This window comes from Zalophus californianus, chromosome 8 (genome assembly GCF_009762305.2).
Source record: "Zalophus californianus isolate mZalCal1 chromosome 8, mZalCal1.pri.v2, whole genome shotgun sequence".
Lineage (NCBI taxonomy): Eukaryota > Metazoa > Chordata > Mammalia > Carnivora > Otariidae > Zalophus > Zalophus californianus.
In genome coordinates, this window is record NC_045602.1 from 139,888,723 (window position 1) to 140,017,627 (window position 128,905).

At 61.8% G+C, this 128,905-nt stretch overlaps 6 protein-coding genes across 33 annotated transcripts; 2 read left to right on the forward strand and 4 right to left on the reverse strand.

Annotated features, from left to right (window-relative positions):
* Nucleotides 1–4,693: 4,693 nt before the first annotated feature.
* KCNQ2 (potassium voltage-gated channel subfamily Q member 2) lies at nucleotides 4,694–58,838 on the reverse strand. Of its 19 annotated transcripts, none has more exons than XR_003524679.1 (19): nucleotides 58,443–58,838; nucleotides 43,000–43,090; nucleotides 41,137–41,263; nucleotides 40,605–40,780; nucleotides 39,757–39,882; nucleotides 36,431–36,541; nucleotides 35,616–35,711; nucleotides 32,047–32,141; nucleotides 30,822–30,851; nucleotides 27,522–27,590; nucleotides 25,265–25,294; nucleotides 21,327–21,524; nucleotides 17,685–17,908; nucleotides 16,975–17,080; nucleotides 16,473–16,604; nucleotides 14,258–14,365; nucleotides 10,922–11,045; nucleotides 9,750–10,539; nucleotides 4,694–6,582 (listed from the first exon to the last, which is right to left on the reverse strand). XR_003524679.1 is itself a non-coding variant. In XM_027622370.1 (19 exons), exons 1-18 carry the CDS (start codon nucleotides 58,736–58,738, stop codon nucleotides 9,835–9,837), a joined length of 2,844 nt encoding a protein of 947 aa, XP_027478171.1. In that variant the 5' UTR covers nucleotides 58,739–58,838; the 3' UTR covers nucleotides 4,694–6,582; nucleotides 9,796–9,834. The 19 variants fall into 19 exon arrangements, 18 of the variants coding, with proteins under 18 accessions (XP_027478171.1, XP_027478174.1, XP_027478173.1 ...); XM_027622370.1 differs by having other exon boundaries at nucleotides 9,796–10,539; XM_027622373.2 differs by having other exon boundaries at nucleotides 4,694–10,539; nucleotides 21,327–21,380.
* Nucleotides 58,839–70,680: 11,842 nt separating this feature from the next.
* EEF1A2 (eukaryotic translation elongation factor 1 alpha 2) lies at nucleotides 70,681–79,713 on the reverse strand. The gene is made up of 8 exons (XM_027623482.1): nucleotides 79,620–79,713; nucleotides 78,057–78,277; nucleotides 76,167–76,346; nucleotides 75,542–75,838; nucleotides 74,029–74,179; nucleotides 72,569–72,825; nucleotides 71,686–71,920; nucleotides 70,681–71,074 (listed from the first exon to the last, which is right to left on the reverse strand). Exons 2-8 carry the CDS (start codon nucleotides 78,198–78,200, stop codon nucleotides 70,947–70,949), a joined length of 1,392 nt encoding a protein of 463 aa, XP_027479283.1. The 5' UTR covers nucleotides 78,201–78,277; nucleotides 79,620–79,713; the 3' UTR covers nucleotides 70,681–70,946.
* A 19,497-nt stretch (nucleotides 79,714–99,210) lies between these two features.
* Nucleotides 99,211–101,994, forward strand: PPDPF (pancreatic progenitor cell differentiation and proliferation factor). Of its 2 annotated transcripts, none has more exons than XM_027622883.1 (5): nucleotides 99,211–99,391; nucleotides 99,799–99,879; nucleotides 100,048–100,125; nucleotides 100,222–100,318; nucleotides 100,640–101,994. In XM_027622883.1, exons 2-5 carry the CDS (start codon nucleotides 99,825–99,827, stop codon nucleotides 100,857–100,859), a joined length of 450 nt encoding a protein of 149 aa, XP_027478684.1. In that variant the 5' UTR covers nucleotides 99,211–99,391; nucleotides 99,799–99,824; the 3' UTR covers nucleotides 100,860–101,994. The 2 variants fall into 2 exon arrangements, with proteins under 2 accessions (XP_027478684.1, XP_027478685.1); XM_027622884.1 differs by having other exon boundaries at nucleotides 100,397–100,764.
* Nucleotides 101,995–102,356: 362 nt separating this feature from the next.
* Nucleotides 102,357–109,106, reverse strand: PTK6 (protein tyrosine kinase 6). Its single transcript, XM_027623908.1, is given in 12 exon segments — nucleotides 102,357–102,538; nucleotides 102,800–102,872; nucleotides 102,874–102,954; nucleotides 104,197–104,213; nucleotides 104,216–104,407; nucleotides 105,397–105,513; nucleotides 106,063–106,210; nucleotides 106,779–106,925; nucleotides 107,228–107,345; nucleotides 108,613–108,680; nucleotides 108,895–108,916; nucleotides 108,973–109,106. Coding segments are annotated over 12 exon segments (1,263 nt in total). The 3' UTR covers nucleotides 102,357–102,392.
* A 2,474-nt stretch (nucleotides 109,107–111,580) lies between these two features.
* On the reverse strand, nucleotides 111,581–119,501 carry SRMS (src-related kinase lacking C-terminal regulatory tyrosine and N-terminal myristylation sites). 4 transcript variants are annotated; one of them, XM_027622452.2, is made up of 9 exons: nucleotides 119,356–119,458; nucleotides 118,857–119,164; nucleotides 115,094–115,215; nucleotides 114,499–114,662; nucleotides 113,700–113,883; nucleotides 113,433–113,591; nucleotides 112,762–112,943; nucleotides 112,515–112,671; nucleotides 111,581–112,287 (listed from the first exon to the last, which is right to left on the reverse strand). In XM_027622452.2, exons 2-9 carry the CDS (start codon nucleotides 119,054–119,056, stop codon nucleotides 112,094–112,096), a joined length of 1,362 nt encoding a protein of 453 aa, XP_027478253.1. In that variant the 5' UTR covers nucleotides 119,057–119,164; nucleotides 119,356–119,458; the 3' UTR covers nucleotides 111,581–112,093. The 4 variants fall into 4 exon arrangements, with proteins under 4 accessions (XP_027478253.1, XP_027478252.1, XP_027478255.1 ...); XM_027622451.2 differs by having other exon boundaries at nucleotides 118,857–119,501; XM_027622453.2 differs by having other exon boundaries at nucleotides 112,157–112,287; nucleotides 112,546–112,671; nucleotides 118,857–119,484.
* Nucleotides 119,502–124,409: 4,908 nt separating this feature from the next.
* Nucleotides 124,410–127,030, forward strand: FNDC11 (fibronectin type III domain containing 11). 6 transcript variants are annotated; one of them, XM_027622675.2, is made up of 3 exons: nucleotides 124,417–124,477; nucleotides 125,442–125,600; nucleotides 125,945–127,030. In XM_027622675.2, exons 2-3 carry the CDS (start codon nucleotides 125,471–125,473, stop codon nucleotides 126,946–126,948), a joined length of 1,134 nt encoding a protein of 377 aa, XP_027478476.1. In that variant the 5' UTR covers nucleotides 124,417–124,477; nucleotides 125,442–125,470; the 3' UTR covers nucleotides 126,949–127,030. The 6 variants fall into 6 exon arrangements, with proteins under 6 accessions (XP_027478477.1, XP_027478476.1, XP_027478478.1 ...); XM_027622673.2 differs by lacking the exon at nucleotides 124,417–124,477 and adding an exon at nucleotides 124,547–124,922; XM_027622676.2 differs by lacking the exon at nucleotides 125,442–125,600 and having other exon boundaries at nucleotides 124,410–124,477.
* The last annotated feature ends 1,875 nt before the right edge of the window (nucleotides 127,031–128,905 follow it).

Consider the following 128,905-nt stretch of genomic DNA (forward strand, 5'->3'; position numbering starts at 1 on the left):
CACTGAGGAGGGGCCACCAGACCATTCTGAGACTGTGCGGCCCTGTGCACTGGGGGAGCCCCCAAACCCAAGGCCTTCTGCTCCCAATACTCATGCCCACACAGGGCAGGTGGGGGGGCTCGTTTCTATAACACAGGACACATCTAGGGACATCCTGTCCAGGACACAGGGGCTGGATGGCGTGAGCAGGCACAGGGCCAGTCCAGGCAGAGCGGGAGGGAAGGTAGAGGGCGCAGCCCCCCTCCCGCAGCCCCCTTGGTCCTCCCTGAGGACCCCCACCAGACTCCAGCTGTACTCCCCATAACTGGGCTTTCACAGGAGAGGGGGTGGGAGCTTGGGGCGCTGCCCTCCTTCCTCCCCCGGGGACCTGACAGAGCGGAGATGAGCCTGAAGGGCAGGCGGGCCTGGCGAGTGTAATAAAGGTCGGCAAACAAGCTCGGCGCTCCTGCCTGCCTCGTCGACCTGGCTCCGGATGGAGCTGCGGCGCGCTAGAAGGTCAAGGAGATTTGTTCTGTGAGCTTCCAGAAACACTGTAACCACAGGTTTGCTCTGGGCAGGTCGGCCTCAGAGGTCGGGAGACAGGCCTTGGTGGGTGACCCCTCTTGTGCCTCAGGCTCTGCGTCCGGGTGAAGACGGACACAGTGGCCCCGAACCGGGCCAGCCTCCTGCCCATCGCTCCCTCCCTGGGTCTCAGGTCCCCGAGGGGCTCCCGGCACTGGGCAGGGAGGGTCCAGGCTCACCACAAGCCCCCCAAAACCACTGACTCAGGGTTGGGCTGGCCCCACAGGCCGGTCGGGCCAGCCTGTGACCACCCCGCCTGCTGCCCGGGCTCCCCAAGGCCCCTCCTCCTGTTGGCTGCTTCATGGATGTTCCCGGGCCCTGCTTCCTGTCACGCACACACGAGCCCACGCACATACGCAAGCACTCGCACACGCATGCACATACATGAGCACACACGTGCAACACGTGCACATGCAGGCGCACAGGGGCAGGAGAAGTGGCAATAACCCCTCGGCCAGGAGGACGGGGCCTGCAGACTCTCTGGACGGGGAGCTCTCCTGGCAGGAGCTCAGAGCAGACCTTATTTGGGGATTGTGTCTGACCTCTAACCTCACCCACCCAGGGTGAAGAATCCCAGGCAGGAAGCTGGAGGGGCCGCGTGAGCCACCTCAGCCTGGGTCTGGCTCCGCGGTAGGCCTTCTGTCCAGTGAGCGCTGCCACCTAGTGGCGTTCTGGACGCAGCGGCTCCGGGCCCCGGAAGGGCAAGAGGTGGCGTCCAGGGGGCCGTGTCCAGGGGACTGCATCCTGGGGGCTGTGGTGTGGGCAGGGGGTCGAGGCAGGGGGCCGAGGCAGGGGGCCGTGTCCAGAGGGTTGCGTCCAGGGGGCCGTGTCCAGGAGGCTCTGTCCAGGGGGCTGCGGGCAGGGGGCTGTGTCCAGGGGGCCACATCCTGGAAGTTGTGAGCAGGGGCCTGAGTCTGGGGGCCGTGTCCAGGGGGCTGTATCCAGGGGGCTGGGGGCCATGTCCAGAGGGCTGTGTCCAGGGGGCCACATCCTGGAAGTTGTGAGCAGGGGCCTGAGTCTGGGGGCCGTGTCCAGGGGGCTGTATCCAGGGGGCTCTGTCCAGGGGGCTGCGGGCAGGGGGCCATGTCCAGAGGGCTGTGTCCAGGGGGCTGGGGGCCATGTCCAGAGGGCTGTGTCCAGGGGGCCACATCCTGGAAGTTGTGAGCAGGGGGCTGAGTCTGGGGGCCGTGTCCAGGGGGCTGTATCCAGGGGGCTCTGTCCAGGGGGCTGTGGGCAGGGGGCCACGGGCAGGGGGCAGTGGCCTGGCACACAGGGGAGTCGAGCTTCCCTCGCGCCCACGCCTACCCACTGTGTCCATCTGCACAGTGCCCTGTCCCTCTGCAGACCACAGCCCTGCTGACCGTGTTCCAGGCATCGTACACACCCTCAGGTGCCCCCACGACACCTTCGGACACTCAGAGATGCCTGCAATGTGCCCCCACGTGGTGAGGACCCCAGTGGAGAGTGAGGTCAACAGAAGCAGGGACAGCACGTTTGTGGGGCAAAAACATCCTCGAAACCTCACCAGCCACTTGGGAATGCTGGTGTCACCCCAAAAGCGTGTTCCATCCCCATGATCTTGTCCAGGGCAGGAGTCAGGGAGAGCACGGGGGCAGAACGGGGCCAGCTGCGTGTGAGCAGCTGACCACTGGCACCCCTCAGTCGGCACCCCAGGAGGGACTGCTCTGCCCCCCAGGAGTCTGCAGCGGCCCTCCACCCCTGCCCCCGCCCTCTGTCCCACAAGCATCCCCCTCTCTGTGTGCACCCCACAGCCCCGGAGGCCAGTCGGGAAGCCCACAGCCCTCATCCCTTCCCCTCGCCTCCCAGGCTGCCCAGATCCGGCCCATCCACCTGCAGCCTTCCCCCCCCCTCCCCCACGGGGTGGGGGTAGTCCCCAGGCCAGGCCATGGTGGCCCACGGGCCCAGGAGACAGCAGGATGCAGCTCTGCACCTTGCCTGCCTGGACAGTGGCAAGGAGCACGCAGACCTCCTCAGAAACCAGGGCACCCACTGCAGGGACCCCAGAGGGCAGCTCAGCCAGAGGCGGGTTCCACTGCACTCTGGCCACTTTCCCAGGTGGGCTCTGGGGCCACATACTGTCCCCTACTTACCTCTAGCCAGGGCGCCCCAAGCTCTCCCACTGTGGTTTCCTCCCCTGAGCCACATGGTGATGGTAATGCCACCTCATGGGGGTGTGTGTGTGGCCTAATACACAGGGTGTGTGGCCGTGTGGGAAGGAAGCGGTGGGGAGCATGGGGTCACACTCTGCCCCGCGCTTCCCCATGCTGCTCATCCTGTAGTTCGGCAGCCGTGTCCAGCTGGGCCTGGGGAAGTTGCTGGGCACAGGCTGCTGGACGGCGCCTCACAGAACCCTGGTGTAGCTGGGCACGTGTCGTGAAGACTACATTTTCTCATCTTCCATACAGATCATGACTGGGTTTTAGCCGATGGAAGGAGAAAGAAGCCTCGCGTGTGCGCGCACGCGCGCGTATGTGTGTGTGTATGTGTGTGTGTGACTTCAGAGACTGGTCTCTAAAGGGACAGGGTGCCCTTCCCACACCCCCCACCCCATTTTGCTAGCTGGAATGAAGATGTAATGGCTGGACTCTAGCAGCCACTTTCGTCCATGAGATGACCCTGAGGAGAAAGTCATGTAGAGCAGAGAAACAAATCAGGAGGGTCCTGGGTCCCTAACCCCATAGGTCCATCTGCCACACTAGTCCAGATAGCTTCCCTCTGGACGTGTAGGCCATCAGAGACAAATATGAGTCTATTCTGTTGAACCCATGGTTATTTAGGGCTTCTCTGTTAATCACAGCCAAGACTAAACCTAATCCTAGGTGACAATTCTAGAGAACCGGAGACAAATTTCTCGGCACGGAGAAATAAGGCAACCACTCCAGGACCACGGAATGCAAGCAGATGATGACCTTCTCTTGTGGCCATGGAGGGGGATAGAGGTGGGTTACTGCCTCCCTGTACAGCCTCGTCCACATAGTGCAGAGGGGCAGTGCCAGGCCCCCCTTGAGCACCCCTGGGCCGGGGTCACTCACCAGCACCCCCAGAGCTGCAGAGAAATCTGGGCAGGGTGGATTGTGCTGGTCCAGGCGCCCCAGGGCCATGCAGTGCAGGCTTCGGGCTTCCTGGGACGGCTCCAGGGCCCATGGCCTCTTGGCACCAGCACAGCCGGGCAAGGGACACGGCAGGAGCTGGGTCAGTGCTGAGGGGCACAGAGATGACCTCAGCAGCCAACCCCAGGCCTGCAGATAGGAGCCCGGCTGTACCTCGAGCCTGGGGCAGTTCTCCCCAAAACCCAGGCAGCCCAGCCCAGAACTTTCTGGAAGTGTTGCAGCACGAAAGCCTCTAGTTGGTGGCCAGGCCTGCCAGAGGGCCAAGGGGACCGCGAGCCTTGAGCCCCACCGAGGTCAGCAAGTCTGGGCACCCACCCAGGACAGGGTGCTGCGTCTCAGGCCCCTGCTTACTGCTCTTGCTGCTCAGCTGACCCCCAGGGATGGTCCAGCAGGGTAGAAAATTCCAGAAGGCAGGGGGCAGCATGGCTGGAAACATTCACAGCATCTCTGACCTGACAGCAGCTGGGCCCTCACCCAGGCCACTACAGGGCGGGAGATAGGACGGCCGTGTCCACCCCAACCTCCAGCACCTCAGCCGGCTGGGCCTGTGCAGCGGCTGGGGTGGGGGGATGAGGCGTGGTGGACGGACAGCGCCAAGGACAGCAGGGCCCCAAGCCGAGCGCCAGCAGCACGGTCTGCGTCTGCACAGGACCCACGTGCACGGAGCTGACGCCCAGGAACTGGGCCCGAGCACCGGACCAGAGGGCTCGCCAGCCTGGCCAGTGGCTCTCTTCCCCGGATGCCGGGTACTCCTGAGGGCAGAGGGAAGCCCCCCGGCAGGAGCCCCAGCAGACTCAGGCCAGAGCCCGGGGTGAGCGAGCATGAGTTTCTACTGTTGGAGCCACCGGTGTGTGGTCCTTCATTCTGGCAGCAAAGGACACTGACAGAGCCCCAGGCCTTGACCCTGGACAGTACACGTCGCTGCCCCGGGCGCGCACTCCCCGAGACAGGGCCCCAGGCCCCAGGGACGGCGTGCAAGACGAAAGAGGCCACACATCGTGCAGGTTGAATCACTGTGTTTTACTAAGTGCACAGGTCCACTGGGCTTCCAAACAGGTCCCCGTGGCAGTAGAAATTTCCGGAACTTTTCACATGCGTCCCTGCTGCCAGATTCCACCCCTGAAGTCGCTGGGCAAACCCGGGCTGGGCCCTGTTCTTGGGGACAAGTGTGAACCGGACAGTGAGTTGAACAAGTTATCATCTCGGCTGGTCCGTACAAAACTAGAGTTCATTCCCTGGGCGTCTATCCCTAGAAAACGGACAATGCGCGAGTCGAGGGTCAAGTGTGCGGTGGTAACACATTCACGAAAACAGAAAGGCCCGGCGGCTATGGTGCAGGACGCATACACGTGGTTGGAAGTGTACGTCAGTACGGAAGGCATCATGAAGAATTCTTTGGAGCATGAACAAAGTGCAGACGACCAAGGCAACAGCGCAGACGGGGTCCGCGGGGCGGCGAACGGCAAGGGTGGGCGCAGGACGGGGTGAGAAGGGTCCCGGCGGACGCACCGCCTGGAGCCGCGCCTAGAGCCCCGGCGGGCGCAAGGCCAGTTCCAGGTCCGCTGCCTGCTCTGCATCCGTCCATGGCGCTGGTCCCGCGGACCAGGAGGAGGCAGGGTCCGGTGCAGGGCCGGGAGACGCCGGGGGCCTGGGGCGACCTCGGTGAATTTCCGTCAACGTGCATTAAGGCAAGACATTATGAAACCCGGCCAGAGTTGGGCGTGTGGTGTGGGGGGCCCGGGGTTGAGGCCACCCCCCTCAGGGCCCCCTCCCCCTGCACCCGACCTGGGTGATCCCCAGGGTCTCCCTGGCGTCCTCTGCCAGCCAGGGACACGCACACATCTGTCCAAAAGCCCACCCAGCTCCTCCAACACCCCGGATACCTCTGAGCAGTTGACGGAGGGTCTCACCTGCCAGGGAGCGTGTCTTCCTCGCTCTCTCTACCCTGTTTGCTAAAGCCGCTCTCCCTCCAACATCTCCTCCTGGGATCTGCTGTCAGCCCCGACCCCCCACAAGATGGCATATCCAGAGAACCGTGGCCCCCACTCGCGCACGCTCCAGGGGCTACCCAGTGTCCTGGCCTGGGCAGCTGGCTTTCCCGGGTCTCTTGGATAGAAGAGAGGAGCAAGCCCCCAGTCCCAACCACACCGCCTCCTTCAGGAAGCTCTCCCTGGTTGTCCCTCCTACTTAGTGCTTGGCAGGGGCCCAGCGGAGCCTGGGACGGCACACAGCCTCCCCTGGGTGCTAGAAGTAGGCAGCCCATTACTTCTGGGCCCCACCCGGCCCTCCTGCCCCTCACCCAGGATCGGTCCATCCAAGCAGGTGGCCTGAAGATCCACTCCGGGGTCACGGAAGGCAGCTGAGGACCACTCAGGACGGCATCGGTCAGGGAAGGGCACGTCTGATTCTGAGCCAGTGAGCACTGGGGGGCACCAGGGGCACGGAGCCCCACTGGCTGCTCGGGACTCAGCCACCCTGCTGGGTTGCCCCCAAACCCTCCATGGGCTGTCAGACCGTCCCTCTGCACACCATGTTTATTTCAAGGGCTCGTGACATCAGAGGGTGGGACGCTGTGTTGTCACTCTGGTCTTGCAGCGTGACATCAGGGACGAGCACCCTCCGCTCTGTACATTATTTACAATTCAGGGAATATGAAATAGATACAAACATCAGCATTTCTACAGAGGCCTCCCAGGGGCCGTCCACACCTCTGGGCTTCAAGAAGCATCTAGAAACGTCTCAGGGCCGATTCCATCCACAAACAGCATAGGCGGGGGGGCACCTGCTGTACGGAGTACCCCCCAAATGTGGGGGCCGGCGGAAGAGAGGATGCCGCCCCCTTCTCTCCTGTGTTAATGTGTTGAATCCGTGACCACCAGGGGACTCCAGCCTAGTACGAGGGGAAAAGGTCGGTTAAACTAAACCACCATGTTAAAGACACCGACCCTGCCTGGCTGACACATGCGCTCTGGGCTGGGGAACTAGGGCTGGCCGCGAGGCGCGTCCCGACGCCTCCTGCTAGGCTTCTACAGAGCAGCCCCTGCAGCGTGGGGTCCCAGAGCCTCCAAACAGGGGCTTGAGGCCAGTGCTCACAGAGGAGGGGAACACCTGGCCTCCCATAGGGAGGGGCAGGGTGGGCAGGCCAGGGGGAGCTTCTGCCACGTGGCCAGGGCCCCTCCGTCCTCCAGGGAACCTAGTGCGGCCACGGCTCATGAGTTTACGTGGACAAGGGGGAGATGTGGGGCCACAACATGCCAGGGAGGGAGGGGGCAACACCCACATGGCCAAGAAGGGCAGAGGGAGCTGGCCAGGGCCCCAGGGTCACAACTAGACACCCGGACCTCCCCGGTCCAAGCCATGTCATGGCATCCAGCTGACCAGAGGCTCTGGACAGCTGCTGGGCCAGCAGAACCCCAGCCAAGGGCCACCTGTCACTCAAAGTTGCTCATTCCTTGGGACTTAAAGTGGGCAGACCCAGACAGAGATCAGACGAAGGGCCACCGACATCAGGAACGCAGTGTGTGTGCACACATGACGGCAAGTGTGTGTGCGCGCGCACGTGTGTGCACATGTGTGAGCTGAATGTGAGCACAGGAGTGTGGGCTTGTGGGGGGGCAGACCCCAGCCCAACCCTGGTCTTAGGAAATCTTTGCTGCACCTGCCAAGGGGTGACAACTGCCCTGACCCACACTCGCATCACACACACGCCCCACACACGTTCCGTGGAAGCGTCCTCCTGCTGTTCTTCTCCGAAAGCGGGGCCCCAGGGCAGGGACGCACACTGCTCAGGCCTGGGTCCGCGCATCCCAAGAAGGTGTCTCTACAACTCCATCCCCCCAAACTGTGGCCCTAGACCAGCCTCCCTTCCAAGGGGTCAGAGACTCCACGCAGGAGACCTCACACCCTCTCATGGATGCAGGACCTGCCGGCGGGCTAGCCTGTCCCCCCAGCTGCAGCCTGGGAGACCCCTCCTGCCCATCCGAGGCCAGCTCCTCAGCCTCCAGGGGCGCACGGCACAGGGAGTGTGTGGGACAGCAGTCTTTCTGTGGGGACAAAGGGCCCCTCTTCCCAGGGCCTGAAGCCCCCGACAGGGGAGGGGTCCCTGTTGCTGGCACCACGGCTCTAACTCTTCCAGGGCCTCGAGCAAGGCTGGCCAGAGCTGGGGACAGATGTGGCCATGCTACCCCGTGACTCATGCCCTGCCCGGGGGCCTGCAGCCAGAGTCCCCCATGGTGGGAGGGTGAAGGGGGCTGAGCCCAGAGGGAGGCAGGGATAGGAGGACCACAACACACAGGCCACACCAGGGACCCACGTTATCTGCACGGGCAGGGACTTTTCTCATCACTGTGAGGCCCAAGGCCAGAGAAACACTGCCCTTAGGAACGAGGTTCATCAGTGTGAGGAAAAGCCAGTGTGCCCTCCCTTCCAGGCCACGGGGCCACTTACTTCCACACCTGCCCTTCCTGGAGGCTAGGAAGGGGGACATCCTCGTGCTGGGGCCCTGACATGAGCAGCGGTTCCCAACTCTGAGCCTGCGGCCTCCCACTCTGGGCAAGCACAGGCCGGCCCAGCCTCTGGCTGCCCATCATGCAAGGAGCTGCCCACGGCAGGACCCGGGGTGTCCTGGCAAGGGGAGGGGGCAGGCATCACTCCCCAAGGCCCTCTAAGCACCAGGACCCCAAGCCCGGAGCCCAGGACCCTCAGATACAGCCCTCCACGCCCTTCCCAGAGGACAGGCCCGACTCTCCCACTGACCACTTCTGGTCCAAGTCACAACAGGGCTGTCCCAGGAGCTAGTTTTCTGGGGAAGTCATTCCGTAGCGGGCCTCACTGCACCCAGCTCTAGTGCACCAGAGGTCACTGCCTCAGAGAGGGCATCAGGCACCCAGACTTACGGTTCCCAATGCCAGATGCCCCCACACACCGACTGCTGAGGGCCCAGAAGACAGATCCCAAAGCTGCTGTCCCTGGGGTTGAGGTGCCTATACCACAGGAGAGATGGGGGCCCTGCTCCCTGAGGCCCAGGGTGGAGATGGGCATCCTTGACTCCTAAGAAGTCACAGCCAAGGGACTGGTCAGTGGAGAGCAGGGCGGCGGACGGTCAGCCCTAGTGGGGACACAGAGGTTTCCTTCCTACAGGATAGAGCTGTGTCAGCTCCGCAGAGGGAGGGAACCTCACCAACCCTTGAGGGGCTTTGAAGGCTTTTCCCAGGAGTTAGAGCATCATCATCTAGCCCTGGGTCCTGCCGAGGCACCAATGAGGGACCAGTAGGCAGGGCCCCCAGTGAAAGACAACATGCGAACCTGGTCACCACAACCCACCTGGCTCTGGGACCCGGAAACGGGATCCCAGCCCAGGGGATGCCCCCAGCCACCCAGCACGCTCCCTGCACACGGGTCTCCATTTCAGTGCTGGCCGTGGCCTGGTGGCTGGTGCCAAGCCTGAGCAGAACAGCTCGAACACGGGGGTGCCCATCCCCAGATCTCCTGTGGCTGGGGGAGCCTCCAAGGACCCTCCTCCAGAAGACTGTGAAGCAGCCCCTCCCCCCAGGAGCCAATGCTGGTAGGTCCTGAGGCCCCACCGTCTTCTCTCCAGGCCAGCGTCCTGGACTTGGGACTGGCTCGGAACCCGGGGTTGGGGGAAGATGGCGCTGACCAGCAGCTCTCTGGAAGGTCGCCCGTCATGCCTGCCTGCCCTGCGTGGACTAGCAGGGGCAGGGACGGAGGGACACGCCCTGGGCAAGCCACGCCCCAGGGGCCAGCGCACCTCCTGCCGCCGTAGCCACAGGCCCAGACTCCCTCCCCACCAGGCCTCAAGGCCACCCATCCTGTGCTCCTAGGTGCCACCCTCACCGGGCCCTGCTCCTTGACCCCACGCCTCCCCCCTACCGGCAGGGGTCTGTCCTCAGCCGTCACCCCCGCTCACACCCGGGCCAACGGTCTCAGTGGGCACAGCCGGCCTGGCTGCCCCTTGTTAAAAGAGATCTCTTGTCAGCCTGCAGCGCGTGAGACCAAGGAGCCCCCCGCCCGCCCGTCGCCTCGCACAAGCCCCCCCACCTGTGTCGCTCTAAGGACAGGGTCCCGGAGAGTCCCATCTGCAAACCTGGAAGGCCAAGAGTCAGGGAGAGGCCGGCGGGCAGCCTCATTTCCGGGGCCCGGCCCAGCCCACGTCGCCAAAAGGGCCCTCCCCAGTGGCAGAGCGCGGCGGGGGCCCGCACGGGGTGCAGAGGTCAGAGTCCGTGTCTGACTCGCCCTCCGCGATGTAGGGTCTGACTGTGGCGCAGGGTGCCACGGCCGCGTAGCAGCTGTTGAGCGCGTCCAGGTTCTCCTTGGACTGGGAGATGCTGAAGCCGCTGAAGGAACGCTCCAGCTCCTCATGGTCCACAGACGGGATGGAGATGGACGTGTCACTGTCCCGCAGGGCGCCCTCGTGCCTCGGGAACTCCGTGCTGGCCCTATTGCCCCCGCTGTAGGCCGACAGCGACCGCTCGTGGGCGGGCGGGGGCGGGATCCTCACCAGCGAGCCGTGGTCCCCCACGGGGGAGGTGCCGTGGCCCTGGCGTGCGTGGCATTGCTGTTGCCATGAGGTGGAGGGTGGGCACTGGGCTGGGGGCCCGGCCGGAGGCGCCGAGAAGTTCTTCTGGCCCCCAGAACTGGCAGAGCGGATGAGCTTGATGATGCAGCCGTTCCTGTCTCCGTGCTCCCGGCTGTCCTCGGGGCTGTGGTATGGCGGCGCTGGTTCTGGCTCCTTGGCCCCAAAGTAGGCCTCCGTCTCCGTCGGGGGGATGCCCATGCGCTGCATATAGATGCTCACCAGGAAATCCAGCTTCTTCTCCATGGACAAGACCTGCAAGGGGAGCTGCTGGACCAGGCCTGGCGCTCTCCAGAGGCGGGGACCCCGGGCTGCTCGTCGGGGGGGGCCCGGGCTGCTCCCGGTAGGTGGGGGGACCCTGGGCTGTTCCCCAGAGGAGCAAGGACTCCAGGTTGCTCCCCACAGAGGTATGGAAGCAGTGGGAAGCAAACGCAGCAGGAGCTCAGCCTCTGACCCCACCCATCAGAGTGTGTGGCCCCTTCGGGTAAACCCCACGGCTCCTTTCCTTGCCTCCCAGAAGCAGACCCCGAGTGCAGGGACTTGTGCATGGCCCCTGAGGACCGGCTCCCAGGAGAGGGCTGTGGCCCACCCTGGAGCTCCAGGACCCGCCTGCAGGGTCCGTCTCGGCCCCTCCTACCTGCTTCTCCACCTTCCCCAGCCGGCCCATCATGCTGGGGTCCTCGGGCAGCTCTGCCTCAGCCGGGCCCTTGGTGCGGTCCTTGTCGGTGATCGCTGGGCCCCGCCCCACGATCTGGTCCACTCTGCCGGGAAGAGACCCCACCCCCCAGAATGAGCTCGGGTGGGCGCGGCGGGGCCCGTGGCCCTCTCCTCCTGGGCCAGGCCACGGCCCCCCAGATCCAGGCTCCAGGCTGAGCCCAGAGCCGACTGGGGGGGCAGCAGGGTGCCAGGACAGGTGGACGTGGGGCACCTGGTCTCGCCCTGCTCTCTGAACCTGAGGGGCTCCCGTTCCGTTCCAGCAGGCTGGCACATTAGCAAGGAGTAAAGTGGAGGGATGGGGACCACGCGCCCCTCAGCTCCCCTCCCCCGTGCCCTGCCCCCACCTCTGAGCTTTACTCCTACACAATGTGCCACGTGGTCCTCAGCCCAACGGGGGTCTGGGGAGGGCAGAGTGCCACGTGTGTGGCAGGAACAGAAGCAGATGACCAGAGCCACACCTCCATGCACACCGGACGGGGGAGGGGCACGGACCAACACAGGAAACCGCCAACGCACCACGGAGGGGGCAGACAGAGCCACTGCCAACCAGGGGGAGTCTGTGTGTGCTTGCTGCACGTGTGCACGTGAGCTGTGTGTGCCTGCTGTGCGTGGGCACGTGTGAGCTGTGTGTGCCTGCTGCGCGTGTGCACGTGAGCTGTGTGCCTGCTGCACGTGAGCACGTGAGCTGTGTGTGCCTGCTGCGCGTGTGCACGTGTGAGCCGTGTGTGCCTGCTGCGCGTGTGCATGTGTGAGCCGTGTGTGCCTGCTGCGCGTGGGCACGTGAGCTGTGTGTGCCTGCTGCGCGTGTGCACGTGAGCTGTGTGCCTGCTGCATGTGAGCACGTGAGCTGTGTGTGCCTGCTGCGCGTGTGCACGTGAGCTGTGTGCCTGCTGCACGTGAGCACGTGAGCTGTGTGTGCCTGCTGCGCGTGTGCACGTGTGAGCCGTGTGTGCCTGCTGCGCGTGTGCACGTGTGAGCCGTGTGTGCCTGCTGTGCGTGGGCACGTGAGCTGTGTGTGCCTGCTGCGCGTGTGCACGTGAGCTGTGTGCCTGCTGCATGTGAGCACGTGAGCTGTGTGTGCCTGCTGCGCGTGTGCGTGTGAGCTGTGTGCCTGCTGCATGTGAGCACGTGAGCTGTGTGTGCCTGCTGCGCGTGTGCGTGTGAGCTGTGTGCCTGCTGTGCGTGTGCGCGTGAGCTGTGTGTGCCTGCTGTGTGTGTGAGCTATGTGTTTGCTGTGCGTGTGCGTGTAAGCACGTGTGCACACGTGTGCTGTGTGAACGCAGGTGCGGGGTGCGGAACGCTGCTGAGCTCGTCTCAAAGAGGCCGTGGATAAGAGGCAAAGGAGGTTTCTATGTGGGAGGGGGACCGCAGCTCGGTCCTGCACAGCAGGAAGGGCCACCGCGGCGGTGTGGCCTCCTAACGCGCCGCTCCAGAGACCCGCACGTTTCGTGGGAGCTCAGAAACAAAGACCCTGGCTGTCCACAAGCCGCTGGGTCAGCCACTCTCCCCCCCCCAGCTGAGGCCAGGTAGCCCCCGCCTGTCTCTGGCCAGGAGCCTCAAGCACAAGGCCCTCCTCAAGTTTCAGAGTGCAGGAGGGCACGGCTCCCACATCCTGGCAGGCGCCCTGTGAGCCGGCCGGGGCCAGGTCTCGGCGTCCTTCCTCACCCACAGGCCGCCCTGTTTGCCTCTGGTGGGGAGTGGGGCTCCGGGGTGGCTTTTTCTTTCTGTTGCATGAAGCAGAAGAGGGGTTGGGACTTGCGTCAGCCATGGTGCAGCCTCATGCTCTATGGAGCTGCATGCTTGCCTCATGCACCAAGGACAAGGAGCGATAGGGGACAGCGGGGGACCCTCGGGCTCCAAGCAGACGCCAGTGGAGAATGGAGAGGGGGAAGGGTTCTCTGGTGTTTCCAAGTGTCCACACAGTCCAGGCACAGGTGCTCAGCGCCTTCACCCCTGCCACATGACGGGCCACCTGCCTGGCTGGTCCCCCTGGGAGCCTGGAGCTGCTGCGGGCGGGGGCTTGGGAAAGGGCCCTCCAAGGGGCCTGGGCCATCCCTCCCCTAGGCCTCAGGCGGAGGAGTCAGGTTTAACCCCCCATGTGCCCACACTGTCCTTCCGGCCCCTTCTGTGTGACTGTGTGTCCTCTGGCTACGGTGGTCCAGATGCCTGGGGGCCCTGAGGGCTGCAGGACCGTCCCGGCTCATGACTCTGAGGACCCAACTGCCGCCCCTGCAGCAGCGCCCAGAAGGGTGGGCTTGAATCTCAAGGCTGGAGAACACGAACCAGCAAACGCTGAGGCTGCCCTGGGTCAGGCCTTCTCCCCCAGGGACTCCTTTCTCATGGAAGAGCCACTGGGTTGAGATGTCCAGTGTGTTGACCCTCAGCCTCATGTGCAGAAATCCCGGCACACGGGGAGGATGGGTCAAACACACCAGTCCCTCCACCAGCCAGCTTGGACCCAGTTGCCAGCATCCCTGCTGGCTTCTGGGATGCTCTTGGGCCCCTCTGCCCTCGCCCTCCTCCCTGCCCCAGGGGCTCTGCTCTCCCCCAGCTGACCAGACCTGGCCAAGGGGCACAGGTCACAAAAGTCATCTGAATCTCCCCAGGAAGGCAGAAAGGCCCTGAAGCTTGAATTCATCACTACAGAAGCTACTTCTGCTAACTCACCACCTAACTGTCGGTCAACCGGGACCGGCTTCGGTGGTGCTAATTCTGATGGCCGGAAATAAAGCTCCAAAATTCTCGGGCATTCCCTGGGAGCCTCGCCCGTTGCCGGGCGCCTGGCAGGGACATTCCTATTTATTCTTCACGACAGTTCAAAGGCAAGAGAAGCAACAGGACCTGCTCAGATCCATGGAGCCGCCCAGGTCAGCCCCACTGAGGTGAGGGCGTCAGGGGAGAGCCCTGGAGGGGCTGGGGCGGGAAGGACCCTGCCAGCCATGGAGCCCTGCGGCTCTGAACACATCTGATCCTCAAGGTGGCACCCCTCTGCTTCTGCCCAAGAAGCACCCCCCGGGCAGACGTCACTCGGGATGTCTACGGAAAGGAGCCCCCCATGGCAAGCTTCCCCAGACCCTGCCAAGAGGAGCAGCTCAAGGCCACCCTGACACCGCCCACCCGGGGCCCACGGGGCGCAGCCTTCCCCCCATTGCTGCTCTGTGGGGAGATGCAGGGCAGGTGTTGCCGTCATGTGGCCTGGGGCGAAGGGGGCTGGCCATTCCACAGAGACAAGGCGGGAGAGGGTTGGCATCCTGACCTAGGTGAATACTGGGGTGACTCTCTCGGAGGGGCCGTGGGTCCTTTGGTGGGGTACTTCTTGTGCCGGGGAGTTGAAGGGGGTGGGGGGCCCACAATCATATCTATCCTGGCGAGTGAACAAGAAAAGAGACACCAGCAAATGCATCGTGAAGAGCACGGAAGGGGAGTTGGCTGAGGGATGCTGCACATGGAGTGCAGTGGCCGCCATGCCCGCCTGGCTGGGGCGGCGCCCGATCTGTCCCGTGTGCAGGCGAGCGCGGGACCGGGGAGCTGCCGCCTCACGGCTGGGCCCAGGCCTGCCCGGGCGAGCAGGTGTGTGCACGGGAGCCGCCACAAAGGACAACCGTGCGGCTCTGCTGGCGAGGGGCAGAGCACCCCGGCTCCTTGGGGTGGCCCATTTGGGTTGCTTTTCCAGACAGAAAGGGAGGGAGAAGGAAAGTTTAGGACAGAAGAGCCTGGTGAACAAAATCAGCCTCCGTGAGAGAGATGTGGGAGCAGGCCCAGCAGCCAAGACACTGCACCTGCTCTCTCACACGCACATCTGTGAGTGAGCACACACACACACGTGCACACACACGGGCTTGCACCCTTGCACACAATTGCTTGTGTGTGCACATATTCGTTCACATACTCACACAGATCTGTTCAGACGCACAGCGTAGGTCTAGCCGATGCTCTGGGGAGGACAGTGAGCAATTGGCTTCCTAGCCTTAGCCTGTGTGGAGGAAGGGGTCACCGCCCCCGGCTCCCCCCCCCACAGGAGCAGCTTTGGGCCCAGAGGGACCCTTCCTGGGTGTTCCACTGCAGGACTGGGGAAGCACCCCAAGGCAGGCGCACACTGACTTCCCCAGAATGAGGACTACACTACTCAGGCACTGGGCTGACCCCTATAGGATTGTCCCCTGACCGTCCAGACCTTCTCCCAGCCAGGGCCCAGGCTTCTGGGGCAGACAGCCTGCAGCAGCCCAGTTTGAGGGACCCTGGGCAGGGGAGGGAGCGTTGGCGGGCAGAACCATGGGACCCACTTCAGGAGAGACCCATAACAACAGCCCCGTGGCCCCCTCACAGGCCCCACAAACACACATGCATGCACATACTGTTTTGGATGTGGCAGAGTGTACGCACCTCTGAGCACGTGTGTATTTGCGGTACGTGTGTGTTACGGAGGTAGAGAATGCTTGTATGTGGCATGAAGCTGAGTGTAGCTGTGTGTGTACGTGTGTCCGTGTGTCCACGCATGTGCATGTGTGTGTCCACGCATGTGCATCCGTGTGCGTTCCATGCGTCTGTGTGTCCGTGCATGTACTGTGCGCGTGTGTGCCCATGCATGTGCCAGCATGTGCATGCACACGGGAGTGGACACGTCCTGTGTGCACACGTGTACACGCCTGTACATGGTGTGCAGCTAAGTCCTGGAGTGAACAAGCCTGTCCTCACACACACACGGCTGCACACAAGCAAAGCAGTGTGCGCCCAGCCATCATCGGGCCTCAGACGTGTGTCCCAGTCCCACTTCCTGCTGGGGGAGTGGGGAGCCCCCCGTGAGGCAGGGACGCGGACAAGCCTCTGTGTCCCCATGTAGTGTCACTGCTTCCTGATGGGGGTCACGAACCTGCAACCTCATCTCCTGAGAACTATCCCATCCCCAACACACACGCACACAAGTGTGCCGGCTCACACATACATGCACACATGGCACAGCACACACAGAGGCACATGCACACACCACACACATGCATAACGTGTATGCACATGCGTGTAACCAGATACCCGAACACGTGTGTGCACTCGCACAATACACGTGTGCACACGTGTGCATCCACAGGACACATGTGTGCACGTGCATGCCTGTGAATGCGCACACACACACACACTTGCCCACTGTAGCAGGGGCAGGGGGCAAGAAGGGAGAGACAACAGAAATATTCCAACAAACAGGCCACATGAGGACACAGCAGGACGCCCACGTAGGGCCGGTGTGGGGCCAGAGAGGAACAGCCCGGAGGCGGCAGCAGGTAGGGCCGACCACCGTGTCCCCACAGCCCTGTCCACCGTCCCCCTTCTCGGGGGGGCAGCGTGTGGCTCCCCACGCTGAACCCCACCCCTGTGCTGCCCCTGAGGGACACCACCACACTGGGGCCACACTGGCTTTGGCCCAGAAGGACCCCGCCTCCATGCCCTGGGGCTGGGCAGGCTGCGGGGGAGGCTCTTGCCTGGACTGCAGGTTTTTGATGCGGGACAGCATGTCCAAGTGACCAGCCGAGTACTGCTCAATCACATCCATCACGTCGTATGGCCGCAGGCTCTCTTTGAACTTGCGCTTGGACACCAGGAACCGCATCACACTGGGGGAGCACAACTGTGAGCCCTGGGCTAGCCCCTGCCCTGGGCACCCCCAGCATCTCCCAGAACATCCACCAGAGGACACGTTACAGTGATCTGGCCAAGCCACCCACCTGCCACATACACAGGCCACTCCTGGGCCTGGGGTGCAGACAGACCCTCGGCCACCCGGGACCCCTGTGGGGGCAGCTCCTGGCCACCCCCTCAGAGCCTCGGTGCTCCACACCCGGGATGGGCAGGGGATATAGCCATGACAGGAGGGGCCACGGGAGCCATCACCAGCCCCCAAAGGACCCATACCCCAGGGACAGCAGACAGCACCCCTCCTGGACTTTGTGGGAGGCCCCTTGCCCTGGACACTGAGTGCCTCACCACACAGCCCGGATGCTGACTTTGAGGCCCGGGGTCAGATCTTCGGTCACAAACTCGCAGTTGCAACTTTTGTTGTCTTCTGCGATGTCCTCACCAGGGAGACTTGCTTCTAGGTGGAAGGAGACACGGCTCGTGAGGGGCTGAGCCATGTCCGGGGACCGAGTGGGCCACAGCACATGCTTGTTGGGGACAGCGTCAGGGAAGCCTTCCAGTGCTCTGGAAACCTGCCCTCTGTCCCGCTGAGGCCGCAGGGAGAGGCCCCCGTGATGGCTGAAAAGTGGATGAAGGGCAGACCCAGTGTGCTACGGCCACAGGAAAAACAGAACATCAGCCCGCCATAAACAGGCGTGAAGCCTGATTGGTGGCCCAGTGTGAAAGCATCTGGAAACAGGCGCACACGGTGTGTGATTCCACGTGTGTGAAATATCCAGCACAGACTGGTAGTGGCCGGGGGCTGGGAGGGATTGCTAACAGGCACGGGTCTCCTTTGGGGCATGGAATGCTCTGGAACGAGAGAGGTGGTCTCTGCTCAACACTGAATGTGCTCAGTGCACTGAGTTGTTCGCTAGAAAGTGGCTGGTTTTATGTTACATGACTTCACCTCAAAAAGAAGAAAGGGGAAAGGGGGAGCTGCTGCTCAAGGGGGCTACAGGGCTCCCGGTGGTGCCCGAGGGGCAGCTGGACCGCGGGAGGGCAGTGGCCTGACCCACCTTCTGAGTTCTGTCGGGACGCGGCACCCTTAATCCGGAAGGCCTGCCGTGCCCGGCTGCGGTCCCCGAAGCTCCAGCTCTTGGGCACCTTGCTCGGACTGTCCTCCAGACTCTGGTCGGCACTGGGTGACCGCCGGACGGTCTGGGCCTGCGGGGACCCCTTCCCCTTGGCAGCCACGCCTCGGGGGCTGGAGAAGACACGGTCTTTCAAACTGACCTTCTGACTGCTCCCACGAGGACCGACAGGAGGGCGGACACACACAGAAAGACAGCAAGAGAAATCACTCTGGAAAGAACGCTCACGCCCCACCGTCCACTCACAGCTGACGCCTACACATGGGGGTGGGGGCAGGGAGACAAGGAGCGCGGGTGGGTGGGCGCTCCGAGGGCCACTCAGGGGCTCGGCCCGGCTGGGGAGGTGGTCAGTGGACACTTCAATCACTTTCGGTGCTACGGAAAGGGGTCAGAGTCCCCCAACACGGTCGTGTCAGGTCTCCCTCTCCAAGGTGACGTGAGGGCCCCAAACGCCCTGCAGGTCCCCCTGCCCACCCCACCACACCCCACACCTGCCCCCGCGGCAGCCCCCTCCCCCTGCCACCTGCTCCAGGGGCTGGAGGGGTGAGGTCTGCAGCTGACCACTGGCCTCTGCCAAGCCCCAGAAGCCCCCTGGAGGAAGGGTTTGGGTCGGGAGCAGGAGCGTGGGCGTCACGGAGGGGGTGAGGGCCTCCTGTGGGCTCCACAGCGTTGTCCGGCCCCCTGCACCCAGGGCCAGCACAGCCTCCACACCCACACACAGGATGTGACCGGGTGTGGGACTGAAGGCCCACGCTGCCAGAGGGATGGAGTGGACACGCCTCCCCTGCCGACCGCCTCGCTGGAATAGGCCTTGCTGGCCCGAGACCACCGGGAGGGGGCAGCTCTGCTGGCCACAGCCCTGCAGGGGTCCTTGGGCCCCCGCCCCCGGCCCCACGTCTCTTGGAAACTATGAAGATGGGTCTGGTACCCTCTGGGCAGCAACCAGGAGGCACAAGTGGGTTGTGATGGTCCAGGCGCAGGTCTGGCCCAGGGACCCGGCAGCCACTCGCTTCCTCCCCCTGGACAGTGTCCACTGTCTAAGAGCAAGGCTCTTGCGACCTGCACACCTGCTTACACCCAGCCACAGGCAGGAGCCACAGAACTTCCTGGAACAGCCTCTGAGCCAGGACTTGTGCTGCCCCGGGGCATGCAGCAAGCCTGCCTGGAGGCCCAGCGGGGTCTCTGCTGTCACTGGGAGGCCGCCCTCACCTGCTGACCCCTCAAACGTCGCCAGACCCCAGTGTGGCTCCCCTGGGTCCCCGCCTCCATTGACCCCAACCAAGACCCACAGCCGAGACAGACCCCTCAGACGGCGCAGACATGACTGGCCACGGAGAAGTGGCCAGTGGCCTGGTCTATCCTGCCCGGACACTGTAGTCCCAGCCAGTGCCCCGTCCCTTCCCCCAGGCAGCAGAGATCGTCCCTCTGCTAGATCGAAGGTCTCGTGGGACAGGGAAAAAGGGAAGAAAGGAGCCCCCAAGAGCCAGAAGTCGGCCTCAAGTGCAGATCCCACTCGGGAGTGGGGCAGGCATCTGCTTGCTCAGGACACTGGCCCCAAGCCCGTAACAGCACAAGGCCAAGAATGGGCAGATGGGAGCTGAGGGAGGCCCAAATCCAGGTGTGCCGCGGGGCCCTCAGCACAGATGACCTTCTCCTTCCCAATGGAGACCAACACCTGGTCCAGGGAGACCACAGAAGCCATGGCCCCCCCAAGCCCCCAGGCGCTGGACCCCACGCAGCTGCCTCGAGGACGGAGCCACAGGAAGGCCTTGCTGTCCCAGCCCCTGGAAGGCCCAGACTGGGGAGGGGCGCTGTGCCGGAGGAGGCCACCGTGTGGATGCCTGAACTAGCACAGCTCAGCCTGCAGACGCCCGGCCCCCGGCCACCCAGACTGGCCCCACGGCCAGGTGCCCAAGCAGCTCCTGCTCCCGCAGGTGTCCAGGAAAGGCTGCCCTAACCTCACAGGCCAAGGACAGAAGCAAACAAACACGAAGGATGGGGCTCTAGCCACCTGCAGCAGGGGAAAGAGCCCTCGACGAGACCACCATGTGTGTGAAAGGGGCACTTTCCTGCCATCTGCACTTTGGCGTTCACACAGGACGGGGGAGCAAGTTCGAGAGGGTCTGGGGAGAAAGCCAAGCCCCGGCCTTTCCTCCCCCGCCTGCCACCCTGCAGCGAAACTCTAAACACCCGGGGCCGGCTGTACAGCTACGGGGCAAGTGGGAGGCCCCGCCTGCCATCGGCCACACCTGGGTCTGCACAGCCGGGACCCGGCTCAGCGGCAAGGGACCCAGCATCCACAGGGAGAACGGCCCTGCCCACACTGGACCACGGATGCCCAGGGCAAGTGCAAAGGATGGAGTGACATTCGTGGGACTTGCACACAGCAAGGCTGAGCTTGGCCCGGGCTCCTGGACTGGCCGTGGACACCTCGGGCCCTTCTGGTCCCCAAGCAGCCTGACCACAGCCCCTGAACCAAGGAACCAGCCTGTGGCCCCACAAGCTCTGTACAAGCAGGACAGCTTTTGCCGGGGCCCCAAGTCTCCGCTCCTGTGGCTGCAAGTCTCCCCCAAGCGCCGACCCCCGGGAACACACAGGCAACGTGGAGAGGTTGGGGGAGGCAGGCCTCCAAGCCCCGCTCCAGGAGAGGACGCAGAGCATGCACAGATGCAGACGGACAAGCATGCTGCCGCCCGGGGGCCCTGGTCCTGCCGCACAGCCCCTCCCCGCGCCCGCCGCTCAACACCATTGCTTCCGGGGCCGGCGCCAACCACATGCACAGGACAGGCGGACACAGCTGCCCACACGCGGCAGGGCTGCACACTGCACTGGTCAGGGAGGGAGGCAGGCAGGAGGGAGATGGGGGCGGGGGGGGGCCCAGAGCAAGCAAGAGGGCAGACGCTTCCACACACCCGACAGCAGACGTGGACAGAGAGAGTGGAGGTGCGGACAAGGAGCCCACGGTGCAGAGGGCTGGGGTGGGGGTGGCTTTTCTACCGTCCCGTTTCCAGTCCGCCCTAAACCAGGCCTGTAGTGGGAAGGGGGAGCCGAGGGCCTCTGGCTTTGTGGCGTGTCCGGTGTGTCAGGACCGTGGGGAGCCCAGCACACACAGGACGGAGCTGCCTCCCGCGGGTGAGGCGGCCGGGCCAGAGTGGCCGTCCTCGGGTGCGTAGTAGAGGTGCTAGACTGGCGAGCCCCAGAGAAAGGTCTCACCAGAGAGCGACGAGGACCCCAGAAGCCACCAGCGCCCATTCTGGGCTTCCGAGCCCCTGGCCGGCCCCCCTCCTGCTTGGAGCAGGGCATTGTTTGGCTTGGGGAGAAAAGCATGTTGGTGCTGCCGCCACGGTCAGCCGGAGGCCGTTTGGAATCACGGGGGGCCTGGCGCTCTGCGGCAAGGGGCCGCGGAGGTCGAGCTGCCAATCAGAATTGGGGCCTGGGGGGCCGGGGGAGGGGGGCACCAGCCTCGCCCTCGCTCATCTAGAACCTCTAGTAAGCAGAGTGTTTGGCGCAGGGGGGAGGTGGGGAGCCGTGCAGCAATGGTCGGCGCGTGCGACACGCCCGCGGTACCTAGAGTGTCCAGGGCAGCATCCACACAGGGACTCTCTGCACGGTCTGCCTTTACTGGAAATGAGGAGAGCACAGTTAGTCCTGGCGGACAGGACGCACGGGCCCACCCGCAGGGCGGCTCTGGGCTCAGGGTCCACCAGCAGCACTTGGATCTGAGCAACGACACTGAGGGGGCTGCACATAAAGTCTCCCGCCGGCCTGGAAAAGAAAACAGTGCCCTATTTTTGGAGAAAAAAAAAAAATCCCGTTTTTTTTTTCCTCCAAAAATACCTTTTCCTTCCAGAGTCAGAGTTTTGGGCCATGTCTTTTTAAAGATGTATTATTTTTTGCTATATTCATGCCAACAAAAAAATAATACATGGGCAAGACTTTGCAAGAGGCTGGTTGTAGATGGGCAGGATTCCGGAAAGCACACATTTTAGGGAGGAAAAACGTGCAGTCTGGTGTCACAAACCAGTCACCAAGGCTCCGCCAGGCCCCACCAGCTGCCCATCGGAAGTGGCCTCAGTTTACCCTGGAGGGAAGCTCAGGAAAGCGGCCTTGGGGTGCGTGGATCTAAGCGGACTGAGGACATCGGTTCCCTTGGGGCTCGGTGCCAAAGCCCTGGGCCGGCCAGGCCGCACCTGCCAGCAGCTCCTCGGGAAGAGCCCCACCAGGGGCCCACACTCCCCGAGAACCTGCCCTGGAGGCCCGCGATCTGTCTCTGCACCAGCGCGAGCACTTTTCTAAGCAAAACTAAACACACAAGAGCCTTTCGTTTTCGTGGAGCCTCCCTCCCGCCCTCCACCTCCACAGCTGTTGCCAAGATAGCTGCCCTCACACCGTGGGTCCGAGGAACCAGACGCGCCAACACCCTCCCCCCCCGCCCCCGGCCGCGGAAACCAGCTCTGGGCCTCCGTGCCCAGCATCCGCACAGGTAAATGCTGGTGGCACCTGCCGGCACCCCAGCAGGACCTCACCAGCCACTAGAAAGGACACGCTCTGGTAGTTTCACAGGGTGAGCAGGTAGGCTCCTCTAAGAGAGCTCTGTGTGGCCCCGGGGGCTGTGAGGGCCACGCTCCCCCCCACAAGCCACCATCCCCTCCAAGGAGGACCTCCTTCCTGCAGGGTCCTCCCGGTGAGGGACCTGGGGTCCAGCTGTATCAGCAAGCACTCTCACGTGGGGGTGAGCGTCCCTGTCACTCAGTAACCCCAGCATCCAACCCCCCACCACCCAGCAGCTCTGGCTGCTCACAGAAGCCCCTCAAATTTGGGGCAAATGCTCTCCCCCAAGGCACATCCTCACGTCAGCCACAGTCCCACCACAGCTGAAGACGGGGACCCTCGTGCTCTCCCCCCTAGGGCTCCGCAGGCCTGCACATGGCCCCCCACCCCCACCACGTGGAGGCTCTGTCCAGGGAAAGAGGACGATGGGGGGATGGTCTCTGCTTCCAACACCTTAGAAGGGCTCCAGCTTTGACCAACCCCCCAACCAGCTTTGCTGTCTCTCCCAGCGCAGACACGGGCCTAGAAGCACAACCCAGGGCCCCCCAAGGCCCAGTCACCCGGGGAAATGTTCCCGCCCCCCGAGTCTCAGAGCCTGAGGCATGGCTAACTGTGCTTAGTGAAAACTGACACCGTCCCACGTGGCCAGTGGCCCCTGGACGGGACAGCGTACCGAGAGAGCCTGACCAGAGCTGGAGGGAGCTGGGCTGCCGGTGCCCGCGGCCTCCCTGAGCACGGCCCCACGGGCTCGAGGGGGCAAGGACCCCCACCTCAGGGGGTTTTCCTGCCCACAGAAGCCGACAGCAGAGCCCTGAGAGGGGCAGGCAGGCCAGCCCAGGGGGCCTGGGGACCACGTGGGTGGAAGGGTGCCCACAGACACTCCCCAAGACCAGACTGAACAGACAGGCACTCGGACACAGCACATTGCTGCCTTCGACGGAGGGACCCACACGGACACAGGGGCAAAGCAGCTGGAGGACAGGGGTCTCCTCCAGGCACAGGGGGAGGGGCAGTGAGAAACGGGGTGGGGCAGAGGGCAGGCCGGAGACACACCCAGAGCAGCACAGCCCGAGACCCCGAGGCCTGCCCCCCCACACCCTGACCCTGACCCAGACGGCCTTGGCCTGACGCCAGCAGAGCCGCAGTGGGTCCTGCCCAGCCAAAGGACCCCCACACAGCCGGGGCGCGTGCCCATCATGAGCCCAGACCGGGAGGCGGGTCTCTCGGCAGCTGAGTGAGGGTCCCTGTGCCCACCCCATCCACCTGCCCAGACCGGTCAGCGCAAGCAGGACCCTGGGGTACAGGTGGCAGGCAGCGGCCTGGCCACTACCGCCCGCCCACCACGGGGCGGGGGGCAGGGGGGCCGGGGGGAGCACACCCCCATGAGCACTTCCCAGAGCAGGGTCCCCTTGCCCAGCAGCCCTGGGACAGACCCACCCCCTCATGGGCCCCAGTGGCAGAACAAGTCCCTGCATCCCTACTATGCACCGGCTGCCGGAGAGAGGGTCTGCGGCTGCCCCGGGGAATGGGAAAGAAATGCCACCCTCCCGCACCCGGCTGACAAGTGTGCATCCCAGGGCCTCAGCCCAGGGTCCGCCAGGAGGAGGGCCAGGCCAGTCTGGTCGTCGGGGAAGCCACTGGGTCACGGGCAGGCAGGGACACACGGACACACGGGGAGGAGACAGAGGAGTGGTGTGCGGAAAGCAGGGAGAGGGGAGCCACGGAACGTACCGGAGAGCCCGGGGGAGGGCTCCCGTGTGTCCTCACCTTGAGTCCTGCTTTCAGGGTCAGCCACCTCCTCCCCAAAGACAGACGGACGTGAAAGGGGCCCAAGAAGGGCAGTGACAAGATTAAAGGCACTTGGGGGGGCAGGCAAGAGTGTCCAAATTGGGGGGAGGGCAGGAGAGAGAGAGAGAGAGAGAGGCTGAAACAAGGGCCGTGGGGGGGCAACGAGAAGCCGCATCAGGCCGGGGGGCCTCGGTGGACGGGGCAGAGCCGCCGGCCCGCCTCCCCGGGCTCAGGGTGCGGGCACACAGAAGCGCCCGGGGGCCTGAGGAAGTGGGGGCAGCCCCCTGGCCCCCCACACTCCAGGCGGAGCCTGGCACATGTTTCCCACTCCTCCCTGATGATGAGCACAGAGCTCTCTAAGCCAGGAAAGCAGCTTGGCCCCCTGGCAGGTTTTTGAACCACTGCGAAGGGTTCGTCCCCATTGCTCCTCTGGCCGGTTCGGGGCAAAAGCGGGGCCACTCTTTTTGATTCCAGACATAGGCTGTCAGTCCTCTTTGGGGCACTCGGGGGACGGAGGAGGGTAGGGCTCAGCCTAACTCCAGCTCCACAAACTGAGTGGACAGCTGAGTCGCCTACGGTCCAGAAGGGCATTCACGGAGGGCAGGCAGACTCTGGCCCAGGGTCGGGGGACTGGGTGCTAAGGGGACCCCGGGCTCGGAGGACTCAGCACAGTGACACACACACAGGCTGGGGTCCATCAGACTTGACAGTCATGAAATAGCCGGGATTTTCCCTTGAATACCGGGAAGCAGCAGATGGCTGTCCGCCCTTCTCTGCCTGCAGACACGGCCCCTGTCTCTAATTAGCCTGACAGCTAATGCACATGCAAAGGCTGGGCCAGCAGACACAGAACTGGGGTGGTCCATCTCCACCAAAGAGGTGGGACACAGGGCTTGAGAGTCTGGCCCTGACCCGGAGTGGGGGTGTTCACAGATCTGCTGCCTTAGGGCCCCAGGCCAGGCGGGCGGGGGGGAGCTGCCCCTCGGCTGCCCCACCCCGGAGCAGTGGGACAAAGGTGCTGAGCACAGGCAAAGTGATTTAAGGGCCCACAGCGCGGCCGGCAGGGTCCAGACACACAGTTCCACACGTGGGCACGCACAGACATGGAGGGACCAGCACGGCTCATGGCAACGTGCCTGGGCAGCAGGGGGCAAGCAGGCACTGACCTTGGAGAGGGCTCCGGCTGAGGCTCCTTCCTTTAAACAGAAGCGACAAAGCAGTTAGCAGCAGGCCCGCCGGGCGGACCCCATGCCCCAAAGGGTCCAGTGGACCTCCCATGGCACCCACCACGGTCCACGGCCCCACCCGGAGCCCACCTGAGGCCCACGCACCCCGAGAGCCCCTGGAGGGCCCGAGGAGGCAGGCCTGCAGGAGAGCGGGAATTCTGGAAGTGGTTACGGCCCCAGGCTTTAATGAGAATCACCAGCATTAACTAAGTTTCACGGAGGAAATGAGTGCAGACGGAAACGCTAGCAGAGTTCAGCTTCCACAATCCGCGTTCGGGACGGACAGCTGCTCTGGTTCTTCCCACTGGGGGCTGCACGGGATCACTCTCTTCCGCGTGGTTCTCCCGCTGAGAGCGAATGGCCACAGCCCTGGGCCCGCGCTCAGCGCCCCCTGCCCGTGGCTTGATGACACCTACTGGCAACGTTCATCACGAACAGGAACAGGGTGGAGGCTGCGACTGCCCTCGGTGGGTCCCCGGGACGACTGCAGGGTACCCCAAGCGGGCTCTTCGGGGCGCGCCTGAAACCTTTGCAGAGCACCTGGTGTATTGATGCCACTGGCAGAACCCCGTGTAACCGAGGCAGCAGGAGGGCGTGCCCAGACGTCCTGCTTGGGGCTGGGGTCCCTGAGGACGGGCCCTAACCTCCTGGGCTCCCCTTTCCATGCGGTCCAGGGACACGGTGTACAAAGGCCTCCGTGGGAACCCCAGGCCTGTGCTGCCCCATCCCACAGCCGCCCTGAGCTCAGCCGCCGACGGCTGCTTGCCACACATCCCTGTGTCTCCTGGGACCACAGATCCGGTGGCTCCAAACAACCGGAATTTCTCTCTCAGTCCAGAGGCCAGAAGTCAGAAATCCAGGTGTCGATCGGCAGCAACCCCCTCCCGGCCCCCAGGGCTGGAGGGTTGGGTCCCCCTGCCTCTCCCAGCCCCTGGGGTCTCAGGCACCCCTGAGCTTGTGGCCAAGTCCCTCTGGTCTCTGCTTCCTTGTCACACGGCCTCTCCTTTTTCAGGACGGTGTCACTGGGTATAGGGCCGCCCTAATCCAGGATGACCACAATTCAAGATCCTTAACTACATCTGCAAACCTTCCCTTTCCCCAGATTAGGTCCCATTCACGGTTCCAGTGCATGGACATATCTTTTGGGGGCCACCATTCAATTCACTACATTCCATGCCCCCTTACACCCAACACCCCAAAGTCTCAACCCATGACAGCATCAGCCCTGTGTCCAAACCTCAACAAAAGCTCAGCGGCTCAGAGTCCAGAATCCCAGCATCCCGGTCATCTGAACCGGGTGTGAGCGAGACTCTGGGGGTGATCCTTCCTGGGGTAAAAGTCCTCCCCAGCTGGGGACCTGTTGCCTCTAGAAAACCAGTGATCTGCCCCCAAAACATAACAGGACAGACACACCATCTGAACAGGGAGAAGGTGGTAGGAATAAAGGTCCCCAGTACCCAAAGTCAGGCCCAGGGGAAACCCCACTTGGTAACAAACGCCCCAGTCACCCCCAGGGGCCCTGGGACCCAGGCCCCGGCCTCAGCATGCTTGGGGCCACATGGCCCCATCTCTGCCTCCCTTCGTGTGGCCCTCTTTGCTGTCTCTTAGAGGGACACTTATCACTGGATTCAGGGCCCATGCTAATCCAGAATGATCTTGTGTGGAGATCCTTTACTTAGTAACATCTGCACAGACTTTCCAAATAAGGTTTCGTTCGCAGGTTCCAGGGCATGGACAAATCTCAGGGGGAGAGGCGAGAGCCACCACTCACCCCCCACGGCGGCTCCACCCCACAGACAGCTCTTCAGAGGCGGCAAACCGCTGGGGGCTGCCCTGGACATGGGGACCCAGGCGGCCGTCCCTCTGTCCCCCCTCCTGCCGGGCGAGCGCTCCTCCCCCGCACACCTGGCTCTGTGCCCCCCCACGCTCCAGAGTCACAGATTTTGGGATTACAGGAGAACCAGCAAGCGCCATAGTGGGTACGTCCACCCAATGCTCTGGGGAGATGGGGGGCTGGCACTCCACCCCCGTCTCCACCCCCCAAACCAGCCACCCTCTGGGGATGCGAGCCTCCACCGAGTCAGCAGAAGTGGAAAACCACCAAGACCACCAGACCCCAGGGCATCCTGCAGCTGCCTGCCCCTCCCCGAGGACCCCCCAGGAGGACCGAGCACAGCCCAGGAGCCCCTCTGCTGACCTGAAGGTGAGCCCAGATTTACTCTTGAGGTTCCGCAGCAGCTCCAGCTGGTTCAGGGGTGGGATCAGTCTGTGGCGAGAAGAGACACAGTGAGCTTCTGCCCGCCGGAGCCTGGGGGACCTGCACCCCGGCTCTCACCAGCGTCCACTTCACACATGGGTGCCTGCAGTGGTAATGCTGGGGGCATGGGTGTGGCCTGTCCCAGGCAGAGGGAGGGGAGAGCTCCCTGGCAACCGTGGCCCTGGGGGCCATCTGCACCATCTGGGCTGCGCCTTTCATAGGAGCCGTGGCCCTGGCAGTGGGCATGACCAGCATGCAGGCAGAGGGGTAGGAATGCCCCCAGGCTGTCCATGGAGGGCGTGGAGTGGGTCCAGAAGGTACCGAAAGACAGGTGGGTGGGGCCTTCTACCCTCCCCTCTCCCTCTCCAATCCCTGAACACCCCAAACACCCCCAAGGGGCAGTACAGTTGCAAATAGCACCCCTCTCTGCAAAGCCATGCCCTCTGCCAAAGTCAGGGCAGGGGCCAGGGTCCTAGAAAAGGGCTTTGCTGGGCAGAGAGAAGCCCACTCTGGGTATGTAGATGAGCTGCCTGGGCAGCTGGAGGAAAAGCCCCTGGATCTTTGGCAAGCTGGCCCAGCTCTGCTCCATGCCCCCTCCTCCCAGACCGGGTCACACCCACCCAGGACAAGCTCACGTCCAGCCCCCTGCCTGCAGGCCAGGCATCCTCCCACGGTGGCCCCTGGGCAGCTCCAGCCAGAACTCCCATGGAAACCGAGAGGGTAATTAAGTCCTCACCTTGACACCAAGGCAGGGGACCTATAAACCCTGGGAGGTTCCTGGGAGACCCCCAGCAGCCCCCACCTCCAGCCACAGGACCAGGGCCTCACAGGGGGACTCCAGTCCGTCCCAACGTCTGGGGCAAGCTCCAGCCCTCACCCAGCCTCTGCCTGACTCAGGATCTCACTACTTTCTGCCCTCAGACACTTCTCACCTCATGTTGAGCAAACCCCCCTTTTCCTACTTGACCCCAGGCCCTGGTCGCTCCTCCCCGACACAGCCCCCACCCGGACGACACCCCCATCACGCTCTGACACCCTCACCCTGTCATCCCGACCCCACTGTGATCCCCCACCCCACTCGGTGACGCTCTCACCCTGCTGTGACACCTTCACCTCGCTGTGACACTCTCATCTATTCTGTAACCACAACTCCTCTCTGTGACCCCCCACTCAAACCCTCAGCTTTGGGATTCCACGCACTCCTTTAAAACCACACTCAAAGACCCCCACCCAGCCTAAGCCCCCAACCCTGTCCTCTAGCCTTCTTGACCCTGGGGACCCCTGACACGCCCAGGCCCGCGGGCCCCGGTCAAGCATCAGTGTCTGAGCCTCTACTTGGTGCGTGAGGGGGCAGCACTACTTCCCTGCACGGGCCCAGCCTCCCCTGCTAGCCGGTCTCCGCCTCCTGCTCTCCCTCTGCCGGCAGACCAGGCTGGAGCCCACCCTGCCTTCGCGGGTCACTCAGCGGCTCCCCGGAAGCCCAGGGTTGAAGGATCGCTGCCCCACGGGAAGCCACGGCACTGACAGACAGCCTCCTAGTCTCTGGCTTTGCTCCGCCGCCCCCAGCTTCCTGACGCCAGTGCCGCCCCCCCCCCCCCACCATGGGTCCTGCGGTCTGGTCCAGCTCAGCTCCCTCTGGAGCAGAACCAGGCTCTGGAGCGGCGTCCCGTGAGCTCTCTCTCCTCTCCCTCCTGCTCGCTCTTCCCTCCCCCTGCCCCTCCTCCTCCTCCAGGGCCCACCCAGTCCTAGGGGCCAAGACTAAGCAGGAGGTGTGGGCAGTCAGGTTGGCTCACACCACGGGCACAGCAGAGGCCCCAGGGCTAGACACGGGGACAATACTGGCCTCCCCACTCCCCCTCAACCACCCACCCATGGGCCTGCAGCAGAGACCCCGGACAGCCCCCCCACACACACACAGGTCCAAGATTAGGGACACGCAGATAGGATGTCATGCCTTGGACACACAGCAGCAGGGCACGGAACATGGACGGGCAGGGCCACGGCAGGGGCGTGCACGCACCACATGTGAGGGCCACACACACCGTCCCCATCCCTTCGGGGGCGGTTGTGGAGGACGAGAGTGCAGCGTGCCGACGGGAGTAAGGGACATGTCGGGGGGCATCCCACAGGACAGAGCAGTGGCTGGTCAGGAGTCAGCCGGTCCGTCCAGTCACCCAGGCCGAGGTGGGGAGGGTCTGGGACTGGCTGAAGAAGATGGACCAAGGGAGGGTAGGAGGAGCCTCAAGCAGGGTACCCCCGACCGCCCAGGCAGCCTGGAGCCCCAGGAGCCCAGGGCCAGCACACAGGGGAGGACGCTGCCCCCCACCCGCCTACTCCTCTGAGCAAGGCCTCTGGGGTATGCCGCCAGTAAAAGGCAGGTGCTGGGGTGGAGATGCCCGTGGGGCTCAGCACCCTCCTCCTTTCTGAGAACAGAGGGTTAGCGGTCTAACACTTCCCACGCAGGACGCCACAGGCCAAGAGCTTCTGCCCAGGGACCCCCGGCTCTGTGTACAAGGGAGAGGGTGGACCCTCGCTCTGCAGGCCTGTGTGTGGATGCACTCACCCAGCACGGTCCGCACCCATCCCTCAGGGAAGGGCCTACACAGGAGCTGCTCTGTGCATGGAGTAGGATTTCCTGTTGCAGCTCAGCACCCCCACTCTGGGCAAGTGACCCCCTTTCCTCCCTGCAGCAGGAGAGAGAGCTCCACGCCCCCCTCCCCCGCCCTATGCAGACACCGTGATCCCAGACAGCACACAAGGACCACAGGCCCTCGGTCCACCCAGGTCCAGAGAGGGAAAACCCAAGCAGCACCAGAGGCGAGTTGCCTGCTGGGAACAGGTGCCCTCCCCCGGCTGGGACGGAGGAAGCCCCATCTCCACCAGCTCTGTGCCCTGCGGGCAGGGGCAGAGGTGCAGGGGAGGGACGCGGCGACTGAGACAAGGCAGGAAGCAGGACAAGGAACGAAGACAAGGTAGGACAGACGGATCCAGCCCGAGGAAGCAGCTGACGGGGGCGGGGGCGGTCAGAGAGGGAGCCGGGCTCCAGGCAGGGGCCATGGGGAGAGCAGGGCAGTGCCTGTGCCGGCGTGGGGAACGCAGGCGGGGCACGGGTGCAGGGGTGCTGGCCGGCAGTCCTGCTCTGCAGACTAGGGGGGCCGGGGGGCTCCGGGGCGGCCCTGTCCCAGCCCCAGACGGAGAACAATCACACCACACACGCGGTCGGTCCCATGCATCTCCTACCTGGAGGCCCCGTAGGTTTGAGTTTGCGAGCTTTCAAGTGTTTTCACACACACACAAAGGGAAAAGAACGGAAATTTTAAAAGAACGGGATAAGAAAAAGAAAATGAACCAAATGGTCAAGGAAAGTGGGGGAAACAGTAGAACAAAGAAAATTAGCGCGAGGGTCGGCCCTGCTCAGGCGCGGGGCACAGGCTGGGAAGGCGGGGGCCTTCAGCACCCCGGGAAGGTGTGCGCCCCTCAGCGGGGGGCTCCAGAAAGTGCCCGGTGGGATGGTGCTGGGGGGGGCCGCATCCCCTGCCTGGCCACCGCTGACTTGGGGATCCTCAGGGGGACGCTGGCCCAGCCTGGAGCCTCGCCCCGCGCGGCAGCCCAGCCTAGGGTGGAACCCTCTAGGGCAGGTGAGGGACTCCCTTGGGCTGGGAAGCCCCAGGGCTCAGCTTCCCCCCCAGGCGAGGGCAGGTCAGCAGGGCGGCGTTCACCCTGAGGGTCCCCAGCCCCTCTCACCTCACACCTTGTTCTAGACCAGAGCCTGGCACAGACATACCCTGGGGGTGGCCACACGTTCGCTCTGGGCTGCCACCCGCCCTCGAGCAAAGGTGGGAAGCCGCCTGCTGGCGATCCCGTGGCCTCCGGGGCCACTGGCTCTGCCTCCACCAGTGGCCCCCATCGAGGGCTTCCTGGCCCTGTCCTCCCGCCGCAGGGGACCTGCGGGTTGTCTGCGCGCTCTGTGCTGGGAGGCGGGGGCTACAGCCCCGGACAGGGGCCTCCTGGCCCTGGAGCCTCGATGTGGCCCTTCCCCCATACTAGTCCTCGCTGAAGGACAGGGTCAAGGTTACCCTTCCACTTCCAAGACTCTGGGGCCAGCCCTGCGGGGGCTCAGCTCCACACTGCAGGCTACCGCAGGAAGCAGCCGGCATTTACCTCCAGGAGCTCTGGGAAGGGCCTGTCTTCGCAATGCTCACAACACAATGCGACCGACAGCAAGGAAGCTAAGCAAAGGGGTGGATGGAGGTGAGAAATAAGAGCCACGAGCTATAAAACAAAGAACAAAATTAATACTGCGAAATAAATCACACACAAAACTCCTTGAAAAGTACATACATTGTTTAAAAAAAAAAAAAGAAAAATCAATGAAAACCATGAACAACAAAAAATGGGGTTTCAGAACAAACAGAAAATGAAACCCAGGCGATGCAGCACACGCGGGCCCGGCCGCTGCAGGTACCTGTACATGGGCACGGTCACGGTGCGCTCATAATACTGCCACGTGGAGTGCAGGTCCGTGCGGGACAGATTGGTGGCATAGAACCTCCAGGCCGACTGCAGAGGCGAAGCAGTGAGGGTCAGACGCCTCCTTGAGCACCCCGCCCTTGCACATGCCCCCCAGGCCCAGCCCCCACCAGCCTCAGTTTACCCTCTGTAGGCCGGACACACGCCACTGCAGCCAGCCTGCATGGAGCCTTTCGTGACCTGCCTTACCTGCCACTGGTGGTTGTGATCTGTCCTGGCAGTCACTCCCGCTCCCCCAACCCTCAGGAGGACGCCACACTGGATATATACACGGGCGACCCCAGGAACCGAGGCCGGGGGGCAGAGCCAGGGACACGCGCCTCGCCCCCCCCCCGCCCCCCCACCCCCCCCCGCCCCCCACCCCCCCCCACCCCCCCCCCGCCCCCCACCCCCCCCCACCCCCGCCCCGGGCAGTGGCGGGTGCTCAGTGAGGGAGGGAGCCTGTGCTGGGCTCCCAGACTGCCCTCAGCCTGGCCTGAGCTTCCGCTCTGGCTGGTTCTTCTCTTCGTGGTGAAACACGCGCGCGCGCGCGCGCCATTTCAAAGTGTGCGACTCGGGGCACAGGTGCGCTTCCGCCCTGCTGCGCAGCTGCCCTCACAGCTGGTCTCCGGGAGCCCCGCCCCCGCCAGCCCTCCCCCACCAGCCGGGGCGTCCACAGCGCCCACCTGCGTCCGGCCCTCTGCGCTGGACGTGCCCCCTCCACACGACCACACAACACCCGGCCTGTGGTGACCGGTATCAAGATTTTTGCAAGACCCGTTGGCTCTTTTTCATGATCGAAGAATGTTCAACTGTAGGGAACACCGTATTTTGTTCATGCACAGGACGCGCGGCTACTTTCCGCCTTCCCCCACTGGAAATAGCGCCGCTGCAAACATCGTGGAAAAAGTTTTGGTTGAACATCGGTTTTCAGTTCTTTGGGGTCTGTACGTGGAGGGGGGGTGTTGCCAGGTCCTCAGGTAATGCAGACCCCCGAGGGACCACCCCACCGTTCTCTGTGCCACTTGCACCCCGCGACCAGGCACCGGGGTTCCAATTTCTCCGCATCCCCTCCAGTTCTTTCCTACATTTCTCATTTCAGTCGCCCCAGGGGGTGTGAGGACAGCTCGTTATGGTTCTGATTTGCATTTCCCTGATGACAAATGATGGGGAGCATTTCTCCCGTGCTTATTAGCTATCCGTAGGTTTCCTTTGGAGAAATGTCTGCTCAAATTCATTTCTAAATTGGTTTGTCTTTTTTGCTCCTGAGTTGTGGGAGGTCCTTATGTGTTCTGGATACTAGACTCTTATCAGAAATATGATGTGCAAATATTTTCTCCCATTCTGTGGGTTAGCTTTTCACTTTCTTCACAGTGTCCCTTGAAGCACAAAGGTTTTGAATTTTATTTTTTAAAGATTTTTTATTTTTTATTAGAGAGAGCATACAAGCAGGGGGAGCGGCAGGCAGAGGGAGAGGGAGAAATGTGGGGCTGGATCCCAGGACCCTGGGATCATGACCTTGAGCTGAAGGCAGACGCTTAACCGTCTGAGCCACCCAGGTGCCCAAAAAACTTATTTTTGATAAAGTCCCATGTATTTATTTTTTCTCTTTTGCTTGTGCTTTAGGTTTCCTGTCTGAGAAACCAACGCCGTGGAAATGTACACCTGTTTTCTTCTAAGAACTTTACAGTCTGGCTCTTATATTTAGGTTTTTGACCCATTTTGAGTTAATTCTGTGAAAGAGTGTAACGTTATTTTTTTAAAATTGGATATTTGGTCGTCCCAACACCATTTGTGGAAGAGACTATTCTTTCCCGTTGGAAGTTTGCAACACCGTGGTTTGAGACTTGTTTTGTGGCCCCAAATACGGTCCCTCCTGGGGAATGTTCCCTGTGCTCTGGGCAAGGCGCGCTGGGCTGTCCTGGGGATGTCTGCAGGAGTGGCTGGCTCCTGGACCGGGTCCTCCGCTTCCTGGGCTCTTCCATCCAGGATGCAAGTGGGGCGTCCAACGTCTCCAGCTCTTATCGTACCAATGTCTGTTTCACCCCATAATTCTGTCAGGTTTTGCTGCATATACTTTGGGGTTCTGTGTTAGTGTGCACGTGGTTGTCACTGTTACTTGTGGTCCACTCTTCTGTCAATGTGTCCTGACCTTCTTTGTCTCCCGCCACAGGGTCGGACTCAGTCTAGACCGTGGCCCTCCGGAGGCCACGGTTCCTGGGCAACATCTCCCTCCTTTCTTGTACTTTCAGCCTGTCACTGTCCTGGGGCCTGGGGTGAGTCTCCCACAGACAGCATACGGCCGGGGAGATTTTCAATGTTCTTCCCCCTCTGTTTTTCAATTGGGAGAGTTCAAAACACGTCCATGTAGCGTGGTTACTGACAGGCCTCCTGCTGTGTGTGCTTCTGAGCCCTCCCCCCACTGCCTCCCGGGGGGGGGGGGTCAGGTTTTCTCTTGCCCTTTCCTGATGTTTTAAAAGCTGTTTTCTGAATGTCACCTGTAGATGACGACTGGCATCTCACGCCCACAGGAGTCTAGTCTGAATGTGCACCCGCCTCTCTGCAACAGCTCACAAGCTCTGCTCCCCACCCCCGCCCGCCCCCCACCCCGCGCTGTGACCGCTAGCAATCATGGCCGATTCGCCGGGAGCCAGAAGTGGGGCTCTGTGGATACTGCCTCGTGCATTCGTCTTTTAAATCACATAAAGAAACAAGAGATGAGTTTTTCAAAAACATGCTGCTACTCCTTTGATATTTGTCCACCGGTGACCTTTTACCAACATCTGCGTGCCCGGGGGGCTGCTCCAGCCCTGAGACAGTTTCCAGGTAAAGCCCTGAGCTGACCCTCTGGGGGCTGTCAGAGGTCAAAGCAAACCACCACACTTCCAGAACCAGGCACACTTCTGCCTCCCTGGACACCAGCAGCCCCACCAGGAGTGCCCCAGGGCGGGGGGCAGGGCTGGGGGGGCGGGGGGGGGAGCGTTTAGACCCACATGCTCCCGGCTGGGCGGCTGCTTTCAGGTGCATGCCCCTGGCTGATGTAAGATTTTGATTCAGGTCCTGAGAACTGAGAAGTAGGGTGCCCCCGGGGACGACCCCATCTTTAAAAAGGAAAGATGTGGGTGGGCGGGGCCGTATCCATCGGCTCCCCAGCTCTGGAGAGGGGCCCTCGGGCAGCCTGCTGCTCGGGCGCCCCGGTTCAGGAAGTACAGCTGGACCCCGAGGGGCCTCCGAGCCCCGGGCAGTGGGATGGGCTGCGTGGCTCCCTGAGTGGGGTCTGTGCGCAGCGTGGCTGAGCCAGCACACCGGCCCACACGGGACGACAACCACCGCCCGCGCTGTCACAACTGCAGGCCTCAGGCGTCTGCGCTTGTTCCCAACACACTGCCCTGACGTCCCTGTCCACCGTGCTCCCGCAAAGGGCTGTGGCCCGTCCACACAGGGGAGACACCAGGGCTCTGCTCCCAAATTGGGCAGGAGCCTGCCAGGAACTCCCCTGGTCCCGGGGGGCCCGCCTGGACTCACCTGGATCAGGCCCGCCGCGGGGTTCCGTCTCTTCTCAAAGTGCTTCTGCCGATGTTGCTCTTGAACTTTCAGAGCAAAGCCAGACCCCAAAATGCCCTGTGAGTCATCGGAGTCAGACCATGTGCCAAGGGCCACAGCCCCCCACCCCCACCCTGACTTGTACACCCTGGGGGCCTCATGGGCTCTGCCTCCCCACCCCCACAGTCCCGAACCACGTGGGGATCTAGCTGGGGAGAACACTTGGATTTAGGGTAAAGGAAACCTCTGGCTTGCAGGAGCATGGCGGTGCCCACCCAGAACACGCCCAGACCCAGAGAGCATCCTCCTTCCTGACCGTTCGCACTGAAGCAGGCGCAGGCCCAGGCTCTTGGTGAGCAGCCATGTGGGAGAGCAGTGTCCCCCCACCAGCCACCCCTCTGCCCTGCCCAGCTATGGGTGACGGTTAACAGAGCCCTCGCCCCTCTGTGAGGGTCCCCTAGAGACCTGACAAGGGATCCATGTCACCGCAAAACACTGCTCTTGGCCACAAGGACCCTACTGGCCAGTCCCATAGGGCTGGGAGGCCCGAGAGTGACCGACAGATGCCACAGCTTGAGGACGGTCAGAGTGCTCCCATGGCACGTCATGGAAGCCCCCAGTCCCCAGCCAGGCAGCCCTGAAAGGGCGCCTCTTTGCACCAGACCTGCCACCTCGAGCTCCTGGGGTGCTGGGGACCCTGCTGGGAGCAGTGCTCCAGTCCCATGGACCCCAAGTGGACAGGTGCCTGGGGCTGCACGCGGCCCCCACCAAAGGCAGGAAGGGGCAGCAGGACTTACCGCGGGAAGAGCAAAGAAGGAGACGCCAATGAGGGTGAACGTTGCGGCCAGGAGCCTCCCGTTCCAGGTCTGGGGATACTTGTCCCCGTAACCAATGGTCGTCAGGGTGATCTGTGGGACAGCAAGGCCAGTCACTGAGCCAGGCCTGGCAGCGACCACCACGGAGGCCATGACCCCGACCCGGATGCTCGTCCTAGCCCCCAGGAGTCTTCCACAAAGAGCTGCCCTCAGGACAGGCTGGACAGGCACAGAGGCCACCCTTCCCACGCCACCCACACGAGGCCCAGGGTCCGCACCCCCATCCTTCATCCCTGCAACAACCATCCCCAAACTCTCCGGATCCCTCCTCTTGCCCCACATTCCAGGGCAGGGTGTGGGGTCACCAGGAGCCTCTCTTCCCACTCCACACCCGTCAGAGCCAGAAGAGCCACGGTGCAAGGAGGCTGAGCGGCTTTCCACGGAGAGAGCAGGCGGCCGCTCTGGGCTCAAGGCCGGGGAGCAGCCAGGAAGCCCAGAAAGAACCAGCAGCTGGGCAGGGATGGGGCTGAGCAGGAACCCCGGGCCGGGGGACAGACGACAGAGACAGGATGGGGGCCTTCGGAGGGCAACTTAGAAGCTGAGGCCAGAAGTGCGGGAAGGGCCCCCCCTCCCCGGGTGCGGCTGGAGTGTCAGCTGCCCCAGCGCAATCCGGGGGGCAGGACGGGCCTCCCTGGCGCACAGCGGGGAGGCCGGTGCTCACGCACAGGGGCCTCGGGCACACAGGAGGGCCCGCTGCCCACGGGGCGAGCCCCAGGTGGCTCCCACCAGACCTGCCGAGGGGGGCAGGAATCTGTCAGCACCCCTGGGGGCCGCCCCTCGCACTCCAGTGCACGGAGCCCACCTAACCCCCACCATGGAGTCTGGGAAACAACACTGGATAAATCACAGCAAGGACTTCTGGGCCTGTGTGCACACAGTGAGAAACGGGGCACTGTCCCCATTCGGGCCTGCGCAGAAAGCTCTGGAAAAGCACCAGTAATGAGGAAGGGCCGCCGGGAGTGGGCGTGGGCCAGAAGGGGATCCACTCCTCACCACAAAACCCCCCTGCTCAGAACTTCACCAAGTGCGATTACCAAGGTTTTCAGTATAAACTAAGTGTATTTTAAAGACAAAAGACACTTCAAATCACCACTCCCTGCAAAAACTCTGCTGGGTCACAGCTGAGGTTATGGAAAGGAGCCCCAAGGGCAGGGGCAGGACCTGGAGGACGGGGCTCAGGGCCGGGAGGCGGGAAGAAACCCAGAGTTCACAGGACGGCAGTCTGGGCGAGAGACCCCAGCCGAAGGGAGGCACTACCAGACCCCAGCCCTGGAGAGCCCCTCCTCCACTGCAGGGCAGGGGTGAGGGACAGACCGGAGGGGGACGGACCGGCAGGGCGACAGGCAGATGGGGGACATCCCGGTAGGGGTGGGACCCGCCAGGGGGCAGACCGCATGAGAAGGGCAACAGTGCGGGCGGACCCAAGCTCTGCAGAAAGCCCTCCAGGGAGTGGATCTTCTCAAAGACACCGAGACCCTCCCACACAGAGAAGAAATCTTATCCATAAAACAAAGGAATTTTGAAAATGAAATGAAAATCAAACTGGCTGAGACGTAAGGTTGGGGAGGTCTCCTAGGAGCTAGACAAACACACGAGGAAATTGAGAGGAACCAGAGCACACGTCCCAAGGTCCTGAGGTCCGTGCTGGTGTCGTCAGGCCCGGAGGGAGGGGGACGGACTGGCTCGGGGGTCCAGGTGGCAAAAGCACGTGCACAGGAGGACCCCTCCCTGAGGGCCCCGTTCCAGAAGCGCATGGCAGTGGGTCCCTGAAGTGCCCGCAGGGAACGGCCACGCACCCTCAGTGGCCCCCAGCAGCCAGGGTGCAGGGAAGTGGGACTTCCACAGACACACAGGTCTCAGAGCCATCGGCCTGCTCCTCCAAAGTGAGAGCAGACTGGGGCGGGCTTGGGAGGCACGCAGGTGCGGGGACCCCCCCAACACCGGCCAGGGCCCCCCATGGCTGTGCAGGGGGCTCAGGCAGGATGTCTTCCTAGAATGACAAGGACAGCAGAGGGGCCGAACCTCACTCTATCACAGCACCAAGTGGGTAATTAAGGTCTAACGCTTCAATCGGGAAACAGCAGCATAAGCATGTTATTTGGGAATACGAAGTAAACCCCCAAGAAAAGCCTCCCCACAGGCAGGAAGGGGCTGCACGTTCACTGATACCACTGTTTATTCATCATGTTTACATCTGTGCAAGCACTACTTCGGTCAAACACTCAAAGAAGAGTTTCGATCCAATTCCCAAAGATAGGAGGACTGGTCCCTGCAGGAGGCCGGGGGCGGGGCAGGCCGCGTCACCAGCCACGGGCCCAGGGCCCGCCTCGGCTGCTTCCCGCACGGCTGGATCAGGGGACAGATTCCAGGCCTCCCGGCAATCAATACAATAATTACAAATAAACTGCATTCTCACTTAAATGCAGGGAAAAGCTACACACTCCTTCTCCCCGTTAGATGTGAAGTATCTGCCGAAGGCCACACAGCCAGCATCTGTGGGAGGGGGTCTAGAGTCCCAGGAGACAGTGGACCCATACGACCCTGCATGCACCCGCGGGCCAAGTGCTCAGCTCCCTCAGGAAGAGCCCCACAAAGGAGGGGCCCCCAGCGCCCTGCCTGGGGGCACCTGAGGACACGGGCCAGGAGAAGCTGGGCCAAGCTCCGTCCAGCTAATAGGGGTGAAGCCCGCAGGGCTCAGCCTGGTCCCCACAAGGCACACTCCAAAGACACGGGGCTGTCCCCACTCAGGGTGGCCCAGGAAGAGGCAGGTGACAGGAGAGGGGCTGTCCAGGAGCCTGGGAGTTGGGCGGCCGTGAGCAGGCGCTGTGGGTCCAAAGGCTCCGGACCTCCCTGGGTGGGGCAGCCTGGAAGGTGGAGCCCAGGAGAGCCAGGGGCTCCGGTGCCCGTTTTTCAAACTGTCCTTCCTGCCTCCTCCTCCCCTCCAGCAGAGGGGTCTCACACACAGGCGGCCGACAAGGAAGGAAGGTGATGGCCAGCCAGGGCCAGGCACAGGCTCCCTGCGGGCTGGGCCTCTGTCCACCTGTGCGCCAGCCATGCTCTCCCACCGCCGCCCAGCCTGGGCGTCCTGCTTACAACCGGCCAGGAGGTGGCCCCAGAGAGACACCTCCAGCCGGAGAGAGCCCTCCTGCCTGCGGTCCATGCCCAGGGGCAGAGGGCACATCCTGGGGCGCGGTGCAGACAGTGGGCAGGAGGAGGGCCGGACGGTGACCCCATCGGCCAGGACTCACCAGGCCCCACCAGAGGGCATCAGCATAGGTGTCGAAGTGGTCATTCTCCCCCTTCTCAGCCAAGTACACCAGGAAGGAGGCCAGAATGAGGCACAGGAAACCGATGTACCAGGCAGTCACCAGCTCCTAAAAGAAAGGCTCACGTCACAGCCGCCCGGCCCCAGCAGGCAGCGTCCTGCTCGACCCATCCCTGGCAGCACGGAGGGCCCACCACCCTGGGCAGGCGTGCCGTAGGCTCGGCGTCTGAAGGGCTAAGTCCCCACAGGGCCCCCCAGCCGCCCAGGCCAGCACCTGCTGGGCTGCGTGGCCCTGGGCACGGGGTGGGGAGGGGGCGGGCGCCTGGTTTTCTAGGCCCAGCACTGGGTGGTCCCTGGACCTGGGCACCCCCCACGCAGAAGCCCAGCACACCCTGTCCCCCAGGCTTGGAGCACTCCCCCAGCAATCAACAAGCATCCAGGCTGCAGACTTGGGACAACCTCCCTGAGCGTGGAGGAGGCTCCTGGAGGGGGTTGGGGGGCCAGCATCTCAGCACTTTGGGGACCGACACCCGCCCTGTCCACCAACCAAGCCCCCAGCTCAGGGCTCAGACACGGAGGATCGCCAGGCTCCTGTTGGGGCGCAGGGCTGCAGGCCCCTCACACGGCCACCTGGAGCCCAGCCTCCAGGGGCAGGTGTCTGGAGGTACCAACCCCACGCACCCACCGACCGCAGAGCAGCTGCTCTGGACAGAGCTGAGCGGGACGCGCAGCTTACCGGAAGACGCCAGGAAAGCAGAGGTGGGCTGGTTCCTGTGTGCCCTGACCTGGACCCCATCCAGCAGGGCCTGGGACCCACGCGGCATTGCTCACCTTGCTGTGGGCATAGACCACGGAGCCCAGCAGCTTCCAGGTGCCACCACGCCGGTCCATGCGGATCATGCGCAGGATCTGTAGGAACCGCAGGCTCCGGAGCGCCGACGTGGCGAAGACGTTGCCCTGGGAGCCAGCGGCCAGCACGGCGATGGAGGCAATGAGCACCATGATGTCTGTGGGAGACGGCGGGGCTCAAGGCAGGGCTGGCCCCCTGCACCTCCATTTCTGGCTGCAGGCGAAGGGGCCCCCAGGATGATGGACAGACGGACGGGAGGCACATGCAAAGGGCCAGCAAGGGAACAGCACTACTGTCCACCCTGCCAGTGCTGCCCTGGGCAGCAGCTGTCCCGCCCCCTCTCCCCTCCTGCCGCCACTCAGGCCGTGTTCACCACAGGCGCGGACGCCAAGAGGGCAGGTGGAAGAAACTTCCGGAAGCAGCCAGTCCGCAGTCTCCGCCTGCCTCCGGGCCAGCATGCACACTCGGCTCTCTCACGAGCTGGCAGCCGGCCTGCACCCACTCCGGCCTCACCTATCACACAGAAGGGCTTCCGGGCAAACTTGAGCCGCCCCCGCCAGCCACGGTACCGACAGCAGCAGCCTGCCGCCCAGATCCGCACAAAGTACTCCACACCGAACACCACAATGGTCACGATTTCCTGCAGGAGAGGCCACACTGAGCCACGTCCCGGCTGGGGCAGGGCATGGACCGAGCCGCTGCAGGTGGAGGCAGGGGGCCCTCGGGGGGGGGGTAGTGTTAGTGGGGGGGGTCCGTCCAGTGTGAACAGGTGTTAGTGTGGGGGGGTCTGTCCACGGTGAGCAGGTGTTAGTGGGGGGAGTCCATCCAGTGTGAGCAGGTGTTAGTGGGGGGGTCCATCCAGTGTGAGCGGGTGTTAGTGTGGAGGGGTCTGTCCACGGTGAGCAGGTGTTAGTGGGGGGGTCCGTCCAGTGTGAGCAGGTGTTAGTGGGGGGGTCCGTCCAGTGTGAGCAGGTGTTAGTGGGGGGGTCCATCCAGTGTGAGCAGGTGTTAGTGTGGGGGGGCCCATCCACGGTGAGCAGGTGTTAGTGGGGGGGGGTCCGTCCAGTGTGAGCAGGTGTTAGTGGGGGGGTCCGTCCAGTGTGAGCAGGTGTTAGTGGGGGGGTCCATCCAGTGTGAGCGGGTGTTAGTGTGGAGGGGTCTGTCCACGGTGAGCAGGTGTTAGTGGGGGGGTCCGTCCAGTGTGAGCAGGTGTTAGTGGGGGGGTCCGTCCAGTGTGAGCAGGTGTTAGTGGGGGGGTCCATCCAGTGTGAGCAGGTGTTAGTGGGGGGGTCCGTCCAGTGTGAGCAGGTGTTAGTGTGGGGGGGTCCATCCACGGTGAGCAGGTGTTAGTGGGGGGGGTCCGTCCAGTGTGAGCAGGTGTTAGTGGGGGGGTCCGTCCAGTGTGAGCAGGGGTTAGTGGGGGGGTCCATCCAGTGTGAGCGGGTGTTAGTGTGGAGGGGTCTGTCCACGGTGAGCAGGTGTTAGTGGGGGGGTCCGTCCAGTGTGAGCAGGTGTTAGTGGGGGGGTCCGTCCAGTGTGAGCAGGTGTTAGTGGGGGGGTCCATCCAGTGTGAGCAGGTGTTAGTGTGGGGGGGTCCATCCACGGTGAGCAGGTGTTAGTGGGGGGGGGTCCGTCCAGTGTGAGCAGGTGTTAGTGGGGGGGGTCCGTCCACTGTGAGCCGGGGACAGGGCACAGAGGTCAAAGCTGAGGAAGGGTTCCCGGTAACTGCAAGGGGGTGTGGCCTCCCTGAGGCCTGTACACCCCGAGCCAGAGCACAGGGCAGGCAGGGGAGGGCGGGCTGCTCTGAGGCTCACTCTAGACAAGATCAGCCTCCTCCTACAGCCCCTCCGTCACCAACAGCAACAAAGACATTACACTGTGGTTGCCATGGCGCCCGCCCCTGCCTGTCACTTGCTGTCAGCTTCTCAGCCCCCCGCCCCACGCCCACATCCTCAGGGAATACCCCACACCTCCCCACACCTCCTGGGGAGGGGGCCACCTGGGCCTTCAGGCTCTAGTGAGCAGGTGGGAATGGGGTGGGGCTGGGGTGGGCTGTCAGACGCTGCAGGGACACAGGGAGGGGCAGCAGGGCGGACTGGGTGTTAGGGGAGAAGAAGGTGGAGGCACTGTGACCGTCGGGCCAGCGGACACTTCAAGCTCGTTCGCTAACGTCAGCAGGGGAGGCTGGACAGGCCTGGCTCCACCAGGCTGGAGCCCGGAGAGCAGGCGCCACCGGTGGGAGGGGACGGGGGCCTCTGCAGGGGAGGCCAGGCTCATGCAGGAGTAGGTCTGGGGGTCAGAGGCTCCACAGCAAGGGGCTGGGGGACAGACCGCCGGCCACTGTCTTCGTGGCTGCGCATCCCGCCAGGGGCTCACCAAGATGTAGAGCGCTCCCTCCGAGCTCTTCTCGTACTCCTTGATGGTGGAGAAGACCGACAGCACGAGGCAGGAGAAGACCAGCAGGAACCTGGGGCCGAGGCAGAGGGCGGTCAGCGGTGGCACAAAGGGACACAGGGGGGCCGAGCCCCGCACCCACGCCTGCAGCGCTCCCCAAGCCTGCACGCCATCACGCCCACCACACCCCACCTCAACAGCCTCGGGAAGGTCCCCAGAACTCAAAGAGGGGACGCCGGCTGCCCCGAGGACGTCCCTCGTTAAGTCTGTGTCTTCTTCCCTTTGCATACAGTCGTCCCTTTGTGGGCTCAGGAACAGAACACGCCTGTCTTCCAATTAGCATGGTACTGCACGAACACCCACCCAGGGCCCTGGCCGCCAGATCTGGGTCCTGCCAGGGTGGGTGCACAGAAGGCCCGTCAGTCCCCGAAAAGGGAAGCTGGAAGGCACCGTGCAGCCAACACAGACGCCAAGGCCCAGTCCGACACAGCAGCCAGGGCGTCCGGCCGAGGGGGGCAGTGTGAGGCTGGGGTCTCGTGGAGAAGAGTGCCTGAGGCCGAGGGCCGGGTCCAGGGCTCCTGAGGGGCACAAAGCACGTGGTGTGGGGAGCTAGACAGGGGCCCACACACCACTCTCCTCCTGGGTGTTACCGCCACCCAGGAGTCGAGACCACCAGGCTCCCAGGTGGCAGGCGGCAGCGGCTGCATGGTCCGGCCAAAGCCCGGCTGCTCAGGTGCTAACGTGGGCCTGGCCCCACCCGGTCCGCTGGGGTCCTGCTGGGGCACTAGCCAGGCTGCACCAGCAGCTCTGAGCCTCAGCCGGGTCCTGGCGCACCTCGGGCAGCCCTGCCCCGTGCGCCCCGAAGACCCTCCCTGCAGGCACGGCTGGGAAGGGGGTCCCGGCGCACACTCAGCTCCGGCAGAGAGGCGCTGACAGATAACGAAGAAGCCAGAGCCCGCCGCACAGACGGACGCGAGCAAGGAAGCAGTCACATTTCAAAACCACAATTAATTTCCTTTCATCAATTTATTCAATTAAGTGAGCCCTGGAAAGAAACGCCCAGATATCCCATGTGCTTTATGTATATATTTGTAATTCTCTGCCTGGTGGTATTTTCTCCCAACTCAGTCGGTGGGGAAGTTGCACCCATGCAGGGTGGATCTGCCCAGCACAGAGGACACAGAGCTTCCAGGTTCTGGGTCAGGACCCTGGAGTCCTGGGTAATGGCAGGGGCTGAACGTACCACCCACAGCAGGAAGGGCACCCAACCCAGCCTGGCTCAGTGCAGAGATGCAGGGACCCCAGGGCAGACGTACAATCTGGCAGGCTTCCCTGAGGAGGTGTCCATGAAGGTGAAGAGGAGTGGGTGGGGCCGAGAGGGGAGAAGGGAAGAGCACATGGGGTGGCCGAGAGACAGGAAAGACGCGTGTTCCGGGACTCGGCAGAGGGCAAGTCTGACCAGAAGAGAGAATGGGGCAGGGGAAGGCTGATGCCACTGTCACCCGTGCGGGGGAGGTCGGACTCCACGCTCAGACTCACGCTGTAAGAAAACGTTCCCCTGAAGTGAAAAAGAGAAAGCCCAAGTCCCAAGGCCCTGTCAGCCCTGCTTCCCATGGGCAGCTCTGACTGGCATCTTGGAACATTCCGGAATGGCCTGGCTGTGCTCTGTGGATGGGCTGCCCGGCCCAGCAGGCCATGGCTGGGAGGTCCAGAGCCACGGAACAACTCCGGAGAAGAAAAGCCCAAAGCCGGATACTGGGAACACTCCCGCTTGGCCAGGTGAGCGGAGCCGACCCCAAGCTGCCCTGCTTCTGAGGTTTTAGAACAGACGGCCACAGACGGCAGGCAGGCTGGGGGTGCACGCTACGGAAGAGGCGGGGGGAGGAGGCAGGCAGAGCGTGAGGCCACAGCGAAGATGAGCAGATCCCCAGGGAGAGAGGGTTCCGGCCCACTGAGCCGCGCCTCCAGGCCCAGAACTAGGTCCCCCCAGATCCAGAGAGGAAGGCCTCCAAACGGCGATGACGTCTCCCACCCCCAGCTGCACAGAGCTGAACAACGGAGAATGTTTATTTCCAGGCACCTTCCTGTCTGCAGGTGCCTTGGGGACCGGGGCCCCCCGCCAGCCCCCCGGTGACATCCACACTCATGCCCATCTTAGACATGGGGAAACTGAGGCTCGGGAAGCCAGTAGGGGGCCCGAGCACAGTGTCCTCGGTGATGCAGACACCTGAGTGGGTCCAGCTTTGGGGACCCTGGGGGAGGGACTAGCTTGGACACAGGTGCCACCCTCCTGCAGGGCAACAGGGGAGAATCACTGAAGCCCGTGGGGGTCACCTGGCTGCAGGTGTGGGGCCCTGGGCAGACCTGCAGCTTCCTGCCACCGATGCTCAGGGATCTGAAAGTGGCCATGTTTTCTGCCTTCTCTCCCGCAGACCTTTCCCTCAGTCTCTGCTCCTGACGACTATGGCAGGAAGGGACGCTTCTTCCCACTCCTGGCCCCCGGGGGAGCTGTGGGGAGAGGTGTGCGCAGGGACCACCACCAGCACCCCCGTGGGTCCTCTCGAAGCACGCCATGTGCTCAGAGTGCTGACCCCTCCAGGCCACGGAGGACCCATGCGCTGGTGAGGAGAAACTCAGATAGAAATCTTTGCTCTGCGGGCCCAGGATGCTGGTCAGCTTCCACCCGACAGGGACAGGTGAGCAGCTCTATCTGCCCCAAGGCTGGGAGCCCCCTCCCTTAGCTGCAAGGCTCCCCCGAGCCTGCTCTCTGCAGGGCCTTCTCAGCCTGGGGACTGTGCGGGATGTGGGGAAAGAACAGAGGCATCCCCAGGGCCAGGATGGGGTGGTTCACCTGCAGCCCAAGAAGGCTTATCACCGTGAATACCCCCAGCAGCGGTTGCCAAGGAGACAAGTGTCTCCAGCAGCCAGCCGCCAGCCTCAGGTTCTGGGGGCCAGGATGGGAGGCACAGGTGGGGGGGGGAGGTGAGAAGGACCTCAGACGGTGCTCACCTCAACAGTGAGGAAAGGGGCCACCTGGAGAGGGAGCGCCGCCTGGCACAAGGCCCTCGTCTGACGCACACCCAGCCTGGGTGCCTGCCAGCGCTGCCCGGGGCCCACGGCAAGCAGACTGTGTTCACCCAGCAGCAGGAGAGACCTCAGCCAGATGTCAGGAGGGACCTGAGCCACAGCCTGAGCTCCGAGCAGAGAGGCCGGGCAGGAGTCTGAGTGCTGGGATTCTGAGGCATGGGGCGCCAGCACAGGGCGGGGCCCAGAGCAGACAGGAGCTGACGGGAGGGACGAGGGACAGAGGGCGGTGGAGACGCGCAGGTCAGCCGGCCGTGGGGAGCACCGAGCAGGTGTGTGCACATGTGTGTTCTGCCTGCCCCTGCACTTGAGCGGGGGGCGGCCCCCACCTCCAGGGAGACACTCCTCTGCTTCCGTCTGCCCCTCCCACACCCTCGCCCCATCTGACAGCACAGAATATTTACTTTCTGGAAAAATAGGGCAGAGCCTCTGCCACCTCATTCCTGAGGTCACAGGGAGGGTGCCTCAGCAGAGGCAGGACAAAAGCCCCTGCGGCCGGGCCCACACCTTGGACACCTTTGCTGCCCCCAAAGACTAAGGCAGGGGATGTGGCCGGGGCTATTAATCTCATTTCCATATGTAATGAAATAAACATTTAAGAGTTCACAGAAGGGATGGGAGAAGGCCGTCAGCACACCACTGCCCCCAGCCCTGACCGGCTGCTCTCTGGAAGATGGGGAAGGATCTCTGACATCAAGCGCCCCACCCCCCCCCCCCGGCTAGCATTCACAGCAAGGCTACTATGTGCCAGGCACATGACTAAAGACAGAACATGCTCTCTCCCATCTGTAAGATGGGAGAGTAGAGGCCCAGGAGCAGCTCACTGCACAGAGCCTGAGCACCCTCTCCCCTGCAGAAACCACAGTACGTCTGTGCCTCCCTGGGGGCTGTGTGGCCCAGAAGCCCAGCGGGGCTCAGGCTGAGTGAGCATCAGCCAGCGTGAGGCCACAGCAGGCCCTCCAGTCCAGACTCGCCGCCCGGCCCCCGGGAGCCTCCTGCCCGCCTCACCCATTAGGACCTGGAATCTAATTTCGCCCCTAATAAACTGCTCTGCCTCCCGGACCCACTGCCACTTCCAATCCCCAGGAGTGACGGAGAGCTGGACTGCTGACGGCCGCTCCAGGCCTAAACCAGACGTGAAGGATCTCACTGTGAGATCCCGCCAGGGTTGGACAGAGGAGGAGGCCACCCTCCCGAGATCCTCTTCTGGAGCCAAGGCTCACCCGCGGGGGCACTCCCCCCAGACCCCCTAGGCTAGCCCGGCCTCCCACCTGAGCCTGTGAATCCGAGGATGGAAGCTTCTCGGGAGCACCCACCTCAGCCGAAGGCCGTGGGGAGGTGCCAAGTGAACACTTGGGACCGTGCCTCACATACAGCAAGTGCTCAATACATGCCTCGTGCCTGGCAAGCCACAACCCAGAAAGCCCCAGCCCCTCAGAAGATCCAGCCTCTGGCTCGGCACCAAGGCCCCCACCTTGGCCTGCCTGTACCCCACCCCCACCCCACTCCAGCCCCTCCCACAACTGGCCCCCAGGGCCACTCCTCAGCCAGGCCTTTCACACTAATGCCCCTCCCTCTCCTAACACCCACGGCAGGAAGGTGCTCTCAGGGACTCCTTGATGCCCCCCACTGGCCAGTGACCCCAGGATGGCCAGTGTCCCTCTGAGACCTTGGCCATGGGCTCTCTCAGGACAGGGAGCTATGCAGGTCAGGAGTTCTGCATGTCTCCCTAGCCATTCACCCATCAGAAGCCCAAGTTCTCAAGGCCCCCACGCCCCCACCAAGACCATAGGAAGTGCACTTTGCTCCCCTCTTGTCTATTTCTCAGCTTCCCCAAGCCAGCTCCCTGCCCCAGGGCCTTTGCACACACTGTTCTTACTGCCTGAAGCTCTTTTCTGCTTGCACATCCCTCATAGGGCTGCCTCTTCCTTGTCCCCAGGTTTCTGACCGGCTGCCCAGCCCTGCTATGCTGGTACCCTCCAAGCAGGCGTCCATTCAGCTCCTCCCCTGCTCAGCTGGCCCCCAACTACACAGAACCCACACACAGGGGTGGGGCAGGCATCCTGACACATGACGACCAAGACAGCCCCCCTGAGGTCGATCCGGCTGGAGAGCGGCCCACAGCCCCACTCAGACAAGGCTCAATGGTGCATGCCGCGCTATCTCCAGACACCGCTGAAAAGGACAGGAGCAAGGGGTCAAGAAGGGGCCCGTGGACAGGAGGCCCGTGTCTCAGAGGGACCCAGAGGGCTTCTAAAGGCAGAGCATGGGGGTCCTGAGACCAGGAGGGGCGTGGCCCTCTCTGGGGAACCTGACCACACGTGAACCCACACTGGGGCTGACGCAGCTCACGAAACACAAGGCCATGCCCCACAAAGAACGGCAGAGGACTGGGGAAGGACAGTGCATCTGCACAATCACAGGGGAGCCTGGTGCAGGAGCAGGGTGAGGAGGGGCCCCCTGAGGCGGCACAGTGTGCTGTGAGCTCCAGGGTCCGGACACAATTAGCAGAACCTGCCATCTGCAGAGGAGACATTAGCTCTTGGGGGCAAAGTGCTCAACAGGGCGGTCAGGAGGACCACACCCCACAGAACAGCATCCCACGTTCCCTTCACATGCCCAGGAACCCATTCAGGTGCTCAGGCCACCCCAACGTGATGCCCCTGATCAAGGGCCCCTCGCACCCTGGCCTCCCCACCCTGCTGCCCTCTGAGGTTGATGGGACAGCCAGGCCCGATGCCCCCAGTGTCAGTCTCCCCCAGACTCTTCCTGAAGACCCTCCAGCTGGCTCCTGGGCTGGACCCGTCCGCATGCTCCCAGGGCCCACAGCTCCGGCACATGGTCCCCTAAAAACATCCCAGTGAGCGTGTTCCTGGACTCCACTCACACGCCCCCGGCCAGCGACAGAGAGCTCACCCCCAGGTGGACCTCTTTTTAACACAGCTCCTCCTGGGCCAGTCCTCCCCCTGGATGGCCACCAGGCATGGGCTTGGGGTCCACTCTCCAGGCCAGAGCCCACAGCACTGTCTCCTCCCAAGCTACAAGCCACCAAGGGCACAAGGTGAGGGGAGTCAGGACGGGACCCTTGTCACCTCCCCTCTGAGGAGCTCTTCTCAGAGACAAAGCCCAACAACTCGCCAAACACACATCTAATTCCATGGGGAAATTCCACAATACGTCTCTAACATGGAAAAGGATGATAGAAGTCTGCATCCTATCTTGTTTAAAAAATGCCTAGATGGGCACAGATGCTTGAAAATAAATCAGGGAGACAAATGTTCTTCCTGTGTTTGTCAGCATCTCCCCAACTTCCTACAATGGGTGTGTATTATTTTTGTCATCAGAGAAGATAAAGCACCATCCCCAAGTGTTTCTTTCAGAAGCTGCTGATGCCCCTCGCTCAGATCGGGCAGCGCTGTCTGGGCTCACATAGGGCTGCCCGCGATGAAGCACCTGATTTCGGGACATGCCATATTAATTCGGCTTTCAGCTAATTAAACCACGCACATCAGAGAGGACCCTCTTGGATACGCCGGCAAGAATGCCAACTGGGAGGAAAGAACCCCGGAAGCACCAGCGGCTAAATCTGGAGACGGAAGCGAGCAGTCCAGGGCAGGGGCTGCGGTACCTATGCTGGCCACCCAGCCCCTTCCCAGCGCCAGCCAGCTCCGGGGGCCTCGTCCAGTGTCCCTGAGGAGCCAGGCCCGCGGACTCACATTCAGAACCATGGCCAGCACCCTCTCCTGCCTCACCTGCCTGGGCCCTCCCAGGCCCACCTGGGACCTAAGCTCCAAAATGCTCCCACTTCCCTGCTCTGCCCCATGAAAAACAGCTGGGTCAGGCTCTGCCCTCCTGTGGGAGGCTCAATGAGGCTCTGTCTCTGTGGCTCAACACACTTCTAAACTCCCATGGACCCAGCCAGGCCTACCAGCCAGAGACAGCTCCTCCCACTTCCATACCTACTTCTGCTGAACCGGCTTCTCTCTGGGCTTCCCAAAGCTTTTCCCCACCTCCCCCCCACCCCACCAGCCTGGGGTCCCAGGAGAAACTGGCCTTTTCCTCCTATGAACCCTTCAAATATATTTTTCAAGCCTGAATAAAAAAGCAAACTCAGGCGTTCTAAACTGTCGAGTTCCGAGTTCCGTGGAATGAAAAAGCAAACCAGATGAGACCTAGGGGAGGGAGCGGGCTGGGCGGGGGATGGCGGCACTCCGCACATGGCCAGGAGCCATCTAGGAGGATGCTCTGCGGCCAGGTTCACTGCGAGCTGCCAACCTGCCGCCATCACAGATGATGGAGGGATATCTGGGGACGCTGTTCCTAATGACTCCCATTAGGACTTTCTGTACAGTTACAAAATTATTCCAAGTAATCCAAAAGAATTAGAAACCTAATTTTATTCAAGTCGGGTAACGGGTAGAGCCTAGTAACGCTCAGCTCTGGAGCACATCCTGCAGACGAGGTCAGACTCTGGGCTGGCCTGTAACACACCCATCCCCAGTTCCCCCGAGAGAAGCAGCGGTGGCCCCAACCCTCACGGCTTCTGCACAGAGCCGCCGGAGGGCAGGGCCTGCCCTCCCCAGGATCTCCTCTCCTCAGCCAACCTCAGATGCTAAGCAGTGGGACCAAGGTTGTGGGCAGCTGGTGGCTGGGGAGGAGCCAGACCCCTCCACGGGCAGGTCACCCCCCCAAAAGCAGAAGTCTCCATGCCATATATGGGGGCTGCTGGAGAAGTACCTGCTAGGCCTGAATCCCAGCTGCCCCACGTGTCTTCAAGTGGCCTTGGGTCCATGATGGACCCTGACCTCAGCATCTGGGGGCTGACTGACAGCAGGTGTGTGGAGCACCTGCGAACAATCCTGTTCCTATCGTCCGAGACTCAAAGAAAGGCTAGAAGACCCCCTTTCCAAGACCTGACCACCCCCATGACCGAGACCCTCACTAACCAGGGCCCAGGAAGGAGGAGGAAACATTAGCTTCAGCCCCACACAGAGACCTGCATCCCTGCCCTACGGGGACCAACTTCCCCGCCCTCCACCAGGAATGGGTGAGGCTGGGTGCACAGCAGGGCTGACAAGTGGTTCCCTAATCAGCACTCAGACCTGCAGAGGGTGCCTGTCGGTGACCATGCCGGGCCCTCCGTCCCTACAATGAGTCCCCAGCCTCATCCCCATGGGCTCCCAACAAGGACCCATCCTGGCACGCTCAGCCAGACTCCTGCAGAGAAAGCCATGCAAACATACTTAGAGCAAATCATTTTAGAAGCACCTTATTCTTCTGGAAATGTTGACCTTCCAGGTGCCCCTGGGAGGCCCTGGATCTGGCAGAGCCTTTGGAATGCAGGTCCCAGCTCAGCCAGAGTGCTCCCAATCCAGGGGCACTGTCGTCCCAAGCTCTTCAGCCCTGTCCTTCTGGATGAATTAAAGGCATGATCTAGACTGGCTTCAAACAACAGAAACTCTAGCCCTCCCTCTGCCCAACTCCAGACCAGTCCACTTGCTGAACAACCCCAGGACCACCTCCCCTCCGACTCTGGCCATGAGCTTTGCTAAGTAGACTTCACACCCAGCGTGGAGCCCAACGTGCAACTTGAACTCATGACCGAGATCGAGACCTGAGCTGAGACCAAGAGCCAGACGTTGACCAACTGAGCCACCCAGGCACCCCTCGCCACAGCTTTTTAAATTCACATAAGGAAGAGACAGGCTTTAGGCAAAGTCACGTCCGCCACTGACCCTCTCCTACACGCACCCACCTCCGCAGGAACTAATCAGGGACAGCAAGCTCATTTCGGGGTCCACTGCTGTACCACCGCAGCGGGGGTCAGTGGGATGCATGACCCCTGCAGAGTGTGGGGCCCAGGGGCAAGGCACAAAACTGAGTCATTTCCAGAACAAGTGCTTTGTTCAAAACCCTCCCCCAACACGGAAGACGCTGTTCTCTGGGGACGACCTCAGGTCTGCACGACCCTTTTCTTTCCACCTCGGGGTCAACTGAGCGGCTCCGGCTTTGCTGGGCAGGTGGACCGGTGCCACGCAGCCCCAGCAGGAAGACACGCTTCCTCCGCCCACGGTGGCCGGGGCATCGCCACAAACCCGGAGCCGTGGTAAGAGGTGCTGGAGCTGCCAGCACATCGCTGTCAGAAAGCACAGCTGAGCTCCAGCCCTTTTGCAGGAGAAAGCAGCCTGGAGGCAGCTCCCACGCTCTGCGGACAGGGCAGCCGGGGGTGGGCTCCGCCTTGAGGCCTGCGTGGATTGAGGTCCCCACACGACTCAGCCAAGGACAGTGGGGGCTGGTCAGGACACCCAGGCAGAGGCCAGCGGTCCTCGGGGACCCCATCAGTACAACCTGCCTGCAGAGCTGCTTGTCAAGCCAAAAACGCTCCTGCCTCGGTGTTTGGAGGCTCAGGATGCTGGCAATGTGCGCCTTTCAGCCGTGAACAGAAGGCGTGTCCCGATACCCAGGCAGCTGCAGAGCAAGCAAATTCCTTCAGGAAAATGGCCAGTCCCCCGGGACAAACACACAAGCAAACGTCTGAAGCCTCAGATGGGGCCCCACATCTAAGTGTGCGGCCTCATTACCAGCAGCCACAAACCTCTTGATCCAGGCCCAGCCACTGGCCACTGGGACTGTGGGCTTGCCACGGCTGGGCTGAGGGGCGGGAGCTGTCCAGACGGGCCAACCTCCATCCGCCTGGCTGTCCAGTGTCTATGCTAGGTAAGGCTTTTCGTTCTGCTAAACCAAGCCATGGAGACCTAAGAGCAACGGCCACGAGCTTTGGGGGCGTCACACACCGAGCATCCAGTCAATGACTCGCAGAAAGTAAACACAGCATTATTAGCCCACGTTACAGACAAGGAAACTTGGGGTCCAAGGTCTGGGGGCATCGGTGGAGGCAGGAGCCCAGTCAGGCTAACCCAGAGCCAGGGGTCCCCCCCACTATCCGTCCTTCACCCAAACACGCCCTCCAAACCATCTCCAGATAACATCAAGCCACAAATAGTGAGCCACTTAAGTGACACGCCTAACAAGCAGTGGAAATTGAGACAGGGTGACCCCTGTGGGGTTAACATGGGGATGTCTGTTCTTAACACGTGTACCCAGCAATGTCCATCCAGGAACGATCCTACATTTGTACCCAAGAATATTTAACAGGAGGCACATTCGGGGTATCCGGGCACAGTCTCCAATAACCAGAAGTCAGGAACCAACGTCCTTCCTAAGCTTCGCCTCTCCAAGGCGTCCAGCCCAGGGCCCACCCACGGTCCTGAGCCTTTGAACAGGACAGGGCCTGAACCCCAGGCCTGGCCCCTGGCCCCACCTGCCTGTCCAACCTCCTGTGGATTCTCAGAGGCCACAGGACACGTGCTGCATGCCCTCCCACCGTCCTGTACAGAGGTTCTACCCTGAGGGGCCTGCCCTCCCCAAACCCAAGACCCTGCTGCTGGTTTCTTCCATGAAATGCCCCCAAGGAGCTCAGTCCTCTGGACCCTGTTCCTTCCTCGGGACAGCTAGAGAGCCCACTCCTCAAGGCTAGTCCCATGGCTCTCCCCGGCAGGGACCCAGGGTATCTGCTGAGTGATGGCCACGCACAGAGGCACGGGGCCTGCGTCCTGGACAGGCAGGAACAGAGAGATTAACCAAGGCCTGTGGGTTAACATATAAACTAAACAAGCTGTGAAATACCCTCAAGACGCACTCCATCCACGACTGGACGTAAGCCGCTCCCTCGAAGACATGCTGGGCCTTAAGTCTTGTCAGACACGGGGCTGGGCCTCCCACCACATCATGGTGGCATCTGGGGTCCAAGGGTCCCCGACGCACAGCCGTGCCCACATCGCTGGCCAACTCCTTCCAAGTCTTTGGAATTGGAATATTTGACTTGTACAGACGTCTGATAAAACCGAGATTCCTTCCGCTCCGACCTGGGAAGCTGTTGAGTACTGAGCTTCCCGCCGACCCTACCGGCCTGCAGAGACAGGTGCGTGGGGGACTCCACAGCGCGACAGTGGACACAGTGGACACAGTGGATGCTAGACGGGACTGTATCGTCAGGGTCTGATCTCGCTTTAAACTACTTGGTGAGGGTAAGAAATCCTGCAAGGAGGCCTGAGGTCTCCAGGCCAACGAGGATGTCTGGTCAGCCCCGGTTTCCCTAGAAACCACAACTCTCCTGGCGTTCCCACCTTTGGGGAAATTTCCATAAGGTTCTCCGACTCTCGGGGATACTCTCTCCCCAAGGATGGAGAGAGGTCTGCGACTTGAAAGCAGTTGAAAACACAGCCACGCAGACTCCAGCCTCCTTCTGGAAACAGAATGCTCTGTCAGCAGAAGGACCCCAGCTGCCTCCCTGGGCCACACTCGACCCTCAAATGCGGTCAGACCAAGGAAAAGAGTGGCCAACACTCAGGGCCAAGGCCGAGGGCAGAGGCTCCACCTGCCCCCCGGGAGGCCCACCGGCAGCAGACAAGCAAGAGGGGACAGCAGGTGGCCTGTGCAAGCCAAGAGTGTGACCCCACTTGGGTTAGCCAAGGTCCCCCCGCAAGGGACCGCAGCAGGCCCCGAGGCCCTGGACCCCAGCCTGCTGCGGCGTAGCAGGAGACCACGCCAGGCGCAGCAGCCCCTAGCACAGACCCCAAAGCAGGTGCCGTCTGAGGACAGAGAGGGCTTGGTGGCCCAGCCCAAGAGAAAACAACGCACAAAAAGTGAGCCACACGTTGAGCCCAGCCTCCACAAGCTCAGCCATCCTCAGCATTTGCCACCCGGCCCATTTTAAAACCCAGTTTCATCCTGACAACTCAAAGTGGCTTTCAGATGTTGGAAAGGTCAAGCAATCTGCACCCCAAAACTCTCATCTCCAAGGTGGAGATTCCTTTCAGCTTGAGTGGGACAGCTCTGGAGCTGATTCAACCTTGCCTGGCTTCAGTTTCCCCACCAATGAAAACAGGCCTCTCTCAGGCTCCTGGAGATACATCTGAGACCAGCACACAACAGGCACATTCCCACCTTCAGCCACAGAGAAACCACGCGGAGGGATCCTCTTGAAGGAGTAACTGCCCGGCTCCCCTCAAGCGTGGGGGTCACACCCGATCCAGGCTCCCAAAGGATCCTCCGTGGACCTGCCCAGAGCAGGCCTGCAAGCCCCACCTGCCCGGACCACATCCCTGCCAGGGCGGCCTAGGCTCACATCCCCTCCGAGAAAGTCATGAAAACTCTAGATCTTATACACAGAAGACCCTCCTACACACAGACGCCCCCACTCTCCGGGTGCACAGACCCTCAAGCCTGAGACTCTGGCCCGAGGTGTGGGGGGCAGGCAGTGGGGAGGAGGGTCTGCAGGGCTGCCTAGAGCTGACTTGGACCCCTCCCCACCCCACACGGCCCAGCTCCTCAATGCAGGGCCCCACCCAGTGCTGACAACATGGGTGTGTGCCCTCCCACCCAGGGCCCCAGCGACCGCCCCCTGGATCCATGTGCAGCCTGGGCTCCCCACCCAAATTGGGGTGAACCATTACCTAGGACAGGGTCTACCCACCCAGGCAGAGCAAGGGACCCTCCAGGGGCCTCAACGCTGGGAGGGGCGGGTCCAAGCTGTTTCTGCCCAGGCAGCCCCACACTTTGGCAAGCGTGGGATCCCTCCTGACTCAGGGGAGGCTCCTGTCTCCAGATGCTCACACCAGGAAGGAGTGACGGCCATGGTAGGAGTTCAGAGAAAGCCCCTTCCAGAGGGTGGACGGGGAACCACAAGGCAACCGCCTCCCTCCCTGCCTGAGAGCCACTGCCCCCCAGGATCCACTGGGGCACCCAGAGGGGCTGGCACACGTCCATCTCCCAGAAGCCAGACTTTGGTGGCAAAAGCAGCAGAACGGTGGCCTAGGAGGGCTCAGTGCTGCCCTAGCCCTGAGGACCCCCTTCCAGCCAAGGCAGATGGAGAAGGCCTGGTCCCTGCCCTCCACAGGCTTCCTCAGGCCCAGGGAGGCCCAGCGCCAGACAGGGAAGAGGGCCTTGAACTTGGTTTAGTTAATGAATCCAGCAAACTAGACGATGCACAGACACGAGCCAGTCCACACTGGGCAAGGGGATCCTAGGGTTGCCACATTCTCAGGCGGAGGACAAGCAGCAGGGCAGTGAAGGTGTCCTGATTTGGGGTGGGGCATCGGGACAGTGGAGAATTCCATGCCCTGGGGGATGGGCGATGAGCAACACTGGCAGCAGATGTGTAACTGTTCGGTGGGAGTCCAGTGGGCCGGCCCTGGGAGAGCGGCTACCCCACACGGCCCAACTCCCCAAGGCCTGGGGGCAAGGAGCAGCTGTGCCCACTCTCCTGAGCGAAGACTGGGGCCTGCAGATTCTGAGACTAGACTTCACTGCCTAACCCAACAGCTGCCCTCCTGCCTCCCCCGCTCCCCAGGAAGGGTCCCCCTGCCAGTGAGCTGGGGCAAGGGAGCTCAAGGCAGCCCGTGCCCTCAGTGTGGAAGCCGGGAAGGGGCTGAGCAGGCGGGAGGGCCCCCACCTGCTACAAGCCTGCCTGTCCTGGCTCACGGACATACGGACACACGGACACACGCACACACACACACGGGAGCAGCAACCTGACCCAGCCTTCCCTCCCGAGCTGTGTCCCTTTCCGGATGCTGCAGCTCCAAGGAGGCGGGAGGCACAGAGGGGCTGGCCACTTCAGGCCCAGGCAGGAGAAGCCACTCGGGGCTGGAGACGGGGCCACATGACGGGGACCCTAGGATGTCCTGCCAGCCAGGGACATGTGGGGCCAAAGCACAGCAGACCTTCTGGCAGCCATACCCAGGCCAGAGAGGGGCACCTGGCTGCTGTGGGGTGTGGGGTGGGCTCTGACCACATACCAGAGGTCGGGGCAGGACCTGGATGACCAGAGCTGGTCCCAGCAGGAGGGGAGAGAGGTGGTGACAGGAGGGCAATTGGTGAGGAGACACAGGGCTCTTCCAAGGATGAACATCACGCCTGAGCCCACCTACGTGGGAAGGGGGTGAGTTGCCCCACTGGGGCTGGGGCAGGGGGGATGCTCATGGTGCTAGGGAAGCCCCTGCCTCCCACGGTGGCTCAGTTTTGGGGCTGGAGACAGTGTCCAAGTCACCTGCCAGGGCTGTGGTCTCCCCCCAGGACACCCTCCCCTCCAGCAGCTGGGCATTTCCCCCCTGGGGTCTTCTCCCCCATCCCATGGAGGGTCTGTCCAGAGCACACACTCACAGGTCCACGGGCACACACCCCCTCATCCCAGGGGGGCACAGGGTTGGAGATGGTTTCCCAGAATCCGTTCCTCACTCCCATCCCAAAATGCCTCTTTCATACAAAATGGCCGAGTCCGGGCCCAATCTAGCTGGGATGGGAGGGAGAGTGCCTGCCATGTACAGGCCGCACGAGCAGCAACTCCTGCCCCAACACGGCCCCCACCAACATTCAGGTGCACACAATGCCGGCCTGAGGCCACTGCAGCTGCCCAGGGGGCCAGGAGCTCCCTGCACAGGGCCAGGGCTGGCCAGCTCAGGACCCTCTGGGCATCCATCCACCAGGGAGGGGTTCCAGAGCCCAGGATGTGCACAGTGCCTGAGGCATATCCCTGCTGCTCCAGCTCGCACAGCACAGAGGGGTCAGGGCTGGGCTGGGCTGGGTGGAGGGGAGACTGGGGGATGCAGGCTGGGGCGGGGAGGAGCGCAGGCAGGTGGGCAAGACAGGCAACAAGCCCGAGCCCTGGGCTGGGGGAGGGAAGTAATACCTAGTAGAACAGCCCCCACCCCCATTTCAGCAACCCAGAAGCTCGCCCTAGGTGGAGAGCGAGCGGCTTGAGGGTTGAGGCCGGGTAAGCTAGCCCCGCCCCCACCCCTTGCCCCCTTCCTGGGGGGAGCCCAGCCCAGAAGGGGGCCTCGAGGGGTCCAGATGCAGTGGCAGGACTGGCAGCGCCACCCTCCCTCCCGGCTGGCCCTTTGTTCAGCGCAGCGTCCATGGGGAGGGGCCTCAGGCCGAGGAGGGGAGGCTGGGGCGCCGCACATCCCCCCATCCTGCGGGGGAGGGGCTGATGCAACCCGACCAGGCCGCTGCTGGTAGGGGAATGGCGCCCCCACCCCGGCCTGGACGCCCGGACCCCAGAACTCCTTCCGATCCGCACGCGCATCTCAGCCCTTTGCTTTAGCCAGGAACACCGTCCGCCAGGCTCAGACCCGGGCGCCAGCCTAACCGACGCGGGCTCTCGGGCGCACAGGGACCCTCGCCGCCCGCAGCCGCGCGCCGGGGGCCGCCAGCGCCGACTGCCCCGGCAGTGCCCCGCAGCCCCTGCGCCCCCCGCGCGGCCGCCGGCGGTGGGCACTCACACGTAGGCGTGGTAGATGAACGCCCAGCCGCGCGGCCGCTCTAGCACATTGTACAGGAAATTCTGCAGCTTGCGGTAGAAGGCGTTGCGCTTGGGGGGCTTCCCGGAGCCCGCGCCTCCCGCGCGCGGTTTGCTCAGGATGCTGCCGCGCTTGGGGGCCTCGGAGCCGGCGATGAGCAGGGCGCCGTCCCGGGTGGAGTCGGGCGCTCCGGGGTCCAACCCCACGAAGCCCACCTTGAGCTTCTTCTCCCCGCTCGGGCCGGGGTACACGCCGCCGTTGCGCGACTTCTGCACCATGGTGCCGGGCGGCGCCCCGGCGGGCGCGGGCTCAGCGGGCGAGGCGCGCAGGGGGCGGCGCGGGCCCGAGCCCAGGCCCCCGGCCCGGGAGCCGCATGGCCAAGGCGGCAGCGGCGGCGGCTCCGCGCTCCTGCGGCCCGGGCCGCGCGCGGGGACGCTGCGGCCACCTGGCTCCGCCCGCCGCCTCGCCCCGCCCCCGTTAACCCCTGCGACGACGCCGCGCGGGCCGCGGGAGGGGAGGGGAGGGGAGGGGACCCGGGGAGAGAGCAGATGAGGACCCGACTGGCTATTCCGGGCGTCTGGCCACCTGGGCCGGGCGGGCCCCGCTCCCCGCGGCCCCATGTGCCCTAACCAGGGAATCCGGCCTTACCCTGGTCAGGTAAGAGCACTGCCCGAGCGGTCCCCAGCTCTCCCTTGGATCCCAAAGCCCTGCCAGCGCCTGGCCCCAGCTGGATTCCTACCAGCTGGACCCCTGGACTGGACGCCTAGAAGCAGAACGGAGGGATGGGCACCGGCCCTTTGCTAGACCCTCCGCTAAGGCTCAGCCCACTAGGACCTTAATGTGTTGGCCTCTAAGTGGGCCAGGTATGAGCACCTCCTAGACCCTGGTCCCCTGACTGTAGAGGGAGGCATCTGGGGAGACTTCCTAAGAGGTGGCCTGAACTGGACCTGGGAGGAGTCCTGCAAGGGAGGAGCAGGAGAAAGGGAGGGTTTGCAGAGGCCTCTGCAGCAGGGAAAGGGGCAGAGGTGGCCAGAGGTGAGACCGGAAAGACTCACCCCAAGGGGCCTGGACTTTCTTTTGCAGACCCCCGAAAGGACCTGGGAGTGTGGGCCCCAGGGCAAGACAGAGGCCTGAGGCCAGGGGGGACACTGGTGCCATAGTCCAGGACCGAGGAGGGAGGGAGGAGGCAGGTTCTGGACAGAGATGGCAGGCTGTCCTCTTGACGGGGAGTAGGCAGAGGTTGCCTCCCCTAGCCAGGGAGCCATGGTTGGGGGGGGGGTGTCCTTCTGGAACCTTCTTCTGGGAAGCCAAAGGACCCATTCCCCAGCCACCGAGAGGCCCCTGTGCACTCCACACTGACCATCCACCATGCCCCTACTTGCCGAAGCCTCCCTCTGCACACCTTGGATGGTGCGGGCTGCAGGTGCCTCTCCTGACCACATCCAGCCTCTTCCCGCCCTTGCCCAGCACTGTGGGGTCCACGAAGGTAGGCCCTGTTTAGTAACTGGCACTGTCCTCACCAGTAACTTGGTTCATAAAACAGCACTCTCCGTGGCACCAGATCAGCTGTGTGGTTTGCCCTTTCAGTTCCCAAGCTGGAGGCCATATGGCCTTTTCTTCCACATCCAACAGAAAACAGAATGGTCTAATTTGAAAGTCATCTAGAATGTTGGGGATGGAGTGCCAGGTATGGCCCACGTACACCTGTGCACACAGCTACGGCGCAGGGGCCACGCTTGTGACTCCCACTGCCCTGCCTCAGTGCCTGGTCCTTAGCTACCCAGCATTCAGCCAATGTGCCCCCAAAGGGCTGCAGTTTTCTCGAGTGTGTGCACCACCGCTGAGCCAAGCTGAGGAAGGGGCAGCCCACCTGGTCAGTTCAAGGGGAGGGGCATGACCACCTACATCACAAAAAGAGAGAGGCTACCCATGCTGGCTCTCTCCACTCATTGGCCTCTGAGCAGCCCTCGTGATCCCTCGTCCTGTTAAGAGGGAGCCCCAGACTATGGGGTGCCACCAAAGCTGGGCATGGCCCCTCCTGGGGGAGCCCCTTCTCAGGGCTTGATGTGAGAGTGGAGTGGGCCTGTGGGTAGGGTTGGTTTACAGAGGGAGGAGGAGCAATTCCCAGGTATCATTTTTGCACACATATGAGCCCTGAGATGGGAGCAACGTCCAGGCTCTCTGGCATTCCGAGACATTAAGGAGAGACTGGTTGCCTTCAGTCTCCTGGGGGAGACCCCTCCAGCGGGAACACCGCCGGCCAGGTAGGAGGGGAGCCTGCTAGGGATGCAGGTACAGCTTTGCATCCCCAAGCCCTCTGTTCTCTTGTCTCAAACAGCAGACCCCAGAAAGGTCTGACACATCTCCCAGAGGTTCTGGCAGATGACTCCCATACCAAGGCTTGAAAATCTTGGTTTCCTCTGTTTAGGATGTATGTCCTTTCAGTGCACTGGCTCACTGAACGTGTATGATTTCAGTTTTGTGCCACGCACACCATTGCCCTATTGTCAGCAACCTGGTCAACAGTGCCCTCCACCCCTGCAACCCAGGGAAGCAGTTCATTGAAAATGCTCAGTTGGGGTGAATTCCATGCAAGAGACAGGAATTTCATTTATTTAAAAATAGATGGGAAAGCTTTCAGGCTCAAGCCATCTTTGCCAAGACTGAACTGACGGGATCCAGAAAAGAGGAGTGGAAAAATCCAGATGCACACAGCACCCCTCTCCAGTCTGGGGAGACCCTTTCCCCTGGACACAGGGCTGAGCAGCCAGGCTGGGTGCTGTCCTTTCAGCACCGCCAGCACTGGCCACTCTCCCCAGAGCCCCCAGGCCCAGCACGCTGCTCCTGGCCTCTCCTCTTGGTTCCTCCTTCCAACCCCGCGTCAATGGCTGCACTAAGCAGCCGAGATCGGACTACTGAGCTGAGAAACTAGCCTGGCCACTGTTGCTGTCTCACGCAAGGCCAACTCAGAGCTCTCACAGAGCCCCCAGAGTGCTCCTGCATCTTTCCTTCCCATCAGGGCACTCACCACACAGGGCTAGGACCCACTGCCCCGCCTGGCTCCCCTGCCCACTGTCGTGTCCCCTGGAGCCTGGCACACGATCCACAGTGTGTGGTCAGAAGATACCACAGCTGCTGGTGGTGGATTGCAAATTGCAGCACATTTGGATTTTTCCCTCTTGCCACAGAGGTACAGGGCCGAGAGTGGGCTGGGCCTTTCCTGGGATGCAGCCCTGGGGGGTCATGACCCTAGTCTCACAGACAACATAGAATGGTGGGTCCCACAGGGAAGATACCAGGATGCATGGCAAGTGCGCCCAGAAGAAACGGGTTTCCGCTGGCTGCTTGCCCTGGCTGAGGGACGCCAGCAGTGACACTGCCTTGGCCATTCCCAGGCAGGGGTGGGGGTAGCTCTGACACCTGCTTACGGAGCCTGCCTCGTGCAGCCCTGGCCAGACATTGTGTGGACATCCTGCTGTCACATAGAAGTTATTGACGTCCAGGTGTTCAGCCACACTCGAGTTCCCTGGGCCAGTGACCATGGGGACACTGGGGGGCGACACTGAAAACCAAACCTTCCTGTTTCACCAGCACCCACCTCCTCCCTGCAGAAAATGAGCAAGCTCTTTCCCCAATCATGATGGCCTCAGGAAAACAGATGACCCTGGCGGAGGCCAGAGGGGACATTCCGCCAGCCTGAGAAATAAGACTTCATTTGGGGAAATGAGAAGAGACAAACTCTCAATCCCCTAACCTGGGTCAGGGCTGTTGTTGTCTTAATTTTGTAATTTGGACAACAGGAAGTGCCTACCCAGACAGAAAGTCCTAACCCTCCCCTCCAGGGAATTTTCCGTTATTAGGAGGAGGAAGGGCTGAATTTATCCAGTTCATGGGGGAGCAAGGCTGTAAGGAAAAGATCTAATATGAAAGCATTGATTTTTTTTTAAACATCTTATACTAAAGTCAATAAAAATTTAATTTATAGTTTTTTTTCAAGGATTAGAGCTCTGAACAAGCTTCCCCAGCCCCCGGCAAACCAACCAATCACATAAAGGAGCTGATGGGTATTTATCAGCTACAGATAATACCTTGGCACTAGGAGTCCATGGCTGCCCATGAGGTGGAGATGGGCTGCAGAGAACCCGTGGTCCTGGATGCATCCAGGAGGGTGGAAGCCAACGTGTAGATTCTGGGCCTTGGGGGGAACCCCCTGCTCGGCCTCTGCCACTGCCGCCCACATCCCCTGCACCCCACTGTCCAGCCTCTAGGAACACGCAAGGGCGGTGTTTGGGAGGTTGTGCATTTAGAAGGCACCCCCGACTCCCCTCTCCACACCTCTGGGCAAAAGAAAAACCTATGACAACCGCCCCTGTTCTGTGGCAGATAAAATGCAAGGGACAGACAGGTCCACGCTCATGCACTGTAATGGCAGGTGTGACCCAGGCCCCTCTGAGGGTCTGTACCCGTCAACGCCCCTGTGGCACTTTGACAATATCCCGATGCTTTCTTCACCTCTGTAATCCAGCCCTGCAGCTCTCAGACCACCCCACCTGTGCACCCCGACTGCTCCGCCCCAACGCCCCCCACCCCTCACCTCCCATCCCCCCACCCCAGGCACATGACAGCCTCAGGGACCCTCAAGCCAGCGAAGGATTCTCTGTGTGTACTGTTTCCTGTGCCAGGAATTCTGTTCCCTCCACTAGCACACGGTCTCTGTGCGTCTTCTCAGAGACGCCAGGCTTACGGGTCTTCCCTGAAGTGGATGCCTGCCCCCCTTCTCAGTCCTGGTTCCACAGTGAGTTCTGAAACTGTTGTGTGTTTGCTTGCCTCCTGTTCATCCCTCCACTGGACAGGCGGTGCAGACACTCAGCCCCGTGCACACACTCACAGCCCCATGCACACACTCTCAGCCCCGTGCACACACTCTCAGCCCCGTGCACACACTCACAGCCCTGTGCACACACTCACACCCTCGTGCACACACCCTCAGCCCTGTGCACACACTTACAGCCCCATGCACACACTCACACCCTCATGCACACACTCACACCCTCATGCACACACTCACACCCTTGCACACTCACAGCCCCAGCCCAGCCCACAGAGCTGCTCTTCAACATTCCTTGAATGACAGTCACTTTGTTCTAGGACTAGGTATCGCTTGGAGCCTCCACCAGGATGTGCCCTCGATGACCGGTCTGGGGCTTGTGGGGCTCAGGGGTTGCAGGGGCAGTCCATGGGAGGGCATGGGCAGCTGGAACTCAGTGCCACGGAGACTGCCAGCAGAGCGGTCAGCTGCCTGCCCACACACAGGCTGTCAGCATCTGGGTCCTGGCTGCCCGCCCACTGCTGGCCCAGGCTCATTTAAGTGCCTTGCTTGCTTGGCCAGATGTCCAGTAGGGTTTGGACAGAGCTGTCCAACCTGGGGCAGGGCCCATGGGCTGTCAGAGTCCCCCAGCCACCCCCTCACCCAGGACAAGGTCACCACATGCTAAGCTAAGGGGATGGGACAGAAAGCCTGGACTCTCTGGCCAGCAGACCAGGGACACATCAGCCCAGACAGAGCTGGAGTCCTCAGCCAACACGGAGGGCTCTCCGGCTGGCCCCTGATGAACCACCCTGCCAGCAAACACCAGGCTCCATCCCACAGCCTCACTGAAGGCAGGGTGTTGCTGCTGCAGAGCACAGCCCTGAGATGACCTGCGAGCTCGTCTGAGCTCTGAGACCTTGAGCAGAGCTCCGGGCTCCTCACTGGCCAAGTGGAGAGAAAAAGCTCCCACCTTGGGGCTGCCGGGGCACTGAACAGAGTAGAGCTGCAAACCGTCCCAAGCAGCATCCAGCTCGGAGTGGTGTCCAGGGGAGGTCAGGAAGGTGCCCCAGCAATCCCAGCCTGCCACTTAACCCTCTTCCTTCACGTTCTACAGACCCCCACACACAGGTTGCAGTTGAAGAGAAGAATCTGTCCATCCCCCCAGCTCAGACATGCTGAGCCTCTCCCTTCCTGGCGTCCCACCCACAGAAAGGGGATCCATGTAGGCCAGGCGCTCTCACCTAGGGGCAGCTCTGTCAGGTAATGTCTAGAGCTATCTTTGGTTGTCGTGACTAGGGCAGGTGCTTCTGGCACTTAGTGGGTGGAGGCCTGCTGTAGTGCACAGGAAAGCCCGCCCACCCCCACGGCAGAGAATTCTCTACCCCCGCATGTCAGTGGTGCTGAGGACACCATGATCTAGGTTGACAAGGTCTTCTCTTAAAATGCAAATTGTTCTGTAAGTTAGCCATCCACACCTTAGTGTGAACTAGTGCAAATACATGGGTTTTTCTCCCTAAAGCTCCTAACAATACCCAAGCCAAGGGATGAGAATTTTCATGGGAAAGGAGGCAGGAATCTGGAACATTGGGAAGGAGGGCAAACCCCCACCCCAAAGGGCTTTGGGCCAGCAAGTATCTGTGTGAAGGTGACGATCACCAAGACGCAGCAAGTCAGGCTCATCACCAGCTCATCATCAGAGTTCAACACAGTAGCCCTGCACCTTCCATGTCGTCATGTTCTAGCTTGCCGACAAAACACTACTTTTATCCCATGACAGAACAATGGAGTCTTTGCTATATTTCACAGTTTATAGCCTTAATTCACACATGTGGCTTTAGGCAGGTTGCTGAACCTCTCTGTACCACGACTTCTTAGCCTGTAAATGGGGGGAAAATAATAATACATACATCACAGGGTTCTTACAACAGTGCAATGAGTTAAAGTTTGTGAAGCAGTTAGACAATGCCTAGCATGAACAAGCATTATATAAGCATTAAAGTAAAAATAAATGAATCCATTCCAGGGCTGGCTCTGAGTGCGTCGCATTTCCAACATGCACTGCTTTCCTCAACCAAGATGAAGAGCCTGGGTGTTGGGAGACGCTCAGAGTAAACACAGGGAGAAGAGAGCGTCAAAGGCAGCCGACGTCCCAGGAGCAGCCCTCCAAGAGAGCCTCAGCCCTGCAGGTGTGCAGAGCTGCCGTCCAGGCCCCGCCCACTCTGGGGGGCATCAGCTTTGCTCACAGACCAGGAGGTGAAAGGGGAAATGTTACCACTGCCCACCATGGGATTCAGGGGCACAGCTCCTCTTCTCCACCTCTCCCATGCCTCTGTGCGTCCTCCAGCCCCCGCTTTGGTTCAGCGATGCCCTCCACTTTCCAGGTGGCTGAGCCCTGGAACCCAGGGGCCCCAGCCTGCTTGACCGGCGAGGCTTCAAAGGGCGGCTGGCAGTCACCAGACCCCAGGCATCCCACCGGGCCCATCAGGCACGCAGGGCTGGCACAAGCCCAGCCCACAGCCCCCCATGCCCCTTCCATGGAGCCTGCGGGTGCAAAGCTCCCTTCCTACCCAGAGCTGGCAGCACCCACTTCACCAAGTGTCTTCAGAGAGACAGCCCAGGGAGTGATTTGGCCCTTGCTCCACTGACCTCTCCAGGTCCATCCACTCTGCCCAAGGTGGACACAGGAGAAGCAGAACCTGGACGCTCTCTCACCTGCCCCACCCCTGCCTGGGGCCCCCACTCAGCCCACCGTCCAGGCCCAGACCGTGGTGTGATGAGGCTGATTGGGCCTCCATGTTGGCAGTCACAGCGGCGGGGCCCCAGGCCCCAAGACCATGTCTGAGCTGTTCTTGACTCAAGGCTGCCCCCGCTTGCACGTCCTCCCCAGATGACCCCACAGTGAGACACTGGGGGCAGCAAGTAAAGCCAGGAAGGAGACAGCTGCATCTCTTACTGACACCATTCTCCATCCCCCACTGACTCACCCCGGCAGAGATCATACCCCTGACGGTCCAACTGCCCCAGCCAGCTTCTGCCTGCGAGGCCACAGGACAGAGAAAGTGCCCAGCACAGCCTGGATCCAGCTGATCTCAGATGCTTCTCAGGGCTCAGCTCTGGTGCTGACAGCCAGCCGGCAGGGCAGGGAGGGCTGCGACGTGCGATCAAGTGTGCATGCATGCACACACTCATGCACATATATGCATGTGCGTGTGCCCTCTCTTGAGCATGCACAAACACGTATCCAAGTGGACACGTGCATACATACGTGCACATGCACACACGCCTACAACCACTTGTACACATATGCATGCATTCATTCACTGCACCAGCTCCCAAGAGTGCCAGGATTCCCCACCAAGTTCTCCCCACGCCCCACAGAGATGTGCAGAGTTCCACAACCAGATCACGCTCACACAGGTGCACAGAGTCTACACTGGGTACACACCTGAGATGCACAGATGTGATCTGGCATACCCATGTCCCACTCGGAGATGCACCCACTGCTGCTCACTCCCTTGTGAGAAACCCCAAAACCCCATTGCTGGGGCCTAAAACTACTGTTCAGACACAGAACTGTCCCTGCCAGGACCACCCTGGACCCTGAGGTGGGGGGGGACGAGAAGATGTTTTCTGCTTCGAGGGGAGGGCACCAGGAGCCCTGAGCAGACAAGGGCAGGAGACAGATCCGATTTGGCCAGCTCAGCAGGACCCCGCAGGCTCGAGGACTCATGAAATTTTCAGAGGCACCCAAAGTGAACAGTGAAGCTGCCAACTGGGTCCTGGTGGCTCCTGCTTTAAATTATTCACAGCCCAGGGGCGCCTGGGGGGCTCAGTCCTTGAGCGTCTGCCTTTGGCTCAGGTCATGATCCCAGGGTCCCGGGATCGAGTCCCGCATTGGGCTCCCTGCTTGGCGGGAAGCCTGCTTCTTCCTGCTCAGCCTCTGCCCCTCCCCTGCTTGTGTTCCCTCTCTCTCTGACAAAGAAATAAATAAAATCTTTTAAAAAAAATTATTCAGAGCCCAGCAGAGTGGTAGCCCCTGGCCCCAAGGCCCTGGCTTCAGGTGCTGCCTCACAGAGCCTGGGCCCGAGCCAGCAGGGTGGCTGGCAGGCGGGGTACCTCCCTGGGCCTCCACATCCTCCTCCGCAGCCCAGGCACACAAACCCTCCGTGAGTGCTGACCCGTGTCCCAGCTGGGGCCCCCAGCCCTGAAGTTGTCGAGCCCCCCCACACCCACGGCCCCATCCAGCTGCCCTCGGGGCTCCCCAAGCTGACACTCTGCCCCCTACCCAGCTCAGCTGCCCCCCCGCCTGCCGTGGGAAAGGGCCCACCCACCACTGGACCAAAGGAGGGCCCCCAGCTCCCTCTGTGCCCCAAGCTTGCCCTCCGCCTCACCCCTGCAGCCATACCCAAGCTCCAGGGAGCAAGCGGGGCTGACAGCCAGAGATGGCAGGGGAGGCAGCGGGCTGCACTTGTGAGTGGGGGTTTGCTGTGGCTCGGTGAGCCACACACAGTGAGCAGCACTGCTGCTGATGTCAGCAGCTCTCAAAGTTCAGCCCAGGCACCGAAGAACCTTCTAGAAGGCCTTAGAGATCAAAATGGTGTGCTCGGCAATACCAAGGCCTTTTCTCTGTCATGACGGCTCTCTCTTACACACGGGGCTCTCCAGGGGCCCCGAGATGTGGGATGACGCTGTGTGCATCTACGAGAACCGATGGCCCGGGCGTCGCACAGGAGGTTGTGCTGGTGCCCTCCCCGGCCCTCCCCTTGTGAGAGGCGGCACCCCCCCACCCGGCGTCCAAGCCCGAGGTGTGGCCAGGCCCACTGGCCCCCAGCAGCCCTGCCCTCTGAGTGTGGGCAGATGCAGGGAAACCTGGGGCCTACCCCCCAGCTGGAAAGTGCTGGACAGGGGAGCCCCCCAGGGCTGGACGGCAGGAGGGAAATGCCTGGGGAGGTGTGCTGCCCTCCGGTGGGTGCCCAGAGATTCTGCACCCCACCAGGCTGAGGCCCCAGGTTCCCTGGCCGCCCATGGGCCCCACTGTGAGCCTGGCGCCAGGGGCGCAGCGAGACCCAGAACCCTGCCAAACTTCAGATCCAGGTGCGTAGAACTTCCCAGCCCTGCCTTCATCACCTCACCCCAGAACGGGCCCCAAAGTGCTGAGACCCTCCCCGGAAACCCTGTGCCGGACCCCGGCCAGGACCCTCCTCTGCCTCAGACTCTGGTGGGAATGAGGGAGTGCTCCTACCTCCGTCTCCACACCCTCCCAGGAGTCTGTGAACCTGGAAGCATTCGTGACCCCATCCCAGAAACGCACCCACCTGGGGGGCCAGCACAGGGGCCCCAAACACAGACCTCTGGTGGGCAGGATGCCCTGGTATCTCCCCACCTGTGGTATCTGAGTGACCAGGGTTCCCAGAGCGAGCCGGAGTGGCCAACAGCAGCTGGATGGGAGCGTGAGGGGCCCATGATGGACCACACAGTCCTTCCACCCCAATGGGGCTGCTGTTCACTCCTACCCTGTCCCAGGCTGACAGTTTTCTTTGATTTGACCCCAATCCTAACTGGGCCAAGCCTATAAGGACAGCTTCCTGGGGCAGGCATTGCAGGTCACCAGGTCTCCCCCCAGCAACAGTAGTCCATGTGGGGGGCCAGGAGAGCATCAGGAAACACCTGGTTTCCTAAGGTAGAGTTGCAGACAAAATACACAGTCAGGTTCGAATCCCAATAAAGAATAAATACTTTTTCTGTGTGAATACTGTATGTGACATATTTATATTAAGAAATTATTCACAAGGTGCCTGGGGGGCTCAGATGGTTAAGTGTCTGCCTTCGGCGCAGGTCATGATCCCAGGGTCCTGGGATCGAGTGCCGCATGTCGGGCTCCCTGCTCAGCAGGGAGTCTGCTTCTCCCTCTCCCTCTGCATCTCCCCTGCTTGTGCTCTGTCTCTGTCTCTCTCAAATGAATAAATAAAATCTTTAAAAATAAATAAATAAAAATAAATTTTAAAAAATTATTCACTGTTTATCTGAAACAAATTTGCCTGGGCTCCCCGTGTCTGTATTTTCCTACTCGGGCCCCCCTCCGTGGAGGCCTCTGTGCGTCAAAGAGCAATTTGGCTCTTCCTTCTTGTCCCACTGTGCATGCAACTTCCTGAGACCCAGGCCCACTTTGGGACAGGTGGGGAGACACCTCTGAACCATGTGCGCCCATCTCTCCAGCCGGCAGCCTCCCCCTGTGTAGTGGCCTGGATATGCCCCCGCGGATTTCAGGCCCCAGCCCCCAAAACTGTGATGTGGCCTGTGTGGCAGGAAGGGCTTGCAGAAGCAACTCCTTTGTGGGTCTCAAGATGGGACTACGCTGGGTTATCACGTGGGCTGGTCACATGCATCCTTATAAAGGGAAGCCGATGGAGACTGGACACACAGAGGAGAAGCCTTGTGACCGTGGGGCGGGGTCTGGAGTGGGGCAGCCGCAAGCCGAGGAACTTTGGCAGCCACCAGAAGCTGCCAGAGGCAAGGAATGGACCCTCCTTAGAGCCTCTGGGGGGAGCACAGCCCTACCAATGCCTGAATTTTGTCCCAATCATGGTGACTTCGGCGGGGGAGAGGAGGGTTCTGTCGTTTTAAGCCAGTTTGAGGTCTTGCATTGCAGCAACCCTAGACACTTACGTGGTTGGCCTGCTGCTCACCCTGGAGGGGAGCCCCCAGCCCAGTCCCCTACTGTGAGCACGGTTGGGGAATCTGCCCACCGCCTTGCCCCACACCGGGATAGGCTCCTTCTGCAGCACAACCCCTGACACAGCAGGGCGCTGCTTTTCTGGAGCAGGATGGCTGTGGGCGGAGAGCAGTCTTGCCATCCCCAACTCCTGTCCTTGCTGACCAAAGTCAGGGCTCTCTCTAGGGTTTTGGGGACTGGAGCTCCTGGGTGTGCCCAGGGCCCAGCTGAAGAGCAGGATGCATGGGGTGCTCCTCTCCAGCCACATGTGACTGGCTAGTAGGGGACCGAGACCATAGAAGCCAGGAACCCAGTGAAGACCCGTGTGTGACAATCACGGGGGCGGAGCCCTCAGCTCTCCTCTGGTGCTCAGAGAGACCTACAAAACACTCAGCCCCCTTCTGTGGATTCTTTGTGCTGGACGCCCCCAGGAGGGCATTTCCAAAGCCCCCCACCCCCACTGCAAACCAGACCAGCTGGAGTTCGGATCAGGCCTCCAGTGCGGGGCCACAGGGTGTGGTGGCCCCCGCCCCACCATCCACCCTGGGCAGCGCGGGAGGACACCGGCCAGGCCACCGGCAGCGGTGATGGAGTACGTGGAACACGGAGGAGAAGGGGCCTGGGGAGAGCGCGGGGCGGACGGCCCCCACCCCACCCCACCCCACCCCACCCCACCCAGAAGCAGGCGCACACGGATCTGGGGTCGCTCAGTTTATTGGTAAAACGGGCACTGAGCGCGGCGAAGGCTGGGCGCGGAAGCGGGGGCGGCGGGGGCGCTTTTCCTCTTAAAGAACTTCCACTGGACCTTGATGGCGAGCATCCAGTCGCTGACCGAGAGCCTCTTACAAGCGGAGGTGCAGACATGCGCCTGGCGGGGGGGCGGGGCGCCGGGGCGGGGCCGGGGGCGGGGCCGGGGGCGGGGCGCGGCGCCGCCGGGGAGGGTCGCGCCGCGGGCGCCCGCGCTTCACTTGCCCGCCTTCTGCGCCTTCTGCGCCGACTTGGTGACCTTGCCGGCGCCACCGCTCTTCTTCTCCACGTTCTTGATGACGCCCACAGCCACCGTCTGCCGCATGTCGCGAACCGCGAAGCGGCCTGCGGGGAGCGGGAGTGAGGGGCGAGCAGGGCCCCGCCCCTGCCCCAGCCCCCCCCCCCCCGACCCGCCCCGGCCGGGATGCCGAGCGCAGGCGCACTCCATCTCACAGCATCCTCCCTCCCGGGCCCGTTTCTGGGGGCGGGTGGTGGGGTCCGCAGCCCGAGGACTGTGAGATGCTAGAGCGAGAATGTCTCTAAGGCTCTGGTCTCCTCCTCTGGCGGCAGGAACGACCGCCCCCCCCAGGCGTTGTGGGGGTCCAATGACACGCCTGGCCAGGGGTAGACCCTTTCAGTTGATACTGCGAGGGCCCGCAACCTGCACAAGGCAGCTCTCTTATATAGGCCTGTGGGTCATCCTAGGGATATCTGTGTCCCGCTGACGTCCAGCAGTCAGTCCTAGTTCTGCTCCCAGACTAGCTGTGGCCCTGGAGCCTTCCTCCCCAAGCTGACCAGCAGGGCACCTATGCTCCATGACATGGAGAGATGGAGGCTGGAGGTCACAGCAAACTGAAGGACACCTCCCCGCCCACCCCACCCCACCGTGGTCCTCTGCCGAAGCTGGGACCAGCCCCATCCAGGCTGCACCTCCCTCCACCACCTGCCCAGCTCACCAAGAGGTGGGTACTGAGAGAAGCTCTCCACACACATGGGCTTCCCAGGGACCATCTCCACAATGGCTGCATCACCAGACTTCAGGGCTTTGGGGTTGTCCTCCAGCTTCTTGCCTGAGCGCCGGTCAATCTTCTCCTTCAGCTCAGCAAACTTGCAGGCGATGTGCGCCGTGTGGCAGTCAATGACAGGTGAGTACCCGGCGCTGATCTGCCCTGGGTGGTTCAAGATGATGACCTGGGCGAAGATGTGCACAAGGCTGTCAGACATGCCCAGGTGGGCAAGGAGGGCATCAGAGCCGAGGGAGGCTTGAATCCCCTGGTCCTGGGTGCTGGCCATGAAGGAAGGTCAGGCTACAGGGGACCCACACCCTTGACGTGGACACCAGGGTCCTCATGAAGCATTTGGCAAACCACAAGAGATAAACAACCGACAGGTGCGCTGTGGGAAGGGCCAGTGGACAGGACTTATGCTGTCTGCACTGGCCAGAGCTGAGGCAGGATGAGAAACTGGACCTCAAGTACTACAGTTACATCTCATGGGAGCCAATTTTTAAAACTGTCGTCACGTGAAGAGGTGATCAAAGAGGGTGCAGTGAAAATGAAGGGAATAAAATATTACACAGACGTCTCCAGCAAGAAATTAAAACATTTTCAGGACCCAGACGGGACCTCACTGAGGCTCGGAGCAACAAGGCCTGGGCCCACCCCAGCATCTGCTCTTCCTGCGAGTGCCCCCAGCCCTGACCCAAGCCCTCCAGGCCTTGATGGCCTCCTTTGTAAAGCAAGGGTCTGGTTCTCCCAAGAGCAAGCCTCAGAGGGGATCAAGTACTCTGCTAATGCCAAGGACCGCCCTGTTCCTGCCCTTGGGGGACCAGCCGCCCACCTGGGAGGTGAACTGGGCAGCCTCCTGGGGTGGGTCGGACTTGCTGTCCCCACACACGTTGCCTCGACGGATGTCCTTGACCGACACGTTCTTCACATTGAAGCCAACATTGTCGCCGGGCAGGGCCTCACTCAGAGCCTCGTGGTGCATCTCCACTGACTTCACCTCCGTGGTGATGTTCACAGGTGCGAAGGTCACTACCATGCCCGGCCGAAGGATGCCCGTCTCCACTCGGCCCACGGGCACGGTGCCAATGCCTGGGTAGAGAGGAAGGGGGCTGTGAGGAGCAGGTGGGATGGAATGAGGGGCACGGGGAGACCCCAGACAAGGCAGACACTGAGGTTCCGACAGAAGCAGAGGCTCCCCTGACCCTGTCAGGCAAAGAAGGGACTGAACGAGAGAGATTTCCCAGGAATGCCTGGGCAGGAGCGAAGTCAGGGGAACATGGCAAAGAGAAGCCCATCTGGACCTGGAGGCCTGTCCCCGCCCCAGGTGGCCGCCGTCCCCCAGCGGGGGGAGCACTGTAGGGACCCCTCCCTTGTCTGAGGCCCCTCCTGGTGCGGCAGCAGCCTCAGGGTGGTTGAGGACCAGCCCACCTGGATCACCTGGCCCAGCTTCGATGTTGCTGGTGTCAGGGGCTACCCCCAAAGGGGCACAGGTGCCCCAGACTTCTCACGGACCTGCTCATGAGAGGTGGTGTCTGCTCGGTGGGTGTCTGGCCTCCCCTAGCGTGTAGGGGGGCTCCACCCCCATGCCCCCGGCTGTGGCATGACAGAGCCGGCGGCTGGTGGCTGTTCTCTGCACTGGGTGAGTGTGACACCCCTGCCCTGCACGTAGCCCCCGGAGTGGGAGTGTGCCCCTCGTGGGCCTTGTGCTTGGTTATGGTTTCCTGTCATCTTATGAAGAGCATTTCTCATGCCTGGAGTAGAGCGTGTCTCCCATAAGACTGAAACTGTCATGGAGGGAAGGAGACATGGGATTTACCCTTGTACCACCAGCTCCTGGCACAGGGCTGAGTGCTTATCTGAAGGGAGAAGACCCTGGACAGATGGATGAATCGGTAGGAGTGGGTAGGCGGGTGGAGAGATGGATGGTGGATGGTTGGTTGGGCAGATGAATGGACAGTTGGATGGGTAGGGGTGGACGGATGTGTGGATGGACAGACAGACAGGTGGGTGAATGGGTGGGCGGATGGATGGATGGACAGATGGATGTGTGGGGGTAAACAGTTGTCTGAATGGATGGATGGATGGGTGGATGGAGCATGGATGGGGGATGGACAGATGGATGGATGGTCCCCCAGAAAGTGTACAGCCACTGGGGGAGGGACAGATAATTTGGCCTCAAGAGCCCCTTGTCAAGGGCCCTGGTCTGAGGAGTGGGGTGTGAGGGGCAGAACTCGCCAGGGTGGGCTGGGCCAGGTGCCCACAGCAAGTGTGGGACACTGAACCCTCACTCACCACCAATCTTGTACACGTCCTGCAGTGGCAGGCGCAGGGGCTTATCTGTGGGGCGTGTTGGGGGCAGGATTGTGTCCAGAGCCTCCAGCAGGGACACTCCACTGGCGTTCCCCTCCTTACGCTCCACTTTCCAGCCTTTGAACCACGGCATCTGGACAGGAAGAAGAGGGCATCCACTGGAGGTCGAGACCACTTACACCCACCTGCCCTACACCCCAGCCCCACGGCCTCCCCAGGACTCTCCAGGATCCCTGGTGGAGGTATCTGACTGTTTACCCTAAGCCAGTTCATGTCCATCAAGGGGCCGCACAGCTGACCCCTCACCCTCCCCACCACCCAGCTCACACTCCCAACATCACAGAAGCCTTGGGAAAGGAGATCTGGGAAAAGTAGCAGAGCCCAGCGCAGCTCAGCCCCCCCTTTCCTGCCTCCTCAGATCCCTGGGCAGGGCTGGCACCAGACAGGGAGGGCCCAGAGTCTGGCCAGTGGCCAGGCTAGAGGCAAAGAGTCTAGCCTCGGCCCCCAACAGCCAGCTATCTCCAGGCACGGCTGGCCCTTCCCTGCCTAGGGCTTCTCCTGACAGCAGACCCAGCGCCCTCCTGGCACGGGGCCCCCCTGGCCTGCTGGCCACAGGCCGGGAGAAGGGGAGGGGGCTGGCAGCACAGCCCAGTCCACTCCCAGAGACTGTGTCCTCTAGACAGCCCAGATCAGCTGAGAGCGCCCTGAGCAGCAGGTCAGGAACGGGACTTCAGGGGGATGGCGCTCTGTCGGCCTCCCCAGGAGGGTGGACAGTGCAGTCAGCTCACCCATTGCTACATGACATCCCGTGTGGGACCTACAACATGCAAACATGCAGCCCAGCAAGATGGGGGGCAGGGTCCCCAGCCTCGTCCCCTGACCACAGGGTTGCAGGGCAGTCCCCCCTCAGTGTGGTGGCGGCAGCACCGGCCAGAGCAGATGACCACCCTCCTGGGCCGGGGTGGCCCCTGGCTTCACTGCGTCTAGGCGCTTGGTCTCAGGTTCTGAAAACTCCACCTCAGGCTCGGGCTTATCTCGTCCTGCTGAGTCCCTGAGACACAGGCTGCCTGAGCCACAGCGTCCCCACCGACCCATGGAGAGCCAGCCCCCGGCCCTTCCCAGAGCCGAACCTGCTCCGAGCCCCCAGGGAGGCTCCTGGGGGGATGAAAAGTAACCCTCCAGAGACAGAGCCCTTGGGCCTAGGACCTGGAGGTCGCTCCTCCTGCATTGTCCACCTGAGGGAGTGTCCCTGGCCAGAGAAGGGGCCTCTGCGGGCCTCATGGGGAGGCTGAGCTGGGGGGCACAGTTCACACCGTTGGGCTCCTCACCAGGCTGATGCCCACAGGGCCAGGTGTCCCTGCTCCTACAGCTGAAGGGGACGTAGGCCCTCTGACCCTGTGCTCTGCCCTGGCCTAGCCTGACCCGTGCACACCCCAGTGCCCTGGGTTCTCAGGGAGGGGTCCCAGCAGCCCCCCCCACTGTCCTGGGCACTCACGTTGGGCGAAGGCTCCAGCATGTTGTCCCCGTGCCAGCCTGAGATGGGCACAAAGGGCACAGTGGCTGGGTTGTAGCCGATCTTCTTGATGTAGGCGCTGACCTCCTTGACGATCTCGTCGTAACGCTTCTCGCTGTAGGCGGGCTCTGTGGAGTCCATCTTGTTGACCCCCACGATGAGCTGCTTCACGCCCAGCGTGTAGGCCAGCAGCGCGTGCTCACGGGTCTGCCCGTTCTTGGAGATGCCCGCCTCAAACTCGCCCACTCCGGCTGCCACGATCAGCACTGCGCAGTCCGCCTGTCCGGCAGGTCAGTCACAGCGAGCCCCAGGCACCACCCCTCCCCCAGGCAGCCGCCCGGGCATGGGCTCATCCATCTGCGTCAACGGCCGGGTGATGTCTGACTGTCTGGGTCTGTCTGTCTGTCTGCAACGGTGGCCCTTACGGGCACCCCTGCCTGGCTGAGATGTTGGGGCACCCAATCAGTTCTCTGGGGGACTCCGTACCAGGTGGGGCGAGGGGCAACAAACGTGAGGGGCATCATGCCCTGGCCAGGAAGTGGAGAGAACCCAACTGCCCCTCAAGGACCCTGGGGACCCCCCTGCGGCCGCCCGCAGCTCTGCCCACCTGGGAGGTGCCAGTGATCATGTTCTTGATGAAGTCGCGGTGGCCGGGGGCGTCAATGATGGTGATGTAGTACTTGGTGGTCTCAAACTTCCAGAGGGAGATGTCGATGGTGATGCCGCGCTCCCGCTCGGCCTTCAGTTTGTCCAGCACCCAGGCGTACTTGAAGGAGCCCTTCCCCATCTGGAGGGACCCGGGACTCAGCCAGCTGGCCGGCAGGTCCCCCAGGGCCATGGGAGCAGGTCACAGCAGAGAGGCCCCCGTGGGACCCTAGGACCCTGAGCCCATCTCTGGGATGAGGGAGCCAGATGCGAGCACCTCTGAGGGACACCCAGACCTCACCCTGCCCTGCCCAGGCCCCGCCACCCTGTGTCCCCAGGACCCGTCTCCTGCCACCTAGATGGTTGCCATTTGAACGTCCGCCAGTAGGTGGCGCAAGGGCCTGGGAGTCAGGCGCGGAGAGAAGCCACCAACCGATTGAAACCCCTCCCCTGACTGAGGGCTCCCCTTTATCTGAAGCTGGACACCCCAACACCCACACACCCTGCGTCAGCCAGAGGCCTACAACACCACTGTCAAGGTGTCCAACCAGAAAAATAACCCTCTGATTTTTTTTTTTAAGGAAAATAAAGGAAATTAGATGAGGTTGCACGGAAGGGCCTGGCTTTCCATCCCTTTCTACAGACAGCCAAGGCTTCCAAATAGCTCCGAGGCTCCTCCCCCCGTCTGTGCTCCACCTGCAAATACCTGTGCCCCACCCAGCGAGACCCGGTGCCCTGGGCCAGAGCTGCCCTTAGAGCGGCGGCCGAGGTTGCTGCCCAGGCGGGCAGATCCCCCTGCAGGGCTGTGCATGGACAGCGCTCTGCCCTCCAGGGAGGCTGCCCAGCAGGGAGGGCCACCCAGACAGGCCCCAGATGGGACCCAGCTAGACCTGAGCCAGACATCCTGCAAACACCCACAGCCTCCCCCCAGCGCCAACCCCGCAGGGAAGGAGGGAGTGACGCAGCTTTTGGGCTCAGGCGCGGAGGGAGACAGCCCAGTGCAACCCGCAACACCCCCCCCCACACACACACACACACTCTGAGCAGGGTCAGCGCAGGCCAGCAACTGACTCTTCCTGGGCCCTGGCCCCGACCCCTCTGTCATCCAGGACGGAACCCTCACAGTCACCCAGACAGGGGCTTCTCCTGGAGCCCAGGGTGGGGGTAGAGGCTGCAAAGAGCAGAGTCCCCCACCCCACTCCGTGGCCACTTCCCACCCATGGGTCTCAGCCACTTAAGAGAAAGGAGGTCAGTCAACAGGGCCCTTCTCATCCTCACCAGGCAACCAGGACCTCCCCTCCCCAAAGAGCACCACCGTGGACAAGCAGCCCTCCCCAGCCCAGCATGAGAAAATGGAGCTGATGGGCTGGCTGCCCATCAATCAGCTATTAATAGCCACCCTGAGTCCTGGCCCAGCCCTGGGACAAGTAAGGGCAGCACCACCTCCAGCCCCAGACCTCAGCCCTGGGGACACAGGAACCCCACCCTGGGTGCAGGGTTCTCAAGTCCAACGTGGCAGAGAGTTCCAGAACCTGATGTGGACCCCTGTGGGGCAGAAATGCAGCCTCCAGGTCCCCTCCCCCACCCCAGGGGGCAGATCCAGCTGGCCATCCCTTGCCCACACCAAGCACATCCTCAGAGAGAGGCTGCCCCCATCCCACCCCACCCCACCCCCGTGCCACTCCAGCTGAGCTCTCTCAGATACCTGTCCCCCATGCAGGTTCCTTTAGGGCTCATGCCTTCTTGCCCTGGAGGAGATCAGCTGAGCCATGTGCCCCAGTCAAGGAAGCGCCAGCCCAGCCACCACGTGGGAACCTGTCCTCCAGTGGATGGGGGAGGGGGGCAGGCTCACCTCAGCGGCCTCTTTCTCAAACTTCTCAATGGTCCTCTTGTCGATGCCTCCGCACTTGTAGATGAGGTGGCCTGTTGTGGTGGACTTGCCAGAGTCCACGTGGCCAATGACCACTATGTTGATGTGGGTCTTCTCCTTGCCCATTCTGCCCAGGGTGTGGGGAGGGGCTGGAACGGCCTGGAGCGCTGTGGCTCAGGGTGGGGGGCTGCTGAGCAGTGATTCTGTGAGTTGGGGTGGAGGCACAGGTGATGGAGAGCCTCAGGCGGAAGCCAGCAGACACCGCCCTGCACAGGTTGCAAACATATCCCTGCCCCCAGATCTGGTCCTTACACCGGGGCTAAGTTCCCACATTTGGTGGGGCAGGAAGACCCCTCCCCCCAGCCTGTGCCTGGCCCATTTGGGTCAGGTGCTAAGCCCCAACGGTCCAATCTGCTCTAAATATCTGGGTGTCATACCCACAGAGCACCCCCATTGAGGAGGTTAACCCCCCCCCCCGAAGAGACGGAGAAACACCAGGCTGGGCAAACCCCATGACCAGTCAGGAGCCCGGTGATGAGTCACCCTGCCCTGCTCTTCAGTGCTCTGTCCCCTGATGCTTGCTCCCCACCAGGAGTCTTGGGCCCTACACTGCACCCCACCCCCACCGGCAGCGCTGCCATGATGGAGAAATGGTCAGTGCTCCCCACTCCCCTCCTCAAGCAGGGAGGGCGCCATCTTCCCCTCATCCCTGCCAGGCAGGCTGGCACCAAGGGAGACAGGCTGGGCCAGGGCTCCCACAGGGCGGTGGTGCCCAGATCAGGGGCCTAGAATAGCTTGGGCTCTCCCGGACCTGGGCAGGGGGCAGACTGGGGGACAGGGAGGTGGGGGCCCTGCTCTTCAGAGCAGGGAAGAATCTGGCCCCAGCAGCCAAGCTCAGCAAGTGCCAGACAGAGATGCTTGCAGCCTGGTGGGGGCAGGGGGACACCCCTCCCCCTTTCCCTCTGGTCAGCACCCAGGGTCACAGCCCCTGCCCCATCCTGGAGGTCAGTGGAGAAACCTAGGCAGCCCAGGAGGGAACAGAGGGCCGGGCAAGGGAAAACAGGCACCAACGGCGCACCCTAGGGTGCAGACACCAGGTGGACACCTCCTGGGCCCGCCCGGGTGGGGCCGGGTGGCGAATGCCCCCCAGGTCTCCCTGCCTCCCTCTCCGCAGGGCACCCTCAGCAGCCCCCAGCACTGACGACCCTGCCCCAATCCCGCAGGGCCCCAGCCAGTCCCAAGGTCATGGCTGCAACACGATCGCCGCGCCCAGAAGACCGGTCCCCAGACGCCACCACCGCATAAACAAGAACCACCGCGGTGCCCTTATCCACCCAGCCCACCCCTGGTCGCCCGCGGGGACCGACTCCTGGTGCCGGGTCCGGGCGCGTGGGGTGGCTGGCCGAACGAAGCCCGGAGCGAGCAGCGCAGCCTCGCCAGGCGCCAGCCTGGCCCCTCTCTGCCCCAGGTCCGTTCCCCCGGAGAGAGGACCCTCTGCGGAAGGCTGGGGACGGAGGCGGAGCCCCGGAGGCCGAGCGTCCTTACCCAGAGCCGAGGTCTCAGCCAGAGGGACTGGCGGCGCCGGCGCCCGCGGTTTTATCTCTCCAGGAGGGGGTCCACCTATTGACGGAGCGGGCGCAATGCACTGCGCCCCTGCAGTACGGCAATGCGGTACCGGCGGGCGGGGGGGGGGGGGGAGGGGGCGGGGCGGGCGGGGCCGGGGCGGGGACGCGAGGGATGCAGGGATACGGGGACCCGCGGACGCGCGCGGGCGCGACAGGGACGCGAGAGGAAGATGCGGCGAGGGAGCGAGCTGCGAAGGCGCGGACTCCAGACGCACCCGCACCCGGAGGGAGTGCAAGCGGAGAGACCACCGCCAGCCCGAGGCGCGGGGAGCGCGGGGCACGGGGAGGGAGACGGAAAGGAGGGAGGGGCAGAGATGGAGAGAGGCAACGGGAGAGAAACAGCAAGAGATGGAGGACGGATGAAGCAGAGGCCAAGTCGCCAGGCTCAGGCACTCCTGGAGAGAAGAGGTGGAAAGGCACTCCAAACATAAAAGGAGGTCTTTGGGGATGGGGCCAGCCCCAGGGACAGGAAACGGCAGGTCAGGCCTCAACCAGGAGGGGCAGGGGCTGAGGCTAGGGTCTGGGCCCTGGCCCTGGCCCGCCTCTCCCAAGGGCCAGACCCGGCCCTGCATGTGGTTGGTTCCTAATGAACAAATGAACCTGTTCTGTCTCCCCAGTATGGCCAGGACCTGCAGGTCCTTCCTCCTTTGGGACCCTGGAGTCGGCTTGCTTTCAGGCCCCCTGTCCCCGTGTGTCTGCCACATGGGCTCACCCTGGCATGCCCCCAACCAGGCCCCATGATATGGCTGAAAACCGTGTCTCCAGGGTCCCCTCAGCTTGGCCAAGTGGCCTGAAGCTCTTTAGCAGATCCACCTCAACCACCCGCCCTCTGAGGCTCGTGGAAAGAATGGGCCTCTCTCCATGCAGGGAACATTCCAAGTCTGTCCCCAGAGCCCACTGATACCTTCCCAGGCTGCCCTGGTGGGCATGAGTGGGAAGGGGTTCCCACGAAGCAGAGTTCCCCTCGCTCCCGGCCCCAGTGTGATCCGAGTGCCGAGCCACCGGTGGGCCGGTCCTCCAGAAAGTGGGGGCAGGGGGATCTCGGAGGGTCCTGGGCAGACCGAGGTTTTAAGGAGAGGAATGGGCAGTCCTGTGTTGTGTGGAAACCAAGTGTGCAGGCCCCTTGACCCACTAGCATCTCTCCCCATGGCCACATCTCCCATCAGTCAACCACTCCTGTCTGCTTCATCTTTGTCATCACAAGGTCTGGGAGAAGGTCAAGCAAGGTGAGTGGGTGAGAGCAGAGGCCCAGTGTCCAGCACCTTCCACTGGGGCAATGCCTGAGAGAGCCCTCAGAGATGTGACCCCCAGCAGGTCAGCTGGTAAAGGGGCCCAGGGCAGTGGTCATGGGCCAAGCCAGTCTCTCCAGCCCAGGCTCTCCCACTGGGGCTGTCATGGGCGGGGGGGGGGGGGGGGGGGCAGGGGGTGGTCTGCCCCTACAGACAGAGGCACTCCTAACCGTTTTGGGCAGGGAGGGGCTCACAGATGACTCCGGGCACTTCCAAGTGCTGCTGATCCTATCAAACAGGAGCCAGGATTAAAAATAAACTCCTGGCAAGCAATGGAGACCCACCCCACCCCCACCCAGCTGCCCTCTATATTTGATGCATCCCTCCTGCCTGAAGGTTAGCAGGGATTTGGGAGACACTGGGATCGGATGAAGCTGGGATGGGCCAAACCACTGCAGGAGGCCCAGGTCCCTGGGGACGTCCACCCCAACTTCCCCAGAGAGGCCACCAGCACCCAGGACCCTGGGCTGCCTGCAGACCAGCCCCCCAGCAGGTCTGAGCTGCACCCAGCCGCTCCTGGCTCACCCACTGCTGTCAGCCCCATGGGAACTAAGTCACCCTGGGGCTAAGCTGTGCCAGGAGGCCATGCTGCCCAGGGTGGTGGCCACTGCTGGTGGAATGCAGCATCCTCCCTGAAGGTCCAGCATGCCGGCCCCCGGCGGGGGTCTCAGGTGGTTTCTCCAAAGTGCCTCTGTGTCCCCAGGATGTGCCCCATCCACCGGCAGCTGGGCTGCCTTGCAGGGCCCTGGGGGCCTGGCCCCTCGGCCGCCACCACCCGGAGATACTCGAGTTCACTTGGACATGAGAGTAAATAAGGTATAATGCTGAATAATAACATGCCAACAGTGCTAAAGAAGCCCTAACCACTGCATAGCCCTGAAAACTAACAAGTACCACTTACTGCATAGTACTTAGTAACTACTGGTCATTGACTAGTGCTGAATACTAAATACTACAGAACCCCAGTCACCAAGCACTGGGAGTTCACCAAGCGCTGGGTGGGCTACCAGGCCGCCGAGCACCCATTGACCAAGAGTCCACCGGACACAGACAGGCAAACCACCGTGCCCAAGGTCACAGCCAAGGAGGGCAGAACTTACAGTCAGCTCAGAAGGCCTGAGCCAGGCCCGTGTCACTTCTGGACAGAAGCCAGCTGGGTCCCACCTCTGTGCCCCCCCTCCCCCTCCCCCTTGCCCTCCTCCCAAATCTGAGCCACCTGTCACAATGGCCCCCATAGCAACCGGGGGTATGGGTGTGTGTGTTGGGGGGGTGGGCTGAGCAAAGAAGAGGCCCATCAGCCTGGTGCAGCCTCACAGCCCACCTTCTGAGGAGTAGGGCAGGAGGAAGGGGTACAGGCCTGCCCCCTTAGTCCCTCCCGACGCCCCCAGGTGCCCCCAGCCATGAGCTGTCTGGGGAGACACAGGCAACCCCCTCTTTGGCTGGCTGAGGTTTCATGAGGCTGGGGAAAGAAGATCCAGCTAAAATTAACCGTTATCAAGCTGTCAGCCTGGAAATAAACCCTGCTCCTATTGGCTGCCGGTGATGTCACTGCCTGGTTAATAATAACCTGCAAATGCATAACTGACCACCTGTGCTGTGCCTTCCTGTGGGGGCCAAGGCCAGTGGTCACCCTGGTAGCTGCTGCCCAGGCAGTGGCTTGGGGGCAGGGTGGGGGGCAGGGCTGAGAGCACCCTCCAGCCTTAGAGGGGTCTCAGAATGACCTCAACTCCTGGCCTGGGGTGCCAGGCTTCCCTCTGACCCCAGGACTTCCGTGCTCACCCTCCCGTGTGGGGTCAGTCAGTCTCATCTCATCTCCCAGCTACCTGGGCAGCACGACCCAGGACGGCCTTGGGGACAAATTCCTCCCCCGCCCTTCCCGCTCCCAGCCGGGAACTGAGCGGCCGGTGAGGAGGACGCAACTCAAGTCTTCTCCATGGTGAGGAGGCACTCTTGGCTGTTGAGCTTGCCTCAGGAAAGTAAGATCACGGCCCCAAACCAGAGGAGTCCCCCCCGCACCCCCTCCCCCCACACACACTCCCGCACACACACCCCCCCCCCCGCACCGCCCTCCCGCCCCCGCCTCCGCCTCCGGGGGCGGGGGGGCGGGGCTGAGCCCAGGCGGCGTGGCCTGGAGGCGGGGCCAGGGCTGGAGAGGGGGGCGGCGGGCGCGCCGCTTGCACCCCAGCTAGACCCCAAGGTTAGGCAAGGGCCCCACCAAACGGCCAGGACAGTGCTTGGTCCCTGGGTCAATACCACGGGGCGCTGGTGACTTCCTAGACAATCCAGGCCCCCACCAGGCCACCCTAGGAAACCCAGCGAGTCTGGGAGGGTATGAAGCCGACCTCAGTGTGCCGGGGAAGCCCAGGAAGACGGATGGAGCCCCTCAGAGAAGGGAAAGATCAGCCCGTCCTGCCCTCTCCACCGCCAGCACTTGGGCCACAAGAACTGTCTCTGGCCCCACGGGTACCCGCCCAGCGCAGCAGGACCTGTTGCCATGGTGACGGAGCGCAGCTGGCTGGAGCGGGTTACTGTCACCTGTGCTTGGGAGGACAGCGTCCTGCCAACTCCAGAGCTCGACCCCTGCCCAGCGCCCACCTACTTCAGGGGAAGGGGCTGGTGGGCTTTGCCTTCTGAGCTCCGGGAGAGTCCTGGGCTCCAGCCTAGCAGCAGGAGGAGGGAGTGGCCAGGCCCTCCCATGAGGTCCACCGCAGGCTGTGGGGCCCCTGGAGAGCCCAGGAGAGGGGCCAGCCTCTCTGTGGTGGGACAGAGAGACAGAGGGAGAAGCTGGGGAGGGTCTGCAGGCCCACTGCCCACTCCTCAGGTGGTGGAGGGAGAGGCCACAGTGCTCAGTTCAAGGAGGAGCGTCTCCAGGTGGGACTGCCCTGGGGAGCCTGAAGCTCCTTAACAACTCTGGACCCGATGTTTTCATCTCGCAGATAGAGCATCCCCGCACTGGGCGATTGGGAATAACCTGCCCACAGAGCAGGAGGCCTCCTGGGTGTCCCAGGGGTGACTGCACAGGAGCCTGTGGGTGGCATCATTCTCCCTATCAGTGGCAGAAGCCCAGAGCCTCCCCTTCCCCAGGAAACACACACCGGCCAGACCGAGGAGGCTGGCCCTTGTCTGGGGAGGAGGCCAGGGGGACTGTCCTTGGGAATACTTAGAGACAAGTGCATGAATGACCAATGTACCTGACCACCCAGATCAAGAAATAAACACCCCCTCATGCCCTCCAAGGTGACCACCGTCCTGACTTCCTAGACCACAGATCACATCGTCTGCTTGCAAACTTCATAGGCATGGTCTGTGCAGTTTGGATCCTTGTGTCCAGCTTCTCTCGCAGGCCCCCAGGTTTGAGACAGTCCTCTGTGCTGTGTTCGTCTTCACTGCTCGGTAGCGTTCCATTTCTAAGTTCGAACTGCCACAAAGCCGTCTGTCCGCCCCGGTGGATGCACTTGTGCAAGTATACCCCAGGGGTGGAGCTCTGAGCCACTGGCTGTGTGTGTTCCTCCAGTCATTTGCTTACTGCCTCTAGGCTCAATCCCTGCCCTGTGCTGATGGACAACGTTGAGCATTTCTACTTTATGGGGAGCAGATGCATTTTGTAGGGCAGGCAATGAAGGATGAACTTATAGCTGAGAGAAAATTGATACCTGGCTTTTTTTTCTTTGACTATAAGGAAATTTTCCTGTTTCTTTGCACATCCAGTAATTTTTGGCTGAAGTCTGAAGACTCTGGATCCTGTTCTCTTCCTCTGAGGACTGTTGGTTCTTGTTTTAGCAGCCATTTGATCACTGGACCTGTGGGGCTTGTTTTCATGCTTTCGTGCTGGTCTGCAGAACACCCCGCAGGTCTTCCAAGCCCCTCAGATTGATAAGATTCAACTTTCAGTCTTGGTCCCCAGCTCTTCGTGGGGCTCCGCTTTAACGTTTCTTAGATGGTCCTAGACTAGACATTACTGTAGGTTGTAGTCTTTTCTCTCTCTCTTTTTTTAAGTTTTTATTTATTTAAGTAATCTCTGCACCCAATGTGGGGCTTGAACTCAAGACCCTGGAGTCAAGAATCACATGCTCCATGACTGAGCCAGCCAGGCACCCCTGTAGTCTTTTCTCTTAAAAACATAAATCCAGGGACTCCTGGGTGGCTCAGTCATTAAGCATCTGCCTTCGGCTCAGGTCGTGATCCCAGGGTCCTGGGATCGAGCCCTGCATCGGGCTCCCTGCTCCGCAGGGAGTCTGCTTCTCCCTCTCCCACTCCCCCTGCTTGTGTTCCTGCTCTTGCTGTGTCTCTCTCTGTCAAAAAAAATTAAAAACAAAAAAACATAAATCCAAAGGTCTCTCCATCTTAGTTGGGTCCAAACACCAGTGCTGCCCAGCATGGTTGTCTTTGGGTATTTTGGTTCCGATCTCAGCCCATGATAGACATAACCTAATTGTCCCCCCAGGATCCATGCCCTGGAAAAATTTCTTCCCCGTGAGTGCAGAAGGAAGCTGTAGCTTGCATCTAGCCGATAGAATATGACAAAGGTGGTGAGCCTTGACTCCCTTGATTGGCCTCCGTTATTTAAGACTCTGTCTTGGCAGATAGACCAGAGCAAGGGACTCTCCTACCAGCCTTGAAGAAGTGAGCTGCCAGGACGGGGGAAAGCCAGTAAGGGGCCACACGTCAGAAGACTGTGGGCAGCCCCTGAGAGCCGAGAATGGCCTCCAGCTGTCCATCAAAAGGAAGTGGGGACCTGAGTCCTACCGCCATGTGACCTTAGAAGGGGACCCCAAGCCTCAGAAGGACCCCGATAGCCTGACTGCTCCCTTTCGAAACCCTGAGCAGAGGCCCCAGTTAAGCCGTGCCTGGACTCCTGACCCGAGAGCCGGGTATGTGTAATAAACACATATTTTATAAAGTCCTTGAATCTGTGGTAATTTGTTATGCAGCAATAGATACTAGTGTGGAGGCCACAGAATCCGCCGTCTGGGAAGTCTCCAGCAGCCTCCCCCAGCCTAAGCCACAGCCTCGAGCCACAGCCCATGCACTTCCATGCGCCAAGCAGCTCCCCACATGTCAGCGGCCCGCGCACCTGCCTCTGAGCCCACTTCCCTCCGCCCTCTGCCTGGAGCAGTGACCCACCCGTGGGCCTGCCATCTGGGTCCACAGCTGCTCACGGAGGCGGGGCTACCTGCCACTGCTCTGTGGTCGGAAGCGGAAGCAGAAGTAACACATGTCCATTTTTTATGCTGAAACAATTTCAGACTTGGAGAAAAGCTGCCGGAGTAGGTGTCCGAACCGTTGCCTTCGTCTACACCCGCCGATCGTCGATGTCTACGCACCCGCGTGGTGATTCCCTCTCTCTCTCTCTCTCTCTGGGTCTACACATACTCTTTTTTCTGAACCACCTGGGTTGCTTAAGTCACTGCCTTTGTTCCTCAGCCCCCGAGTATGTATTTCCTTTTTTTTTTTTTTAAGATTTTATTTATTTATTTGACAGAGAGAGACACAGCGAGAGAGGGATCACAAGCAGGGGGAGCAGGAGAGGGAGAAGCAGGCTTCCCGCGGAGCAGGGAGCCCGATGCGGGGCTCAATCCCAGGACCTGGGATCATGACCTGAGCTGAAGGCAGACGCTTAACGACTGAGCCACCCAGGCGCCCCCCCCCCCCGAGTGTGTATTTCCTACACACTTCAGTTCCCAGTCCCGGTCCCGATGGTGCCCCCTGTGCCGGTGGCGTGGCCCGGAGCTCTGTTTTCCCCCTCCAGGACCACACGCTGCTTTCACATGCACGTCCCGTCCCCTTTCATTGGAAATAGCCCCTCTGCCATGTGTGTCTTTTGTGACACTGATATGTTTTAAGAACTCAGGCCAGGTGTTTTGAAGATGGCCCTCTCTTGGCTTTTCTGATGTTTCTGCACCAGAAATTCAAGTTTTGTTTTCTGCGCAGAATACCAGCAGAGCAACATGGATTCCTCCCAGTGCATCCGAAGGGAAGCTGCCTGACATCAGTTTGCTTGTTTGTGCTGATGTCATCCTGCGTCACCCAGGGAAGGGGGTGGCCACTAGCTTTTTCTATAGTAAACTTATATTTTCCCTTTGTAATTATTAGCTAATTAATGGGGATGTACCTTGGGTTCTATAAATATCCTGTTCCTCTTCAAAATCCCTCTCTCAGCCTAGCACTCACTGATGACTCTTACCTGAATCAATTTCTACTATGATGTTTCTGCTTTTTAAATTATTTTTTTAGGGGCATCTGGGTGGCTCAGTCGGTTACACGTCTGCCTTCAGCTCAGGTCATGATCCCAGGGTCCTGAGAAGGAGCCCTGTGTCGGGTTCTCTGCTCCGCAGGGAGTCTTCTTCTCCCTCTCCCCAACCTCCCCACTCATGCTGTCAAATAGATAAATAAAATCTTTAAAAAAATTTTTTTTGGTCTTTCTAAACTGTTATCCAGAAAACTGACTCCTTGGGAAGTATACAGTGACATGAGTGTTAGCACATATCCAGATTCCTATAGCTACATCGACCAAGACCCAGAGTGATCCATCCCCCAAAACCCTCTCTCTTGCCCTCCGGCTATACTCGACCTCTCACAGCGCTGATCTGTCCTCCGCCAGGTGAGCACTGTCGTGAGACCAGCATGGAGACAGAACCGTATGCTACCTGCCTTCTGGGCGGGTCTTCCTGCCCTCAGCATAACATCTGAGATTCATCTGGGTGGTTGTGTGTCAACCATTCATCCCTTTTTGTCAGTGAATAGTATTCCAGGTGTGGATGGACCTCAGTTTACTTCTCCACTCCTCCCCTGAATGACATCTGGGTTGTTTGCAGTTTGTGCAGCTAGGAATAAAGCTGCCATCGGCCTTTGTACACAAGTTTTTGTATGAACATGTTTGGGTTTCTCTGGGACAAATGGCAGGAGTGGGGCTGCTGGGTCATGCGGCAGGTGAATGTTTAACCTTCCCAGAAACTGCCAAGCCCACCTCCAGACCAGGGTCCCGTCCTGCATGCCCACAGCAGGGTGTATGAGCCCCAGGTGCTCCGTACCCTCAGTAGCCCTTGGAACTGCTGGTTGGATGGTCCTTTCAGCCGTTCTTGTGGGTGTGTCATGCCATCTTGTTGAGGGTTTAGCTTGCATTTCTCTGATGGCTGATGACATCGAAGAGCTTCCCATCTGCTGATGGGCGTGTCCTCTTTCGTGAAGTTCTGTTCAGGTCTTTATCCCTTAAAAAAAAACAGCCTTATCAAGATATCATCTACATACCACAAAGTGCATCCATTTAAAATGTATAATTCGGTGGCTTTTGGTATATTTGGAGCTGTGCGACCATCACCATAAACCACTTTTAGGACATTTTCATCACCCCACAAGAAACCTTGTACCATGTGGTGACCACTCCCATCCCTCCCCTATACCTTAAGCCAACCCCACTCTGGGTCTTTGGATTTGTCCGTGTTAGACATTCCATACAGATGGAGTCACACGATGTGTGGTCATTCACGGCCAGCTCCCTTGCACGTGTTCAAGGCCCTCCCATGCTGCCGTGTATCAGCACCTCATTCCCTGTTTTTTTTTTTTAAGATTTTATTTATTTAGTTGAGAGAGAGAATGAGATAGAGAGAGAGAGCATGAGAGGTGGGAGAGTCCGAGGGAGAAGCAGACTCCCCGCCGAGCAGGGAGCCCGATGCGGGACTTGATCCCGGGACTCCAGGACCATGACCTGAGCCGAAGGCAGTCGCCCAACCCAACTGAGCCACCCAGGCGCCCTCATTCCCTGTTTTAATTGCCAGATGATACCTCGTTGGTTAGTTATACCACACTGTGTTCATCTTTCACCAGATGATGGACATTTGGATGCTGCTGTGAACACTCATGTCCGTGTTTGCTTTGTGGACATACGTTTTCATTCATCTGGGGTAGGTGTCTAAGAGTAAAACTGCCGGGCGAGCATTCCCAACCTTTCAAGGAACAGCCAGACTGTCTTCAACAGCAGCTGCACCATCTTGCTTCCTGAAGCAACACCAGAGGGTTCCAGTGTCTCCTCACCCTCACCAGCACTGGTTACTGTCAGTCTTTTTTTTTTTTTTTTTAAGATTTACTTATTTATTTGAGGCGAGGGGCAGAGGGAGAGAATCTCAAGGAGTCTCCCCACTGAGTACGGAGCCCAATGCGGGGCTCAATCCCATGACCCTGAGGTCAGAACCTGAGCCAAAACAAAGAGTCGGTCGCTTAACTGACTGAGCCACCCAGGCGCCCCTGTCTGTCTCTTTGATTACAGTTATTCTATGAGCATAAAATGGCATCTCATTGTGGGTTTGATTTGCATTTCCCTAAAACCAATGATGTTGGGCACCCTTTCATGCATTTATTGCCGTATATGTATCTTCTTCAGAGAAATGTCTATTCAGATTCTTAGCCCAATTTTTAATTGGGTTGTATATTCTCAGTGTTGAGTTTTGAGAGTTCTTCATGTATTCTGGATAAAAACTCTTTGTTAGATATTCAGTTTGCAAATATTTTCTCCCTGTCTGTGCTTGTCTTTTTTTCTCTTAATGGTGTCATTCCACAGAACAGAAATTTTCAATTTTGATGAAGTCCAGTGCATCCATATTTTTCTCATATGGATCATGCTTTTCATGCTTTTGTCATCAACTAAACCCAGATCACAAAAATTTCCTCCCATATTTTCCTCTAAAGTTGTATAGTTCTACATTTCACTCTTTTGAAGATTTTATTTATTTTATTTATTTGTTTGAGAGAGAAAGTCAGGGGAGGGACAGAGGGAGAGGGAGAAGCAGGGTCCCCACTGAGCCAAGACCCTGGGATCACAACCTGAGCCAAAGGCACATGCTTAACCAACTGAGCCACCCAGGTGTCCCTACATTTCACATTTAGATGCATTACCCATTTTGAGTTAATTTTTGTGTAAGATATGAGATTTAGGTCAAGTTTTATTATTCTTCCATAAGGATGTCCAATTCTCCCAGCACCACTTATTGAAAAGATGATATGTTCTCTGTTGAATTGCTTTTGCATCTTCTCAAAACACAGCTGGACATGTGCGTGGGAGGGCTGTTTCTGCACAAGGTTCTGTCACATTGATTTATGTGTCCATCTCTTTACCAAGACCACTCTGACCTTATTGTTGTAGTTTTATAACAATTGCTAAACACAGACAGTGTGTGGGAAGAACGGTCTCTCCAACAATGGTGGAAGGACCGGATGGTGACTAGGAAACCCATGAGGGAGAGTGAATCTAGACCCCTACTTCATGCCAAATATGAAAATTAATTCAAAATGCATCAAAGGTCCAATGAAACTATAAAACTGTTAGAAGAAAACGTGGGTGTATGTCTCCAAGACCTTGGATTTGGCAGTGGTTTCTTAGATGTGGCACCAAATACATGGGCAGCAAAAGAAAAAATAAGCAAACTGGACTTCATCAAAATTTTAACTTTTGTGCAAAAAAGGACACAAGAAAGTGAAAACACAACATACAGAATGGGAGAAAATTTTTACAAATCACATTGGAAAAGGGCCTAGTATCCAGCAAATATAAGGAACTCTCACAACTCAATAACAAACAGGCACACAACTCAGTTTAAAAATGGGCAAAGGATCCGAATAAACATTTATCCAAAGTAGATCTGCAAACAGTCGATAGGCGCATGAAACGATGTTCAGTGTAATTACTCGCTACGTACCTAATAACGGATCATCAAAATGTAGGAAGCAAAACCGACAGAACTGAAGGGAGAAGCAAACATTTCTACAGCAACAGTTGGAGACATCGGCCATGATGAGTGGGACAAGCAGACGAAGGTAAGTAAAGAAACAGAGGACTTCACACCACAAACCAAGCAGGTCGGAGACGCACACGGAACACGCCACCCAGCGGCACCTGCAGGACACCTGGGACGGTCTCCAGCAGAGACCAGATGTCAGGCCACAGATTAAGTCGCAGTGGACTTTAAAAGATATTTCCACGAAGGATCTTCTTGAGCCACAATAGGATGAAGTTAGAAACCAGTAGCAGAGGTAACACTGGGAAATTTTCAAGTTTGTAGAAATTAGACAACACACTCTTAAAGGGGAAGCCACAGGAATCTCAGAAGACACTTGGATATGAGAGAAAAGGAAAACAGAACCTATCGGAACTTACGAGATGCAGCAAAAGTAGTGCCGAGGAGGATATTTATGGCGATAAACAGAGGTGAAAGCACGAGAAAAGTCTCCTGTCGGGCGCCTGAGTGGCTCAGTTGGTTGAGCGACTGCCTTGGGCTCAGGTCATGATCCTGGAGTGCCGGGATCGAGTCCCGCATCGGGCTCCCCGCTCAGCGGGGAGTCTGCTTCTCCCTCTGACCCTCCCCCTTCTCATGCTCTCTATCATTCTCTCTCTCTCAATAAATGAATAAATAAATAAAAAAGAAAAGTCTCCTGTCAACACGGTAACATTCAGACTTAAGGAACTAGAAAGACAAGCACAAGCTAAACCCTAAGCCCGAGGAAGGAAAGGTGATAAAGACGGAGGGAGTGCGAGGGCGCCCTGCCCAGTGAGTGCGCCAGCCACGGCAAGACTACTACCACGTGGCTCCACACGTGGCTCCACCCGCAGGAGGTACTGAGGCCAAAGTCAGGGGGATGAGGGGAAACGGGGGTCAGGGGGTGTGTTAGTGTTAACGGGGACAGGGTCTCAGTTCCACAGGATGAGCGCGCATGGAGGCAGGTGGCGGTGAGGGCCCCACAACGTTGGGAGCGCATTTAATGCCATGGAACCACACGATGAAAAATGGTTGAGGTGGTAAATTTTGTTATGTGTATTTTCCCACAGTATAAATTTTTATGAAAAAGAGAAAGTACTGAGCCATGGTACAGTGTGGATGAGCCTTGACAACACCAGGCTGAGGGAAAGAGGCCAGACACAGGAGACCACACACTGTCTGATTCCACGGAGACTGAAGGCAGGTTAGTGGTCGCGGGGCGGGGGGCGGGGGCCGCGAAGGGAGAGGAGCGGGGGATGGTGGTGCAACGCTGTGAATGTGCTAAATTATTGGCATGGGAATTTTACCCTCAATGAAAGGACTTGGGTACTGCAATTTCGCTATATTCTTATTTTCCAAAAATGTTTCAGTTATTATAGCTCATTTGTCTTCACACACTAATTTTGGGATCCGCTCATCTAGATCTTCAGAAATCTTGCTGGAGTCGTTATCCGCACGCATTAGGTCTAGACATCGATTTGCAGGGAATGGACGTCTTTACTGTGTTGAGTCTCTGTTTACTTAATCTTCTTTGGTCTCTTTCATTAGCAGTTTATTTTTGACATACATAAACATTTTGCTAGGCTTATACCTAAGTGTTTCATGGACAGAGGGTATCTATTATAAACGGTATTTTTTGAAATGTCTGTTTCCAGCTGTAAATTGCTAGCATATAGACAGACGACTGACTGACCGTGCATCTTTCTCACTGCGTTTATTCTTCAATCAGCTTTTTTGTGGGCTCCTTGATGACAGACCATCGTGCTGTCTGTGGACAGGGATGGATTTATTTCTTATTGTCAATCCTTTTGTTTCTGTTTCTTGCCCTATTGTCCTAAGACGTCCAGCAGGTGTTGAATAATTTCAACAAGAGTAGACATCCCCGCCTTGTCCCCGGTCCCAGAGGAAAGACGTGGTCTTTCTCCATCGTGCACAATGCTGGAAGTGCTTGCTGTCACTTCTCCATCAGTGCTCTGTCTTAGATTGAAGACCTTCTTTTCTATTTCTCACTTGCTGAGTCGTTACCATGAATGGATATTGGGTTTTGCCAGAGCTCCTTCCCCGTCATCTGATGCGAGTACTCACAATCGCTTGTGGGCGCATTTTTACAACAGCGGCTTTAAAGCCTTTGTCAGATCAGCCAGCATCTGGGCTTCTCAGCGCTGTGTTTGCTACGTTGTTTCCACTGTGTTGCGTTTTCTTGGTGCTTTTATGCCAAGTAGTTTTGGATTTTATCCTGAAGTTCAGTATTTTTAATGAATGAACTCTTTTCGGTTTGTTGTGTGCCTTGGGTTGAATTTCAGAGCACTAAAATGGTTGTTTCTGATAGTTCTTTCCAGCTTTATAGTTGCATTTTGAGGAGAACGTTTGTTGACCTCCTCACCCCTTCATGCTGGAAATCCATAATATCTTTTATTACTCAGTTCACGCTTTCATCAAATATATTTATTAAATGTCTACTGCATGACGGATTCTTTCTTAGCCATTGGGAACACAAGACATACAATCTACTCCCATAGATTGTGCTTAACAAACTAGCAAACAAATTAGGTATTTCCAGCAGTGAAAAGCACTATTAATAACGATCATGTCTAACTTTCGCTGAGCACCTGCTACGTGCTCGGTACTGTCTAAGCATTTACGCGAAGCATCTTAACCTCAAAATAGCGCATGAATCAGGCTCTTTCCATTTCACAGTTAAGACGACAGGAACGGCGGCTGAGTTGCTGCTCCCAGGACATCTTCTGGCCACACGAAGTGCCCCCATGTACTAAGCATTCACCAAATATTAGTCAGGAGCTTTATTTTCTTCTGCAAACGTTGACATCACACAGAGGCTCATGCTCGTGCTCATGCTAAGGAATCTGGCAGTAGCTGCCCTGGGGAAAGAGACTTCTGACCCGAAGGTGGGGGGCAAGGCTGGGCTGCTGTGGTCCCAGTGGGGAGCCTCCTTCTCCAGGAGTAAGCTGAGCCCTGGGAGCCCCAGCCCTGGCCTTGCTTCACCCCAAATACCTGCGGCCAGAGTAACAATCCAAGCCCCCCAACAGCAACAGTGCCCGGTCACCAGTGACCACTGTAAGCCCTGCCCCTCCCAGCACGGCTGTTAAGAAGGCGCCGTGATCGCTCTCATTCTCCCCAGAAGGGAGTGGAGGCTCCAGGATGTCACATGGCTGCTACATTATTGGGAGTAAAGCCCCAATCCCAGCGACTCCAGGGCCACCCTGCGGGAGCCTGTGACCATCAGCCATTGTGTCCAGCCACTCAGCCTCCAGCAGAGGCGTCCCACCCAGATGCAGCATGCACGCGTCTGGCCCACCAGATGATCTTTCTGCCACCATTTTCCCAGTGGCTGGAGGCTCAGGGGCTGCTTCCCGACACAGAACCCAGCCCTGCCCACCCTGAGCCCCTGACAACCCTCCACACACAGGGGCCACCGTCCCCTCAGAGACAGTGGAAGGGAAGGGCTGTTCTTACTGCCCAGTCTAAAGGGCAGTGGCTGGCTGGTGAGGTCCCGCAGCCAGCAGCAGGCCGAGGCCAATCCCACCCAGGTGGAGGCCGATTCCCCCCACAAGGCTCACAGCAGGTGGAAGCCGACCCCCCCCCCCCCAGGTGGAGGCCGATTCCGCCCCCAGGAGCAGGAGGAGGCCAATCCCCCCCAGGCAGAGGCTGATTCCGCCCACCCCCAGGGCTCACAGCAGGCGGAGGCCAATCCCCCCCCCCCAGGCCTCACAGCAGGTGGAGGCCGATCCCCGCCCCCATGGAGGCCGATCCACCCCCAGGCCTCACAGCAGGGAGAGGCCAATCTCCCCCCCAGGGCTCACAGCCCAGGTCCCCCCTGCGTTGGAGCCATACCTGGGGGCCTCCAGCAAGAGGACAACCCTGACTCTGCCCTCGGTGCTTCGGAGGACACCAGACAGGTGCACAGCCCACGTGGGGCCATTCCATGAAGTCCACGCACAGGCTGGGGATGGACCCCCCTTCCTGGGTCCCTGACACTCAGGGGAGGGACTGGCATGCCCGACCCTCTTAGTTTAGTCAATGCAGCTTTTATGTTTACACTGTGCAGAAAAAAACACCTCCTTTCCGATTTTCTGTTCTTGAAGATGCTGGTGAGGGGGAGGATGTGGTGGATTGTGTCAGGCTGGCCCAGCCAGCTGCAGAGACAGGAGATGCACTCCTCCAGGGAAGGCCTCGCTGCCCGGCTGGGGGTGGTCACCACCTCACTATCAGCTCCTTCAGGGTTGGACTTGGCCACAGAGCCCCCTTACCTTGGGACTCCCTCCCCCGGGGGAAGTTCTGGCTTGGTGTGGGGGGAGGGGGGAGGAGGCCCTGCCAATTGAGCCTGACGTGGGTCACACCTAATGGTGCCTTCTCAATCCAAGGCTCCCCACTGGCCCCGCTGCCCCTGCCCTCTCAGCTCCCCCCGGAACACGCACCCTGCATCTCAGTCTCCTTCCCAGTGTCTGCTCCCGAGACCCTGGCCTGTGACACTTCTACAAGAGGGAGGCCCCAGAAGGGAGGTGGCCACGGCCAGGTTGAGGCCAAGTGCCCTGCCTGCCCAGGCTGCCGGACATGGCCTACCACAGGGTGACCCTCAGCATGGCTGGCCTGGCCCTCAGCCCTGGGGATGGGCTCGGGAGCTCTGCCCAGTGTCCACAGCCAGCACGTGTCTGCACCCACCTGGGGGGTGTCCTGTGGCCTGAACAGGTGCAGAAGGGCTGGAGCGCCACTGTGAGTGGAACTGAATCCCATTAAATTGAATTGCAGAGCACTGAGTGGATCGTTACCACGCGGTTGTGGGAGAGGCTCTCAATCGTGCAACAGGGAGAAAATCTCAGGAAGTCACAGCTCCCAACTAGAGAGAGGCCCGGCCTAAGAGTTCCTCCAGATCTCTGCTCTGAGCATCCAAAGCTTCTGCCCATCTGATGGGGGCGGCTCTGCCTGGGATGGGGTTCTGGAGGAAGAGGGCCAGGCCCCTCTCCACTTCTCTCAGAACCCTCTGCCCCCAGGGGCCCAGGCCTACACCCGGGCCGAGGAGCCCCCAAGAGGCCTGGGGCCTGAGTCTGCTGCTATGGCAGAGTTCTCCCGCGGGCCCAGCACTATTTGTGAGCCCAGGGCAAGGAGGAGCTTTGAGGCCCCCGGGGCAGGCCTGCCCAAGCTGCAAGGCCACGTGGAGGGAGTACCATGCAGGGTGTGCCCACTCTGGGGAGCCACTGGGACATCTCGCCCACTGCTCCCCCCCAGGAGACCGGACAGAGCTTCAACCCCCCACACCTAGAGCCCAGCGTGCCAGGGCTCCAGGGGCCAGGGCTCTGGGTGCTGCCATAGCAGCTTCTCAACCTCTGGGGACTGAGCCTGGGGCAGGCGGAGCGTCCACTCACCCACTCTACACACACAGGCCTTGCACTGCCTGGCACACAGTGGGCTTCCGATAAGCTCCAGATGAACAGATGGATGGGTCTCAGCCAGGAGGCCCGACAGCAAGGCCAGACCAGCCTCCAGCCCCTAGCCTCTTCCCGCAGAATCCCTGGGAGCCCTAAACTGGCCCCATCCTTCTGGGCAGCCCCCAAGTCCCAGCTCTCTCTGCTCAGACCCCATGGGATGGGTCTGCCCCAGGGGTCCTGGCTGACCTCCTGCTCCCCCTGCTACTCTCCCCACCCCCAGGGAGTTCTCAGGCCCCCAGGGATGACATCAGCCCTCCCTGCCCCCCCAAGCTGTGCCCCTTGTGAGTAACCACCATGCCCGGGTTCAGAAGAGGCACCTCATTGCCTCCAAGACTGTGGCCTGGCCCCAAGCCCTAAACCCACTTCCTGGCCCTGTGAGCTGTCCAAGGTCCTGGGCAGGCCCCTCCAGCTGGGCTCTCAAGCTTCGGGCCCTGAAACCACAGTCCTGTTGGAGGCATGAGTGAGACACATTACGAGGCACCCACACACTCAGCCACGGACCACGGGGACAAGGGAGTCTAGGGAAGGGGCAGAGCCCTATGGCTGAGGGTCCTTCAGAGAGGGACAAGCCTGGGTCTTATCAGAACGTCCCTCCCTCCTGGTACCGACTGTACTGAGCAATCTGCCTTCCCAGTGACCGTCAGTGGCCCCAGCAGAGGCCTGGCTACCTTCCCAGTCCCAGGTCCTACCACTGCCCCTCCCCATCCCAGGCTCTACCAGCTTCCCTGCTGGTCCCTCCCCCATCTCCACCTTCCTCAGACCCCTGCTGTCCTGCCTCACCAAGTGGGGTCCCCTTGCCCTCTGGACTGGCCCTTCCACTGCAAGGAGCTCTGGCCTGTCTGGCTGAGCTATTTGCTCATAGTACATACTCAACAGATCCACGTACTGAGCACCAGAACAGTGCAAGGTCTGACTTAGGGCCAGCCCTGTGTTCTTGGGGGCCCAAGAGCCACCTCCCCACATCTCACTCAGACACTCGTCCCCAGCATCCCTGCCTGGCTCTTGTGTCCTTACTGGGCAGTGAAGGCAGGTGCTGTTGGCCTCAGTTTCCCCCACAGCACCCAGCACACAGCCAGCTTTGGGAACCAAAATGCCAAATCCAATCATGCTTTAAGCCCACCAGGAGCTGCCCCTAGCTCAGGATGGAGCCCAGAGGCTGCCAGCACACAGTCATGTTTCTTAGGGGAGGGTGAGTCAGGCAGAGACACAGGCACCCGGCAGGTTAGGTGGGTGCGTGCTGGCCTGCTGAGGCAGGGGCACTCTGCCACAGACTCCAGGTTAGCATGTGGTCAGGGCCTGGCTCCAGAGCTGAGACCAGAGGAGAGAGGCTGCTTCCACACAGCAGGCAGCTCCACGCGGCCTGAGCAGAGCTGAAGGCAGCACCCCAGCATGGGCCCCAGAGAGCCAGTAACCCAACGGTGTGGCTTTGGTGCATTTGACCCACTACCAGACTCTGGGTTTGGTGAGTGCGAGGGTGAGGTGGGGGGTGGCAAATGTCCCTTAAGAATTAAATTTGATTTGCACTAAAGTCACGCCTAACTTATGATCCAGAACTAGCCCCATGAAGGGGGACAGGAAGCCAGCCTGGAGACGCTGAGGGTCAATGAGAGGGGAAGGTCACCAGCCGTGAAGCAGGCTTTGTGGATGCAGCAGAATGTGAGTGAGCTGCCAGGTACATGCGCCCCTCCTGTGCAGCCATGTTGTCCCCCTCATGTGTGCGATCCTGCTGACCCTGCGTGAGAGCCCCTGGAACAGAGGACTGGCCCTGGGGGAGGGATGAAGGAGGTGGAGGAGTGAGCATGACCTCGCCTGCAGCTCCCCTGAGGGTGCCCTAGGCCACCCTGCTGCCCAAGCCAGGTCATGGTCAGAAAGTCTGACAGCCCTGACCCCGACCCAGCCAGACAAAGGGTCCTGTCCAGGGGCTGCCAGGCCCTCCCCTCCTGAGCCTTGACTTCCCGTCTGCTACGTGAGAAGTTGGGCTGAGGTCCAGGAATCCTGGAGGGGTGCTTGAGGGGGTTTGAAGATGGGGAAGGCCTGGCAGAAAAGGTTATGAGATCTTCCACATGGCTTCTCCCTGAAAGCCCCCCAGACTTCTCAAGACCCTCCCGATCATCAGGGAAGAGACCACCCAGCCAGGGCCTAGAGAACAAAGAGGGAGGCTGGGGCTTGGGGCCTGTGAGAAGGGGTGAGGGCTGATTTCCACAACAGGGAAGGAAGTTGTCCTCCTGATTGGCAAACCAAGGTGTGGCAAGGCCCCAGACTCTTCAGGGGAACATTCTGGGGTTGCCCCAAACAGGGGGCATCTGTTTCCAGCTTCTGGAGACACCCCAAATAACAGCTCTTGACCTCCCCCCGCTCCAATAAGCCTCCTCTCTGCCCCCGCTGCTCTTCCACTCCCACCCTCTCCTGTAACCTGGGCCAGCAGGCAGCTGGCTGCGGGGAGGCCGAAGCTGGAGGCTAGGGTGTGGGTTCCAGAGCCACCAGAACCGTGGGGGACACCTCTTTGAAGTCCAGAAGGGCTGCGGTGCTCCATGCTCCATGCACACAGCAGCTTCTGGTTACAACCCCGTGCCCACAGCTGCCAGGAGGGGATGCTGCAGGGGGCCCGCAGAGCAGAGGCCCCAATCTGTCCTGGATGAGAGTGGGACAGGCTCCATCCCCAGTAGAAGAGGCCAGAGGAGAGAAACACTGCAGAGGCTGGACCTGCCGGGCCGCCGTCCAGCACCGTCCAGGGCTCTCACCGCCTCCAAATGGCTGGAGAGGTGGATACAGGGCAGACCACCTAGGGTCCCGGAAAGGTGAACAAGCCTTGCTCCGGGACGGGAGAGAGGCTTCCTTTAGGGCAGGGGAGGTGGCCAACAGGCCCTGCTCCAGGACGTAGGAGGGCCAGGCCGCCCCAGATTGGACGACACCGTGGGGCTGGCCTTCCACCAGGGCCGGCCTCCGAGAACCAGTCGGGGGCGGGGCCTCGCGGAGGCGGGAGGCGGGGGGCCGGTCTTGCACGAGCTGGGCGGGGCCGGGCTGGGGCCGGGGGGACGGGGCCGGGCCGGGGGTGGAATCCAAGCGGGCGCGTCCGCGCGTGCGCACCCCGCGCGCGCTTCGGTCGCGGAGCGGCCTTCGGCGGCCTCTTCTGCAAATGGGCTCCGTGGCCTAGCGTCCCCGTCCCCGCCACGTGTGATCGCGCGCCGAGGCCCACGAGGGGTCGTCGCCGAGGTGAGGACCGGGGCGGCGCGGGAGTCGAGTCGAGGGTCCCCAGGGGGCGGCGAGACGCGGCCGCGTGCGCCGCGGCTGGGGGGACCGACCGACTGGCGGACGGAAGGCCGGACGGCCGGGGGCGCGGGGTGGGGGCGGGCGGGACCGGCGGGTTCCCGGAGCCCCAGGTCCGCGGCCCGGCGCACAAAGCGCCTTTGTTGCGCCCGCGCGGCCGGTTCGGGCCGGTTGGCGCCGCCCGCGACCTGCGAGACCGCCCCAGGCGGCCGGGACTCCGCCCCCGCTCGGGTAAATCTACCCGGCGGCCCTGACCCCGGCGTCTGGATGGGGGCGGGTCAGCCCGAGTGGGGAACGCCCTTCGCGAGCGGCGGCGGGTGACCGGAGGGGCACCCCAACCCCTGCGTGCACAGGTTTCCACCAGCCCGCAAGCGACAGCATGGCAGCCATCCCCTCCAGCGGCTCGCTCGTGGCCACCCACGACTATTACCGGCGTGAGTAAGCCCCTCGCCCTCTGCCCTACAGGTCTTCTCTGGGAGGGGGGAGGGCTGCCAAGGACCCGTGGCTCTGCCTGTGTGCTGCCAGCCTAGCCAGCATTTGGCCCGGTGGACAGGGCAGGGCGCGCGGTGCCCTGCGGAGCTGACCAGGCCTCTCTTCTCCAGGCCGCCTGGGCTCCACTTCCAGTAACAGCTCCTGCGGAAGTGCGGAGTATGCTGGGGAAGCCATCCCTCACCACCCGGGTGAGTGCAGGTCCACTCCCCTTGGGTGCGGGGCACCATCGGGGCATCCCCCCAGGAGCGGGCAGCAGCACCACGACCCCACTTTGTTCCTCTCAGGTCTCCCCAAGGCCGACCCGGGTCACTGGTGGGCAAGCTTCTTCTTCGGGAAGTCCGCTCTCCCGTTCATGGCTACAGTGTTGGAGTCTCCAGAACGGTGAGGACACATTCCTGGGGGCCAGCATGGGACATGGGGGCAGGTGGAAGCCACCTCTGACCACAAGCTCTCCCCCAGCTCGGAATCTCCCCAGGCCTCCCCCGGCACGATCACCTGCGACTTGGCTCTGGAAGCCATGAGGAAGCAGCCTGGTGGCCAGCCTGGCAAAGCCAACACAGGGCCGCCATCCTGAGTGGCCACCGCCAGGCTTCAGGAAGCGCTAGGCTCATCAGAGCCCCTCCCCTCCCGTCGTCTCCCTTCCCCATAGACTAGGCAGGCTGCCGCAAGCAGAAACAATGGGGTTCTTTTATATCAAAACAGCAAAATACCCAAAAGGAAGTTGAGAGGATCCCACTCTCTACTCTCCAAGCCACGTGAAAGCCTTCCTCACACCCTGGAACCGTGTGCCTTGCACCAAGTGGAAAATAAACTCCAAGCAGCCAGTGGCCCCGGTGGTGTATGTGAGCTGCGTGCCCCCGGGCCTGTGGTCAAAGTCACCAAATCCTTCTCAGCCTATTTCTTGGCGGGGGCGGGGAGTTGACCTTGCCCCCTGGGCCTTCCTGGGGCCCCTCGCTGGGGAGCCACCTCTCAGGTCTGGCCCAGGTTCACACGGGTGACAACTTTAGTGAGTATGGGGCCTTGGCACCTGAGAAGGGGTGGGGTGCCTTGCTGTTTTGGGGAGCCTGGGAGAGCAGGCAGTTCCGGAGTTGGACAAGAAGTCTCCCGGGCAGCCACTGAGGTTCGAGTCCTCAGACTTGGCCCCTGGCCGCTGGGGTAAGCTGGGCCTCTGCCTGTGGGTTCAGGAGTCGCCCCCCGCCCCCGGCCACCCGTTTTGACCACACCAGGTAGGGCAAGGAGGGAACAGGCGAAGGCTGTCCCAGCTGGTGTGGAGCAGCTCTCTGGGCCACGCTCCCTCCAGGTGCCTTCCTAGAATGGTGTTTCCTCTTGTAGCCCGTTGTAGGATACATTCTGGGCACGGGGACCCAAAATTAATTACTAATACTTGAGAGGTAAGGGGTATGGGGGCGTTCCAGTGGGGTCTTCTCACCCCAGGTAACCCGGCTTTGGACACATCCAACCAGGGACCTGGGGAGGGTGTGGCTGTGCTACCCTTTACCGGCCTCCTGGGGCAGGCGTGACTGGGGGCTGGTTGTGCCCACGCACTCTTACTGGTCAGCAGGGGTTGGCTCAGGTCCACTGGTCAGGAGGGCAGCTTAGTGAGAGGTGGATGGGGGCTCAGTGTGAGGTTAGGGGAGCCCGGTCTCGGCTCCTGCCCTTCCCCCTGTGGTGTGCTGTAAATAGCTGCACAGGTCCAATCCAAGGCCTCGCCAGCCTGTGGCCCCCAAGGGTTGCGGCCACCATCCTGTGCGCCTCGGTTGTGTCCAGGCAGAAGGCCCTTCCCACCTCCAGATGGATCCAGAGTGGGGGGAGGTGCCCCAGAGGACAGCCTGTGCACTACCCACTGTCCAGATGAGTCCCTCAGGGCTCCTGTGGGCAGCTGCGGACGGCCGTGGCAGGAAGATGGGATGGTACCTAGCCCCCGGCTGGAGAGGGCAGTGCCCCACCCCCGTCTTCAGAGTCCTGGGAAGTCCACGTTCCCCCCAAGTCAGGAGACAGGCACAGGCCAGGTGGCATAGGGTGAGCCCAGCCAAAGCCCGGGTCCCTCCCGTGTACCACCTGGGGAAGCTGAGCCCTGGTCCTGATTGAGCTGGTGGGCTTTGGGTCAGGACCAGCAGCAGGGATCTCCCTTTAGAAGGGAGGGTAGCCAGGCTCCTGGAGGGTTCCAGAGTTGGAGTTGGCTGTGGCGGGCCCTGACACTTTGCAGGAGCTGGTGTCTTAGAAGGAGCAGGCAGAAGGTTGGGCAGCCCCCGCCCCCAGACTGCAGAGGGCATGCCTCCCCTGCCCCAGGACAGGGCTGGCCCACGGCTGGACAAGCGCTGTCCGGCCCAGTTCTGGGAGCTGTCCGCACCTTCAGTCTGCCCGTCCTGTTGGGAGGTCCAGGACGGCACCCAGACCCATCTTCACGGGACCTGGCCTGGTGGCCTCCGTGGCCGCTACAGAGAGGGTGTCGCACTCAGGGGGGGTTCTCGTACCTGCTGATACTGGAGAGCTTCTGCATGCCTTTGAAGCAGAGCCTGTGTGCGGCGGGTGGGCACTCCAGGGGGTAGGGCATGCGGTAGCCTGAGTTCACCCTCAGGAAGGCCTCGTGGTTAGACATGCCTGTGGTGGGCCGGCCAGAGGAGCTGCAGGGGCTGAAGGCTGGCGCCCACCTAGCCTCCCCTCGCCCCTGGGAAGCCACACTGCCATCTACCACTCTCCCAGGAAGCCCTGGGCCGAGCTCCTGCCTGGCTCACCCCTACACACGCTCCTGACGCCCCTGGAGGGCTGCCCCTGGGAGGCTGGCTGGTGCAAGTGCCAAGTCCAGGTGACAGCACCCTCCTGCCCAGCCCGCCACTGGGGACGCTGTCAGGGGCCCAGTACCTGGATAGAGCATCTGACCCCTGCTGAAAATCTCATGGAGAAGAATCCCGAAGGACCAGATGTCAGGTTTGATGGGAGTAAAGCCCTCGGAAGAGGGCCTCGGAGGCGGTCCACTTGTAGGGGATGTTGTGGTCGTGGGAAAGGTAGATGTCCTCCTGCAAGCGGACACTTGGGGGCTGGGCCTCAGCGGCTGCCCTCACCCCTCCCACCCCAGCCACGCGGACAGGGGGATGGGGTTCTCATGGGCCAGTGCAGCCGGGCACTGACGACCGCCACTAGAGGGAGGTGCTGCTTTCCCTCCGATTGGCCGGGGGGGGGGCACGGGGGGGGGCGCAGGTGGGCTGAGCTGGCAGGTCAGGGCCAGGGTAAGCGAGGCCTGTTGCCCGGCGGTGTCAAAACCACACAAGTGGGCCAGCGTGAGCATGTGCACGGTGTGACTGCCGCAGAGTAGCCTGTGCAGGCGTGTTCACACCACAGGCTCACAGAGCTGCCCAGCTCCCCCTGGACACGCTCCGAAGGGCTGGAAGAGTCATGCTTAGCCTGCCTTCCTGCCTGGCCTGCCCCGCAGCTGGTCACCGAGTGGATGAGGAAAATGCGTCTCTAGAAGCATCCAGCTTATGGTGAGGAAGGAACTGCAGCATCAGGACAGCCGCCCGGGGGCGAAGGGCCCTGGACTCGGCCTTCAGTGCCCCACAGCGCCCGAGCGGAGGGCGCCAGCCCCAGAGGGTGAGAACAGCCGGAAGAAGCAGTCAAGCCATTGTGACCGGGGTCCGCTCCAGGAGCAGACCAATGACGTCGTGGCTTTCAGGAACTTGGAAACAGCTCTGTACGTGGGGGCACGTGATAATTGTAAGGAGTCCCCGTTAAGTATCAAAAGTGTGATTGTGGCTGTTTTTATTTGGGGTCCTTGTAGAGATCCTGAAGTGGGCGCGTGGGGACTCAGGTCTAACTGCGTGGAAGGAGGCTGGGGGGCTGGTAGGGGCCGATGGGTGCAGGGGGCTCAGGACACCATTCCGTCCACTCTGTCTCCTGTGGGGGGGGGGATGTTTGCCCTGAGCTCACAAAGCACTCCCGGTCTCTGCCCTCACTGCACACCCAAGGCAAGCCGCCATGAATGAGCGAGCACAGGTGCACTCTCCTCCCCCCCCCAGCCCCCACGCAGCCTCCCTTTCCTCCTGCAGCCATTGCAAGTGCTGACACCCCCCCTCCAGCGTCCGAGCCCTCTGGGAAGCCTCCATTCCCAACCAGGGTGTGGCTCCACAGTCCTGCATCTTGCCTTCCAGTTTCCTGTCCCTGCTCAACCAGCCTCCCCAAGGCTGAGGGTGCGCAAGCCCCCTGGGAACCCCCGCTCCAGGCGCAGAGGATGCCCTGCACCCCCCTCATGCCCCAGGCCCTACCTTGATGAGCCTGGCTAGTCCCCCACTTCGCAGATGTTGTTGGCCCCCACAAGGATGTTCCTGGCAGCCAGGTCCCAGTGGATGTAATTCTGTGACTGCAAGTAGCACATGCCCTCAGCCACCTGTGAGCAAAGTCTACCAGCTCCGAGACGGGCAGGGATGTCTGCGGGGCTGGAGAGCGGCAGTCAGAGGGGCTCTGCGTCCCGCCGGGCTCGGGGACCGGACCGGGATGGGGCAGCTGCCTCACATTGGCCCAGGGGGACCGTCACAGCCCTTCTGGGAGGCGGTTATGGGTTTGAGCCAAAGCACAGCTCGCTTGCACCCTTTGCCCCCAATATCCTTTCCGGGAATCTGCACTAAAGCGAGAGGAACGTCTACACAGTCGAAAACCTCAGAGAGGTTCAACACCAGGTAAATGGCTGAATGGGCACAGCTCGTGGACGTGGTCTGCTCTGGCGTGCCATCCCGAAGAACCTCTGATGAGGGGACCTGGCCGCAGTGATCAGACTTGTGAAAAAGGCTATGTTCGGTGATCAACGTCGCCACATAAAAATCTGCCAGGGCACATGCGCCCTGGATGTCACATTCCTGCAGCACCCACTCGGCGCCACTTGAGCCCCGTGACTTGGGGCTGTGTCCGTGCGCCGTGGCACCTCGGCTAGCTAGCAGCGATTGTGTTTGGTTTGGGTGTTAAATGAAATAATAGGCGCTGTGACAGGTGATGGGGTCTGTGAGTCCGTGAGACCCATCGTGTGTGTTGAGGGGGTGTGCACGCGGGTGGAAGTGTTCATGCACATCCAGATACCGCAAGAAGAGCCAGCACCTTCCAGAGAGAAAAGTCGAGCCAGACCTGCGTGTTCCGGAAGCTGGGGAGTGGGCGGGCCTCGCCTGGCATTGGAATAAAATGGCCTCAGTTAACTGCATGTAGGAATTACAGCCTTTCTCGCCTTGTTTGTACTTCTCTGTGTTTTCTCCAGTTCCTACAATGAGCAGATGGTGCATTTACCACAAGATATTTTAAATCCTTTCTCAAGCAGGGCCCGGCCGACAAAGACGTCAAAGCTCCCTGGTGGCCTGTGCCTGGTAGGGGGGCGACGTGGGTTTTCTCTTTCTTTGTGCAAGTTTCCCACGCCCTCAGCAAGCACGGGTCAGTTGGATCCCCGGGCAAGGAACCCCGAGTGCGGCCCGTGGCCGGCTCACCCCATAGCAGGTCCCGCAGGCTCCCCCTGGGCACAAGTTCTGTGACGATGTACACCAGGTGCGGCTTCTTCATGGCCTGGATCTCCGACTGGAACGTGTGCTGGTGCAGGAGGTCATCTGCGGGGGCAGGCGGCCTCAGTGGGTGCAGCCCCAGCCCTGGCTGCCCCCACCCACCTGCAGGCAGCAGCTGCTTAGGCTGTGTGGGCGCCCCCCCCATGGGATGCCACGGCACCAGGGCCACGGGCCACAGGAAGGGGACGCTGTGCCCACCACCTGCTCTTGCCGCACACCAAGCACCACGATTGCCAACGCCTGCCCACACCCAAGCGAAGCAGAACATTCCCCAAGTGTGTTCCCGTGAGCCCCCGATTCCTGGAGTGGGGGGTCCAAACCCCTAGTGGGTTTAAAGGAAATTTTAGATGAATCTTTAAAAATTTCTAGTGATCTATGTATTTTAATGGCTTTCCATTTACATTGAAAATTTAAAATTCCCTTTTTAGATAAATGCATTTAGCTGAAAACAGACATTGAAAGGAAAATGCCCTCTGGATGCTGTTGCAGACGCCGCACGCGGTGCATACTGGGCCAGCATGTAGCAAATGGGACTCCCACCCCGCAAGCGAGGCCAGGAGTCCCTGTTGGGTCCCTGGCTTGGGGCCCACTCACCTTGAGCAATCACCTTAATAGCCACTCAGACGCGGTCTTTCCAGAGGCCTTCGAAGACCTCCCCAAAGTACCCGGACCCCAGCTTCCTGCAGAGCGTGAACTCCCGCGGTCTCTCCCAGTCTTCACAGTGGGGCAGGGGCTTGGGCTCCTGTTGGGAGGGACAGGCAGAGGCACAGGGCAGGGGTGCTGTCCCCTCTGACCCCAGGGCGGGGAGCCCCTACTCTATCCTCAAATGTAGAGCAATGTTTTTCTTGGTGAGGTCCCAGGGTCCAGCACGCGGCCGGGCTTTCCCAGGAGCTGCCCCCCACCACGGCTGTTCTCTGCAGTATCCTGCAAACACCCTCACTGCCTGCTGCAGGATTTTGGCTACGTGAGGCTCAGTGACGTTGGGGATGCTGTGATGTTGGCTGAGTGCCACTCGGACAAAACTTTGGGCCCAAGGGACGCAGGATATGGCAGGAGCATAGCTGACCTCTCCCTGGCCCAGGGGCGAGAGCGACCTGGCAAAGGAAGGCACATCCCACCCCACCTGCCTGCTCCCATGCCCAGGTCTGTAGGACCATGGCGTCCGGGACAGCGAGAGTCCCTGGGGCCAGGTGTCCCCGAGCCCCCTCCAGCCAGCAAGCGTGTCAGGACCCACACCCACCCTGTGGAGGAGAGGGAGGCCACAGGTGGGCGGAGGATGAGCAGGGGCAGCAGGGTGCAGGCGGCCTTACCTTCCAGCAGGGCACGGTCAGCCGCAGGTCGTGGGGCAGGCTCTGGGCTTTGTGGTGCTCCAGGAGCTCAGCCAGGCCGGGGAAGGATGCAGCCTCGCTGAGGTGCAGCCGGCCATCGCGCCGCCAGATCCTGTGATGCCTCACGGCCTGCCCGTCCCACACTTCAGGAGTGGGGGGAGAGCCCAGTGGACGTGGGCATGCAGTCCCAGCCCCTCCCCTCAGAGGGGCCCTCGCGGGCCAGGCATCCCGCCCCGTGGCCCATCTCCCAGCGAAGAAAACCCAGACCCGGCGGGACCCCAGGGACAAGCCACCCACTGGAGGGGAGGCTGGGCCGGGTTGTGGCAGATGGACGGAGGGGGACGGGCCAGGAGAACAGGCCAGGGGCAAGGAGCCCTGAGGCCAAGTGCAGGTGGGGCCACAGACGGGGGAGAAGGTGTGGGAGGCCGTACCTGCGAGAACGCAGCGCCCGGCTTCTCACTGACCCTGACCAGGAAGGCCCCTGGCTCGACGCCCTCGGCCTGCAGCCGATGCAGAGCTTCCGAGCGCGAGGTGCGCCCAAAGAACCACCTGACGGGCGGGGGCGGTCCTGAGCCTGTGCCGACCTTCAACCCATGCCCTCTGACCCCACGTCCTCCCACCTGCCCACCCTGAATCCCAGCCCCCCTCGCCCGACCCACAGCTGCTCTCCGAAACTGTCCCTGGCCGGAGACCACTTCGCTGCCCATCAGAGACCCCAAATGTCCCAAATAGCCAGTCTGGACACCAGGAAAAGCCTTAGTGACCCAGAAGGGGTACAGGCACCTGCCACCACCCTGCCCAGAGCGTCCCCTGTCTGTAGAGTCAGAGCCGCTCCTGTCCCAGAGACACACCACCTGTCCCAGGAGTGGGGCCACGTTGTTCTGCGACCCGGGCCACAGATGCTCTGCTCTGGGACCATGGGACCTGCGGTTCGGCAGGCTCTGCACGTGCACGCTCACACACAGACCCACACGCACACATGCTCACGCACACCAGACCAGGGCACCGACAAGCCCGGACTGCAGGGTGGGGCTGCCAAATCCCCAGGTGACTTCTGCTGCCGCTGCCCTGCCCTTAGTCCCTATACCTTCAGGCATCACTGGAACAGAAGCCCCCCCACACACAGAGCCCCATGAGGGTGGCCCCACCCTGACCAATTTAGCACATCTTGAATCTCATTTGCTCACCACTCCAAGCACCCTGCCTCCTTCCTGCTTTTCCAAATGCACTAGGTTCTCAGGACCTTAAGGCCTTTGCACCCGCTGTGCCCAGCTCTGCACTTCCCTGTCCTCGGACTGTGCTGTCTCATGTGAATGTACTGCGTGTCTCCCTGCACGCGTTCACTGTGCTACTCCTCCAGCGTTCAGGATCGCCGGACCATAGGCGGGCAGTGGAGTCTCTCCCTGCGGGACCCTCCCGGCCCAGAGCTCAGAGGAGTGAGCTCAGGTGGCTGTGCACACGCCCACGCCAGGCGGCCCCTTGTGGTCCAGGCTTCCCGGGCAGCCCCTTGGGACCAACCACCAACCACCTCCAGGATCTTCCTTACCAGTGACGGGGCAGCCTGCAGCCCACGCCCAGACAGGCATGTCGCAATGACCTTCCTGCTCCCTCTAACTAGGTCACGCATCTGGTTTCGGCTGTTTGGAAGGTGAGTGAAGCTTTGCTCCCCAAAAGGCCCAGTCCCTGCCTTGGACTCCTACGCAGACCCCGTCCCTGTTGGCTGGCCACCCAGAAGCCCATTGTGGACCCTTCTGTCCTCTCTGGGTCCTGGCACCACAAAGTGACCATGGGGGAGTCCACGGGAGGATCCACGTACCCACAGATGTCCCACCGCGAAAGCCTAGTCAGGTCTCCCGGGACCAGGATGGTGGGGTTCCGCCCCAACTAGGGGGCACCGAGAGGCGGAGTGACATGTCCCCTACCCTCACTGGCCTCCAGGAGGCTGGCCCAGCACCCCGCCCCTTCCCAGAGCCCAGCCACAGAACTGTCCCGAGGACTGCCCTGCCCTGAGCTCTTGAGGGGCCTCAGGGAGCAGGGAATGGGGGCACCTTGGGGTGACCCATGAGGGCCATCGGGACACTCACGGCTCAGACTCTACCGTCTCCTTCTCGGCCAGGTGGCTGTGGGGCACATAGCCCTCGACCAGGGCCCTGCCACATCCAGCAACGTGGCCCACCACCCCTCCTCCTCCTTCCCGGCCACGTGGAACAGACCCCCTGCCCAGCAGCTCAGCTCCTCAACCGTCCAGGCCTCGAAGTCCCGGATGCCCACGTACTGGGGGCCCGGGTGAGCCTGGCCCCGGGATACCATGGCAAGTGCAGCGGCAGGCCTGGCCTCCTGGCCTCACCACCTGTCACTAGGCTGCAGCACCACCCGTGGCTGGGAGCAGTGGGTGGGTGGGGCCAACCCTGACAGGCCATCTCCACCGCCCCGAGGAGCCGGCCCGCTTCCCCGGGATGAGGCGGCCCGGCCAGCCACACATGCGCCCACCAGGGTGGCCTCTCCCTGAGCTGCCCAAACACCCGGGGCTCCACCCTGACGCTCAGCAGCTCCACCTGCCCTCTTACCCACTGAGGCCAGGTCCGCCGGGGTACCGCTCTTGCCCGCCTGCTCCGGGACATGTGCCCACCACGTGGACAAGGGGAAGACCGAGTAGCTGGTTAGACACGGGGCCTTCCTGGGCCCAGTTTAGCGGGGGGGGCTCAGGTGTGAGTGGGACCCGGGTGGGAGGGGGAGGGGAGGAACGGAGGCCTGTGGGTAGGTCACCCCTGCCCACCCCGCCGGGGCCTCGGGGACGGAGCCGGGCCAGGGGCACAGTGAGCTCTCACAGAGTTGCTGCTGGAGGCCCAGGCGGCCGCTGCCCTCCCCTCCCTACCCTGGAGGCTCTCAGCCACGCTCCCCACCACCAACCGCTGAGGGGAGCCGCGGTGGCTGCAGCCGTCATAGACGCCGGCCTCCAAGGGACAGGAAGAGGTGGGCAGGTGCTAGGAAGAGGGAGCCCACATGGAGGCCGTGGGGTGGAGGCAGAGAAAGAAGAGCCCTGAGGGGAGGGGAGGACCAGGGCGTGACGAGGGCTCGGGGTGAGTGCCATCCGCCCTCAGCCACCACGTCTGAGAGGGTGTGGGGACTCTGCCCCGTGACGGGAGCTCCAGGAGGACGACGACGGTGGGGGGTGCGGGGGATCGTGTACGACTCACCCCATTTTGAGATCAAGAGGCACGTGTGTTAGTAAGTTCACAATCATTCTGGCAGCCCCGTTCAGTGCTGACCAGGGTGGGGAAGGGGCCAGGGAGCTGAGCAGAGGGCAGGGCTAGGTCGGGGGGCCCGGGGCTCCAAGGCACCCCTGCTGCGTGTCCAGCCCTCATTGTGGGGCAGCATGCTCCTGGCGCCCCCGCCCTCGGGCCCAGCCATGAGCTCACGCCCAGGGGCCTTGGTGTGTCTCTCGTGCAGACATCCGGGGTTCTGCCCGGCAACACCAGGAAGCAGAACAGCACTGAGACGGAAAATCCCCCGCCCTCCTGGAGGCTCCGGAGCAGCAAACCTGTTTGGCTTGTGGCTGATGAGACACGCTAGGAATGCACCAGTGACCCCCACGCGCACCCGTCTCTGGTCCCAAGCCCAGCACACTCCCCTCAGCGCCGGCTGCCCAGCCCCGCACCACACTCACCTGCTGCTGTGTCAGAAAGTGTCCAGGTCCGTCTCTCACCAGGAGGCCCCTCAGCCCTCCCAGGGCAGGACGGAGGCATCCAGGCTGCAGGCCAAGCCCTCCCGCTCCCACCAGCCCCCAACCCTGGCACCCAAGGCTCCCAGGGGCTCCTGCCCTCTCCCAGCTCAGCCCTGCCCCACACCCAGGCTGATCTGGGTGGCTCACGCCTACCTCCTCCCTCTGTGCTGCCCTCGCCTGCAGTGACCTCAGCACCCTCTCCTCCAGGAAGCCCCCCACCACTCCAGCCCTGCACAGCCTCTATGCCGAGTGTGGGCTCCCGGGTACCCCCTGCACCAGCCCGTGGGCAGGGCCTGTGGTCCATGGGGAGGAGCTAATGGGCCTCAGCAGGGGCGGAGCTGACCCTAGACTGTGCATAGTGGACTGTTGCCACCAGGGGACAAGGAACAGAGGGCAGCTTTGCATGCCTCTGCCCTTCCGTCCCACAAGCCTTCTGGAGGGTGGGGGATGAGGACCCTGAACACAGACCACACCCGCCTGGTCCCTTGGCCCTCTGGTCCATCTCGTGGCGACTGGAGAACCAGCTTGTCCCACCCGGCTCCTCATTCAGTGATGCCAACAGCGGCTTGAAATCAGCCCTGGAGGGAGCAGGCTGCTTCCTTCTCCCCAGGGAGCTGGTTGTGATCCAGTTGCCCGAACACCGTGGCATCCGGCCCCACCCCTGCCTGACCCTGCACAGCTGGGCCAGCACCCAGGACCCTGAACCACTGAGACAGACTCTGCCTCCCTGACAATGGCCCCCGCCCCAGAGGAGGACCCCGAGAGTCTCCCACCCCCAGGAACGGCCACGCAGCCTGACCTGCCCATGGCCCCACCCAGCCCTTCCCTCCCTCACTTCAGTCGCTGCCCCAGGGACATGGAGTGGGCTGTTCACCCCTGCAGCCTGCAGAGGTCATGCTTCCTGTAGGAACAGGGTTCCCTGGGGCGGGGGTCCCGGCCACAGGGGCCAGCTCTGCTTCAGTGAGCCAGCTGATGGGCCACTCCATCAGCTCCAGCTCCGGATCTGGGTCTGGGGGCCAAGGCCCATGTGCGACGCATGTCTGTACATGTGTCTGAACCAGTCACCGCGTATTTATTCAGCATACGGGTCTGTACACAGGCAGCCGGTGTGCCCAGCCCATGCTGCATCGGCCCCGTGCCCGGGGTCTGCCTTCCCAGCATTGGCCACGGGGGACTTTGCAGAAAACTAGGGAGCCCTGTCTCTGCCTCTGGGACCTGGGAGGAGTCGGGGCTGCCCAGGGCCGCAGGTGCGGGCAGGGGGCCGTGGACCAGGCTCAGGGCTTCTCTGTCCAGCAAATCCCTGAGGCCAAAACCCATACAGGTCCCACCCTGACTGCTATGCCGAGATCTTCCCTGGCCAGGGACATCAGCACCTCCTGAGTGGGCGTCTGTGTGTGTCTGTCTTCCGCACACACGTGTGTGCTGGTCAGCACGTGTGTCAGGGTGCGAGGCCCACAACCAGAGGCTGTTCCAGGCCACCGGCGCCCCTCCATGGGTCGACAGCCAGCATCATCCTGGGGGGACACGCCAGGCAAGGAAGAGTAGCCCCAGCCCCTGTGTCGAACGCCCCAGGTCACGTGTGGGCAGGGGTGAGGCGCCTATGGGCCGCACTCAGCTTCTTCTGCAGCGTCGCGAAGGCCGGCCGCTCCTCGGGGCTGCCCTTCCAGCACTCCAACATGAGCGTGTAGACCTCCGCCGGGCAGGAGGCTGGGCATGGCAGCCGGTACCCTCGCGTGACCTGCTGCAGGGTCTCGTGGTTGCTCAGTCCTGCAGAGGGGCAATGAGAGGGGCTGGGCAGGGCTGCCTCGCTTCTGCATGGGGGTCACGGTAGACACCTCCCCCCAGCTCCTGGCCAGACCCTGCCCAGCAGGAGTCCTGGAGGCGTGGCACCCCTTCTAGGGTCGGGGACCCCCAGGCAGGGTGTGCCTCCTCCCTCAGACCACACAGGCCTGGTGGAGGCCTTGCCTCCTCCCTCAGGCTCCCTTGCAGCCCACCTTCATAGGGACACTGGCCATAGGTGAAGACCTCATAGAGCAGAACTCCGAAGGACCAGACGTCCGACTTCTGAGAGTAGATGCGGTAGTTGGCTGCCTCGGGCGCCGTCCACTTGACAGGGATCTTGGAGCCACTGCTTGGGGAGTAGATGTCATCCTGGGTGAGGGGAGACCAGTGGTGAGTGGACAAAGTGGCATCCTCCCCTCCCAGCCACGGCGGGGTCAGGGGTCCCAGCCCCGAACTGACCTTGAGCAGCCGGGCCAGGCCAAAGTCAGCCACCTTGCATGCCAGGTCATCGCCCACGAGCACATTCCTGGCCGCGAGGTCGCGGTGCACGATGCGCCGGTCCTCCAGGTAGCTCATGCCCTCAGCCACCTGGCAGGCAAAGCTCAGCAGGAGAGGCAGGCCCAGGGCCCGCCCCTCGGGGCCTGTGGGGCAAGGCGGACACTCAGGGGGGCGGGGTCTACACCGTCACTTTCCTCCGTGCCTCAGTGTCCCTGCCCCAAAGACAGGGTGGCCCAGGCTGCAGGGGGCACCGTGCTGTGCAGTGACCACTCAGGGAGGCTGCTCCTGGGCAACCCGGCCTAAGCCCCCAGGAGAGACCAGAGCCAGGGGAGGTGCACAGGGCTGGGTGCACAGGGGCTGGCGACACGGATGCGCCCAACCCCACTGCACTCGGCTCAGCCTGGAACCGTGAGGCTCTGACTGCCCCCCGCCACAAGGCACAGGACTGGTCCAGGCCCGGGGCCCGAACCCACTGTTGGCCAGAGCCCACAGCAACCCTCTGGGCCTCAGACGGTCAAGCCTGGTGCAACATCAAAGGCCCGTGCCGAGAAGTGGGCCAGGAGGTCACGGCTGTGCATGGAAGCCTGGGTCACCCGGACAGCTACCAGCTGGTGGGGGGGGCAGCCACTCACTCCCCAGGAAGGCCTGCAGGTTGCCCTTGCGCATGAGCTCTGTGACGATGTACACGGGCTGGCCCTCGGAGCACACAGCGTGCAGCCGGATGAGACGCTCATGCTTCAGGCTCTTGAGTGTCTGGATCTCCTTGCTGAGGTCTGCGAGCTTCATGTAGGCTGCAGGAGAGGGCACGGCTCCAGGACCTGCCCACACCACCCTGGCGCTGCCCCAGGGCTCCAGGGGTCAGAGGGCAGGGCGGGCAGGGGCCAGCAGGCCTCACCCACCTGACTTAATGATCTTGACTGCCACTGGTGTGGAGCCAAGCCACAGGCCTTCCCACACCTCCCCGAAGTAGCCTTCACCCAGTTTCCTCCGCAGGGCAAACTCGGAGCGAGGCCGCTCCCACTCGTCCTGCTGGGGGAGCTTCTGAGGGGGCGGGGGGCACTCCGTACCTCTGCTTGCTGCTTTCTGGAAGGGGGGGGCAGTGTCTCCGGGAGCACCAGGCCTGCAGCCCCTCGGCAGGGCCGAGGCCAGGGGAGCTGGGTGCAGACCTCCAGAAGCCTGGCCCCACTCGCTTCTGGGCCTAAGAGGCACCTTTGCTGGAGGTGGACACCCACCCACAAATAGTCATCACGTCCCCAGCCAGGCTGTCATTAGCAACCGGAGGAACTGGATTGCTGCCTCTGGCAGGACCGCTTGTGCCCACGGCCCAGGCGAGCGTCCCCTCCTCCAGCTTCTGCCTGTGGCAGGTGCGACCCCTCCCCAGACGCCTCCCCAAGCTTGCGCCCAGCCCTCATGGCCCCTCTGCAGAGCTGGGTCTGGGACTGGGGGGACCTTACAGGTCTCACCGCACCCCCAGCCCCAGAAGTCCCCAGAGAAAGAGATGCCCCGCCCGTGAGAGCAAACCCAACCCCAGGCAGGGCCATGGCCAGAGTGTGGAGGTGTAGCCGGGGCCCCCAGGGCCCCCAGGCCTTTCCGGACCCCCCAGCCATGCTGGGAGCCCGGCCTGGGCTGCTGCCTTGCTCACAGCCCTGGACATGTGCTGGGCAGCTGGGCGGGAGGCACGGCCGGGGACTGGCCCACCTGGGGCACACAGGGCTGCAGCAGTGGGTTCCGGATCAGCTTCCAGTTGGCCTTGTAGTAGGCAAGGAGCTCCTCCAGGCTGGGGAAGAGCCGGCCCTTCTGCAGGTAGAGACCGTCGGCTGCCGTGGAGATGCGGTAGTGGCGAACTCTGGCCTGCACCCGGACTGGGGGTGGGCACGGGTGAGAGCCGTGTCTTGCTGCAGCCTGCCCCAGACCCTCCCAGCACCCGGGCCAGGGAAGCAGAGAAGCTCTACAACCTTCCCTGGGTCTCAGGGGAAAGGAGGGGGTGTGGGCAGCTACAAGCCAGAGGGGCAGTGAGAGGGCCCAGGGCGGGCACTCGGTGGACCCCTGGCACGTGGGTGAGTCCGAGAGTGAGTGGACCAAGGAAGGGAGGGTGAGTGAGGGGCGAGCCGTGGCGGGTGATGGGCAGGCGAGGGAACGAGCGGTGGGGGGCGGGTAGTGAGCCTGCAGGTGGACGGACCAGCAGGCGAGCAGACGAGTGAGGTGACCAGGCCTGACGTGGGGCCAGCAAAGCCTGGGGAGCCCCCACCCCAAGGCCAGTGCGGGGACAGAGGCGCGAGCGGCCGTCCGGTACCAGATAGCGAGTAGTCCCCGTGGCTGCTCTCACTGGGCCGAATGAGGAAGGCGCCCGGTGCATTGGCTGGGGACAGGAGCAGCTGCTGGGCCCCGGCGCGGCTGATGCCGCTGAAGTACCAGCTGCCAAGGGCGGGCGCGGCGGTCACCACCAGGCCCAGGCCCGAGGGACCCCTGCTCCCATGATGCTCAGAGGCCCTGACGCCCATGCCGTTCAGGCAACAGGCCCGAGCCAGACTCCCACCGTCTCTCAGGGACAAGGGGCCCCCAGAGCCCAGGGCAGGGGTCCCGGCCCCGGGTCTGCACCTGCCCCGAGCCCTCAGTGCCCCCGCCTCTGGATCATCAGGGAGGGGACAGGAGGACCATTTGGGCCGACATGAGCGCACACTGCCACTAGCAGTGACCTGAGTCAGGTGAGACCGTCCACACACCTCAGCCAGAGAGTCCCCATTAGCCCTGCTCACAGAACCACCCAGCCCCGGCCAGGGGTTAACCTGCCAAACTCAAGACTGCTGAGCCCCTACTTGGGGGGGGCGGTCTACAAGGAGCCAGGGGGCCCTGATGAGCAGCCCCCAGGCTGCAGCTGTGCGTGGAGGACCACCAGCTCCACCTGGCCAGGCATGGCCCACTTGCCCCGAGAGGTGGACAGGTGAGGCCAACAGAAGCTTGGCCAGGAAGGCCCTGTAGGATGTAGCTGAGCCAGGCTAGGTAGGGGGTCTGGGAAGGCTGGAGCAGGCTCAAAGCATCACATGTCTGCCTCTGGGGGCCCTGCCTAGTGCAGGCCAGCCTGAGCCCCTGGCCCTCTACACATACAGAGATGCTCCCTCTCTGAGCATTCAGACAGCAGGGGCTCCCAGGTGCCCACTCCTCAGTCTGAGTAGAATGCCCAGATTCCAGGAGCCCACACACCTGAGCATGGAGCAGGGCAGGACCCCCACCTGACACCCCATCTGGGCTGCAGTCCACCTGAGTCACACCACATGCACCTCCCTGGCTCCACATTTTTGGAAGGAAAGCGGAAAAGCCCCTGGTCCCACCCCATCGCCTGTGTCTGCTTCCCAAGGCCCAGGGAGGGGAACCCCACACCTGAGTCAGCTTCCTACCCTGGAGCCTCCTGCTTCCTGGAGATTCTGGGGACCCAGGGGCAGGAGGCCTGCTGCCTAAGGGAGAGCCTCAGTCACTCGGGGGACAGCCCTGTGAGCATGGCCCTCGTCCACTCTAATGAGGGGAAACATGGGGTCTTGGGGGCCGGGGGTTTTGCTCTGACCCCTACCTGGGGGTGCAGGACCAGCAGTTATCCTAGAGGACCCAAAGTATGACTCAAAGTGAGTTGACACAAGGAGGGAGTGCCCTGAAAAGGGGGCACTGGGTGGATGGGCGGTGCCTGGGCAGGTGGGTGCTGCTGGAGCCTGGGGTGAGGCCAGGGCCTGGCAGGAGGGAGACAGAGACAGGCCTGCGCCTGGCACAGAGGCCCACGCACCCCACGGAGAGCTACAGGAAGGGAGCTAGCACCAACGTGGCCAGAGCCAACCCTGGGGCTGGGCTGAGGGGCGGCCAAGAGGAAAGGGCTGGAGACAGGAAGCCTGGGGCGACGGCAGACAGAGGCAGACGCCCCAGCAGCACCAGGAGGTAGGATCAGCACGCAGGGCAGAGAAGGGTCAAGGGCACGGGGACATGGGTCCCCAAGACCAGACGTGGCTGGGCAGCAGGCTTCGGGAAAGCTGAGGAACTCAGTTCTCGACACACTGATTCAGGAGCAGGAGGTACAACCCCACGGGGCTGCCAGGCTCCATCTGCCGAGGGCCTCCTGCCGCCGGGCGCTGCCTTCTGACGCCCACCAGCTGGGAGAGCCCCCTCCCAGGACAGCAGGGCTGTGGGCGAGCGGAGAAGCTCAAGTGTCCTCCTCCCAGCCCTCCGCCGGAGCCGAGGGCCGAGGGCCGAGGATGTTCTGGGGAGCCTCGCCCTGGGGTGGGGCAGTGGCTGAGATAAGATGAGAGGAGCCTCACTGTCAAGGTTGAGGGTCCTCCCCCTGCCCAGCCAGTTTGGCCCTGGGGACAGACGGCCAGGTGTCTGGGACTAATGACACTGTGCGTGCGGCCAGGCCTTTCATCCTGGGCCCAGGCAAACAGTCATTACAGCCTCCTCCCAGCACCACCGCCTCTGACCCTCCCAACCCTGCCGCTGCCGCCTCAAAGAGTGGCTCATGGGATCTGTCTTCCACTCGCAGAGTGACTGTGGGCCCCCTCCCTATCGGAATGGCTGCCTGGTCCTTCCCACGGCTCCCAGCGGGCTGGGCCTGGGGCGGGGGCTGGAGTTCCCCCAGAAGGGGCCTTCCTGGGACTCGGGCTTTCCCAAGCCACGTGCAAATCCGCCAGGAGGCTGTGGGAGTGCCGAGGGGCTCCCAGGAAACGGGATGGCCTAGTGGAGTTGAGACCCACTGGTGGTCTGCAGAGGACACGTCGGGGGCTCGGGCCCAACCCAGCTGGGCACAGGACAAGAAGCCATTGTCGGGGGGAGGTCTGGGCAGCTGAGCTGTTCACCAACCACGTTATGGTCTTTTCTCACCCAGACTTCACCTCATGCGTGCTGGGGCAGGGGGCGGGGGTTGACATCGCTGTACCACATCTGTCTAGACACCAGGAATTGCAAAGGCCATCACATCCAGACTGATCCAATGCATCCAGGGGAAAGACGGGGGCGGCGGGGGGCGGGGGCACAACCAGAATTTGGATCCAATGCTTGAGGCCCCTGCATGATGTCCACCACCATAGACAGAGCCCAGGAGGAGCCAGCACATAGCTATGCTAGGAGGCCACCCTGTCCCACAGACCCTAAGCCTGGGCTGAGAGGTCAGCTCCTCTCCAGGCCCTGTGGGAGAGCCTCCGCTCTCTGCTCCCTCCATGACTGCAGACTGATGAGCCAACAGCCAGGTGTCCATGCCAGCCCGTCCCTGCCGGTGGACTGTCCCGGCCCTAGGGGCCTTGGGCATGCTGGGGAGAATGGGTGAGCTTCCCCCACCTGCGCCCCCTCTCAAAACAAGCTTCTTTGGGAGCAATTCCAGGGCCATTTGTGTCCCATACCTGGCCAGTGCAGCAGGGAGAGTTCTGGGTGAAGGTGGACCGGTGAGGGAGCAGGTGAATGCACTTCTCGGACTCAGCATATCAGCCCCTCTACCCTCTGGTCACCCCCTCATCCCTCACAGCATCTGGATGGCCTCTCTGCTCACTTATGTCCTCCTCGGGAGCCCCAGGAGGACAGGGGCCATGTCTGTCTCAGTTGGAACTGCACCCAGGACCCTCGCCCCTGCCCTCCAAGCAGTGACCATTCAGCTAACGTGGAATGAGAGACCCCCAGAGTGCGCTCAATGCCAGAGTTGAATCCCTGTGTGAGAGGGATTCAGGAGGGCCTGGCTTGCTGGGCCATGTCCCAAAGTGGCTGCCATGTTGGGTACCTGGCCAGGGGCATGCATACATGCTGTCCAGCTTCCTCACCCCTGGCGCTGACCACTCCTGCTGGAGTCATTGTTCTTAGCCTCACGGGGACACAGTCACTGGCGTCTGTCCCCCACCCCTGTGTGCTTGTTCACAGGCCGGGAAGGGTCCTGGCCATAGAAGGGAGGGAAGGGCCAGGCCGGGAAGGGTCCTGGCCATAGAAGGGAGGGAGGAATGGAGGGAAGGAAGGAAAGCAAGATGGCTCCTGGACATGCCATCCTGGGACTCAGTCCTGCCCTTTTTCCTGACTGCCTGGGGCAAGGTGGTACTCACGGGTGGTCTGAGAGCGTCTCCGGGGTGGCCTTGGCCAGGTGGGTGATGGGTACCAGCCCAGTACTGGGTGGGCCGGAGAGCCTGCGGGCAAAGATGTAGTCACCCTCCTCCTTGAGGGCGTAGAGCCTGTCCCCGCGGCTGACGCTCAGCTCGGCTGAGCACCGCGCCCTGAAGTCGTAGAGTGCCTGGAAGAGCTGCATGGGCACAGGGGGGCTGCAGGGCTCTGTGGCGGGGGGCTCTGGCTCAGCGCTGGCCGCAGGGTCGGGGAACCCCGGGACGCCGTCGTCCGGCGCGGCCACCGGCCAGATCTTGTCCCAGAAGAAGGACAGGAAGGTCAGCCGCTTCCTGAGGAAGGGCTCCATGCTCCCGGTCGTCAGGGCGCCGGACCCAGGGTCCCGCAGGGGAGGGGCCGCGGCGGAGGTGCCGCAGCGGCAGGACTGAGGACTCCGACCAACAGAAACTGGACGGGCCGGTGGGACGGCGAGGGTCTGAGCCTTACTGCTGGCGTCCCTGGTGGCGCAGAGTGTGGGGCTCAGGTCGCTCCAGAGAAGCCTCCAGCAAGGCGCGCACAACTGCCCCCGCCCCCTCCCGCCTCCCGGGCTGGGGTTCAGACCAGGGTGGGGCTCAAGGTGGCCCTCCAGTCCCACCCCCCACCCCCCACCCCCGCCACACGACGGCGGCTCCTGTGTGGGACCTCTAGAGCGTCGCCCCAACGGCTCAGAGCCGCTCTTTGGGGGCTGGGCCAGGTGCGGCCCCAGGACGCGCCTCCGGGGGCGGGGCCTCGAGCTTCGGGGGCGGGGCCTCGGGGCGGGGCTGTGGGGCCGCAAGTGGGACGCGGTGGGGCAAGCGATCAGCGCAGGTGAACCGCGCGCCCGCCCTTGACCTGAGCTTTGCCCTCAGAGAAATGGGGTTCCATTAATGGGACAGAAGAGAGCTGGATTTGTGTACGAAACCTGTTCTCGGGGTGCCTGGGGGGCTCAGTCGGTGAAGCGTCTGCCTTCCGCTCAGGTCTTGATCCTGGAGTCTTTGGAAGGAGCCCCGCGGCAGGCTCCCTGCGAGCCTGCTTCTCCCTCTCCCTCTGCCTGCTGCTCCCTCCCCTTGCTTGTGCTCTCTCTCTCTCTCTGTCAAATAAATAAAATCTTAAAAGAGAACTGCCTGTTCTTTAAATGTTGGCCAAATCCCTCAACATAAAAATCCTATGCAGGACAGGGCCTTACATGCCCACCACGAGGCTCTGCAGCAAAGGCTCGGAGCTGGACTGGGGGCAGCCTGGGACTCTGGACAAGTGAGGTAAGCTCCCTCCACTCTGGGTGTTACACGGTAACGTGGGACATTGGGGTGCTCGGTGAGCCCTGGAAGGGCTCTATAGGTGCTGCCCTGGTGACAGGCCAATGCTTCTGGGCCACTGCAGGCCAGGAGACCTCCCACAGCCACCACGGGGGTGGGGGAGGCTCTGACACCGGACCCCCACCTCAGGGATGGGAATGGGGGTGCCGTGGCACAGAAGGGTGGCAGGTGAGCCTGAGAGGGCCTGCGCCACCCCTCTTCCTCAGCTCCCTGGACGGGGCCAGGACCCCTGCGCACTGAGGCATGCTCTGCCCACTGCCAGGTCAGCCTCTGTTTCTGGGCAGGATGGAGAGAGCAAACTCTGGGGGCCCTGAGGCAGGGTCTGTGGTGGGTGGGGTCCCAGCCCCAGGCAGCCTGCATGCTCCTCCCCTTGCTGGCCTCCCCCCAGCTCAGCCCCTTTACCACCCGGTGGTCATGATTGAGCCCATACCCTTTTTGTGAGACCCTCCTTCCAAACTCCACACTGATCAACACCTGGATGTGCGTGTTCTGGGTTTGCACACGGCCAACAAACAGGTGCGATGATTGTTTGACCAAGGAGAAGCCCGGCACCCCCTACCTGCCCCCAGAGCTGCAGCAGACCACTTCTCTCTGAAACACACCCTGGGGGCTTCCTGGGGCACAGCTCGTTCAATGTGCAAACTGTAATGTGGTGCCATGAGCTGCCCCTCCCTGGAGTCTGAGCAGCTCTCCGGAGCTCACAAAGCCTGGAGGGGGCAGGGGGCCTGAGGGGTAGCCTCTGTGGAGCTGACTCTCATCCTGGGGGAAGGCGGTAATTGAGAAGAATGTAGGCTACCCACAAATACAAACTTAGGGAAGGGCCTGGAAGGGCCCTGAAGCTTCTGCTCCACCAGCCTCGCGGGGAATCTGCCCACCCCACCCCATCACGCACTCCTCCCGTGCTCGTGCAAGTCTGGGTTTTGCACACCAATTTCCTTAAATCCTTTATACTTATGCTGCTTCTCCCCTGGGAAACCATGCTTCGAGCCTCTGGTCCTCTCGACCACAGGGAGGCCCTCTCAGGTTGTGGGAGGGTCCTGCTTGTGCTGACTGTGCTTGGGGTCAAGTGCTCTGAGCACTGGACACAGATTCCTCCTGGACACTCCCAGTCCCTCCGAGCTACAGCATTCCAGCCGCTAGGACTCAGCACATTCCACCTGGTGGTCAGGGCAGGCGGGGAGGGACCCTCCTCAGTCCTCTGGCCTCCATGTCTGGTGCCCAGGCCTCCTGTCGGCCCAAGCGAAGGCCAGAGAGCGAATCAGGGGACAGAGTGCAGTGGGCTCCAACCCCCACGGCATCCTACAGATGCGGAAACAAGGTTCTGTTCACCCCTCCTCGAGGTCAGAACGGGGACATTTTCCAGCAGGAACATGTGGTGGTGGGGGCCATCTCCAGGTGACTGGGACAGAGGAGCTGAAGAAGGCCCCGTCCCCCAGAGGGAGAGAGGCTCCTCCTCGACTGCTCTGGGCAGTGGGCTCTGCGGGGAGCACCCCACGCACGGCCACCTCTCTGCTGGAGCCCTCCTCCATCCCCTCACCCCCAAGCCCCCAGACCACCTGTCTTCACCCACCTCGCCCCTCCAAGCAGCCTGTTGCCCTTGCTCAGCAAGAGCCACTTTTGTCCAACTTGTCGCTGGCAGTTCTCAGACTTGCCTCGCTCCTGCTGGCCCAGCTGCCTGTCCCCAAGCTCCAGGTTCCGGGACACACTGTTCCCTTCCTCCCCTCACCCTCCTGGCCCAGGACGGCCCTGCCCTGACTCCGCCACTCTCCTGTTAGCCTCACCTCCTCCATTGGCCCCAACCACGGGGTTGGTGGGGGTGGGGAGGTGCGTGCGTAAGGGGGAGGACCCCCCAACTTGGGATGGGGTCAGAGGACAGGGTTCTAATCCTGCTGTCAGACTCACCAACCGTATGACCTCGGGTAAGGTGCTAGACCTCTCTGCCTCCATTTCCCTGTCTCTAAGAGCATGGAGCCTGCAGGGGCCAAGTGAGGGTCCAGACCAGCTCTGCTGGGAGGAGGAGGGGGCTTCCTGGGCATTTAGCCGAGGCTGACAGCCCAGAGCAGCACACCATGGGTTCATTTTCTGGAGGACACACTATGCGGGTCTGTGGTGGAGGTGCACCCTCCCCCCTGTGATCCTGCCACCACCAGGGTACCCTTCTCATGGCTCCTAAGGCTCAGGGGCAGCGCAGCCTGGTACTGTCCATCATTCCAGGGGCTGCCGCTCAGTGATGGAAGGAAATACGCCCAGCAAAGGAGACCCCAAAGGCTGCGTGCCATGTGGCTCCTTTCTACAGCGGGTTCAGGGATGGAGAGGACAGTAGTGGTTGCTGGGGGAAAGGAGGGGCTGGGGTGGCTGCACAGGGCAATGTGGGGTCCCTGTGGGGTAGACCGGTCCCACGTCTCGTGGTGTCACTCTCACTATCCTGGGTGACCTTGCATGACCAGATGTTCTGAAAGATGATGATTCCACTGGGGGAACAGGGCAAGAATCATGGGATCTTTGTGGTATTTTTTACAACTGTGTGTGAATCTACAATTCTCTCAAAATTAAGAATTTAATTTTTAAAAGTTAAATAGAAAAAAGGGGATGGGGCCAAGGAGATGGCAGAGGTCCAAGACATGCCTGGCCCAGAAGTTCGGGGTGGGGAGGGGTCTCTCTGTCCCTCTCTGTGGGTGGGCTGTAGGGTGGGGGTGTCTTCTTCCTCTCCCCCTTTCCAGTGTCAGCTTCCCCCTCAACCCTCCACAACTCCCTTTCCAAATAACAACAGCTAGCATTTGCTGGGAGCCCAAAACAGGAAGAGGAGGGCGGAAATGGCATCCACCGCCCCCTCCCCAGGTCTGACCTGGGGCCTCCATGCCCACCCAGGCCTGGGCCTGAGGATGAGCTGATGGGCCCCTAGCCAGGGAAGCCTCTTCCCAAGAATGGGGTCACCCAGAGGGGAGGGGTGCACTTGTGGGGCAGGGGAGGCTCTGGACATAGAACAGACTGGCAGGGGGCTGAGGGACAGATGCCCTACCCTGGAGGGGGGCTGAGGGACAGATGCCCTACCCTGGAGGGGGGCTGAGGGACAGATGCCTACCCTGGAGGGGGGCTGAGGGACAGATGCCCTACCCTGGAGGGGGGCTGAGGGACAGATGCCCTACCCTGGAGGGGGGCTGAGGGACAGATGCCCTACCCTGGAGGGGGGCTGAGGGACAGATGCCCTACCCTGGAGGGGGGCTGAGGGACAGATGCCCTACCCTGGAGGGGGGCTGAGGGACAGATGCCTACCCTGGAGGGGGGCTGAGGGACAGATGCCCTACCCTGGAGGGGGGCTGAGGGACAGATGCCTACCCTGGAGGGGGCCCACCACTGCCCTCCCCCTGGGGCAGGGACACCCATAGGCAGGGCATCCGGCCTCCCTCCCCCTCCTCCATCCTCCCCAAGGATGACCGCTGCCCGGGGGAGGCCCCAGGCTTGCTGAGACATCCCAGAGGTGCTGAGCCTAGCTGGCAGCTACGATGGGGTTCAAGGGAGGGGCTGACGGGCTCCGGGGAACCGTGGAGACCCATTGGTCCGGACGCAGGTCAAGAGTAGCAGCGCAGGCAGGCGTAGTGACGGCAGAAGCAGCTGCTCCAATCCATGCTCTGTTCCCTGGGGTGGTGACAAGTGTCACCCACCTGCCAGTCCACCCATGAGGTCACTGCTGCTCCCCGCAGGTCTTCCCACGGGTTCCTGGGAGCGGGGCACAGGCTGGGACTGCGAGCAGAGCCCTCGTTCCTGTACGCACCCCTCCAAGCCTCGACAGGAGCCCGGGACAGGGGGCCCTGGCACAGGCGCCACAGGCTTCGGTTTACTCCTCTCTGCGCAATCCTCCTTTGGGCGTGGCTTTCGGAATAGCCCCTCGTGGTGGTTCCCAAATAGGGGAGGAACCGGGTTCCCCAGGGAGGGAGCGAAGCCTCGGGACCACTCTGTCCTCCTGAGACCCGGGTGGAGGGCGGGGCCGGGGGCCGGACGAGTGGCTCGAGTCCAAGTCCGAGTCCGGGTCTTGGGATCAGACAGCGCCCCGCCCCGCCCCGCGCGGTCTTCCCGGAGCTCTTCAAGGGAAGGGGCCCAACCGGGCGGGGTCTCCCCGCACCCCGGGGTCCTGGGCTACCTCCCCACCCTGCCCCCAGCCCCGGGCCGGGCGGGGCGTCACAGAGGCCCGCGGTCCCCATGGCAACCCGCTGGACGCGGCGGCGCGCGCTGGGCGCACAGTCAGCCGGTTGGCTCTCTCCGCTCCGGGAGGCAGGGCAAGTGGGCGCTCCTGGAGGCTGGGCGCGGGCCGGGGAGGTGGGCTGGTGGCTGGGGAGGGGAGGGGGTGGACCTGGGGGCTTCTGGAAGGCCCAGGAGGGTGTAGGTCTGGGATCCTGGCCAGAGCACAGGGCGGCCCTTTCGCCAAATTCACGACAAGCCCCTCTGCGATTTTCCAACCGAGAGACTGCTGGCGACTGGGAAACATCTCTGAACCCATAGTCAGACCCAGGGGCCACAGCAGGACTTAGGCTGGGATTCCTGGGGTCATGCTTCACCTCATCCCAGATACCCTCTCTGTTGTACCCAGGGCCTGCTCTGGCTTGTCTGCCCGGGGGAAGGTGAAGGGCTGGCCTTTGGGGAGGCAGGCAGACTTGGGTCCCAACCTTACTGGCACTTCGCAGTGTGGCCTTGGGCAGGTCACTCAGCCTGTCAGCTTTCTTGGTAATTCATCCAACCCTTGGGTTGCTGGGACCACCTGAGCTCTCCTAAGTGAAGCCACCGGCCGGGACAAGGAGCTGTCTCACTGTCCTGGGGGGGTGGGGGCTGGGACCTGGGACAGCAGTAGGATTGCTGGCCCCTTCTTCAAGGAGCACCAGCTTGCAGGGCCAATCCTTGTGGCCCGTGGCCTGCCCCAGCCGGCCCCATCCTCCCCAAGGTGGGCCACTGCCGCCTAGACCTGGGAGCCGAGGCAGGGTAGCACAGGAGAGTCAGGCCCTGGAGTTGGTGGCTGGCCTCCAGCCCTGAACTGGAAGCAAGCTACGAAGCACTTTAGCCTCAGGCCCCCCTTCTGTGAGATGAGATGACAGGACCTCACCACTCTGAGGGGCTTCAAGGCATAGAGTGGGGGCTCAGTAACTAACTAGAAGGCGAGGCCCGGGGCTACCCTGCCTCCTTCACTGGCTCCAGCCACCACCTGGCCTTGTCTTGGGCTGAGCCCTGACCCTTTGCTCTGACCTGCAGTGACAGTGAGGCATGGAAGGTCCGCAGGGATGTGGTGTCCCCCGGGGGGAGTCTGGTGCCGCACACACAGGATCGCACTGAATCCTCTCAACAGCCCCGAGGCAGCACCTTTGCCCCATTCAGACGAGGACCTGAGGCTTTGGCCAGGCCACACAGCTGGTCAGTGGCTGGGGTTCCTGCCCGGGCCCATCTAGCCCTAGGGCCCATTGTCTCAGCCCTTCCCTGTGTCCCTGTGTCATCACAATGGATAATCAATAGAGTGGTTGCCCCTCAGTGTCCAGTTTTATCCAGATCGGCAGGCTTTTCCCAGAGAGATGTGCTCTCCCCACGAGCTCCTCCCCCTGGGGGAGGACAGAGGGCCCAGAGTATGGAGGGCAGGGGGCCTGAAGCCACCCCTCCCCGCCACACACGCACGCACACTGACCTGAGTGAGCCCCCAGGTGGGTGGCAGAGGCCAATTGACCGTGTCAGCTCACACCCCACCCTCTGCCCCCTGCTTCCAGACATGAACTTCCAGGTGACAGGCCTGGGCCTGGACAAGATGAAGCTGGACAGTCCCCAGTCCTTCCTAGACCAGGAGGAGGCCGAGGAGGCTGAGGATCAGCAGCTGCTGGAGCCAGAGGCTTGGAGGGCCTACATGGAGCGCCGCACGGCGCTGCGCGAGTTCCTGACCTCGGACCTGAGCCCCCACCTGCTCAAGCGCCACCATGCCCGCATGGAACTGCTCAAGAAGTGTTCCTACTACATCGAGATCCTCCCCAAGCACCTGGCCCTGGGGGACCAGAACCCCCTGGTGCTGCCCAACACCATGTTCCAGCTCATCGACCCCTGGAAGTTCCAGCGCATGAAGAAGGTGGGCACCGCCCAGACCAAGATCCAACTCCTGCTGCTCGGGGACCTGCTGGAGCAGCTAGACCGTGGCCGCGCCGAGCTGGACGCTCTGCTGGAGTCGCCTGACCCGCGGCCCTTTCTGGCGGGCTGGGGGCTGGTGGCACAGAGGCTGGCAGACCTGTCGGCGGTCATGGACAGCTTCCTGGCCATGATGGTACCTGGGCGCCTGCACCTCAAGCACCGTCTGGTGTCTGACATTGGCACCACCAAGATCCCGCACATCAGGCTTATGCTGAGCACCAAGATGCCCGTCATGTTTGACCGAAAGGGGTCGGTGGCCCACCAGGACTGGGCCAGCCTGCGCTGGTTTGTCACCATCCAGCCGGCGGCCCCGGAGCAGTTCGAGCTGCGCTTCAAGCTGCTGGACCCACGGACACAGCAGGAGTGCATGCAGTGCGGCATCATCCCCGTGGCCGCCTGCACCTTTGACGTCCACAACCTGCTGCCCAACCGCTCCTATAGGTTCACCATCAAGAGAGCAGAGAGCTACACGCTGGTGTACGAGCCTTGGTGGGACAGCCTCACCCTGCAGACCAGGCTGGGGCCCCCAGAAGGGCCCACCCCCAGTCGGCTAGGCAAGCCGGGCCTGCCCCTGACCACACTGTCTGCGAGATGATTTTCTAATATTTATCCACTAATAAAGACTATAAACACACACACACTATTAAAGAAACAAACCTACTTACGTTTTAGACGCAGCCGCAGCTGTGCGAGTCTGACTCTGCGCAGCCTACCCCCCAGCCCCAGGCCCCCCAGGTTCCTGCCCCCTTTCCAGGGGGCACCCCAGGCTGGACCTTCCAGGATCGTTGTCCCCGGAGAAAGACGAGCAGCCCTGGCAGCTGGCGGCCCCGAGCAAGGACAAGAGCTTCTCCGAGGGGCCCTGCCAAAGCAGCAGTCCCTCCTGCATCTCCCCCTCCCCGCCTCTGGCACCGTAAGCAGCCCTGTGACCTGGCAAAGCACTTCCTGGCTGTCTCTTCCTGTGTCCTGGGGCAGGGTTCCCCAAGGGGAACAATAACCTCGTTGCGGGCAGTCATGCCCCCTCCTATAGCTCCCAGCATCACTGGAGTTAGGGCAGAGGGTGCCCAGGCCATCAGGACGTTGTGTGTTTTAAACGACAAGGTCTTCTCCCCAAACGAAGCTGAAGCCTCATCTGTACTCCTGTCCCAAGGTGGCTGAGGGCCCCAGGCAAGGGAGCCTGGCAGAGGGTCTCCCCGAGACACAGGCCAGTGCCCAGCCCCGTGGGGGGGGGCCGGCCCCTCCCTGCTGCCTCAATAGGCTGTCCTTGCCCCCCTTGCCCCGCACGGTCGTGTGACCACCAGTGTGGCCAGCAGCCCCCTCCCTTCCCACGCCCACGTCCACGTCCTGACGCAGGTGATGCGAAGGTCGGCATCTGCCTGCTGCTGCAGCTTGGCTGTGTCCAGGTCCAGGAGGGACAGCACCGTGTGCCATGGCCAAGGGGAGCTGCCAGTATGCTGAGTTGTCCTCCGCTCCCTTGCCCATCATATGGGACACTAGGCCCTCTGAGAGCAGAAGGCCTACAGGGCAAGATGACCGGGAACAGGGACCGTCTCCCCCACTGGCAGAGAAGTGGTTTGGAGAGAGAGAGCAGGTCCCCAGCTGTCGGAAAGGCCCCAGGACCTGCCCACCCCCCACCCAAACCCCGCTATAGACAGAGGGGGAGACGGTCCTCTTAGGCCTTTCCAGTAGCTGACCCACTGTGTGCCACTGCATGCCACTCGGGGGTCAAGCCAGACTGTCACACACACTGTGGCATCATGTGGCTATGGGGTGGACACTCCTGAGTGTTCCTCAGGGCCCAGTCACCCCAAGGCATCCTGGGGAGGGGGGAAGGAGGGGGAGGGGTCCAGAGCAAAGCCATGGTACTCCTCGGAAATGACCAGCGGTGGAGCTAGGGCACAGGGTAGGGGGAGGAGTCAGGGAGAGAAGCAAGAACTGGCCAGGGACCAGGGATTGGGTTTTGTGCCAGGTCATACCATCCATCCCACCAAGAAGGGGGCAGGCTGGAGTCGTGGTTCGCCAAGGCAGGCGGCTATGGGCCAGGCGGCTGGGGGTCATCCCAGATCCCCGCGTCTCCAGCCCTCATGCGATGGCAGCTGCGCAGAGGCCAGCCCCGCGGCAGGTCCCCGCTGTGAGGGCCCCGCACCACCAGGCCTGGCGCGCTCGCGTATTTGAACCTCGCTCGCGCGCAGGGCCAAGAGCCTTTCCTCTGCGCGGAGCTCCGTTTGGTTCGCGGCCTTGCACGAGAACGCGCCTGACTGGAAACCTTGACCCTCTTTGCGGCGAGGCCCGCCCTCCGCCTGCGGCCCCGCCTCGCGCCGCCTCTGCGCGCAGGTGCCCGACCGCCCTGGTTCCCCACCGCCCCGCGCACGCTCCGGACTTCAACGCCCGCTCCTCCGTGAAGCCCTCCCTGACTCCAGGCTGAAGAGGTCCCGACTTCCTGCCTCAGGGCGTCTGTTGGTCCTCGTTTCGACTGCTTTTGACCAGGTAGTAAAACTTCTCCATGCCTGCGTGGTTGGCCTAGAATAAAAGTGCTCTTCCAGGTGGGGCCCGTC

Excerpts from the sequence above, each read along its gene's own strand:
- KCNQ2 (XM_027622370.1), bottom strand. The coding sequence starts at position 58,738 with ATGGTGCAGAAGTCGCGCAACGGCGGCGTGTACCCCGGCCCGAGCGGG. Across the intron at positions 39,883-40,604 it reads TGGTCTATGCCCACAGCAAG|GAGCTGGTGACTGCCTGGTA; the intron begins GTGAGCAATGCC and ends CCTTTCTTTTAG. Across the intron at positions 11,046-14,257 it reads TCACCCCAGTATTCACCTAG|AGTGGACCAGATCGTGGGGC; the intron begins GTCAGGATGCCA and ends TCTTCCCGGCAG.
- EEF1A2 (XM_027623482.1), bottom strand. The coding sequence starts at position 78,200 with ATGGGCAAGGAGAAGACCCACATCAACATAGTGGTCATTGGCCACGTG. Across the intron at positions 76,347-78,056 it reads TTGAGAAAGAGGCCGCTGAG|ATGGGGAAGGGCTCCTTCAA; the intron begins GTGAGCCTGCCC and ends GGGTCCCTCCAG. Across the intron at positions 71,075-71,685 it reads CTCTCAGTACCCACCTCTTG|GCCGCTTCGCGGTTCGCGAC; the intron begins GTGAGCTGGGCA and ends CGCTCCCCGCAG.
- PPDPF (XM_027622883.1), top strand. The coding sequence starts at position 99,825 with ATGGCAGCCATCCCCTCCAGCGGCTCGCTCGTGGCCACCCACGACTAT. Across the intron at positions 99,880-100,047 it reads CACCCACGACTATTACCGGC|GCCGCCTGGGCTCCACTTCC; the intron begins GTGAGTAAGCCC and ends TCTCTTCTCCAG. Across the intron at positions 100,319-100,639 it reads GTGTTGGAGTCTCCAGAACG|CAAAATACCCAAAAGGAAGT; the intron begins GTGAGGACACAT and ends ATATCAAAACAG.
- SRMS (XM_027622451.2), bottom strand. The coding sequence starts at position 119,218 with ATGGAGCCCTTCCTCAGGAAGCGGCTGACCTTCCTGTCCTTCTTCTGG. Across the intron at positions 114,663-115,093 it reads CGGGGACTACTCGCTATCTG|TCCGGGTGCAGGCCAGAGTT; the intron begins GTACCGGACGGC and ends GCCCACCCCCAG. Across the intron at positions 112,944-113,432 it reads CCTGCAGGCCTTCCTGGGGA|GCCCCGAGGGGCGGGCCCTG; the intron begins GTGAGTGGCTGC and ends CTTGCCCCACAG.
- FNDC11 (XM_027622673.2), top strand. The coding sequence starts at position 124,748 with ATGCTTCACCTCATCCCAGATACCCTCTCTGTTGTACCCAGGGCCTGC. Across the intron at positions 124,923-125,441 it reads TCAGCCTGTCAGCTTTCTTG|TGACAGTGAGGCATGGAAGG; the intron begins GTAATTCATCCA and ends TCTGACCTGCAG. Across the intron at positions 125,601-125,944 it reads TTGGCCAGGCCACACAGCTG|ACATGAACTTCCAGGTGACA; the intron begins GTCAGTGGCTGG and ends CCCTGCTTCCAG.